General features: G+C 42.3%; 1 protein-coding gene and 1 long non-coding RNA gene across 3 annotated transcripts; one reads left to right on the forward strand and one right to left on the reverse strand.

The window, feature by feature from the left end:
• Positions 1–26,820: 26,820 nt before the first annotated feature.
• On the reverse strand, positions 26,821–86,161 carry KLHL14 (kelch like family member 14). Its single transcript, XM_048287056.1, has 8 exons — positions 85,124–86,161; positions 70,683–70,804; positions 43,981–44,070; positions 39,443–39,521; positions 33,135–33,325; positions 32,812–32,970; positions 29,954–30,111; positions 26,821–29,502 (listed from the first exon to the last, which is right to left on the reverse strand). Exons 1-8 carry the CDS (start codon positions 86,059–86,061, stop codon positions 29,362–29,364), a joined length of 1,878 nt encoding a protein of 625 aa, XP_048143013.1. The 5' UTR covers positions 86,062–86,161; the 3' UTR covers positions 26,821–29,361.
• Positions 86,162–86,808: 647 nt separating this feature from the next.
• Positions 86,809–90,278, forward strand: LOC125317298. 2 transcript variants are annotated; one of them, XR_007200008.1, is made up of 4 exons: positions 86,809–86,884; positions 88,362–88,819; positions 89,715–89,773; positions 89,866–90,278. It is a non-coding gene; the product is annotated as an uncharacterized LOC125317298 (long non-coding RNA). The 2 variants fall into 2 exon arrangements; XR_007200007.1 differs by lacking the exon at positions 86,809–86,884 and having other exon boundaries at positions 87,814–88,819.
• The last annotated feature ends 53,901 nt before the right edge of the window (positions 90,279–144,179 follow it).

Genomic DNA, 144,179 nt, shown 5'->3' on the forward strand with positions numbered 1-144,179 from the left:
GATTGCGATGAGGTACCCGTTGTTTGTAGCTGCTCGTGATCCACTTTGGATTTGCAATAGGTTTTAATTTTACTTTCTTCAACGGCAGAAATCATCACTACATTCTGCCTTGGCTTATTATCCTCAATTTGTGTGTCCCTTGATATCTCTGGATTCAAAGCTGTGTTTCTCAATATATTTGAAAGAGGCAGTGGGTGGTCACAGTAACAGGTAATTTCAGCTGATTGAAGAGCAATAAGGAGGATAAATGAATGATGTGAGGATTTCTGTAATGAGAGGGAGAGGTAGTTGAGGCTAAGAGAAATATTTTTGTTACAAAGACGAGTAAGAAGGATTCTGATATGTTACAGAGAAAGATGTAGGGTCACAAGTCCTGCCAGAAGCCTTCCTACAGGGTCACAACCTCCTTCAGGCATCCACCTGCTCCAGCATGGGTTCCTCCACAGGCTGCCGGAGGATTTCTGCTCCACCATGGATCTCCATGGGCTGCAGGGACACAGCTGCCTCACCATGGTCTGCACCATGGGCTGCAGGGGAATGTCTGCTCTGGTGCCTGGAGCATGTCCTCCCCCTTCTTCTGCACTGACCTTGGTGTCTGCAGAGTTGTTGTTCTCACATATTTTCACTCCTCTCTCTGGCTGCGGTTGCCCAGGGTTTCCCCATTCCCTTCATGACCTGGAAAAACTTGAGAAGTGGGCCCATGAGAACCTCACGAAGTGCTGTACCTGGGTGGAGACAATCCCAAATCTGAGTACAGACTGTGAGAAGAAGTCATTGAGACAGCCCTGTGGAGAAGGTCTTGGGGGTTCTCACAGATGAAAAGCTGAACTTGAGCCAATGCTGTGCGCTCGCAGCCAAGAGGCCAACCTGGGCTGCATCAAAAGTAGCGTGGACAGCAGGTTGAAGGAGATGTTTTTTCCCCTCTACTCCACTCTAATGAGACCCCACTTTCAGTACTGCATCCAGGTCTGGGGTCCTCAACACATGAAAGACATGGACCTGTTAAAAGAGGTCCAGAGAAGGGCCACAAAGATGATCAGAGTGATGGAGAACCTCTCCTATGAAGACAGGCTGAGAGAGGTGTCGTTATTTGGCCTGGAGAAGAGAAGGCTTCAGGGAGACCTTCCAGTACCTCAAGGGGCTTTTTAAAAAGGAGAGACAGGGACTTTTTATATGGGCAGATGGTGACAGGACAAGGGGCAATGGTTTTAAACTGCTAGAGAGCTGGTTTAGTATAGACGTTAGGAAGAAAAAGAGAGTAGTGAAGCATTGGAACAGGTTTTCCAGAGAAGTTATGGATGGCCCATGTCTGAAAGTGTTCAAGACCAGGTTGGATCGTTGCCAGGAGCAACCTGGTGTAATGAATGGCATCCCTGCCAGGGAAGGGCTTGGAACAAGATGATCCTTAAGGTCCCTTCCAATCCAAACCATTCTGTGGTTCTGTGACTAACTCTGTTGTCCCAGGTGCACTACCACCATTGCTGATGGGCTCATCCTTTGCCAGCTGCAGGTCCATTTTGGAGCCAGCTGGCATTGACTCTGTTATACATGAGGGGAAGCTTTTAGCAGCTTCTTACAGAAGCCACCCATGTGGCCCCACTGCCTACAAAAACCTGGGCATACAAAAACAATACAGAAAATATTTTGGTAAACAGCATTCAGAGGAGTTGCCACAGGAATTGCTATTATTTGAAAGAAAACTTGAGGAGCATCCTAACATCACAAAAGGAACCCTGTAATAGGAAGAGGGGTGAAAAGATATGTTACCATCAAGATACAAGGACTAGGAGGAAGACACTAAGTACATATGCTTATTCTGATTTTTCTTAGCGCCTATAATGTCAGGAGCAGTGTGGACTGAGGGAGATGATTGATCTCCATATCAGGGGGATGGAGAGTAGAAAATTAGAGCAGATGTAGAGGTGAAGGACTGAATTCATCCTCGCAGGGGCCTTTAGGTACAATTTACGGGAATGATTTCCTACAGCAGTTTTAGAGGATCTAAATGGAGTATGTAGCTTAGAGAGGTCACAAACTAAAGGCCAAGCAGCCGTGACAATCAGCTTTGAAGGTAAGCTTTGACATACTCTTCCGATTACTTTTTTACCCAGTAATGGAAACAAATAGGAAACCATGCAAGCAGACTGCTTATGGATGAGCCTGAGAATACACAGGCTACATCTGTATCACCTTCAGTAGAAACATCCATATTTCAGTTCAAGTTCACCAAGTGAGGTTGCTGGAGGAGTAATCCAGTGAAAATGCTCCATCTATCCTGTAGGCATTAGCTCATTTTCCCTGGCTGTCACTCACTGGCTTGCTCTTGTGCCACAGCTGGTCCTGCTAACTCCCATGCCTCATGCTCCTCTTCTGTATCCAGACTTGCTACTCCAGCTACGAGGTGGCTGTCAGCCCATCACAGATGGAGTTGAGGCCACAGAGCTGCTGCCTTTGATGGAGCAGTGTTTTTGGAGGAGAGGTGCTGGTAGCTGCTGATGGTGGTGTTTAATCCTCTGAAGCTTGCTTAGCAAACTCTAAGGCAGCTGGCAGCTCCCCAGACAAGTCAGCTTTCCAGGGCTGGAGTCTCCATCCATGTCCAAAAGCACCCAGTTATCCCCAAACCCTACAGAAAGAGCAACAGGAACATATATCCTCTCCGTTTTCATCCTGGTGAGGAGCTCTCACATCTGGACTGTACCATTCCCCTGTGAAATTGCCTAATTCCTTTGATCTTCAGATCTGATGGCCCCATCTGCCGTCCTCACTAGTCATGGAGCACAAAACTGGGACTGGGTTGGGTGTACTCAGAGCTGGGGGCTTGCAGAGTCCCTTTTTAAAATGCTTTTAAGATTTGAAGTCACTGTCTCCAATTGGCCTCATGGTTTTGGTTAGTGCTGGTTATCTGAATAACTGTCTGGAGCAGGCAATGGTTTTAAATTTATTTTTCGATGACTGTTTTCTGATTTAAATGGAGGTTGCTGAGTTTATACTTGTTTTCACCAGTTTGACTATGTTTTCCTCTATATCAAAAGCATGTGGAGGTGCAGATAGACCTTTTTATGTATCATATAAATCTATTTAAGTGAATAAATAAATAAACACTTCCAGAATGGAGTAAGAGTGAAAGATTGCACTGATGCTATTAGTTGTAGAAATATTTTGGAAGCACCACTATCACATCGTCTGTGAAAATGCCACATAGGCATATGCACATACATAACCCACAGAGAGTATGTTTTCCTTGGGATAAATGTGTAAAATTCTGGCATCCATTTTCATTTAAGTATCTGACATATTCTTCAAATGCACTGTGCTTGGCAGATACTAGAGCATCTTCCACCAATTCTAAAAAGATTTAAATTGCACTTTATTTATATTTAGCCTTCTGGAAGAAAAGTAGGGAATAGTAAGATTATATGATGCTTAGATCCTATAAGCTTTTTTTTCTGGAAAAGACTGCTAAAAGAATAAGGCTAAATCAGTAGTACCCCAATCTGTTGTAGATAATCTAATTTATGTTGCTATGTATCATGTTAACGACTCTAAACCAATGTGCACATTATATTTTTTTTTCATTTGCAATTTGGGATTCTCAGAATAGGAGATGCAGAAACAAGTATAACCCATGTTTTCCATGAGAGATTCATGGAAACTGAAAAATAAGGTCTTTTAATATCTTTCATGATAACTGTTTTTCTTGGCTTAAGTGTAGGTTTTAAAAAATGGTGCTCATTGTTTTGCTTGTAGTTCTTTCATGCATGAACAATCATGCTGATGATGCATTTACTTGAAGTGAATTTTCCAATTGAAAAAGTGCTTGTGAGTAGTTTAAGTACTATGAATCACGAAAACCTCATCTAAGTCCCATAAAAGCACTGGCTGCAGAAAGCAGCCTTGGAAAGAAGACATATTGGGATTGTACTGCATGATTCAACTGAATGGAAGTATATTTGGTCACAACAGAAGAAGCTGAGGAACCTGACAGTTCTGTAAAAATGAAATTATAATCTGCTAGACAGACAGAAACTAACTGCTGCAGCCCCCTCTTATATGCCTCACTTGTTCCTCACAGCTTTGAAGCAGTGATTCTAAATGTGAGAACCTCAGCCCTTCAAACACAGGATTTTTGTGGGGCATATTTCATTCCTTATCTCTTTCTTAACTTGTTATCTCACTGTTGTCTTCCTTTCTCCCTAGTTTCCCTTGTGGTCTGACTTGTGGAAGTTCTGTTTTTCCTGGTATCACGGCCTGCAGCATTTGGGCGACTAGTGTTTCTGATACAATATTTTCTGAGTATTAACAAATGCAATCTGTTTATTTCTTATATAATAACATTTTAACTGAAACTACTTTGAATCATAAGTATTTGTCAGGGAAACATTAGTGATTTTTCAGTTCTTTTGCAACTTTTATTTAAGGCTACTTTTGAAAGCAGATAAAACTCTTCAGTAAATCACAGTGTTTAAAAACTGTAGACTGTTTAATGATAACTTCAAAATATTCAGCTCTTGCCTTAGAATTTTTTTTTTTTAATTTATGATGTAACTTAAGGTTACAAGTTCTTAACAGTATCTTAAATATGCTGAGAGTTTAAAGAATTTAATGTAGCTTTCTGCATCTTGCATAGTGACGTATTGTCTCAAGTGAGCAACCCAAGTGTGACGATTTCCTTATGCTTGGAATTTCTGTCAGAATCCAAGGCCTTGGGGCCCAGATCTGGTCACAGACTGATGAGCTCTGTGGTGCTGCTATAAAGGCTGAGAGGGTTGCTGTGGTCACAACATCTTTTCTACTTGCTGCTACTTATGCAGATGCAGGTTGCTTGTTGCTGGAGCCTGGGATGGTAGACGGCTTCCATCTTGCCCTGGTGAAAGAAAATATTTTTGCCCACATGAAGCCATGTAAAACATTTACATTTTGATTGTTTTTCTGAGAAAATTTGGATACAGGTTAAGATGCTTAATATGATCTAGGGGAGTTTGCACAGGAAGTCTGGACAGCAGTGCTGGCAGGCTGACCAACTGATAACCAATGTCAGTTTGTGACTGGCGCTGCTTCTTGGGAATCCAGAACAAGAGTACCTGAAATGCACCTTTAGGGTAGAAGATACCTGAGAAAAATTGATGGTTTATCTCATGTTTTATTTTTTGCTGACATCATCAAGTGCACAAGCCTTACTTTGGAGATTAGCATTTTTGTGCTGTTCTTTGAAATAAAACACTTGGTGAAAATGAAATGTAATTAAGTAGCTCACGCCCTCTGATGAGTTATTAGAACAATAACTGTAAAACAAGAAGAATAAATAAATTGCCTTTTGATCTCTACAGCTTCCTAGCAACAAGGATGGTATCTTCCCCTTCCTGTCTAAAAAAGTTAAAAATGCCTTGAGGGAGGTATGGAAGGGAGGGAAGCTATATGAAACATGAATGCTTAATGCCCATTGAAGGGAGAAAAATCAGAAGGTGCAGTTTTGCCACAAAAGGTATGAAATAATCAATTCTCACTTCTAACTCAGCCTAACCTTCTTAAGGGTATGCCTCCCTTAAATAAAAGCTGTGCTTTAAGTCAAGAACATTTTCTTTGATTTACAGTTAAAGCAAACCAAACTTCCATCCAGGTCCCCCCACACACACAGAGCTGAAGGAGTGATTGTGCACATCATTTGAAATATTGATCAAGCAGTTGAAAGTTATTTGGAGAGAGAGTAAAAAAAATGTTGATAAAGGCCTGTGTGCCTTGTTTAGCAAAATATACTCCTGCAGTGGGACACACAGATTGTACACCTGGATGACAAGCTCTCTTCCCATTCCAACAGAAAGCAAATCATCAATTTTGCATTTCTGTAATATTTTGTGTTCACTGTTTGCCTGGAAACCTTTAGTATTGCCACAGAACAATTCAACTGTATGAAACTGGTGCTTTCTTGAGAAACACCATTCTGCTCAATTTTATTATTGCTAGCCTTCTCTGGTTATTTGTACACCAGAAATTTTGAAGTCACTGCTAGGATTTCTTTTTAAAGGAGCATGGCTGAGGCAGCTGATGTTGTGCCCAGTGTGCCACACACACACCATTTTCCCCATGTGCTACTCTTGAAAATGAGTAGTTCAGGCCACTAAAAAAAGTCATCACCAAAGGTATTAGCAAAAGCAGGTTTTAATATAAATTTGCAAAAGTGTGGTTTAACAGAGTTCAATGGCAAGGTTCACTCTCTTACTTCACTACATAAACCAAGCATACAAAGGAAAATCAGTTTAGAATCAGTTTAGAATGATTTACACTGAGGCTGAGGATGCAAAAGGGTAAGGGTGCAAAAGGATAAGGGAGACTCTTCTGTTAAGTCACAAAGTTCATAGAGGACCCCCTTGCTTTCTAAGCTCCTGAGAGATCCTAGATGTAGCTGAGTCCAATCTAAGTGCTGTATTTGATCAGTGATTTATGTTTAAAGGGTTTAGCAGCACTTAATCATTGACTAATATTTATAAAGTGATCCAATATGATTTCCTACACTCACAACAGCTACTTAATTATAGACCGAGGATGGCAACATTCATACTACACATGTTAGAGGGCATTTGGATCAATTCACAGATGCATACACACAGATGCAGAGGTGTATATATGGGAAAAGGTACCTGTTAAAAATTCCCCTTGAGTTCAGTGAAATACTCCTGTTGAATGTATGAATGCATTTCTCAAAGGATGAGGGCTGAGCATCGGGAGAGTGGAGCATATCAGCCCATGCCCCATCAGCTTTTGGTGATGGTCCTTAACTATCCCAAACTTGAGAGTTTGTGGGCTCTGAGAGGCATCCCACTCAGACAGAGGTACTGGCACAGTCCACTGCAGTCCATCAGAGCTCAAAGGGCCTCACTTAGGTCCCCTGCTTATAGGGTCACAAAATGACTGACTTTAATCATTATGGCCATAATCCTGGCCATAACCCAAGTCGGTAACTACTGAAGTTTTTCAAAAGTCTGATAACAATGGTACCATTCCACTTGGGCTACAGTTCAGCTAAGTAATGTTCCAAGACTGTCAGGGGATAATTGATTATCCCTTGTTCTCCACCTTGGTCAGGAAGTGGATGTCCTGGGTATGAACAGTGCCGCTCCCAGCTTTGCAATTCAAGAGTTCCTGGTATGGACAAGGAGTGCTTCACTGCCCAACTCGTACAGTCAAGGGACGCTTCACTGCCCAGCTGGTATGGTCAAGGCTTAATGGGAATTGCTGAAGTCACAGGGCAGGTCCAAGGGAGCGTGAGGGTGTGGGAAATGCAACACCACAACCCACCCCATGACTTAAAGTCAATTTGTCTTGCTCCACAGAGTGGTCATGCGATCACCTCTTGCCTCAGGGTCTATAAACAGATTAATACCATATTCCAGTTGTAATTTAAAGGGAATTTTTGGTTGTTACATAATTATTTAGGTTTTATTAAACATGACTGAGTAGTATTACATATGTAAGGAGGACCTTGCAACCGTGCTACCCATCTAGCTATTTTCCACACTCTGTTCAATAACAAGCATAATATAACACAAATAAATAAAATTACAATGGGATTCAATTCAGAGCTCCTGTTGATGATGACAACCACCCAAACAAGGTATCCCAATGGTGATGTTCTCCATCCTCCTTCACTCTTTCTAGGACATTTCTTGTCTGTGTCATAATGAACAGTGCCTAGAGTTCAATGTCCATGGTTTTAGACATGTATGTTCTGGTTCTCGACTCAGGTCATCATTTTGTAGTATTTTCTTCACCAAGGTAAAATTCATGCCAGTGGGGGTAGGGGGTAAATCTTGATATGAGATGCAGTTAGTTTGAAACAATTGGTGGGTTGTGACAGGAGCTGAATGGTTAAAATTGCATCCCAATTTGGCAAAATTACAGACACAGATATTTGACCGATTGCTTGTCTCTACAGTGGTGTTATCTGTAAGTATAGAATCACAAAGAGTTCTCAAAGTACCCCAAATCCATTTCCAACATATACAATTTCAGGGTTTTGTCAGGATGTATTTCAAAATGACAAACATTTTGTTCAGCGTCAAACAAATGTCTTGGGCCATGAGGGTATTACTTTCACAAATAAATCCCTGTTGTTTCTGAACAACACATGCACCAACATCAGCAGGTTTGTGTGCATTTTGTTGGCCCCACAGTCTATGTTCTATCAGATAGAGTATGGTTTCATGCTGATTTAATCCCATCACAATGATTGGCTTTATGGTGTATCCCAAAGTATTGTATTCCACATCATATCAAAATGATGTCTCTTTTAGATCCATTTAAAGATGGAATTTGTTGGTTTTCCTTTCCATCTGTACTAACCCTTTCCTGCCTACAAAAGGAGATGTTATTGTGTAGTGCTACTGCTGATGTATTTAGCTCAGGCATAGCTACATTTAGAATTACGTATGTATCAACCCATAGACACCCCATTGTACAGAAATTCCACATTTTATGCTTAACAATAATGATATCAAATAATAGTTCTACATCATGTTTACCCAGAGGCAAAATGTGAGTATGGGTTGTGTAAAAGTAAAATTGAACCAGCAATCTGGTTCTGAGAATTTATAGCAAGATTTCTCATTATTTCTTGGTTTGAAACAATCAGTATAGTATATATTAATCTTGATGGGACTTTCTGGGTAGATCCATTGATTGCCCAGCACCCTCTTTTTATTTTTATCTTTTATCTCCTCCCCTAGTATACAATTATTATTATGCTAATTATTTTTCCCTACAGTGTCTCCCATCTTCACTTATCTTCAAGATGTACCTCATTTCACTGTATAAACAAAGTAGCAAGGTTTAAGCTTGCCTTATCTTTTGGCAGGATCTCCAATCTTCCAGTATAATGTAGTGAATGATCCCAAGGCTTTTGTGTTTGATCTGGAGGGATTATATTGTCTCAATCAAGAGGAAAAACAAGACTGTGTTGGGGGTATACAGCTGTTTTCATTGCTATCAATATAGATTCTTTTTCTGCTGTAAAAGAAAAGAAATAAAAGGTTTTGATGGGGAAAGTGGAATGGGTTATCCCTTTTGTGATGCAGGATAAATCCACTGTGCATTGATTCTCTATTTTTCAACACTCCTATCAGTAGCTTCCCAAGCCATAGGGTTCAGTCAGAGTCATAGGCACAGTTCCCATTTGTGGTAAATTTACCATAACGGGTTGTTCTGGCTGTAATGCTATCGATATTTTCTTTCATGGGAAGGTAAAGCATCAAGTTCAGCTTTTGCAAAGAATGCTGCACTCACAGATTGCCAATTACTCAATTGATGAAGCACTTTGGAAAGTCAAGTATCCCACTGAACATTGTGTGTCTTAAGGATCCTTTTCAATAATCCCTTAGGTGTTTCTACCATCCCATTTGATTTGGGGTAATTTAGAGTGTGTAATACCCACTGAATTTCTTCTTGCTTGGCCCATCCTTCCACCTCTTAACATGAGAAATATGAGCCAGTATCACTTCGAATGGTATGGGGGGTAAGTAGACTCAAGAACCAAGATTGTAACCCTTGTACTTTCATCCATCAGCCTTTCAGCACTTAGTCACCATAGGTAAGCTAGAAGACTACTGCTACACTCTGTAAGGATAGGTTGGTAACCTACAGCGGATTTGAATGGCCTGATACAGTCAACTTGCCATGTAGCATGTAGACCATAAAGTTTTCCCTTGATTGACGTGTAGGGTGATGCTTTAGCAGGGTGATCTGATTGTAATTTTATGCTGCACTGAGGACATTCTGTAAGAGTAGCTACACAAGTTTTCCAGCCTTTGCTCTGTGCAGCAAAATAATGTGCTGATTTGCCAGTGTGACCTAATTTCTGATGTTGCTATTCTCCCAATTGATACCACTCAGGATTTAAAGAGATCCCTATTTTTATCTCCCTAATTTTAGTCAATTCATCCACCTTTTGATTCCAGTTTGTGGCTGGTTTGTTACCCTTGGCATGAGCCTTCCCCCATGCCATTTTGAATGATGTTTTCCTGTCTATATCAAGAAGTAATTGCCAGTCTTGAGTTCACCAAACTGAAGATCTGCCTACTTCCCAGTTCAGTTATTTCCATTGACTGAACCATTGTGTGATGCCTTTCCACACAGGATAGGACTCCACATAGATCATTTTTCCTCCATTTTGTGCTGTCAAAACAACTGCCCTTAATTTTCCTACTTGTGTACTACCTTCACCTTCTTCTATTATTTGTTTGCCAGTGTTAATGTTTAGTGCAGCAGCCTTACATTGCCATTTACCATTTATCCTTTTTGCTGAAGCATCAGTGAAACAATTTGAAATAGGTTACTGGAAGTACTCTGTTCAGCAAATCCCCATTCTGTTATGACAGGGTCATGGAGGTGTACTGGTCCCAGTGATTGATGGTTTTAATTCCTGTATTAGGGTTTTGACTGCCTCTTCATGTTCCAAATTCCACCTCTGCAGTTTTCCCATTCATGAAAGGGAATATCATGGGCAAGCAGTGGTATAAAATCCAGACACTTGTTTTCTCCTTTATCTTTGAGTTCTCATCAGCTTTTGTAACTCTTCCCAAGACTGGGATGACTGCAGCTATTCTGCTTTTCTTAAGGTATCTGGAAAAATTACCACACTGCCTGCTATCCACCAAGGACCCAAAATCTTTGCTTCTTCACTTGGCCCTTAACATATTTTTCAGGTGGGATCTCAACTTCTTTATGCAGTGCTTGCACTGTTACTGCTGCTTCCCTATCTTTTCAGGTGAATCTCCTGCAATTAGAATATCATCTATATTAACATAATTTCACATCTTGAGGAAGTGAATCTGTCTGTAAAAGTTCAGCAAGTTCAGCAAGCACAGCATGAGCAATCATGGGTGAATGTTTATACCCCCATGAGAGTCTGCTAAAGGTACATTTTACACCTTCCCAAGTAAAAGCAAATTTCTCTTTATCGTCTTCCTGTAAGGGGACCATAAAGATCATATATTTTCTTTCTAGTGCTGCCATCCATGGATGTGTGGCTGCTTGTAGTGTGGCTGCTGGGTTTGCAGCATTGAGTACTGCAGCTGTTGGTGGAGCTGTGTTGGCATTTAAGCACCAATACTCCATAGTAAGTCACGATCTCCTGTCTTGTTTTCAAAGTGGCCAAACCAATGAATTACATGAGGAGTGGGTTCTGGAGACAGTCTGTCATTTTTTCAAATCAACTGTAACTTCCTAAATTCTGTTTCATGCTGCAACAGAAATTGGGGGGGGGTTGGGGGACGTGGGCAGCAGATGAAGGTGGCCTGTGGGTGGAATACACCACCACAGATGTTCCATACAACTCTTCTTCAACCCTGTTTTCACAGCTGCCTCATCCATCATCTTCCACGCCCTCCTGGGTTTTCCACCTTACATATCTCTCCAACCTTGTGCTTCACAAGGCATAGGTAGGACCTGTTGAAGTGGAAAGACCAAAAGGGTGAGAGGAGCCAGGATGGGAGACAAAGGGTCTGGTGAGTTGTTAGAAGATTGAAGCAGACTCTGAAACTTGACTCTTCTGCCCTTTACAAACTACAGTTGTTTGTGCTGTACCGGTGGCATGACTTAAATCAGAATCCAAGAAGTGACCTGCCTCAAAGATCACTTTGTTTGAAATTTGGAGTTTGTCATTGTTTAGGCAGAGGAACAAAACTACCTTGGGCTACTGTAGACTGTGGCTAAGCAAAGCAGAGCAGCCAAATTGACTGGTGGTGCTGTGGTTGTGGAGACTAAGGCAACTGTGGCTTTAGTTTATCCACAAGCATGAGCACTGATACCTTCTGTGAAATAAGGATAGTTAGCACTGAGGGAGTGCTCCAAAGCTCTTCTGGAGCCATTGATCATGCACATTACAAAGTGCACAGGAGTGTGTCAGCTTAAAAGAGTGCTGCTTGATGACCGATGAAGTTGACCAAATCTCACCTTCAGAGGAAACTGGAGATGAAAACAAGTAATGAAATGTGTGCCAGATAAGTTACACAGGGTAAGCCTGGAAAATGATAAATGTAAAGCTTATCTTTAGAAAGCAGGGAAAGGAAGAGCCAGAGACTAAAGGAACAAATAATCAAACAAGCTGCAAGGACAAATGGGATTTGTCAAGTACAAATTGTATTAAACCAGCCTAATTTCTTTCTGTGACAGGATAACAGGCCTTGTGGATTAGGGAAGAAAGAATAAGAGTCTGTAAATCACAATTTTGGGCAGATTTTTGTCATGGTTACACATATGGAATTCACATGAGCAAGCAAGGAAAATATACTCTGGGTATGTCAGTACTAAACCACTTCAAAAACGAAAGGGAATAATTAGTAGATCCCTGTCACACTGAAGCATGTTTCAAGAGAGAATGTCTCAGAGATCTCTCATGGACCTGGTGTTACTGAGTGTTGAATATTCATTCAGAGTTAAATTTCAGTGAAACACTGCTGATGAAGTAAATAGCATATTGATTAAATTTGCAGAAAACACCAAGCTAAGAGAGCTGCACACCTTCAGAGGAAGCTAAGAGAGCTGCACACAGTTTTCAGGACAGAATTAGGATCTAGACTATTCTTGGTGTCTTGAAAAAGGTGGTAAGAACAAAACACTGGGTGAGTTCATAAGGAAGAACCCTACATTCAGAAAGGAGAACCTGCACTCCAAACCCCACAAACCTGGGAATAGCTGCAACAGCATAAAAGTCATGGAGAAGATCTGGAAGTTACAGTGAATATGAGTTAATGATATGGCAAAAAGGCAAACGTTGTACTGAGATGTATAAAAAAATGCACTTCACCTGCAGTGTAGATGAAGTTTTCTTCCTCTGCTCAGTGCAGGTGTGGTGCTCAGCTGGAGAATGGTGTCTGGTTTTGAACACTTTTGGCGCTTAAAGAAAGATGAAGGTGAAGGAAGTAAGGTGGATCTGGAAATTTTCTTTATTCTCCTCTAAACAAGATTAAAGAGACAAGGCTTTTTTGATCTAAAGGTTGCTTCTTTGAGAGTATTTTGCCAGTTTTGCAGAAGAGTGAGATGCCATTCCTGATAAATGATAAATTCTTTTCTCTCTGTGACTTTCTCAGCAGCCAAAAGTTTAGTGATTCTTTCATTAGTCACCTTTGCCTGAGGAATACAGACATGTCAGAGGACAACCTGAGGATGTATGGAGTCCTTCCCTGTGATCATGTGTTAAAAGCAAACAGGATTGTGAATTGAAGATAGTTCTGTGCACAAATGAGCTAAAGGCCCATGTGACAATTACTAATTCTACATAAATAGAGGTCCAATTCAGTATTTATGGTAATGCAACACTAAATGCAATAGAAGAAAAGAATATTTCCTTTCTCAGCTTTTCACAGGTGAGTTAGACTAACCCTGCCTGCGTGCTTAGCTTGACTTCAGCAAGGCTGTTGGCAAGTATGTAAATTAAAGGGGATGGACAAGCATGGGTTTACAAGAGGCACTAAATGGTATCAGTAGAGTAAAACCAATACATTCTTGTGCCATGTGATGTGCTAGCACTTGTTTAACTTCAGTCTCTTTGGATTCCCCCATTTTGGTCAGAGTTGAGGATAGGCAGAGGTGCAAGTCTTCATAAGTACAGTATATTTCTTTCTTGAAGACTAAGATCACTGAACATTGAGCACCTCTTGTCATTAAAAGCAGAGGCTTTTCAACTGGGTTCCTTCCTGTCTTCTGGAGCCAGAAACATTGTAGATGTAATGCAATAATATGGAACTCCCTGTGGCAGAAGTACCACAACAAGGAAATGAAAAGCAGACGAACCTTCGTGGTTCCACTGTGTCCCTGGTGGAATCACAAGACAAAAAGTTCAAAACACAAACTGATTTCAGGTTTTTGAAGGACCTATTTGATGATTAGCTGTTTCGGGTCTTCACTGAAGCTTTTGGTAATATTTTTGACATCAAAACTCTCTCAGAAAGATGGATGTATAACATCAGTAAGAGGAATGATTTTTGCATTGCCAACCTGTTGTTTGCAGTCACCTGTTAAAGGTGAAATGCAGGTATTTTCTGTCAGTCCATGGCTCTTGAGAAAGTACCTAGCCTCCACTGAGGCACTTGTCTTTGCTGCTGTCCTATCATTAATAGTTATATGCAAACAATATAGGTGCTTCTCTCATGCAAAAAGGAATCCCAGCAGCACATTAAGGCTCTCCAGGCTTCAGTTCCAATCTTCTACCACTTTCTGTGCTGTGTAAATAAATTCTGGTGTCTGTAAATGCCAGGTTGAACATATACAGGTTGCAATTAAAAAATGGTTTGAGGTGCACTTGTGTCTCTTGGACAACATTTCAGCAGGCACGGATCTGCAGCTCACACTGAATGGCACGTGCTAAATTCCATACCATTTTTCCAAACCACAGCTGTGATACATATCTACAGATTTGACAGACACACTGCACTAAGAAATTACACCTTTTTTTCTTGGAGCAACTGATATAGCTGGGAAAAAATACTCCCGTTTTCAGGTACAAATTTCTCTGCAGATAAAAAAACCTAGGAAGCTTTTCTGTGTTTTTACAACCAAGTAACAGGTCTAACCAAAGATATCATTTCTCCTGACAGATTTGCCCCACTGCAGCCTGGGCAGCAGGGCTCATCAGTGCTTGCTGGTGGTCTGTGCTGGGTCTGTGCTGGCAACTGCAGTGGGACCCTCCATGGGGTCTGTGGTCCTCCCAGACACAGTGGAAGCAGGACCAGGCAGGGATGTGGCAGCAGCCAGTGAGTGAGGCGATAGAAGGAAAAACCTCACATTTGCCCCCACAAACCCCTTATCTATCCTGCAAACCTCATCAGGCTTTAATTTCCCCTCAGGTGCCCCAGCTTTGTCCCTCGTTTGGACAATGTCCTGCCATCTCTACCCAACCAGGCTTCAGCCCTGTTGCTCTTGTTCCATCTTTCCAGAAAGCCCACTCACCACCCCAGCAGCAGCAGCAGTCACCCAGCAGCCACCTGCTCCATTGTTGCCAACAAGCAGCCATCACTTGCCACAGACACCAAAGATGAGAAAGGAGGAATGCCACAGCTCTTCGCTGAGTACAAGTGCAAAGCATTTCTTTCCAGGGAGAGAAGTTATAGCAGAATAAATTATACAACTGCAAGATAGATTCAAAAGTGCTAAGAGAGGCAACACAAAATATGAACATTCCCTCTTAAAGTTAAAATAAGGGATTTAAAATTATGGAAGGGGTCTAAAGAACTGCTTTAAAAAAGGGAAAATATTTTAAGTCACATGCTACTTTTGCAGGCTTGCTGACGTCACCTTCTGAACACTTTGCTAAAGTCCAGAAGTACTTAATGTTCTGCATTAACTAGACTGTATTTCCACAAAATACAGCCTAAGTACTCTTTTTTTACCTCCTTCATATATTTACTTAGACATGAACTTGTGGTAAATGCAGAAATGGGAAATTTTTGAATGCTGAGTCAAGTTCATAATGAGGAAAACAACAGAAGTGATAAGTGAACTGGTATGTACAGAGAATCTGTTTCACCCTGGAGCTGCTTCCACCTGTCTTTCCCTGTGTACGAGTCTGGGGAAATGGTGTCTGTACAAAAGCATCAATTTCTACAGCAAGCTGGTGTTCAGTGAATGAGGCATTCCACAGGGTGGTGCTGGAAGCACCAGAGGCTGTACACCCTGGAGGCTGGTTTATGTGGAGCAAGAAGTGTCATCCTGTGCCCAGAGTAAGGGTTTTGCCTTGCAAACAGCAGCTCTGTGCCCTAGCTGGTGCCTCAATCCCTTTGTTCAAGGAAGCCAAAGCAATATTGCCCTCCACTGGTCCTGAAACTAGTTTAACTGCTAATGTGAGTTGGACAAAATCTTTGTTGGTACCATCAGGGGCACTTTGAAACCAAAATTTGACTCAGATTCCTGGGACATTGGTGTTGTTCCATCTGTGCTAGGAGCTTTTTCTTTTCAGCCGCAGCTGTGGCAGGGACAGTCATTACGAGTGGCACGGCATGGCCGTGCAGCAGAGCTGGGTACAAGCAGCATCACCTCCTGTGAGGGATCTCTGGTCAGGGGATCTGTGGCTCAGCTTTTGCTCAAAACAGATAGAAACTTCACTCGGCATGGCTTCTGGCATTGTCCAGCCTGAGTCTGCCCAAAGATTGGATTTGCTGTTGACAGTGAACAGTGACATTGCCATCAGCTAAAACCTGCAGGTCCACTAAGCATTTCTGATTTCTAAAGTTTGTGATGCTGTGTTGAATACCTGTGTTTTCAATTATTACGTCTGCTGCTTCTCACTGCTGGCTGAGGAGGAGGCGAGGTATGGAGGTTACAAAACCTCAAGGCCTTGCAGGCACCAGAGCTGGCTCCGAGGCACCCAACAAAGCCAGCCTCCCTTCAATAACGCAGCCAAACACCAGCATCCAACAGCTCCACGCTAACAGCAAGGGGGTTTAAATACTTTCACTCGTGATTTGAGGACCATCTGAGCACTGCAAACAGCACAGCAGCCTGCAGGTTTATTCCTTGGGTGTGAAGGTGTGTGGCATTGGTGGGTTTCACCTGCCTGCTGGTGGCACAGAGGAAGTCTGTTAGAGGACAGGGATTTCTGGTGTGGTGAGCAGAAGTGGAAAGATTAACTGTCCTGGCATTTAAGTGACCAAAATTAGGCTTCCCGTGAACAATCCTTTGAAATAAATAATAGAAATTCACACCTATCTGGGTCCTACAGCTTTTCAGACTATTTGGGGCAGGCTGAAATTGGGTGTGTAAATCTCCTTGAGTACCTTGGGCACTCTGCAGTTGTCTTAAGGAGCTCTGGCAGTTGCTGGCTTTGCCTCCCTAGTTCAGTCTTTTAACCTGCTGTTCCTAGCATCACCTCCATGGATAAAAATGTTCCTGGTTTGCAAGGCATGCTTCCCAGAAAATTACTCTTCTAAGCAGCCACAAATCTTACTTCTGTCTTGATATACCTAGAATAGCTGTGGGAAATAAGTCCAAGACTTCTGCGAATGGTCCAAGTATGAAAGATTTTAATATTGATGCATTTACTGTGACTTATGGCACATCAGAAAAACCTATTTAATTTCCACCATTGGTTTCTTTCAATGAAGTTGAAAGAGGTGCATGGGAGCAGCTTGGATGTCAGAGAGGTTTTTTGCAGACTTAAGGACTTAATTTTGGAATAATTTCCAATAAGTTGCTAGGAAAGATTATGGGCTGAGGGTTTTTGCAGGATATTAAGAATTGTATCACCCCTTCCAGAGCTATCTGCAAATCCTGTGCTGGTGTGATAAATAACCCCACACTTGTCAAAAGACAGGGAGCAGCCAATGTCCTTGCAAACTAAAAGAGGTCTGTTTTCCAGACAGTGAGGTAGTGAGAGCTACAGTTGTTGTTCTAATGCTGTTAATGGGTGACTGTATGCTAATTAGTCAGATTAACTAAGCGGGTGAGTCATGCACTAACCCTTCTTGAGAGAAAGTGCCCATTTTGAGATGCTAAATGAGAACATAAATGCAATCAGGTAGAGAATTCTTGAAAGATAAGAAGAAAGCAGACCTGCTTGTTAATGGAGTCAGTGAAATTAATTCTGCTCTGGAAAGGGGTGCACATTTTCATGTTCAGGGTTCATTTTAATGGGGAAGGGTTCAAAACCTTCCGATCTATACAAAGCATTTCACTAAGTAGCTTTAATGACCTAACATAATCAAGGAGATTTCTGATATTCTCTGTTATGTTTGCACCTTCAGAAAGATTTCTTTTTTCTTTTTTTTCTTTTTTTAATTAGAGGCATTCAGATGTTTCAAATGAAGACAAAACTATAATATTGTGAAAAAACACAAAGCCCTCTCATCTGTGATTGATGGGAAAGTATTAAAAATGTTTATTGTGAATGCTCAAGATATTATACAGAAAAACTACAGCCTTGCCACATTTGAGAAGTCAGCATCAACACTGACAGGGACCACCGGTGTGGTTCTGTCGGGCTGTTGGGAGTCACCACTGAGGGTAAGGGAAAGGGGGCTGGGTGCCCTTCTGTAGAGAAGATCTGCATCCTTTTTTTGGTCTGTGTGATCCCTTCCTGTCAGAGTGGCCACCCTGTGTGTTTGTGTTAGCCTATTTTTATGGTTTTTTCTTCATTACTCATAGCAGGCATCAAGGAAGTGTAGCAGTGGTGCTAGCAGCCATCCCACACTGCCTGGGATGCTTTAGGTCCTGAGCTAAACAGGGCTCAGATCGCCAGGAAGCGCCAGTCTCTGCTCTGAAATCCCAGTCTTCTTCCCAAGTGCCTGACATGGCGAGAGGAGGAAGCACCGGACCTGGCTCCCAGCAGCTGTCCAGTGACCAAGCCTGTACGTGGCATTTACTCATGGCAGTCCCCTGTGGGCACCGTGAGGCTTGTGGGGACGTGCTCCACACGGGAGCCAGTGGGGAAGTCAGTCAGTGCTGCAAGGAGGCTGATGCTGGGCAGAAGTTCTGAGGGAATGAAGCCCGGGGGGGTTCTGTGGTCCTCCAGACCCCATGAAAAAACACAGGCCCTGTCACACCCCTTGGGTACTGAATTCACCATGAAAATATTTTGCCTTAAGCTTGCTTTTGAACATGTTCTGTTGACTCATCATTTGCCAGAAATAGCCTTTTTTCCTAAAGTTTTTTGACATTTCCAGTCTGATATCAAGGCAGCAGCTTGACAGTAAGACTGCTAGAAGCCCTGGTTCCACAACTCTGCCTTCTTTTCTAACCCAAACTCTTCCTAGTGCCACTGCAAATGGCCACCTGTTTCTAGCCCAGAGGTGGCTGCACTGAGGTGATTGGTGAAGTGATCCTTTTATATATTTTCAATTCTCTGAAGTGCCTTGAGGCTTGCAAAAGGCACTATATAAATCAATTAATAACAGTATCAGAGGTCAGTCAGCCAATAAGAATACAATTTAGTTTAATGAGAGATAAATAAGACAGACAGAGTGAGAGGGAAAGGGAGCTACAAGGCTACAAGCTGGCTCTAAATACTCCAGCTCCTGGCTTTATCACAGTGATCATCAGAAACAGAGGAGATAATTGTGTCATTGCCATTTCTTAGTCCAGTGTAATATCTATTACTGGTTTTGATGTCTTACTCAGCTTTGTACCAGTATGATTTTAGGAAGAGTGTACATTATTTTCATGAAAACAAATATGAGCATGAGGAAGCATTTTTCCCTTGCGTGCAATTCCTACTAAAGAATTTACATTCTTCTAATTTACTGGTTTACTGCACCACTTAGTGCACTCCTGAGATGTGCAGAATGTCCTCGCAGTTAAGAATGTGCAGATGAAATTTACCCTTTTTGCACTGAATCACTCACTCTTCCCTTGGAAGTCACCATGCTCTTTCCTCCCTCTAAATCTCCTTTAACCACTCTAATAAAAGAACAGATTATTCTGCATAGTTACAAAATGGATCCAAAACGGATGGTTGGCAGTTTATTTGGATTTTAAGGTACTTCTATATTTTTGCAACCAGTCTGGTACTAAATAGGTGAAAGGAAAGACTCTGTTTTAAATTTGATTCTTCCATTTATATAGGACTGTGGATGTAGGAATGAAAATTCTCTATTGTAGCCCCAGACAAAAAGCTGGGCTACACCACCCTTACCAAAGCAGTACTTGTGAAGTTGCCAGAAGATGCACAGGCCATGGAGCAATAACCCTGAGGGGTGCAGGCCTGTGTGGCTAAACAAGGAGGCGTTTCCTGTTTGTGCCGCAGCAGAACACAAGCAGCACAGCCCATTGTCGTGGCTGTGTCCACATGGACCTGCTGGAATGCACTGAACAGTGCCTCGGGCCCTGCTGCCCTGGATGTGAAGCCTGAAGAGCTGTCAGGGAAGGCAGCAGCTCCTGTCCAGCCCCTGCACGTGCCCTTCCTGGGGGTGCAGAGGGAGCCTGTGCATTGGGACGCATTGGTACACGGAACATTGCTAGGGAATGGTCCAAGGCTCGGTATTATAGACACAGCCATTAGCAGCAGAGCATGAAACATGTATCTAAAGCAGAATTAAGCAGTATGAAGCCCTCATGGTGAACAAGTCCATAGCTGTAGGGCAAGGCTGACTTGGGTTCAGATTTGCCACAGTTTAGTGTAGCATCATTACATGCAGAATTGTGTCACCTGGTTATTCCTAGAATCTTCTTTTTTTTCCAGCTGTGTCTGCACTCACTGCCTCTCTCTTTGTCTGGCAGTTGCCTACATCATGCTCCAAGGGGGTACTTGTTCACACCTCAATTTGTGGCCGTGGCAAAGGGATGCAAAGGAGGAAAACAGACCTTCCTAAAGCTCTTTTACAAGAATCCAAAGCCAAACAGCGCTGACTTCCTGCATATCAGCACTTTCAATGCTGCACCCCCAAAAATCCCACTTACATTTTTGAGTCCTTTCACGTGCCTCAAAACAGCAGCCTGTTCAAATCTGGGGCTGTCTGCTTCACACTTAGGTAATCCATTTTCAGCCACTCAGACCTGGACCTGAAAACCTTTCTTCTGCAAGGGGGACTGCTCTTTGTTCTCTCTCCCCCAAGCCAAAAAAAATCCAGCCCTGAACACTGTGACAAAGGATTAGCTCAAACTGAGGCCAGGCTTTAATGTAAACAGCCAGACAGAGAACAGAATGGCTTCTTTTATCAAACTTAACATCCCAAAGCTCTACTGATTTCATTGTCATTATGGTGGTGATTAATTTGACCCAGAGTACTGCCACCCACTGCTAAAGCCTTCGCTGCATCCCTGTTGATAGCTCTCATGACAGAGATTACAGTCTGCCACTGCGTTGTCCGTAATTAGTACTTGTCAAAATGAGATTTGCCTATGGTAGCCCACTGCTCATGAGAAACCCATTCAAAATTAAACATGCTTTGGAAAATAGGGGACAGTTCATCCTCTAATTGGAACCAATAAGTACAGAATGACAACTCTTTTTCTCATCTGTTAAGTGTTGTTCCAGTTCTTAAAAATGATTTTGTGGGTTCTCGCCATAGCTATCAATAAGTGTCCTCTGGTGAAGTATGAGGGTGTTGATTCTGTTCTGCAGCTGGGTTCTAAAATGTTTATTCAGTTAATTCCCCAAAGCAACACAGTTTAATTACTTCATCTGAAACAGGGACATGGTCAGGGCACAGTGGCAGTCCCTGACACATGGCCAATGCCAGCCCTGCTGCCCATCCGTGAGTGACAGCGGGCCGTGGGGAAGGCCAGGGCTGGGCACAGCCTAGGGAATACCAGGAGTGACACCAGGGAGGGGGCATTTGGAAGAGCTGTTGCACATCTCCAGGGAATGGAGGCAAGAGGAGGGAGAAAATCCTGATGGGCTGGCACGGAAATGTGATGTTTGTAGTGACTGGGGTGTGGGCTAGTCCAAGGCTTCATTCATCAATGTTTTGGGTTGGACTAGGCATGGAGTCTAATACACAATTCACTTTGCAGATCAAGGCTACAGCTCTTTGGGTTTTTTCCCCACTGTAAGAGGAATGGCCAGTGTTACTGCAACCCTGAATGCAAAGACTTAGTTACTAGATCCAGTATCACTAAGGATTGCAACAAAAGGTTTTCTGATTAAACTCTGAACTACAGGGCCAAGGGTGGAGTAAATATCCATGCTGGAATCAACTGAAGTTGATGTCCAATGACATTTTTTACAGGACAAGCAGGAGAGCTTGTGTTTTTCAGAAGCATGAATACATCCATCTATGAAAATAATTGCCCTGAGCAACTGCCTAAAAAGGCAAGAGGAGGGGATCCAGAGCACGACACCCTTGTGCTAGTCAAAACAAACCTTTGTTGGAGAAATACATCTTTTCAGGTCAGGTACTGGAAGTGCTCAGCAGCTCTTGAAACCAGTGGAATATATAATGGCAAAGGTGAATGCTTGGAGAATAATTCACAAGAGGTGATGATGTGCCAGACATAATTCTTCACCAATATCTTTAATTTTATTCCACTAGAAGAGGCAAAAGAGTTTAAAAGACATTAGTAATTTTTTTTTTCTGAGTGCCCAGCCACTGATTAAAGTGCCACACTTTCCTACAGCTGGTTAATTAATCTTTACACAGTCCTATATGTAAACTCCATTCGCTAAAGTTTATTGGACTCCCTACCTGAATCTTGCACAGCCAGATGTCAGCTTTCATCCTTATTTTCAGTGGAAGTGCTGGTAAGAAGTGGATGTTTTGTCTTGAATAGTGCTAAAATATCAGTCTGATCAGTTCTGACTTGGGCAAGTTATAGGGAGGCTTTGTAGGGATGGAAAGACCTCATTGCAAAGCTGCAGTCCAATGCAGCCCTGGGCTGCATTACTGTAAGTTAGACAGAAACCTCCTCGTCACTGGGCAGCTGAAGATGTGGGCCAGGTGGAGATCAGCTAAAAAGGGAAAACCAGAACTGCTGGTAGATGTAAATTCCATAGTCAGGGAGAGACTGAGTCACAGGCTTGGAGAAAAGTGAGGACTGATAGTCTTTGGGTTTGCAAAAAAAGCTGTTGCAAAGAGTGGTAATAAGCAGTTGTCCTTATCCACTGAAAGCAGGAGAAGAAAAAGCAGCTTTGAAGATTCTGTCAGTTGTGAAAGTTAGAGATTATTTAATTGTGGACTTAGATTTTTGGAAAATATTTGTTTTCTATTTTAGGTTTTTCCTGGAATCACCTCTTTAAACTAATGAGACATTTACTCTAGGCATTAGGAAGCATTTTCTGATGATGACGGTGACTCCATCCCGTCACACTTGGCTACAAAGGGGAGGCGAGTCAGCAAATGTCTGCTGGGAGCGCGCCGGACATGGCCGGCCCCGCCGTGCTGGGGGGGAGGCAGGGGATGACCTTGGCAAGCCCCAGCCAGTCCTGTTCCCTCTCACTCCGGCAAGGCTGAAGATTTACTTTCACCCTGAAGGTAATCAGTCAGTCGTGATTTTGACCTACAGTTTAATGTGCTCTCTTGCTATAGTTACAGACATCCTCCTTCTGGTTATGCTCCCTGCTGTGACTAATGGCATCTTTGCAGCTAAAGAGGTGGTTTTTAAAGAAAAACATGCAAGTTTCAGCGCTGTTACTGAGTTAATAGTTTTAGCAAAAACAACGGCACAGCAGTCCTTGCTATGGCCTATGAACTTAACATTTTTTGGGTGCAAATGTGTACATGTATACTTGTACCCCTTTTGCAAAACCCCTACATACACAGGAAGCAACGATTTTTTTCTGTTACTGTTTATGCAAAGGATCATCAGTGTTGGTATTCACTATTCACAGTGAAGTACATTTAAAGTTCAGCCTCCATTCATACAAAATAGTCTCAGTCAAACAAAGTTTTTTGAAAACTGAATTATTTTGCACAAATGGAAAAATAAATGGAAATGAGTTTGCAAAGAATCAGGAGCTGAATACCACACAACATACCAAGATCTTAAGGAAGCTTTACAAATCTGATCCTGCAAGTGTGATTTTCTGGAAGATTATTAAGAGTGACATGAGAAACCATTTTTTAAAGATAAAACCATAAGGATTTTAATGATATTTTGCAATCTATCTCAACCATTAATAACTCCTCCTTTTTAAAACACTGCAATGATTGAAGGTAATTCTCCAAACTGAAGAACGGGTGTTTAGATTTAACCATGAGACCCCTTTAAATAAATAAAATTAATTTTTTTTGTCTGTGTAGATGCTGACAAAAAATTTGGGAAAATGCTACATTCATTTAAATCTCCTTCCCTTGTTTTCACTTTCTGAAAATGTTCCCTGTATCTGTTCACCTCTAAGCCCAATTAAATTCAAGGGCAGCAGATCACAAAACCTAATGCTACTTGACCAAAATTTCTACTCTGTGTGGCAAGAAAATCAGCAGAAAGTAGCTCAAGTTTTTCTTTTCTTTGCTATATAAGACGGCAGATGTCATTTGGATACTAATTGGAGTCATTGTACAATCATGTTAGATGCCCTGTTCTCATTCAGCATGTGGCAGGTAACATAGTACCTATGTTCTTCAAGAAAAGATCAATGACAAAAAGGTAGTTTTCTGCTGCAGGGAGAAGACAGACAATTAGAAAATCACTATTTGTATTCAATCTCTGTTTACACTGGTTGACCACATCTCTTGCAAGTGCGCATTTCTCTCCAGCTTCAGAAATACACAAATATATCAGCACCAGAAGTCTCCTCTCGTTTTAGTTTGCAATTCAGGATTGCTTTATTAATCAACGCAAGATGCATTCATTGAACTGGATTAATCCTGCATAAGTAATTTTGAAATTTCCTGCTGAAGTTATTTTTCATTTCTGGGAACAAATCATTTATTTGGATTTTCATATATCAGGATCACAGAGATTTGCCACAGTCAGATTTTAATTTTAGTTACATCTGAGCTGGCTTATATATTAGGGTGCATAGTTTTGCATGAGAGCATCTTCTAAAATCTGTAATTGGTGTGGAACACTGACATGCACAGAATACATCTGACAAGGTCCAGAGAGTTAGGTTCAGTTTCGCTGATCAACATCTATGCTGCAGATTAACTGAATCTTTTACGGCATTACAAGCCCTCCAGAATTCATTAGTGTGCTTTCCCTTCCCGCAAACCACTCTGACCTCCAGGGCTGCCATCACTGCTTCCTTGGACAGGACCCGAGAGGCTGAAACAGTGACTCTTTTCCACTGCTGCACTAAGAAAAGAAATTAGAAATGCGTGTCTTAAAACTGCCCTGGAATGTGTGCATTGGCACTTACCTTGGCCTTTTAGCACTGCTTGGGATTTCTATCTCCTTTGTCTGTACCAGAAAGCTCTATTTAAACTGAAATATGGTCTCTCCCTTAAAAGCAAGGGAACTAGAGGACTTTATTGATGAGTGATTATAATACAATAGAAACCAGTATATGTAATGAGGTTTGGCATGGATTTTTCTCAGAAATTGGCTCACAGATGCAGCTAGCAGAGTAAATCATTGTATTAAAAGCAGCAAGGGGGACAAACACATGAGGGAAAGCAATGCCAGGTTTTGGGAGGCGGGCGCACAGTACCTTTGAAGACAGTGCTGTAATTAAGGAAAAGGATATTTTTCAAATGCCCCCTTTGTTATTCTTAAGGGCATGGGTACAGGTTGCAAGTCAACAGCAAGTCAGTGTTCTCACACTTCTCGGCCAGTGGATGGGACCACAGCTCAAGACCAGGGAAGTACCTTCATTCACCGATCTGTTGTTTTCCAGGCCCCACTCTGCAAAAGTACTTAGGCAAGTTTGTCATGCTGAAGGAAAAATGGAGAAGATGAAGGTTTGGCAGGAAGGACAGGAGAGAAGGAGAACTATGGAACAGTCCATGTGTCCAGGTGCCAAACATGACTCTCATCAGAGAATCCCTCCAATGCAGCTGGGACCAGGAATTGTGACTCATCTGCTCTTCTTGTGCTTCCCACCACCAGCATCAGCTCCCCTCCTGCATCACAGGTGCTGGCTGTGGCTAAGTGCTGGCCACAGCCCAGGCCCTGCACAGAGGTGTCACTGGGCATCTCTTTGATAGGTTTTGTTGTGCTGAAGTCTGTGCATTAAAGCTTGAACACTGCAACACCTAAGTACTCTGCTAATTTATCCTTCTGCTTGACAGCTAGACCACTGAAAATTATTAGCTGAATACCACCACCCAAGGGCTTACTTAGTTCTTTTCATGTTTGTCTCATGTTGTCTTCTATTGAATTTTCTTACATTTCTCTTCTGCCCTTTGTACTGCCTTTCCTCTAATTTTTTCCAGCCTTGCTCTGATATATGCTTCTCAGAAACCATCTTTGCTTTCCTCATTAGTCCTGATTTTTTCTGTGCTCTTGGTCCTCAAAAAATTCCCACCTTCTCCTCTCACAGTCTTGTTTTCTATTTTTTCCTTTCGTTCTTAACTCTTCTTTCTTACTATGTTCCCTTCCTTTCTAAATCATATCTCTGCCCACTGCTTCCGGTTTCTCCTCTTCATCCTTCTCCCACATTACTTAAAAACAATATGCATAAATTTCCCTTCCTTCTTCTGCTGAAATAAACTCATTAATGAAACAATCCTATTCACTGTGCTATCTTACCATAGTTGCCGCTGGCTCACTTCTCCATTCCTCCAAAGGTCTGAACAGGATTGACTCCCTCCCATCAGAACCCTCTTTCATTGTGCCCACAGCCACCCTCCAGTACAGCCCACACCTGCTGTAAGCACGGGGGCCAGTTTGCTCAGTGCACCCCCCTGGTTTGCATAGGCAGGTTCTGGTCCCTGACAAAGGTTGGTAGGCATGAAAAAACAATGCATGAATAGTAACTGGCACTTATAATGCCTCTGCTTCCTGGTAGAACCTCCTGCTTTTACCTTGTCTTCTCAGCCTGGCAATACCTCTTGTCCCAACTCCTCTACTGCATGCCCATGCCAGCACTTTGCCTCCAAGAACTGAAATACCCATAGTTAGAAGGGTCAGTTGCCACAGGAGGAACATTTTTAAGAGGTATGAAGTTGCCACAACAAGCACTAAATTCCCCAGAGCAAGACTGGGCTTAACAAAGCAGTGTCCTTTTCACTTACCTTACTGTGGGACAGAGGAACAGAGGGAGCAGCGCATGGCAGAGGCATTTCACAGGCATGCAGTGGCTTCTCCAGTCAGAGCAGGCACAAGGGTGGAGCTTTCCCTGCTGGAAAAAGGTGCTGCTTTCCCAGGCAGCACCTTTCCCTTCTTTCGGGGGAAGACCAACTCACTACAGACCCGTGTTTTACTGCGGTCACTGCCCTGACAAGCACTGAGTAGTGACACTTGGAAAACAATGAGGTTGTTATATTACACCACAAAATAAAGGAAGTTCACACATCTACATGATAAAAAAAGTTCCAAAGAATTTAATGTAGATATTATTTATACATACACTTTATAAGTAGGAATATGGCAGACAGTTGAATTAGTACATAAAGTTTTATTTAAAGTTTCCCCCCTACAAGCAAGCTTCATTTACACAGTCTAGTACTGTACAAAATTTACACTCTTTGTGTGACTTATTTAGTTAGCACTTTTTCCCTGGTCATGCCTTCCTGAAAGACAGAAAGATTTAGACAGTCCTCATAAATCTTTGCATTATCTTGATAAAAAAAGGAACCATTTAAAAGGACAAGAAGTATCCTTTAAAAATGGTACATTTTAGTAGAGACAGGTGACAGTCAGTGTTCAGTGGCAGACCTTTTAAATGTCATACAAGGTTTCTTCATTTAGTATCTTAACAGTTTCCTTCTTTATATATATTTATATTTATATACTTTCAACAGGAAAGGAAAAAAAAGTCATGATTGCACCAAATATATTTTACAAGGGATCCCTTGGATCTGAACAATATAAATAAATACAAAACCAACTAAGATTGCACTATATAGGAGAAATGGATTGAGTTTCAGCATATACACTCCACCTTTATGAGCTCCTTTGTGATGCTCACTGGAAAACTCCCCAAGGGCACATTCAAATATTAGCATCTTCAGATAATTATTTTGTTTAAACATTTTTTCCAGGCGTGCAGCTACCTCATCAACTGGATTATTGCATATGTGTGGTATAAGTCTTTACTGCATTACTCCAATTTTACAAGTTGTGTAATTCTGCTGCAAGCAAGGGAGTTGCGATAAAACTGGACTGATGCCAGAGAGAAGCAGTCCCATGGTATTTGCTCTCCTTTATTTATATTGCTCTCAAGCATCAATATATAGTGTAATTTCTGTGTACAGTTACCCTTTTTCTATTTTGCAAAGCAAATAATGAAGTCTTTCTCCCATCTATTGCCTCTGCAGCAGAACCAACCTCCAGCAGCTGCCTGCTCCTTGCTTAATGCACTAGCATTAAGTCCTGTTGTGAAAGGTATGTGCAAGGCTGAAAATGCAGGATCTGAGTGTCCTTTGCCTTTTATCTGGGGCAGCCAGCTACAGCTAGGCAGATTAAAGGCCAGATACTTAGCTGACATAAAGTACATCCATTGGCTTCAATGGAGCGATGTCAGTTTACACCAGTGAAGAGGATGGTCCTGAGAGTAATGGATGCAGCACTAGTAAACCACAGTGGAAGAAATTATGCACATACTTTAATGAGCTGCAGATGATTATGTCTGGTAGTGAAGGTAGTGAAGAATCAGGCTCAGATTTTGTCACTGCTTTTGCAAAGCCAGGACAGAAAGACATAAGCTTAACATGTAGACAGTCTGATTTGTGCAAGCAACTATGACTTCATGAAGCAAGCCCTAAGTGCTACTGGTCCCGTATGGGGGCATTCTGAACTCGCTTTGCAAAGTGTAAATAATTACACAGGCTATAAGGCAGTGGAAAGTCTAGCCTTATATTACTTTGGATCAATAGTAAAACTCTCTCAGAGTGCATCTTAAGATTAACCACACAGGACTACTTTAACTACTTACCAGTGTCTCTCCAAAAATGTGCATAAGCATTTCAGAGTCCAAAGCAATAAATTTGTGATTAAATGCAGTCTTCTTGTCTTTGGAAAGAACTAGCACAGATACTGATACCTAACAGGTTAGTGAAAAGGAAGTAAGGTCTCTGGTACTTCATTAAGTGGTCATAGAAATAACTTACTTTACAAAGCCAGATTTTAAGCTGTAGGATCCAAATTCTGTTATACTAATGCAGAAACAGTCATTCCATGTGATTTCAGTGAAATGACTCTGACTTTACACAACTGTGATTAGAAGAATTTGATCCTAATCCCTAAGCTGCTATTGCAAGAAGTGCTCTGTAAAGCATAGCTTTCATTGTAGTCTGCTTTCTGCTGCACTTGCACATGGGGACTTTGAAGGCAGAGTGTATTAGTTGCCAAGCTGTGCAAAAACTGAATGATATTTCTTTACCTTTTATAATCTTCTGATGCTGTGTTGCTTGCAGAGCATATGAAGTAGTTGTAGGTTAGGATTACAGAGGAGGAGACAATTCTGCAATGCAGTGTGAGCTTTTCACTATCTGAATTCTGAAGCATTCATGAAAACAACATCCTCATGACTTCAACACAGATCACATGCAGGTAGATACAATGCACAATACTGATCTTGTCTCTTCAGGCTGTATTTGAACAGTTAGCCATCATTTTTTTTTTAAGTTAAATTTGACGTGAGGAGTGTCTCTGCAGCAGCAAAAGTTTAAATCAGTCTGAAATGGCAGTCTGTGCTTCGTAAGACACCGGCACCTATCTGAGATGGGACAACACTTGGTTTTTCTTTTCTTTTAGTTTGCTCCTAAAGCATAAACATGGAATGAGGGGTCAATTATGGTAGCTTTGTTTTAACAGGAATTCCGTTCTAATAAAATATTTACGTCACCCGTCATTATTTTCCCAAATGCACTCAGTGTTCGTGTCAGTGCTCCTGGCCCATCACTTGTTGTAGGGAACGCAGGCCGGCAATACCACAGTCGAACAGGCAGGTCCTGCAAGGGGCTCCGCAACGTCTCCTTCCAGTTCTGTCCAAGTCCCTTTCTCAGGACTGTAGCAAATAGTAGAAGATTTGTAGGCTCCCTGTAGTAGAACAAAATGTCATATTAAATGTGGCTTTGGTAAAATCCAAGTCACACGTCAGCTCCAAAGATATTTGAAAACGACCCATGGTGACTCTAACTTAGAAGCTCTTCAAGAGGTTTGGTTCTGTTTTTCAGCACCCAGCCTCTGAAAATCAGACTCCTCATAAGCAGAGCTCTAAGCATACAGTCCCATCAATTACTTTTCCAAAATTCCTTCTGATTTTTAAATTACTCCATATTTGTGAATACAGTCTAATAATAACTTATCTAAATAGAAAGCACAAAGGTGAAAAAACACTCCATGTTCTCCACAAGCTGAAAACCAACCCGAACCTTCCCCTGCAGCTACTTCCCCTCTCATCTCCTCTCCATCCCATCTGCATATTATATGGACTGGCCACAAGAACTCAGAAGGAATAAAAAGTTGGTTGTAGAACGCTGGTACACACCATACTCCAGCTGTAGCCTCCTACAAGGTAAATACTGTCATCCAGGACTGCACAGCCAGGGCCACTGCGACCCTCCAGAATAGGAGTCTGGAGGATATTCCACTGGTCACCTTTTGGATCGTAGCATTCCACAAGCATTACGTCGAGATGGGAGAAACCTGGATGAGGGCATTGAGAAAAGAGAATATGTGTTATGACATATTGTTTTATTACTTGGTTTACTGTTAAATTTATTAAATTACAGTTACAATACTACAATTATAATTGTTAAACATTTTTCTAGACAATATCTTCATATACATCTAACCCAACTTCTGTAACATTAATGCTTCATTACTTCAGATCAAATAAATCTGTTCAAGGCTTTTACCATTAGTCTTCTACAAATCAGGAATCCATAGAAAACCTGACCATATCAGGAAACACTCAGTAATAACTTATCAGTGATGCAAGCAGATTCAAGCAAAATTCTTCCTTGTCTCTCAGTGCTAATACAAGTTTGAACACGTAGGAAGAGACTGTCCTGGCAGTCTTCCTCAAAAGTTGGCAGATCTAATCTATTCAAAAATGAACAGGTTGAATTTTTCTCAGAAATCAATGTCTAACAAGTCCAGGGAGAGCTTAGACAACCGATACCACTTGGTTCTAGAGGGACAAAGTGCTTAGCATGATGGACATGATGTGCAGGACCAGTTACAATTTTCCAGCTGATTTAAGGTATACCCTAAAGCACACAGCTGGGGTGAAGTCTTTAAGGCAACAAAAAATGTAACCACAAAAACGGTGGTCCCATCCTTCCCTGGTAGGCCAAAAAATGTCCAAGCAACTGCTGCTGTTTGATCACCAAAAGGCAGAGGGGTCTCAGCTCAAGATTCTCAAGCTGTGTCAATGAATATGAATTAAGTGAGCTGAACACAGACACGGAACGCAGGAATCCCGGTTCCTGCTCCAATATTTAGGCAATTCCCTACCTCAATCTACCTTCTCTATCAGAGCACTGCAGTAAAATTGTGACTTTCTTAATAATGTGAGGTGCTTTACTTAACCCTTCTGTCTTCTCTTCAAGGTATGACAGCAAACGGTATTATTTCTGCAAAAAGGGCATTTGATGATATCGGCACTTCACAAGGAAGCTGCTTGCTAGAATATTATTTATGTCTGGAATTAATATGAAATAATATGAAATAATTCATAATAATATGAAATAATTCTTTGCTGCTGTAAGGTTTTCAAGGGGCCATAAAAAGGCCACTGCTGTGCACTCAGAGCCCATCAAAAGCTCTGTAACAAACTGCAGTATGCACATGATCAGCTGTGATGTGGTAAAGGCACTGCTAACACTACTACACAGTTCCAGCTTCACAAAGGAGGGCTTTGCCATGGAGCCCTGCTATTCCCTGCCCCTGGAGAATTTGTAACGTTTCATCCACACTTCAGTCCCCTCCCTCCTCTCTGTCCTTGCAGTTCTTCCTTTTGTTTCACTGTACAGGTGAAACCATTTTTTTCCAAGAAGTCCTTTTACCAGACAGCCTGGATGTTAAACACCTCTCACAACAGTGAGCAGTTCAAACCTTACAAAGGCACCCAGGGCAACAGCTGTAGAGGCAAAAATGCAAGGCTTATTAGAAGTAGGTGAAACTGTGTGAAAAAAAAAAAAAAAAGGTGGCAGAATAGAAGCAACTCAAGCCTCTGCAAACCAAAGCAATGTGCTTTAGCTAGAGGAGAGCTGTGCAAGGTTTTAGTTTTGTAGGAGGAAAAGCCAACACTGTGAAGCACTGAAACCTACAAAATTTTCAGGTGTTCATGTGCAAGCAGCTTTTGCCCTCTTCACCTTATAAGGTCCAGTCCATGAACACCCATCACAGAGGAGGGCAGGGGAGCAGAGGCACAGCAGCCCTGAACCTGCCTGCAGGGGTTTATGCACCAGTACTACTTATCAGGGAAAATTTACAGCTGGGACTTGCTCCCCTGCATGCTCCACAGACACTCAGACCTCCAAAAGCAGCCTGTGGCTTTACAGTAGGCCCTGGGTACCAGAGTCAGACATGACCTGGTCTTACTGGCACTTAACATATTTTTTCACTTTTTCTTCTCTATTATGATTTTCTCTTTTGTTGTTGGGAGTCTTTTATTTTTTCATTTTAAACTTTAAAGGAGAAAGAAGAAAAAAAGTTAATATAAACTATTAAATATTATCATGGGACAAAGGAGCAGGAGGTGTGCTTTTTGTCTAAGTGGCTGGATTAAGAAGCATCTTTAACAGCAATGACATATAGGTATTAAGATAAAAATACCAGATGCCTAAGCAATAGTTATTTTAATATGAGACCATTTTGAAAGATGAAAACAAGAGACCTCTAAAAAGAATTATAATAAACAAGCTACATTTAATACTAAAAAGGGATTTAAAGAGCCTAGTCCTAATATTTAATGGCTGGAAGTCTCCTTTTTTTTTCTCTTCATTAAATCAGGAGCTTGTTTTTGTGTGTTGCTCTGAATAAAGCTCTCTTTAACTGCACATTTTGGAAAATGATTTAAAGAGGAAAATATTGCTGGTACTTTCGGGTCAAAGAATAATCTGTTTGTTTCATTGAATTCTTGGTAATGACAAATTGTCCATGCCTTTGAGTAATGGAAGCTCCCATTTTTATTATCTAATACATTCATTACTCATATATTTAATGTACTGTTATAATTTTAAAATAATTTGCATAAAATGTTTTTAAAATTGCTGGCTCAAGTGTCCTGTTAAATTGTGTTGCTTGGTTTTTAATGTATTTAACAGTGACTGTCTTACAAAAATATTCTTTATCAGAGATGTGGGACACTGGGTACTTTTTTGCTATTAAAAATGTGACCTTTCAGATGGTTTCCTCCAATTGCATACAGTCGGTCATTCATTACAGCCAAAGTGTGGATTGCTCGTTTTGTGTTCATGTCCTGTTTTCGGGCCCAGACGTCCATCACAGGGTCATAGCAGTACAGCCAGGGGACATATTCTCCATTGTGAACACCTCCTGCAAAGTAAATACACATCAGTTAATTAATATCCATAAAGACATTGAGCTGCAGCAGGAATTCAGCTCTCTGGTTTTGGGGTTCTGCAGATTTTTTGGGTTCTTTTATGGTGGTTTTGGGTTGGTTTTCTTGTCATATAACAGGAATTATACAAGACACTGGCCTGAAATATATATCTTGCCATTGTGAACAGCTCCTGCATGGGCTGCCAAGGGCTGTGGTAACGAAGACACGTAACGCCACTCGTTTGTCTCCAGGTTGTAGCACTCAACGCTGGACAAGTAGCCAGTTTCATTTCTTCCACCGATGACATACAAGTTCTTGTCAAGGCGGCAGGCGTAGAAACTGGCTCTCCTGGGGGACAGGGCAGAACAGAACCCAACAAGTCAACAACAAACCAATTAGCCATGTCAAACATTTTTTTCCCCCTCTCCAGCTGACTCCCTGAACTAAGAGAGCTGCTCCTTCAAATGTTACATCTGAGAGAAGTGTCCAGGAGCTTCACATGCTTACAGCTGTCCTAGAGACTGTGGCTGCTTCACTAATCAAACACATTCCACATCAAAAAATACTTCATTTTTTTGTGTCAAAATAATTAGGCACACATAAAACTGCCAGGAAATACCCCTTTTCAAAGCTGTTTGTTGCTTTTTCACACCCGTGAAAGATAAAAAGGTGCTCATTAATGTTTGGGGCATTACCTTGTACGGGATATAACAACTCAGTAAGACAAAGTGAAAAATGAGGTAGATAATGTAACAATAATAAATTATCTTGACATTCACTTTCTTTATGGTCCTTCAAGGGTCATTGTTCCCAATTTACTAAGAGAACCACATCATCAAAATTTTTCTTCAATTATCATTTTTTTCTTCCTTCTGCAGTACTGCAAATAGAACAACTTTCCTTACGCTAGCCACAACACTACATCTCCACCCTTTAACTCAAAAGAGGTCTGTCTCCATTCAGCTAACCCTGAGAAAACTTTTAGCCACCTGTCTGCTTTTACATGCAACTCAGGTGTGCACTTAAAGAATTAATTTTTCTGGCCAGGACTGTTGGGCATATATTAGTTTGTCTTCCTCGTGACTCCAAAATTATTGCTGAGTGTTTGTTGCTGAAGTAAAAATTGAGCAGTAGACGATTTTGAGAGACTTTGGTTGGTGTAATCCACTCTCAGGGAAAGCTCCCTGGATCATTCAACAGCAGGAAGGTTTTCTGGAGTAGCGACCTTTAATTTTAAGCTGCAATAACATGAGAAAGAAAATTGCAGAAGAGCACAGCTGGGCTAGGATGAAGATCTGTACAAAATACTGAATGACAAGAGTTGCCAGTCCCCAACATAAAGTTTTCTCCTGGGTGAAACCAGAATGACATGGGAGACCAGAAATAAGCAGGCAGGCCAGGTACAGCAAAGTGTAGCTCTGACAACTCCTGCAAAGCAGGCACTCTGGAGTGTGGCTGTAGCTTGCCAAACCCTGCTCTGTGGCTGATTCAATGCACTCTGGTTCCTGCCCAGGCGCTTTAATTTGAATCTGGGAGCAGCTGCATATCTCAGTCCTGAATCATGCAGTAAATCTTGGGGGCTTGATGGTCACCTGCACCATCAGGGACTTGAACCTGCAGACCACTGTAAAGCATTTGGATGAGCAGTGGTACACACAGAGCTCAGCATCCTCAATGAACAGCTTTGGTATGTCCAACTCCTCCCCAGGCTTCCCGAGAGCCATCCCATGACCAGCTGAACTAGCCAAGTCTGGTGTGCCCTGTCCCTAAACCTGACATCTGGCCAGGCATGTTCAGGAGCATTTCCTTCAGTGAAGGCAGGAATAAGTTCTTGCTCTTTTGCACAGCTACCTATTTTCACGAAGTTTGTAGCATCCTTTAACATTCTGGAGAAATCTCCCTCTTTGTTAAAAGCATCTGAGACTGGCTGGTGGTTTATAAGTTGGAAGAGAAGTGAGGCAGACACCAAGAGATACAGCCATGGAAACAGCAGGGCTGGCTGGGTGTTCAGGGAACAGATTTGATGCACCACTGCCTGTTTCTGACCTTACTTTTTGGATTTGGTGCACACCTGACAGGGCTCCTCACCAGCCAGGGTCACTGAGCACCTCCTGTTCACTTCTTTGCTATCACCTTGCCTGCACATGGGCAACTTGGACTGTGTGGGACAGCACCCCTTGCTGAGTGGGGCTGGGACTCCACCACAGGGAAGACTTCTGAAAAAAACCATGGAAACAGGAGGACAGGAATACTGGCAAGTGTCTCCAGATCAACTGATGAATTAGAAAAGACCATTTAATTTATCTGTCAGTGGGCAGATAGAAGCTGATGGCATATTTTGCTCTGCATGGTCGGGCAGCAAATTGTGCATCTATATTTTTAGCCTGATATTCTATGGAAACAGAGCTAATTTGATTACACTGTACATGTACCCATGTCTGCCTACTGTTGTCTCTTAAAAAAAAGCCTGTGACTGATTTCACTCCAATTTGACAGAGGCTATAGGTGTTACAGGCAATCAAGTGCATATAAGCTTTCTGAGAATATGTGATGGGCCTGAGGCAACACAGCCCACAGTTGCCCCAAAAGTAGGAAAAGCTGCAAAGGTCACCTCCTATTAGACATGAGAGAGCCTGCAAAGGCAGGTACACATTTTTCAACCCTCCTGTGTCCAGCAGCCACAAGGCACAAACCCACAGGGTGCCTCTTGTCAGTGCTCCCACATCCACTCGTCTGTCCTTGTGCACCTTCTCTGGTGAACCCATTAACAAACTGCTCTCAGCATGTTTTGCCTTTCTTTTTTTTTAGTTCAGGTTTAATAAACAGAGGTAGACACAACTTGCATGCATTATTCTCTTAACCAGGATTTCACTGACAGTATTCTGTACGTGTACTCCTGGTTTCATCCACACAGTGTCACTATAAGGAGCAAAAATGAAAGCATCAGCATACTTCAGTCTTCTGCTCGGATGTGAACATGCACTCAGTAGCTTCTGTCAGAAATATTTTAAGCTTTTTGGGTTTTTTTCGTTTTCAGTGATACAGTGAGTAAGGGCATGCTGTTACAGTGTGCAAAGGCATGCTGTCAAGTGATGACTTTTAAACTGCTGTAAAATATGATTCAGATTAAACTATAATACAGCAATCTTTGCATGACAACTTTCTCCTCAATACTGGGAAGACACTATCCATTCTAATTAGATAACTAGAATGTACCTCAGGATCTGAATATGGATAATAATTATTTTGTGATTTTCTTCAGGATTTGAAAATACTCGATGTTCACTGGTCTCTGAAATGCTTTTCCTTCACACCCCTTCACCCAACCATCAACTCAACCAACTTCTTCTTTCAAGTATACACATATAAAAGGGAAGATTTTCCTCGTGATTTTCACACATGATGAATTTATGCCCTGAAACACCAAATAGAACTACCAGTCTGAGGTTTAAAGTTACCAATGCTGTTACTGATTGTCGCAATATCTGGACCTGATTTCAGAGTCACTTATAGAGTGCATGCTTCGCTTTTTAAAAAATAAATAATCTTAAGAGGGGCTGACATTACTATTACTAAAGTCACAGACAAAAATAAAATGTGAAATTGTTTCATCTCTTTTTCTGTGCCTTTTCTCAGCTCACTCAGCCTCAGAGAGTACACTGACCTGCTCACTTCCCACTTCCACTTGCACTTCTTCAGAACCTGGTACAATGCCATGCTTTTTGGTGGTCTTCAAACAAAAACTTTTAACTCCGAATATAAGAAAAAGCAAGTTGTTTTAAATGTTGTTTTGTTCCAAACACCTTGAAAAGCTCTGTGGTGAGCTGGCAAGATGCAACAGTTCTGACTGAGATATCCAGCTGAGGATCAGACCACAAGTTCAAATACAACTGCTACAAAGACTGCTCCTTCAGTAGCCATCATAGTCTAACTGAACTGCTCTCCAAAAACCTTCCTGTTGTTATGGCATCATCAGGCAGATATGTTTTTCCAAAGCTTATGAGTCACTTGCTGGTTCTCTGAACAATAAAATCCTGGAATTGTACATGCTTTTCAAAAGCATCTGTTTTTGAGATGTTCTTCAAATGAAAAGAAACCAAACTTGGCTCTAAAGAAAATACACTGGTGACATTGAATCCATAATGGGATTAGACTTTTCTTTATAGCTCATACAGTAAAATCAATCAGATATGGATTTTGGCATGTGAGATAAAAGTTTACTTATCAAATATTTCATACGGATTTTCGACCTGAGAATATACTGCCTGTGAACGAGTCCCACATTTACTCGGCAGTCATTTCAAAGGAGCTATTATAGTCTATCCAGCCAATTATTCTCAGACTAAAATTCCTAAGTAGGTTTTGACTTGATGGACCATAATGACTCAGAAAAACCCATTAAACAGTCTGTCTTGTCAATGGTGCCTGCATTATGCCAGCAGAGACAGGGCATGACCCTGTACTCCTAGCAGGGGGAAAATAGCCTGTTGACTTTAATGGGAACTTTATCTCACTAAAGGAGCTGGGAAAGAAAACTGCATAAAAGCTCTCTCTTGTTCATATGATCTTCTACAAACTGGGCCAGTCCATACCTCTGAAAGCTGCAAAAACTCTGAGGAAGTCATTAGGACTGAATAAACAAACCATCAAAAACATTTTAGAAAGAGATTTTAAAATCCCTGTTTTCCAACAACAGCCCTAATGCTTAGGAGCCTTTAAAGAAAAACAACGGGCAAGCCCATGAGCTATGTATCCTGAAGAAAAGAGGTGACAATTAACGTTGTCATAGCAGAGCCCCTTGCAGAAGAAACTACGTAGGAGTGGACCACTGTATTTCAGTACCTTCGTAAGGAGCTGTGGTGTTCATGCATTACAGTTTATTACGGGCCGGAGCACAAGGCACAGCTGAGTTTCTGCCTCTTGGCTGAAGGCAGCAGCTCCCACCGGAGCACAAGGCCAGTCACCTGCCACACAGTTTTCCAGGGAAACACAACTGGCCAATGTGGAGGTGGAAAAATTCCTACTGCCTCCTTTCTCCAACCCTCAGCGGCCTACTTCTGCTTTCTGTAGTTTGTCAGCCAAATAAAGCCAACTGCTCAGCCAGCCGCCAATGCCCCTCAGGAATTTTGCTTGGAGATACCCAGAGGGCCTAATTAAGACTCAGATTAGGCTCCGCAGAAGAGGTCCAGGCTCCATACAAACATCAGTCAGTCTCCTAGTCAGTCTCCCAGCTCAGCAAGGATGACTGGCACAGTGATGCCCAATCTGATGCTCACCTCCTGTCTCCCCCATGCCAACACCTAAGATGGCAGCGACTCAGTCTAGGAAGCTGAACCAGAGGGGAAGGTGTCCCTCTGTTTTAAACGATCACAGCCATGAAGGGTATTCGACAGTGCTGGTGGGAATGAGGGAGAAGGCTGGGTGCTGCCAAAGCAGCGACTTAGGTCAATCCAACTGAACCTTGAACAAAGGTCCTTCAAAAATTCTGCAGACTGACATTTTACCCCTGGAAATTTGAAAAGACAGCCGTATTTCCAAGCATCTCATAAGACATACCTTGAATCACAAGGCTGCACTGAATTAAATAAATTTATGACTGCCAGACACCTGAATACTGTAGACAGTCAACAAAAAACTGTAATACTAATATAGAATAAAGAAAGCATTTGAGGGAGACACTGTGAGATCTTTTGTACATGGGATCCATGAGAAGATGGGTGTTGAACTGAAGGATGGACACTGAATATTTTCTTCAAAGAACATTGTAACTTTGGATCTTCTGCCTTTGAGATTCGTCTTACGAAACATGCATCATTCAGTTCAGGTTTATGGGATTTTTTTCCTACCAGGGTAAGATTTGGGATCCACACTTAAGTTTACGTCATCTTTACGAGTCATTGCTCAAGTCCACGTCCATCTTTGCTTTTTGGTTCACAGCAAGATTAAAACATGAGCTACTCTAATATGGATTTACTGACAGCAACTTCACTCAAAGACCACCTAGGATTAAGAGTCCTCTGACAAGTGGAGACATGTTCAGGAGAGCTTTTCATAGCTGGTGTGGTGAAACAGGATGGAGTCAACATGTGAAGATTTCAGTTCCCTCTAAGATATCTGACTATAATTACTGCTTGTTTACTGCAAACTCATCATGACACTTCAGTCAGGGAACATGACAGGACACTACGGAGACTTCAGGAAAATCCTTCAGACTGTACTCAGGCAACCAGTAATTGCATGAAGTCCATGGCTATTTTGCATGAATTAGCACTGCAGGACTTGGCATCTGGAGTTCTGAATTTGGAAAGTTTTAAAAATTAGGAGACAAATGGGACACAACTGCATGCTGCAGTTTTATCTGTATTTTAGGTGCTTCTACAGGCCTCCTTACTCCCAGAACCAAGCCAAACCTCAGCTGCTCCTAGGACGAGAAAACAGAAATTGAAAAACATAGCAGGTTTTTACCTCTCTTGCATGGGTGGAAGTTGTATCCAGCTGTTAAACCTGGGATCGTATCGGCTAACAAAGTTTGTACTGTGCTTCCCTGTAAAGATAGATTATTTTGACACTCAGCTGTTTGTTTCATGTATTTAACATCATGATTGTAATATATATTACATATAGTTCACAAGTTGACACCTTTTATGAAGGGATCCCCATTTTACAACAATGTATGATTACGCTATGTGTACAGTAATAATTCAACAAATAGGGCACTGCAAGGTTTGAATTAGCAGTCACTAGCAGTAAAAGCAGATAGCGATTATTCTTGGTCTTTGTAATAAGATCTTGAAAATGTGTATTTAAATTTACTTATACACGCTGTGGTATATATTTTCACAGCCACAATAAATCACAGCACTAAATAAAATTACTGCCCAAAAGAGGCATCCCCACGGTATTTTTGTGACTCGAATATTTTGTGTCAGGTAAAAAAATTAAAGGGAGAACACATGTTTTTCTTTCTCCTCACATCATCTCTGTGTGGAACATGGCAAAAACCCTTTGTGCAAATAACCAGGAGCTGCATAAGCCATCAGCATGGGGTATGCAGTGTTTGCACTAGATGGTTTATTCTACCATGTACTTTCAGTGTAAGTTAGAAGGAATTACAGATGTGCATCGAAGGGGGAATACACTCTTAAGAGTTTTATTCCAAGTGTGTTAGCTAAAATATGAAGCATGAGCAACATACACCACCTAACTAGCTTCTCCCTGCTGTCAAGCCCAAGAACTGTGTTCATGTCTTCACAATATTAAGATTTCACCTTATTTTACATGCAGATTGACATCAAAGCAAGAAAACTGAAGCAAGAGAGTGCATGGCAATTTCCTGTAACACCTGAGACTTCAATAGATGAGCATTTTGAAAACAGAAACCTTTGTTTATGTATGTGTGACTAAAAAATTGAATTAGAGGCTTCACAGGCCAGCAGAATAACCTAACTGCGTATGTCACAGTTCTATAAATGGTCACTGGGCATTCTACAAGGTGAATATTTTTGCATCAGACAAGCCTCTGCAGGATTGGCTTGCTTTGCCTGCTTCATTCCACACTTACTTCAGCATGTGTAAATAGACCATCAAGACTGGAGAGAAGAATAACAACACAGCTAGAATTTGTATTTATAATAATTTAAGATCATGTTCTACAAGAAAACAGAGAAAGAAACCATGCTGACCGCTCTGGAAGTAAACTGATTTCCTCGCTATGTTATAAGCACGTTCTATATGAGGAGGGTAAAGCAGAAGACTGATGAGTAATGCAGCATTTCCTTTCTAATCCAGCAGGGTGCCTAACAAGGACCATGCTGAGCATCACTCAAAGACATGACCATCTCAGCACCATCTCCAGACAAAGGGTGAGATCCCCATACTGTAAGGGCAACTGGCCATCCTGTCACTGAGCTTAGTGAAGTGAGGCTTTGCTCTTGGTTCCTATCTGGATTCCTTTAGTCTACACAGACAATTTAGAAAAAAGAGGCATCAAGAGCTATAAATTCAGAGAGCAGCAAAACAGTAACAAGCTCTAGGTTTCACCATCTAAGACATTGACTAATCTACTTGTATTTTGAAAAGCAGAAAGTCAAAATAATATAAATATTGATCCTAAGTTTAAACTTCTATTTATTTTTCTTTTTTTTCTAGGTTTTAATGCTGCTGTATTTACTACATCTTTCAGAGCTACTAGCACTTCAGTGCTCATTAGTTATACAGCAGCTACTTCACTGTTGTCATACAAACCTATAATTTGGGGACCTTGGCTGTCTAGCACAACATGTCATACACATGCTCACTACAAACACCACGTATGTAGAAGACTGTAAAGTGCAGGGTAGAAGAAGGGTTTAGTAAGCCTAGAGTGGGAATGCAGGAAGGATCCAAATCTGGGTCCTTCACAGGAAGGGAGATGAAATCAAACTAGAACAGGCACAGAGAAGAGCTACTATGGCAACAGGAAGAACAAAAAGTTTTACCTTATGGCAGGAGACAAAGAACTTGACCTGTTGCACCTAGAAATACAAAGGCTGAAAGAGGATAGGAGTGCTGTCTGTAATACTTCAGAGGAACGAATCTCCAGGAGGGGAAAAACTATTAAACTGAAGGCCAGCCTTGGCATGAGAACAAGGTGATTTAGACAGTCAAAGAATAAATTTTACTGGATACCAGAATAAGGCTCCTAGTTATTCAGAGCAATTGGATTCTGTAATAGCTTTCTAACAGGAGTAGTGGAGGCCAAAAATCCAACTGCTTTTCAAATGTAGCTTAGAAAATTTACAAAATGGGACTATATGATTCCTGTGATTGCAGGAAAAGGAACTGATGACCTACTTAATCTGCCTGGTGTAACTGTTTTGACTGCAAATCTGGACTTCAGTTTGAAAGAGAACTCTTATCTACTCCTTCGCTCACCTGTCAGGAGATTGCACATGTTAGGATGCACCTGTCAGAATACAGAACCTGGGACAAGTGAACAAAAATCAGGATTAGCAAATCAGGATGATGGGACAAAAGGAGGCAGATGCTGTTCTCTGCTCTGCAGCCATGCCAAAGGGTGCTGGGCTCTGAAGGTTATGAAGTTGGTCTTAAATCCATGCCTGTGTTGTGCACCCTGCTTTCCTCAGTGTTTACTCATGCAAGAACCCTTGTGACTGGATAGCCATGGGAGGATGTGTAAAAGTGAGAAAAAATGTCTCCCGTACTTTCTGGGCTGTCAGGAAGTCAGCAGAGCACAAAAGAGGCATGAGCACTCCTTAGGGTCCACGCAGTTTCTCAAGAGCCAGATGGTCTGATGGCTAAAGCAATGCCTTTCCATTGCCACCATCTCCAAGATAATTCTTCACACTGGAAATTCTCATTTGAAGTAGAAGCTTTGTGAAGCCTTGGCAAAATGGTTCCAGGTAGGTCCATCTGAAGTCCCTCCTGGGCTCTGAGGATAGCAGATGAGAGCCTGAACATAAATTCAAGTGGGTATGTGTGAACTGCCCCCATGTAGCTGCACATTTAGAGCAAATTGGTTTCAAGAAAGAATATGCCCAGCAGTAGCACAGGATATAGTTTATGATTTCAGGTCCACTTTCAGTAAGATCAATTTGATAAAGAGGTTAGTATAGCAATGCTCATATCTCTTTTATTTCTATCTTCCCTACAGAAAAAATCCCAGCACTGGTATTCACAGGACAGGGAAGTTGGTAGATGTCTTCAGCAACATCTTCAGCTCAGGAGTTGATCCAGATCTAAGCAATCTCAGAATTTAGGTACTATTCATCTCACAAACAATTGTGTTTGATTCCTGTGTCAAATGCAGGATATGTACCCCTTCTACCATCTCTCCATCACCTTCCAAGTCAGTTTCCACATCTTTAAAATGTGGGTAATTATACTTCTTTTCTTTTACCCTTCGTGTGACATGGCCATTTAATTATAAACTGTCTGGAACAAGGTCTGCCTATCCATATGCCTACCACCAAATACAACAGGGGCCCTCACTGGATGGATGTGGCCAACGATCCTAAAAGAAATTGTCATTAGTGATACTGCGCTGTCTCCTGTTTCAAATAAAGGGCATTCAACAATAGAACTAAAGGGCCCTTCTCCTAAGACATATAGTGATATTCTTAACTACACCAGAAACATGCTTATAGGGTGGCCTGGATTGTTTGTCTCAGTTTTTAGGGAGTGAACAGATGTAACAATTTTCTATAATTTGGTTTAGTGCAGATGCTGAAATGGGGCATTCACAATAAAATATATGCAGTATACGTAATTTCAGCTGGATCCTCTGGTGTTTTAAAGTAAAAATGTGTACCTGCAAGCTGTTTTATGGTTTCTCAGTCATAATTATCTCTGTTACACAGACTGCTACAACTACAACTCTTTCTTCATGTGCAAGCTTTTTAACAATGTCTTGACAATTCTGTGAATTTTGCAAGGCATGGTATTCTCCTTTTGCTTTGCTCAGAAGCCTGTTAAATTGTTTAATTTCTCTTTTCGGTAAATTTATGAAGTAATCAAATCAAAGAAGGTAGCAGCAGATAATCTATATGAGAAGCTCTTGCACAAGACTGAAAAAAGGATCAGTTTAAGAATCTCAAAGTCTAGATAATTAACACATTAACAACTTGAGCTGCGAGTATCTTGTTTGACAATAGAAAAGAAGCATTCATCTACTGCAATTGCATTATTACATTATGACTGGAAGGAGACTGGAAATGAAGGTTAAAATTCTTAACAGCTGCTGCCTGGTGCATGCACTTGAAAGAGTCTGTTCTGCTGCCTGTGGCATTTCTCAAGGGATGTGGGAGCTGATGAATGACAGAGATGCTAATGCTCAAGTACCAGATATTTATTATATCAACACTGAAGAGTAGCCTTTACTCAGGTTCAACAATTAGGCTGAGGGTCCTCAAAATCCCTTGCTAATCACTACATCAGCTGACCTGACAGACAGGAAGGCACAGGAAGGCAGATGCTCCCTCTGCCTTTGAGTATTCTGTACATACCATTAGGGTTCCACTGGTCTTCTCCTCCCAGCACGAACAAGAAGTTTTCCACTTCCACAACACAGTGATGGGCACTGTTGTATGGCATAACTGCAAGCAAAGCAAGAATTCTTTGTCAGCTCAGGATCCTGATTTTATCAAATACTTCCTCTTTACCATGAGAATGAGTCACCCCAAGCAGGTACATCCACTGACTTAGCAGCAAACAAAGCCACTTTTTAGTAAACTTACGCAATTCAGTTTTGAAAATAATAAAGGAAAAAATCAGGAATTCTGGTCCCTCAGTGCCCCCTCACCTGCCCAAGTGCCATACAGGCCACTCTAAAAAGAACTTGTAAAAAGGGGTGAAGTTGCATGATATTTCCCTGAAAATAAGCAGATGCTAGGAATCCTAGTATGCTAGGAAACATTAAAAAAACCTCAGCCCAGCTTTGTTCTGCTGGTAATGTTTCCACAAGAAGAGTCAGTATGTTCAGTAGCTTTCTATTACACAGCAATGAACAAGCTGCATTTCCATACAGTTTTAAGTTTTTAAATTAAGGTCCTGCTGATTTAATGCCTTTTCCAAATGTATACGCTTAATTTCCTGTACAATGTCATTAGCAGCACAATCACACATCTTCTATTCATCTAATCAGGAAGCCCTTTGTTAACAAAGATCAAAACTGTGGCATTAGGTTTGCAGTATCCCTTTTTTGGGGGGGGAGGTATTGTGATTACTACGGACCAGCTACAGATGCAAACATCTATTTCTAAAAATTTACGTTTTCCACTGCAAATGCTAAAATGCAAAAATAAGGATTACATGTACATAACACATACATATTATTGCACTGTGCCATACCCACTGTAATGATATTATATGGAAAATGTAAACTTACACAGCATTGGTTACCATACCACATAGAGTAGTTTTGGCCCAGTGACACCAGTAGGAAAAATTATGTCCTTGTTCAGCTCATCATATGGGCACCTTAAATCTAGGTGAGGACAAATGGGGAGGTGATGTGCATGTACAGGCAGGGAACTTATTGCTTGACACGGATCAACAGAGCACTTAGGAAACCAGTGCAGTGGGAAATCAATATGACTCAGGGCCAGCTCTTACTTTGTGCTCTTTTGCCAATGCCAAAAAAAAAAAAAAAAAAAGAGGCAGCCTATCTCACACTTGGATTATTTTGGGTGATATATCTCTCATTTCATTTGTTTTATTATCTTTTATTTTTCTCGGAATGCAGTTGTGCAGTATAGCATATGCAAATAATAATAAGAAGAAATACGCACAGCTTTGCTATTTAGGACATATTTTCTTAAAGATCAAGTGGGCTCATTTAAGCCTCTTACTGAAGTTTTTGCCCAGGCAATGATGAATAAATAAGGCATGTTTTTAGTTTCTAGTAAAGGTCGAATATCTTTTTCATAGTCTGTGCTCTTACAAGTCACATAAGTGAAGCAGTTCTTAAATTAGGCAGCCAGGTACAGTGAAAGTTCATTAATTAAAGTTATTTGTTACTGGTTCACTTTATATTGACTGGGAACTAATCCTATACTAGACATTGCAAAAGATATTACCTAGAGATTCCTACAGTAGGACGAAAGAATGAAGTTGGTTTTTGCTATCTTTTGAGACACCATATCATCATTATCTCACTTTTTAGTCTTAGACACTTCCCTATTTTAAAATCATCTCTCTCAAAACTACAGAACTTTTCTTGATTTTGTGGATTCTTGTAGTAAATAAGGAATTTGGTCTCCCATGAGAAATTTGCTGCCTTCCTTAGATGCTTTTTGGGACCCTTCCTCTTAAGACAAGACTCCCCAGGATCAGTCTGCAAGGGCTTCAATTTTTAACTAATAGAATGCTATATTATGGTTTCCAATTAAGTCCAAGCTGGTGGTTGCACCCTCAGCCTCTTCTGCTGGTCAGTCTGGAGAGCTCCAGCATTTACAGAAAAAACTGTCTGCAGGCAGCACACATGCATATTTTTCACATTGTGTTTTCACTTTTGCAAACATTTGTGTCTATTTATCCACCACATTGACACAAACAGGGTCAGTAGAGGAAGAAATTCTGCTTTAAGCTTTTCTGCTGTTCCCATGCATATAAGGTATGCAGTAGGACTCCCATAATTATTATGATAATTAAACCTTGAAAACTAATGGCTTAATCCTGGCTCCTACTGAAATTGATGGCAACATTCCTACTGATACAGGATTGGGCCCAAATGACCCAAACTACCATCCATAACTCACGGGAAAGCTAAAAGGAAGCTTGCCTTAGAAAGGAGGGTGGTATTTGGCCTTCAGAAAGAAAGGTGACTGCAATAAAACACTGCAGACCTTTACTGTGACCTTTGTTTCTCTCAGAGCTTTGGGGAAAACTCTGTTCTTAGTCTCATGAATCTGCCCATGGGGCTGAAGGGAGCTGGACAAAACAGGGAGGATGATAACAGGAAGCAACACTGTGGACATCTAAGAGGGAAGGGATTCTTAACTGAGAAATCAACCACCTCACAGTCTTTCTCCTTGACCCCTCAGAATCATGGGTTGGTTACACACAGAAATCAAAACTATGTGAGTGAATTTTTCCACTATAAAATGTCACTTGAGAGCACAGAAGACTTGCACTGTAAACTGTGATTCTTGTGAGCATACACCCAGATAGGACCTAACTTTTCATAGACAACAGTCAAAATTACATGGCAATGAGCATGCTAAATTCTAGTAGAAGCAATCTTGTCAAACTCACTGGGCTTGCCAGGGTGTAACAGGAAGAATTTGCCCCACCACATGGTCTGGCCAGGCTGCCGCTTTCATTAGTTTTACACGAGTCTTTGTCTGCTGTTTTGCTTTAATAGTGTGAAAATCCCATCTTCTCATTTTTCAGTTTCAACTCATTGGAACACCTGCCTGCCCCATGAAAAGGGTATTTGAAGAGAAGTTTGTACGCCACGCTCAAACACAGCCCGGTGTGAGTTTTTAGCGTGTCAGTCAGTGAGTTAGAGGGAAAGGGTAAGGAGAAGCTAATCAGGATGAAATGAGATTAAAGGCTGTCTAATTTTACAGCAACTGTGATCCATCAGCCACTGTGAAAGTGACAGTGGAAATGAATGATGGAGACAGACAGGTGGGGCTGTACATTTCACTGATTTATCCTCAAATGCACTGGGCCTTATTTTATTGAGTGAACATGACCGCATTTATCATGACTGTCATCTAAACCCACTTCCCTCCATTTAAAAAGGTCACTTTACTAGGAGGGAGTAGGATAGAGGCACTTTCAAAACAGATTTAAAATTTAATAACACATGTTTATAAAACCCTGTGCAAGAATTCTTAACTTTATTAAAGACTGATTTAAAAAGAAGGTGAAAACACTATTAAACAGAGGTGAAGATAAAAGCCATGGTCATCTGAGAAGCATGTTTAGATACCAAGGTGATAGGTGCCAGGGAAATATGTGAGATAGACAGATTATAAATAGAGTAGTTGAAAAACCACCTCTTCTAAGTCCCTGCCCCTCACACACATTTCCAAAACCTCAGGACGCCCATGCCCGCCTGGACCAAGAGCACAAACAGGTCCAAACACCCCTGCTGAAGACAGCACTCCCACCAGCCCCCTTCCCATGCATTTGATGTGTGATTGGTAGGACACCCTTGGTAAAGTGGAAGGCAATTTCTCAGGGACAGATATGTAACATGCAAAGCATTCTAGGTGAAAACCAAATGGAAGATTTATACTTGAGAATGATCTGGAAGGCAGTGGACACCAAGACTGCAGTGGTGTTTGCTAAGAAACACTTCACTACACAAAGATCAGTGACATTGTGCAGGAGGTGACACTCAGCTGTTCTTCAGATACAGATGCAGGTGGAAGACACAGCAGCACTGCATATCAGGATAGATATCCCAAGAAGAAATTCCTCACATATACCGAAGCTCAGCTAATAAAAAGTACCAGACAATGTTCTGGGACCTACTTTCAAAATCAGAGACTACAGGTTATAGCCAAATGCTCAGGAAATCAAACACTCTCAACTATGAAGCCTGTGAGGTCAACCAGATGCAATGATGCTTCAAAGGCACCTCCATCATACACCTCACACACCTAACAAGCAACAATGTGTGCTCTTTGTCTTACCCAGTTTTGCTTAGTTTCTGCCAATAACTGCACGTTTAGGAAACAGCATCTGGTTGTGCTCCATACATTAATCAAAGGGTCATCGGCTCCTCCTCCTCCTCCTTACACCTTCCCGTCTATCGTCCCTTCAACACTAACTACCAGGGAAGAAGGGAGAACTGGAATAGCACTTCTCAAGACAGGAGGAGAATGAGCTCTGGTCCCAGGAGATCTGAAATCTGTGATACAGCCTATAGCCATTCCCCTGCTCTGCTAAAAACTCCTTTCAGAAATTGTACTTGATTCCTCTACTCAAAAAAACCCCTCAAACCAACCAGAAAACTCCAAAACTAAACCCCAACAACAACAAAAAACGCAACCCCATAAATTTTTTACTTCCCTGAAGCATTCAGCTGCTTGAGATACAGGAGGTACTATAAGGAAAGCCAAGAAATCTCCTCCTCAACTACTGCACATCTTGAGCATGGCCCCTTCAAGACTCAGTACACACCAAGAAGTCATGCTCAGCATCTCTAATGACCTGGGCAGATGACGCAAGAGTGTGTTTCCAGAACAAGGATGTCATTATCAGAGGACATATGGAGTCAATTATGACCTTCCACAATATTAACAGTCTATCCTATTGACTACATAATATTCAAATACTGCTTCTTGAAAACTGGTTATTTCTGCAGCTCTGAAGAGGGCAGAGCAATGAGAGATGTCTCCTTCCAGTACAGAAGGCACCTACGGACTCACTTAAGGAGACTGTGATTTGGTCGTGGCAGACGCAATATTCATGCAGAGACACAATATTCACTTAATTCCCAACCCTATCGGCAAAATGCTGGGCAGACCACAGCTGGTCCAACTACTTCCTGAGAACAAAGTATCAGATACTGTTCACCTTTCTGTGTTTCATACATCATTTGCAGAAAGACTATGCATTTATTACAGAATGCTACTTGCTATTTCTGACCAAGGAGGTTATATAAATTAATACTGGGATTCCTCTGTGAATTGTTCTGTTCAGTTGTTTGTTATTTAGTAACTGTGGGGAAAGACTGACCACGACAAGTATGAAATTCTAGCCTCAGTGAATGTGGTGGTAGTTCTGCACTGGCTTTAAAGGCATCACATATTCAACCACTGGTATTTTATACTCAAAGATAATAAAATAAAGTTAAAAGAAGAGAACAATCAACATAGATGGCAAATACCCGCTAACATTCCTGGCCAAACTACATTCTGTCACCTCAAATTCAAGCAAATACATGTGAAATGTTTTTTCTAGTAGCATAGCAGTGCCAGCCTTGAGTCTGAGCTCAATTCATTAGGGGATGCCTGGGACAATCCAACAGCAGTTACCACAAGCAGAAAGTCTTATGATGAAGCACTGTACCTCAAAGTCACCTTTGAGGAGCTGCACCACTGAGCTCAGCTGGAAACTTCACCACCTCTTCCTTCCCATGCCAGTTTTGTGGCAACTTCATTCAAGCCATCACAAGTAGGATGGGCACAGAGTTGCTGAGCTCATCTAGGACACTGTTCATACTTCAGCTGAGGCTACAGGATAACATGAGCACCAAGAAAGAGTTATCTGAGCAGATCAAAAGTCCATTCACAACACAGTGAATGATATTTTGTACTAATTAGGGTATTTCTCACTGCGAAGATGTTTCTTAATAATGAAAAAAAAAAATCTTTTCATTCAAATGTCAAGAGTTATTCTTTTATACATTCTCTGGAGTAACACCAGCCAGGTTTTTCCAGAGGTCAGGGGGTTTCTTGGTTTAGTTGTTTCAGTGGGCTAAAATTTTCATATGTGAGCATCTAAAATAGGACACTTCAATTCATGCTGAGACACCAACCAGGCAAACATAACATCAGGAATAGCTAGCATGCTCAGCTCCCTCCTGAGATAAATTGCTTTAAAGTTACTTGGATGCAAGTTCTGAGTACAGACCTGTCTGTTTCCATGGGCGAAATTCGCCCAATGGCAGAACATTCTATTGAGTTTACAGCAACATATACATTTGGCTGTTTGCATGATCAATTTTTATCCATACACTTTCAAAGCCACAAGCACCCATTTGGATTTCATTTGAGTAATAAAGATGCCTACTTGGATCAACAATGTTTAAATAAGGAAGAAAAATACTGCACTCACACCTCAAAAACTGATGTTCCTGTACCAAAACCCTGACACAATCTTCCCCAGGAAGTGCATAGAAAACCCATACACACTCTGCTGTGCTCCCCTGCTGCCTTCCCCATGGGAATGACTCCGTGCAGCTGAGCTGCTGATGCAGCTTTGAGAAGTTCATGAAAGTGAACACACCTAACATCTTGGCACGACTTGGAGCAGAGGATGTAATGCATGGTCCTGTAGAAAGACTCAAAGTGTCAATTTTTCTTGTTTTGTTACTCCCTGCTTACCCACCTACCTGCTAAAGGTTGCCCCTCACCATCCAGATGCCCCAGGGATTTCCACAGACCATTTATCAAGAGACACTTGTCCACCACCATGAGTTATGCAATGTTACCTCAGTGATGGTTGCTCCCCAGTAGAATATCTTGCGTACCTACTCAGGCCTGGGTTTACAATCACTGAAGTAGAGCCCAACATGTATTCCTGGGAAATGACATCTCGTCACATCATAACAGTCTCATGATGTGACATTTTGCACAACAAAAGCTTCTCATAGACGAAATGATGAGTAGTCCCTGATGGGAGAAAACCACTGCAGAGTTGCTAGAGAGCTCTGGAAAGAAATATTGTTTTGTCCCACAGGGGGCTTTCAGATTCTCCAAGATGTCAGCTCAAGGACATGCATTCCCTTTTCCAACAGTGCCACGGGGCAAAAAACCATAACCAGGAATGGTGTGTTAATGCCCAACTGCTTGTGACCAGTTGTATTCATTTACGGCTCAATTTCTACCTGACCTTGAGATGCACACATTCTCCTGGTCTCCTCTGAAGGCAACCTTCCAAGCTCAGGACAATCACAGCCCCTCCTTATGTTTCCCTGGCTGGATCCTGTTGATGCTCCTCGGGGACCCATATCTTTAAAGGCATTAATCACATGCAGCAATATCTTACTTGGCCCCTACTGCCCCAAAACCCAAATCTTTCACAATCTTCTCTCTCAGTCTCACTACTTCCTACTCTGCTCTCAACTCCTGCCTAACATACTATTTTAGAGTTACCAAAAGGTTTTGTTTTCTTTCCCACTAAGTCTGGAAATGATTCCAGAAGAAGAAAATGTGATTTTCCATTTGGAAAACTCTACATAGAGGAGGGGTTTACCCATATTTCACCGAATTAAAAAGGCAGTTTCAATACACCTAAGTTCATTCATAGTAGATAAACTGAATTCACTGCTAAAATTAACTGCTACGGATTTTTCAAGTTTTCCTTTTAAATACTTCAGTATTTGCAAATGAAAGATCTTGTTTACAAGAAAGTCCAGCCCATACCTAAAGAACTAAAGCAGAAGATGATGGAAGGATCTGTCCAATGCCTACTACCTGGAAAAAAATCTTCCTTTCCCACAAGATATATACCTCATATGGGTATCTGAAGAAAAGCCTGGAACTCCAACATGTTTAACTTCCAGCATGCCCAATCACAGCATGCAGAAGCAGAAATGTCCACGTAGGAGCTAGACAAATATAAATACAGAAGGAAGCACAGGAATCGATCCACATAAATTAGGTAACACCAAAGACTGGTTTCTCCAACAAAAACCAGGCAGAAATGTTTCTCTCCTAGACCTCTCCCCACAGATGAGCTCCTAAGGAAGGGGAATGGCAGACCCATGGACAATTTTCAAATTCAGGGTAGGAAATTTGACTGGCGCAGCAAAACCACATACTTAAGTAAAATTGGCACAGATTACTTACTTTGTAAATCTATACATAGAAGACAAAATGAGAATGTATAGCTGAAAAAAAATCCATTAATAGATGTGGACTAAATTTATGCTAATTTTCTTCTGCTTTGTATAAAAACAGTACCGTTTAATATTTTCATAAAACGCAGCTGTGAAAAATGTGTTGTGATGCCTACTCATAACAATCCAAAAAATTCACTCCATAGGAGTACTCATACCAAAAATTTTGTCCTGTGTTCTCAAAAACCTTTTGTGGATTTAGAAAGCAGTCAGGAAACAGACGGAAAACCACGTTTCTCAAAACTGAATACCAAGCTAAGTATCACAGCACAAGTAGCTGCTATTTAAATCAAGAGGTGTCAAAATTCATGGGCTGAACCACATTCACATGGAATCACAAATAATTCACAAATCACACACTAGTGCATGGTCATGGACTGCTGACAAACAGGATGAAAGGTCATATTAATTCAAATCACTGGCCATGCTGGCACTGCAGGATTCAACATAGAAAGTAGACTAAAGTAAAGCTGTTGTGGTCAATCCCAAATACTTAAAATATACATAACAAAGTATCTTTAACTGGCTTGCATCTTTTGTTGAAGACATTTATTTTGCAAAGAGTATTGTTCAGGGAAGTATAATTTTCACTTAGGGGAAGGAAAGCAAGGATTGAGACACAGAGTCTGCATGAACGAAACTGGGACTCACTGTGCTAGTAAACATGGCTTGGACCAGGTTGTGGTGGAGACTGAATTGAATAACGGAATGAAACTGAAAATGGCAGGGATGGATCAGGACAGGTCAGAGGGGACCTGGCAAAAGCACTGGAACTGGAGGAAGAGACAGCAAAATCTGCAAACACAGCAGCACATACTGATCCAGAACTCTAAGACTTGCAGTCTTCACATTCCTCTGCTGTCAGCACATCTGGGTGGAACCCAGTCATGTGAACACCTCCTGGTTCCCAGGAGAACCTTTTTGCTGAAGGTCCAGTCCCATGCACACCAGAGGTCTGCGGAAACCGTCACTGCAAAAAGCACTTCAGCCCCTTCTTGTCTCAGGATCCATCATTCTTTGTGATGGCCGATGCACACAGGAAACCAAGAAATAAACAATCAAGAAACCACATTATTTTTTTAAGGTGCATTGAATTTAAGCCTGATCTGTTCCCCACTAGGCTTCCCTGCCTGGCCTCACGAATTGGAGTGAGCAGGAGTGCAAGGCCATGAGAAGAAGGGAAGGACTGATGTATTAGCAGCAGCACCAGTTTGGATCAGCTTGTAATGGTTGTGAAACTTCAACCTCAGCACATAATACCAAGCCATTAAAATGGGTTTAACCCAGGGTTGCTGTGGCCCTGCTCCTCTTACAGCCCAGGGAATCCAGGCCAATCCTCATGCTAGCACAGTCTCTCCTCGGAACCCCCCAGTGAGTCTTTTTAAAGCAAGAATCTGGCAGAAAAATGATCCTGAAAAGAAGAAAGTATATTTTCATTTTGGTTTAAGCTGTTTTTTTTTCTACAGCTACCCATTTCTCCTGTTCTGAGAACATTAATTTACCTGTGCTTGATTTTCAGAGCCTGATTTGATCCCTGTGCCTGATATGCAGGAGTGCTCTGGGCTCACTTCTATAACAGAAGCAGGTGGGAGAGGCCATCTGGAAAGCATGGTCTGAGGGGTCTTGAAATAGGCACCCCAAAATAAAGGTTACCTTTGACTTTAACCACATTGCACCTCTGTTCCTCATCTGCAAAATGGGAACAATGATAGACCGTGCTCCTCACAAAGAGGATGGTACAAAAATACCATAATGAATGCCCATGAAGCAGTTAGCCTCTGTTGTTGTGAAGTCTGTGAAGAAAACCTTGTGAAAAAACTGTCTTCTGAAGATTTCAGAAGCATGTGACAGACAGGATATACCTGCTGAACAACAGAGCATTTCTCAATGCTGTGAGCAGAAATTCAGCGCAGTCCCTTCTGTGCACTGACGTGTGACAAAGAATAGTGTGTGATATCACTGGAGATTTTATCTTAGTGCTTATGCAAACAGAGGCCGAATTAAGGTTGCAGAGGCAGCTTAATTCTCACATTTCTTAACTCCAGAGGGCTTAGTACTGCCGTGCGTCTTAACACTCTTTCCAAGCTGGGTGCGAGTTCCTCGTGTGTGATCCACCCCAGGTCTGACAGACAGCTAACACCTTCCTGCTGCTTCAGCATCTCTGAATCACCCACGGAGGTGCCGCGGAGTCCGAAGTCTCCGAAGCCCATGGCCGGAGTTGCAGGAGCCCTCCTCCTCCTCCTCCTCCTCCTCCTGCTGCTGCTGCTGCCGCATTTCCTTGCCGCCGGCAGTGTGAGGCTAAGCCGCTAGATGGGGTGCGGTGCGCTCGGCTCCCCCCTCCCCGCGGAGAGGCGTTTCAATCATCTTTTGGCTTCAGGTTTTGAAGCCAACCGAAAAACAAAAGAGGTGAAACGCAGCACAGAAAAAGGCATAGCCAGCTTCCTCCCAAGCAGTTAACTTCTGCTTGTTCCCCGTGTTCGGCGTGAAAGGGAAGAAATCAAACGGAGTACACAGACCCCGGGGAATGCTCGGTGCATCAATCCTGGCGGATGCGGAGCTCCCGCTGCCTGCAATGGGCACGGCAGGTGCTCAGGCTTTGGCACGGGTATCAGTCATACCTGCTTTGCCTCGTCTTGTCTCAGCTCCTCGAACCCAGACTGCGCAAGGATCAGTCAGCGATTTCTCTGGCAGTCCACACACATCTGCTTTTCTATTCCACGCGCCAGTCCCAGTGAAATATAGCAGGCACAGTTCCCGTCCCCACCAATACGCCGCCAAATCTCTCTCCCTCTCTCTCTTAATAATGATCTGGAAGCTGGGTAAAAACAACATCCTCGCTTTTAACAAAGAGCATGCTTCCTCATTACAGGGGTAAGGAAGAGGAAAGAGGACGTGAGGAAACTGCGACACAAAAAGAGAACTACAGAATTAAAATACTTTCTAAAAGAGTCAGTCCTTTCCAATGGAAAGACAGTGCTTTACTCAGTTATCCCCAACTGAACTGCATAATGGTGGCCAGATTACAGCTCTCTTCTCACCTCTCTAAAGAATGATTTTTTGGGGAAGGCATGATGAAGCTGAAACATGTCTAGTCATCCGCGAAGGGACTTGTATTTACCTGCATTTCCAGTGCTGCTGAATTATGCCTTCTCTCACTCTTCCCCAACAGCTCACAAGAACTGTCCCTCTGAAGGCACCATCCATCCCAATAACACTACTTATATTAAACCTGTATATAAAATACAACCAAACACTCCTTCCCAACAACCAGCTTCTTCCAGCTTCCCACAAAAATACCAACATCCTAGATCCCCTGCACAGTACCCTCTCATGACTTCGCCCAGCCTTGTAAGCTCCTACAGACTCCTTCTCCATGGCCAAGAGAAGGAGACCAAAAAGCCAGGATGATTTTGCAGTCAGTCTTTTCTTTTCCTAGTATGGTATGAATAGGGAAAGTCCTCCTGCTCAGCAGAGGAAAACTACCTGAGAGCAGCTGCTGAGAATGCTCCTAACACAGGGCAGAAGTACTGGCAGGGGTAAGCACACCCTCAGTTCTCCTCTTTACCCCAGACGTGGAATAACTTGCACTTTGCAGCCTGTCACAGACAATACTGTACAGACTGATTTCCCTGCAAGTGTCTCAAAAACCACCCCGAAAGAGCCACATGCAGGGGTATATCCAAGTGGCACTGCAGCACTTGAATTTAGCAGGATTACACTTTAGCTGTGAACTGGGAGAGGAGCACAGGCAGACAGATATGTACCTGCCCAACTGTATGTCCCATCACATACCCTGCAGGTGAAAACTCAATTTAACTTTCATTCCTGATGAATTTGGATTTTCACAAAGAGAAGCAGATGTAAAAAATGTGGCAGAAAAAGAAGAACAAAGGAAATAAAATAAGAAAGTGCATTTGAGCTGTTCTTTCTTTAATTCATGGCAAAAATGCTGATAAAATGCACAGTGCATCACTACTGGACATTAATGCAGACCAATCCTGCCTAAGGAGTTTGCAGTCTTTATATAAATTAATAAAGACAGCATATAATCCCAAGTGCAGAGCATTTGTTCATATATATTAATATGGAGACTGCTGATGCACATCTGGCTAAAATAAATGTGTTTTACACAAATTAGGTTACCACTGATACAAACAGTTTTGATTCATACTACAGAGAACAAACAGATGATCAACATTATTGCTTTGGTGTAGCACTGTGCTCGAGGAAGCCACCACTTATCAGCTGGGCTGGGGTAATTGCTTGTAGTCTCTTAAAATTAGAAGAAGCCACTAGCTTAAACTACTTTAAGCACTGATTACATTGTTTAAATGAGCACATTTTACCTTACATTTGTAACCACTTAGGAACACCAGCACTAGCAGGCATTGTGGCTCAACTAGTGGGTGCTACTTCGGGGAAAAGCAGATCAGCTGGATCCCTTGCAATCCTTTGGCCACAACAGAATTACAAAAGATCCAGACTCAATAAACTTCCACAGGTGGCAAACAAAGAATAGAAACCAATTCAAATGCAATTTCAATGTAAAATGAGCTGATGAAAGCAACCTACTCTTTATGCCACTGTACCCTATTTACACAGTAATAAAACACTGAAATTTCGCACTGACTCTACATATCCCAAGAAGCAGTATGGAATATTTATTACAGAAGTAACTTCATTAAAATTCTGTAGAGTCCCTAAAGTCAAACTTTAGACATTAAGTCTGCAAAGACAGCTCTGTATGATCAGCTGTATGTAGGCTTCCAAATGGTAAGTCCTCCAATTTATTTTGTTTTCTGACAAAAAGTACTCTTTGGTGTTCTGCAATATGTGGAACATCTGAACGACTGCAAAAACCTGTTTGGGACACTTGCTGAGATCCATTTCACTAGATCTTCACATAGAAATTCATTCTTATTGCAGCACCAGGGTGCATAAACAGTTTTGATAAAAATGAATACCAAGCAAGTTTGCAAAAATCTTGTCTTCAAATCATATTACCTTGAAGGCTTAGTTATTTGTTCTCTGGTCTACAGTATAAGTGCCGATAGCCCAAAACACTTTCAAAAATTACAAGCCAGACCACTATATCCAAGACACTACATATGCTCGATGACCCTTCAATTGACTTTCCTCAATTTACTTTCAATTGACTTTTAATTTTCAACCGTAAGATCAAAACATCCCATTTGAAAAACAATCAGTTGAATCACAAAGCTTTGTCTTAATATACTAAATGTGCAAGATCAGAGATAAAGTTGTTGGCAACACAGCTAATGTAGCTCTGCAGCAAGTTCCCTGAAGTAATCAGAATTAGGTACTCAGTCATGCTTTATTTGGGCACACGACAAAGGGCAGTATTATTGTTGTGCTCTGAGGGGACAGTCCCAGGGTAGAACTGTGAGTACCAAAATTGTTATGGTGTGGCGTAGTGGTAACTGAACCGACTTCATGTTACTGACCTAGCCCCAACTGGTGCGCTCTCAAGTTCTCCTTTGTTTTAAAGGTCCCAGTTGGTCAAGGGCCTGAGTTCAGCAGGTTCTGTATCCACCAGTGGCAGGAAACAATGTATTAAAAAGGTGTATATAAATGATCAAAAATTGGTAAATTGAATATTTCTTCCCAGTCCCAGTTTTTAGTATCTGCCTGTGGGTTGCTCTACTGGACAACCCCAAATCATTTATAAGCAGAACAGACGTTAAATTCTTAGTACAATTCACCTACAGATTTCACAGAGTGATATGAATTTGGTCCACACCATTCTCTTTTCTTACCTCTAATAGCCCAGACTCTCCTTTGCTTGTGTGGGATATTTTTCCTGCTACACTTGCCTGACATTTTTGCACCAGCCTCTGGAGGCCACGCAAGATGGATTCAAGCTGTGGACTCACGAACAGCTCTGGTGTCTGCCCCTCATTGTCCAACCCAACCAACCAAAACCGGCTACTCCTCAACCCCACCTGCACCCTCCGTGGGGCTCCTGACACCCAAAATTGGTGTGCAATCATTCGCTTCCCACTTTAGTGCTATTTTTGAAGCCTTGCTTCTGTGAAGAGGAAGAGGATCCCCACCCCCGGCTTTGCACCCCTGGGCCACTCCAGCAGCCACTGAAGACTAACCCTGCAGCATCCTGCAAAGCCTCTGAGCCTCAGGGGAAACACAGAGCCCTCAAGAACATTTTTTGCACAATGCAAAAAGGTAGTTAGGGACTTCAAGAAAGAAGAGGTAAAAAAACATGATATCAAGAGGTAGATTCATTCCCACTGAACAGCACTGCTTTGTGCCATGTAAAGCCAGCACACTTTTCCCTCATTATTTTCTCTGATGACAATGAATTATTTTCCAATACTGAAAGTTTCAAATGAAAGCCCTGAAGTGACTGCAACTACTTCAGGTGGGCACCAATGCTTTACCTGGGGGGGGAACCCCTTTCCACGGCAGCCCTGCCTCTCTGAGGAGAAGCCAGGCTGCTAAAATAAAGCTGCTGGAGTGAAGCCAACTCATGGCTTCAGGAAAAAGGATGCTATGTCAGGGCTTTATTGATGTTGTAAATCTTTGCAGTTAAGAAAAATCAAATTTCTGAGTGCTGAAGTGATCATTTCTTGGAGCAGTGCTAGAGACAGCCTGGGAGCTGACAGGACAGTGGCTCCAGTCTTGCTGGGTGAAATATGCCCCGGTGCAGAAAGCCCCTGAAACATCCTGCACATTAACAGGACTTAAGTTGGAAGCCTGAGTATTGTATAAACCCTTACATGGGACATCTCGGCCCTGAACATGGTTTTCTTTCCTGGAGCTGAAGTTAATGGGAGCCAGTAAATGCCCAGCTGATTCCAGCAGTCGTGATTCTGCTGAATAAAACAAAGTTAAAACGAGCTTGTGCACACATTAGTGGTAATGCAGCTGGGAGACAAGGGCTGCATGGGGACTAGCCAGAAGGCTGGGATTTGGACACCACAGATCATCCAGCTCTGTGCTACTGGCTGCCACGGTACTTAAAATAATTGCAGTCCTCTGGAGAGAGTATATAGATAAACTCTGTACTATGTTAATGCACCATCATATAGAGTTGTTTACAGGCAGTACTTAGTAAAGTACTTAAGCGAGTATTTAAACAGGCTGCTGAACATCAGTGTGATTAATATTTTCCTGAATTAGAGACATAATATGAATACATTTTTCTGCTGTTGCAGTTTTTCATTATATACACTTATAAGCTGGACATAAGGATTTTCTTTCCGTTTTGCATCCAGCAAATGAGTTAATTTGGGAGTCAAATTCTGCCTTAGTTATGCCTGCACAATGCCTTTCATATGCATGAGGGCAGAAGACTTCTCTTTAATTGGACTTATTTTTTTGTTAGTCTATAATCAAGAAAAAAAACCAATCTAGTTCTTTCTTTCTGATCCTGCAGCTCTTTGACATTCCTTTCATGTAATTTCAATCAGAAAAGTATCTTTTACATATGGTGTGTATGTTTGTTAAGGCTGTGCACATACAGCAGCTGCAATTCTTGACCAGCAAGCAAGCAGCTGCTGTTGGGTACCGACTGGAGCCACACACTTTGTTATTCTGCATGTAAAATTGGGGGGGGGAGGGAGGAGAAGAGAAGAAACATGGCTCTTACATCACTGATCATGGTAATTCTATTTAAATATATTTTAATGATTTCTAACAACATAATTTGCCAAGCCTCCCCACCTCAAAGTGATGCAAGCACATCTCTCTCTCAATTTTTCCTTTGCTGCTTAGCCTAGGAGGAACATTTACCATCTTCTAGTTCAAGTTTTGGAGTCAAACCTTGTTTTTAAACCTTTTATATATATATATATTTTTTTTTTTTTTTTTAAAAATCAGAACTCAAAGCTTGGCCTACTTGTATACGTTAATGTCATCACTGCAGAACCATCACTTTACTTGCATTTACTTGCAGTTTCTGCTCACAAGGAAATAAGCTTGATTTAATAGTTTTAGCTACAGCCATCTCAAGAGTTGAAGACTTCCACCCCCCCCCCCCCCCAATTAAAGGTAAATCGTGTGCATTAAATACATTATCTACTTGTAATAAAATGGGAATATTTAAAATGATTCAGTCACAGATAATTTGTTGCTGCAAACGACAGGCTCGCATCAGCCACTGGCCGCTCAGGGTGTTTGCTGAGCTCAGGGAACACTCGGGTAGGCTTACCCACCTCATGGAAAACAGATGTTCACACTGTGGAAAAGATTCCTATTCCCTTTCCTGGTCTTAAGGATCCTGAGTGGGATCTCTTATGCCCAGCAGCTGGGGTGCTGGTCTTGCTCACACACCTAAGCCCTCACGTGCAGGTTAGTCCAGGGCACTGCAGCTGGAAACCAGCCACTCCTCCATGCCAAAAAGACAGCCCAGTTTATTTCACAGTTGGCCTCCAAGAAGCCAGCAGAGTGATTCTCCAGAACAGCTCTGGAGGGGCTCAAAGGCACCCCTTTTTTTCAGCCCTGGTGGTGATCTCTTCACAAGCAGAGGCAGCACAGCCATGGGGCAAGGTCGGGCAGCTCATACTACAGCTGCCGTTGTTGCTCCTGCCTGGCAAATACCAGAAGACACCACTTGTCTAGACTGATGGGAAGGCATATGTTAAAGCAATTAATTAATTTGCCCTAAAAGATTGAGGCCAGGCCAGGATTTGTCCCTTTCCTAGTGATCAGTCTGATCTTAAGCAATGGGATTTCCACTATTTCCCATGGGAGATTATTCCACAACCTAATAGATCTCAATGTCAGGAAGTTTTTTCCTGATATCCAGCCATAATTCATATCCATGAATTATGAGCTACTGTCGACATCACATCCATTGAGGCATTCCTAGAGCCTGCTTCATTTAAAATTATATGCTCTAGTTATGCAGGGTTTCTGTGTACTAGGGCAAAATGCTTTTTCTGCAGGTTAATTCATTACTATTCAATTTGTTAACACTTTTTTTCTCAGTGTGAAGTCATTCTGCAGTTGCATACCCTGTATAGTAGCACAATCCCCATTTGGGAGTAGAATCACAATATATAAATATGACAAAACAACATACCAGAACCCATCCCTGTAAAGACGTATTAGTCTGTTCCTGCAGATAGTCCAGCATTCGGTTAAATCAAAGCAGTAGCTCATACAACACCTGGTATGAGACAGAAAGCTTAGAAAAAACCCTCCTCAAGTATGTAATAAATTTCATTTCTGTCTTAAACAGAGGGGAGGTAGGGAAGTAGGGGGGCCAGTATAGGGAAGGGGAAAGGGATGGGGAAGGGAAGGGAGAAAGGAATTTAAGCTGTGAGAAAATAGAGGAAAACTGAAAGGAGAATGACTTCCTATAAACAATAAGCCTCTACAACACAGTAAGAACATACAACAGCAAATGAAGTCGAGGATGCAAAATGTTTACTTCTCACCACTAAAGCACTTAGAAAAATAGAGAAAGCTAAGGCAGGCTTCAGAAACCTGTATTGCAAATAATTGTGTACAAAACACTTCTAAGAAGGAAACTGCCTTTTAAGAACATTTGAGAGGAGAAAATTCATAAAACTTACCAATTTCTCAAAGAAATCTGAGGATTTCAATGGGTTTTTTATTGTTACACTTTACCCAGCTAGCAGTGTTCTGCCATCCTGTTTGCAACCCATTTGTACATAAACGCCACATTTGCCACTGGAAAAGGGAATGCTTCCCAAAGTAAGAAGCTAGAAACACACCTGAGTTCATTTTCATCTCTGTATGTGGCTAGCTCCCATTAATGCTACATAAATCCCAGAGCAAGTAGGTAAGAATAAACACACAAATTTTACCTGGAAGCATCTGAAAAGAAGAAAGCGATGTTTGCGAGGAGCACTGAACTTGCACAGTAACATATAATTTTGTGTTAAAGTTATTCCAGATGGCTGATTTTTTTAGAGACAGTGGCCAAATAGTATTGAGGGACCTACACAAACAGATCTGCTGAGAACATTTTGGTGATACTTCCATTCACTAGAAATTATGTGAATTTATTGAAATCTGTATCCAGCCAGGTGGGACACTTTCTTTGGACAGAAGACAGGACAACACAGCTCCCAGTTCCTACTGGACCAGACGTGTGTACGTAGCAGACAGACAATGCCCATAGGCTGAGATGGACTCAAAATGTTGCAGAGCCTCCAGGTCAGCATTATGCCCATGTATCTGTATTCTGGTGATCACCTGGTGAAGTCATAGCAACTTGTCATTTGTAGGTAGGCAATTTCTGGTTTGCAGTTAGCCTTGCACAGCTTGACAAAACTTTCTTTGGTGGAGCTGTAAAATACCCATTGGGACATATATGAAGAATTCACAAGCTAAAAAATTGTGCTCTAACAGCAACCCTCTTCCACAAGAGATGTTGAGAAGAGAAGGGGCATTCTGATATGACTATTATTTTGCCAAAACATTTGAAATAATTTTTTTTCATTTTGCTTTGGAACTAAGAAGTAGAGGTTGCTGCAAAATTGAACTGTCATCCTCAAGACATCTGTAAAGATATGTAACTCAAGTTGAAAGATGACTTGGAAAAAGGCAAGCTCTGTGAGCCAGAAGGAAGGCTTTGAGTCAAAGGTTCTGATGCACTGGCAAGGATACAGCAAGGAGTGGAATCTCCAGGAGCCAGCACCTTTCTTTGTAAGGTGTCCCCACAGAAGCCTGACATCAGCATCTGCTGTGAAAATGGCACCAGTCACAGGGTAACTCATCTGTCTTCCACCTGCTGCCTTCTTACTCAGCTCTCCACTGCCTCAGTGCCCTGCCTGGGGAAGGTGCGCTCCGCAGTGTTTTGGAAGGAGGTTGTGTCCTGTTCTCTCATCCCACTCAGGTTTCCAGCCACAAAGGGTCCTTGGCTGAGCACATGCAGGGAACAGGACATTTAGGTAACACTTCTGGACTCTCCCTGGAAGTAACTGTTTGAATGGCGTTTCTGAGGATGAAGATGAGTAGGCAAATTCAGACATCTTTGTACATGCAAGAGGAAATGAACAGCCTGGTTTCCACAGAGGTGGGTGTTCACAAGTTCATAACAAAGGGCAGAAAGTAGCCAAGAGAAGCTGAAAGACTGTTGAGGGCTTTAGTCCAAACAGACAGTGCAGTGATAAGAGTCGTTGTTTCAAAGATACACCATAGCAAGATGTGTAGGGACCAGGAACACTGGAATAGAAAGCTATTCAGAATCTACAACACACCACATTTACAAGTAAGGCACAGGGAAAAGAGGAAACAATCAAGTAACACTTGTGTAAAAGGAGAAGCTGACAAGATTGCAATCAAAAATAAAAATGTGCACAAAGAAGGCTGACATTTCTTGAAAGTTATCTCAAATGGCAGTGCAGAAGAAAATAGAATTTAACACATAAATAAAGCAATCATTGTGAGAACCCGCTACGTTTTCACCCGCTATGTTTCACTCATTCTCAGACTTCTGTCTTGCTCTTAGACATGCAGGCGTGCGCCATTAATGGCACTTGCACAGTTGAACTCCCACGCATCATCCTCAGAACGGGAGCTGTGGTTAACCTCTGGTATGTCACAGGTAAAAAAATACTCTTCACTGTATTTCTGTTTCTCACTTATATATTCTTAGTTCCTTGTAGGTGTAAAACATGTGGCTTGTTGGCAGTGTGTATGACCACCTTGAATTAACCTCCTAAATCCAGGCGTAAAGCTGGATAGTCATACCAATCAGTCAAGTTTTCTGTGCGTGAATCTTTTCTTCCTTTGTGACCGTATTTTCCTGCTTTTGAACTCTTTAAAAGTGTCTAAGTATAAGGATGGAAAACATAGATGGAATTTATGTTTAAAATTAGTTTTCAGTGCAATCCATGTGTTTCTTTAAGGAGGATACATATAAGCATGTGCATATGTGTACATGTACAACTTCTACATACATGTACCACATTTATTAAATCTGTCTAGTGGGTAATATAAAGACTCCTGGCTTAGCAATATGCTAATGCTTGCTCAAGCTTTTCAGTGCAGTGCTGAAACCATCCTTGACACAGCACTGAAGCAGAAGCTGCATCATCCCCAACTGCTGGATAAATGGAGTAAGAGAGATGAAATTTATCAGGGCTGCCAAGAACTGCTCATCAAGACACATTCTTTGACTACCTTAAGTGTGCACTATTCTCACAAGTACAAAAAAATAAAAAAGGAGGAGGAGGAAGAAATTAGAACAAGCATTTATCAAGACAACCTGCCCATCTGATTTGACACATTTTTTTTGCAAACATCACTTCTTTTATTCAGTTACAATTGATTTGGGGCAAATTGAAAGGAGGAAACCTTTGCTTCTAATGCACTATCATTCTCCAAAAAAGTAAAAGCTTTACAGTGAATGAATGTATTTATTTGAAAGACACCTAATTTCCAAAGGGACAATGTGTGCTAGGCATCTAGTAGTACTCAAGCTGACACTTAAGTCTTTGAAAATTTCTTCCAAGAACCTCTGATGTGAGCTATAATCATACTGTTAGTCTTATAAGTAGCCAACCTGGAAAATAGAAAACTAGATAAAACACTCCAACACATGAAGGATTGAGAAGTTCTCAGAGACTCCAAAGACATTTCACAAAAAGTGAAACATGGGGTTTGTTATTAATTTTCTCAGGAAGGACAAAGTATCATTCAGTGTAGGAAAGGCTGATACAACTGAGCACCACAGAACTGCCAAAGAAAACATGGATGGAAGAAAGAAATATAACCTATTCCAGCAGAAACAATGCAGGCTGGGGAGTGGAGTGACCTGGGCTCTCTGATGCTGACTTTGAAGCAAACCACTCTACCTTCCTTTTACTTGACTTCCCTTTGGATAAAATACATAAATAATGATGTTCAAAGGGTTTTGTGAACCATCAGTATGCCTAAATGCAGGCTGACATTCAAAATATTGTTACTGAAGATGGAGGACTGCTGCACTGTCACAGAACATATTCAAGGGAAATTTAAAAAGTCAAAATGACAGAAATAAAACATGTTGTATGCAGACTGGAATACCTGCAGGAGACTGCTTCATGTAGAAATGAAAGCACAGCCAACCTGGGGAAGGAAGGAAAAGGTGGACTGCCTTTATCAGAGCATCTAGGATGGAAAGGTTTCTGGCTGCTCGTCATGATTAGGGAGTCAGAGGAAGATGAGTAAATGACAACTCTTTAACACTGTGTGATTGCTGCTGGCAGGAAGGAGAGGGATTGGGAAGGAAATCAAAGTGCCTGATTCATTGTTTGTCTTTACACATTGACCAAACACAGCAGACTTAAATACACCTAGCAAAGGGCAGGAAGGCCAAGATAAACAGAAAAAAAGACTAAGAGTTAGGAAGTAACCCGAGGAGAAAAAGTAACCTGAAAAGAGATGCTGGTCACCCTGAATAAACTCTCCACTCTGGCAACTTTCTGGACATTTCCCTGTCTTTCCTATACAAATATGAGACAGTTCTCATTGGACAACGATGTCGGCTTTTACGCTGGATTAAAATCCAAACCTAGTGCAATCCCTAAGCATAAATGCATTATGCTCCATACATATATTTCCCATTATTGTGATGTTCACTGAATTCTCTCTGTGGTTCACCCAGATGATGTGAGGAACTAGGGAGGTTAAGGAATGTTAACTATTAACATCTCATTGAATAACAAAGTACTGATATGAAAACTGTATCTGCTGCAGCTGCAGCTTCACATGGATGAAACATGCCATGTAAGACTTCAGTAATGCTTCCAACATTTTACATTTCGTGCTTTATAGAAAAGGGTATTTTAGATTGAAACAAGGAATTGTTGTATATCTAGAAACCCATAAGACACAATTTCTCTTCTAGTCATCACTTCTAATCAGACAGATGGATAAATTGGTATGGAAAAAACCACAAAAAATCCTCACCTAAAACAATGACTGCATCATTTTTATTTATTTCTTGCATTCTCTGTTCACATAGCAAAAAATTTAATTCCAGTTAGATCATTCTCTTGTGATACTTTTTTCTTTCATTTAATATATTTTTAAATGCTTAGAAGCATTATGACAGAAAGCATGTATTTTTTTGCCCTGGTTTATACCCATCATCCTTACCATTACAACAAGACAAAAGCATTAAAGTAAAATTAATCATGTCAAAAGATTTTAGCAAAAAACAAGGGAGACCATGCATAAAGCATCGCTTTGTCTACTATGAAGTCACGCTCTGATTAAAAACATATAATGAAAGTGAAAGTAATACATCATTGCCTTAGCAGTAGGGTTTTTGGGAAAGCTACGCAATTCTGAACACAAAAAATCTTTATAGGCTCTGGATTTTGCAATGATTATAAAATAATTCTAACAAATAAAACATTGTTTCACTTCCTTAAAGTTTAATTAATCTTAAACGTTGCAGTTAAAACAACCAACCAAAGGAGTTCTAGAATTAAACACAGACTCCTGGCAGGACCATAACTGGTAATTAAAACCCAAGCAGCAGTGCCTGGTTCTGAGCAGTGAGGCATGAAGGGGTGACACAGAAATCCCCTCACTGCCCCACATCCAGCAAGTAGTTATGAAGACTGCAAAATATCATAGAATAATGAAACCCCATTAACTGAGCAGAACTTTTGCTGTTACTGAGGACTGTCATACACCCGTCAGCTGTTCCATTTCTGTCACTGGGCAGTGGTAGCCTGTTGCTGCTACGTGACCTATGTAGTACCCAGTTAAAAAGTGAACTGGTGTTTGTGCACACGTAGGCAAACCTGAAAAGAAACCATGCAGTGAGGATATTCGCTGTACTTTGCCATAAGCCTAGAAAAGCCTCTACTTTGCTCAGGCACAACTGTGCAATAAGTGATTCAAATTAAACACCAACGTGCACATTATGGTGTGCATATTATTATTTATAATCTCAGATTAGGATTGTGCCTGTATGAAGCAAAATTATGTGGTAAAAATGTTTGTAGAATGCCCCTTACTTTCTCCTTTTTTTTCCTCTTTATTCTGCCTCTATGTTGTCGACATAGAAACAATAACTCTGAGAAATACCAGATAGAAAAAATACACAGTAATACTAGACTGTGAAAAATCTACCGATCCCCTGAGCCATAGCATTCTTGCCTATAGATGATGACATTAAAAAATTGGAAATGGGTGCATGCTTCCCCTCCTCTCCTGGGTCTATGAACAAGGCAAGTTGTTTTCCTGATACCTTTAGAATTACTCCCATTAGTACTGATGCATTTGGTGCTTTGGCTATCCAGGCAGAGAGAGGTGGGCAGGATCCCCTGCCAATAGATCTAGTCTTGTCTAGGGAACAAAATGAGATTGCTCCTCTGTTGAGCTGTCATACTTGATAGCTTGTGCTGTTCCACCTGCACCTGTCCTCGCAGCTCCAGCTGCAGTGCCACGGCTTGCATGGAGTCAGCAGCTCCTGATGGTTGATCTTCTCCTGTTCCTTATGCATCACACAAGGCAGGACACAGAGCCCTAAGCTACTGACTGCTGAGAAGTGAGCCACTCTCTGTGCTGAGGAGGAAAAAGGAAACAGGCAAGCAGCTCCCTCTCAAATGGGTCCGCAGGCCCCGATGAGTAAATTCTGGGGCTACTCTCAGTGGAGAGTGACAAGAGGAGATCCAGGCTCCTCTCATCCACCTCCTCTTCAATGCCCCTGCCACTGCACCCAGGATTAAGTGTTTCCAAGCTTCTTTCCCAGCCTCCCTATCCCCAAATGCCACTGGCACAGAGAGCAGAAAACGAGGAATGTAAATGGGTTTGGAAGAAGGGAGGTGGAATTTCTGTGCACATTTACATTGGATCAGTAAGCCTCTAAGTGCAAAATGTGGCATTTTGTTGGTGTGTGGGGGAGCCTATTGGCAAGCAGAAGGTTAAAGAAAAAATCTTTGTAATAGGAGGAAATCAAAAACACCTAAGGCGATAATAAAATAGAACATCTTACAATATCAGACTACAAGAAGTGAAATTCTTCCCATCACAGAACCTCATGAGCAGGACATAGCTTTTACTCTGTCCCTACTCACTTAGGAGCAAACTCCTCATTTGCACTGACAAGTTGAGAGTGAACTGCAACCTAAGGACTGACAGCACTATCTATAAGTAAGTGAAAAAAAAAAAACAAAAAACAAACCCAAACAAAAAACCTCCCAAAAAATCTTCTGCCTTTGCTGCTGATTGTGTATCTCTGATAAGACAACTGTGGATTGAGAGAGAGGTAAATGGGTGAAGAAAGAAAACTTCTTCCTAAATCGCAAAAAGTACATGATAAATAAAGATAGAACTATGCTCTTAAATTCACACACCCCCTAAATGTCACAGTATGTTATTACCACACCATGGCTGCACTGAACTACCACTATGCTGTAAGCTTGCACAGTTTGTTGTCTTCCTTAAGACTTCTCAGTCATAGTTCTTCAAGTCCCTGCACTCCTATGCTGTAGAGTTCTCCAGTGTTTCATGGAAAGGACAGAAGTTCTACTTGGACTTGTCTCCCATTCCCTCTTAAGGTAGAAAAAAAAAGGGGACACTTGAAACTCTTATTTCAATTGGGTTTTTTTAAAAATAGTTATTGCTACCATTTTGTGAGTAGTAAAATATTTACTAAGAAATAATGCTTGTTAACATTTTGTCTTTTTCAGTGCGAAAAGACAGGCATTCTCCTCTGCGTTCTTCAAACTTTAGCCCAGGCCAAGAGGGCACTCTTTTCTGGCAGGATTTGCAAGAACAGGATTACCCATGTCAAGAGAGGGCTGTGTATTTGACAGCTGTTGTCTCAGCTGGCACTGAGACAGATCCTGGGACCTTCAGGACTTCCAGTGCTGAGCAGTGAGCGCTTGAACCCGAGCTAGTCAGGACCGTAACAAATGCTTTGTTTTTTAACCACAGCATAGAATGTTATGTGCACTAACTATAACAGAAAGATAACTTTTCTTCTCTATTTCTTAGAGGTAACATAGAAAAGACAAAATTCTCTACATAAAATTGTTCTGAAACGTCTCTCAACACCACCACAGACAGTGGTGTTACTCCAACACTAGAGATGGACATTTAACCAGAGCATTTAGCTATCCTGCCTCGGGATAGTTTCCCACAGTCTTGGAGACAGCAACACAATATAAATAACCAAGAGCTGAGTAAATTCCATTCTTACAAAATCTGACAATCCGCAGCTAGTTAAGATTCAGTTAAAAGCTTTCTACTTTAATTCAGTTGACAGTTCAGATCTTGAAGCAAGAGATCCATGCCTCCTGCCTCTCCTGTTGAGCCACTGGATTATACACAGAAAACAAAAAAAACCACCTAGACAATTCTGCCTTAGACAGTATCATTGATTTTTCACTGACTTACCATCTTCAGTATTTTCTTAGAAGTAGTGTATCGTAACTCATTATTCTGAAAAATGTGAAGCGTAATATGTTCCCTAGCACAGATGCTGTAGACTTTTATAATGTACCATTCATACAACCTTTTGTGATTGTCATTATACACAACACCCTCAACTAGGCCCAGGTCATCTATAACTAAACAGTCTTTATGTGGCACCACTTTGTGAAAGGCTCCTAAATCTTCCATGGGAAAAAAACAATCTGCAAAGGCATTATTTCAAGTCCTGCATCATAGCAATTTTTAAATTTTTTTCATCCTAACCTGTGCATGTAATATTAACGCGGAGGTACACCATTACAGGGCTTTGGATAAGGGAGAAGAACAGAATTCTGTAAAATGTATTTTACTAGGGGGAAAAAAAAATCAGGTCTAATAGGAAATCCAGGTTTTACCAGTTGTCCAGTTTTAGAAGTATGGCTTTGATTTATGGATCAAAATTGCTCATTTATTATTTTATCTATACTGCTTTGGGCAATTTTGACAGTTAAAATTTAGTTTTATTGACCAATGCAGCCAGTTTAGCCACAAGGGGACTAATGCACACACAGCCTGCTGCACTCAAGAAGCTATGATTTGATTCCATGACCAAGTCAGACTGGGAATCGCAACCAACATAACAATAAGTTCCAAATCTCGATGCTCGAGGCAAAATACTTACTCTAAAACACAATCCACTATTAAAAGAAGGTGGGAAAGAATTTTGTGATAGCAGCCTCCATGCACTGTTTATTGTAGCTGATATATTCCACCAATGCTTCTGTCAGCAATGGACGCAGGGTAGTACAGAGGAAACCTTTCTTTAATGATTGTGGACAACAGATAAAGCTGGAAGAAGGAAATGAAAATGCAAAAGAGAATCAAAGGTGTGCTCTAGTACTATGGTTTACCAGGGATCTGACTCTGAAAAAAAAGTCTTGAAAAAACTGCCTTCCTTTTTTCCTAAACCAGATTTTATTCATATATACATAAATATGCATGGATTCATGTTGCAGCTTGAAAGACTTACAAGTTTACTTAAAAAAAACTTACTGGAATGATTTTAAGCCAATGTTAATTTAGGCCTATCCTATTATAAAATTAGCATCTTCTGCAATCTCAATTTATTGCTCCATTGTGAAGCCCCTTGTGATACATAAACAAATCTCTGAAGAGAAACAAATCAATAAAGTGTCTAATTTGATTAACCATGTTTTTAAATTCATCAAGACAACTGTACAAAAATAAACCACTTACTTGTCAGTATTTTCCACGTCTTCTTTTCATCATCATAATACTGAACCAAATTGCTGGGTAGCCGGTCAGGTCCGGGAGGCAATCCTCCAACCAATAACAGCATTTTCTTATTGGAACGAATTCTTCACCCAAAACAAGAGGAAAGATGAACAACCACATTACTGAGGAGTATTTTTAGTGGCAACAAAATCATAACCATCAAAAGAATGTTCACTGCTTGCAGTTTTCTATTTCATTTTTTGTGTTTCTTTTCCCAATCATGTCTCAACAATCTCTTGAACCAAGCAGAAAAATGATCAGAAAAGCTGTGTATCTCTCTACTCATGGAATAATAAGCTTCCTTTATGCAATTTGTTAGAGGTTCATTCTAGAACGACCTTTTTCTTATATTATCCCTTTAAATCATCACTCTTTACAGCTGAATACACATGAAATGCTCTGGAGTTGTACTAAGGTTAAGCATTAAAGTTGCATGTCAAAAATCGTATTAGTCAAAATCATTATTATAAGCCATTCTACACTCAAAGAACCTTGAAAAAATTAAGGTTATGCAGAGAGTTTGTGAGCCAACTCTTTAATCACACACTGAACTTCAGATATATAGTTTAGTACAATTAGCAGCACTGGGCTAATGGTTATGGGTTAAATGCTACTTACAAGCACTTTTGTTTGTTTAATTTAGTCCAGACTCTTGCTTTCATTCTCCCCCTCAGCTCCCCCCTTCTCTTTGCTCTCCCCCTGTGCACCACTGGCTATAGCAACACCAATTGGTAAAAATGAGACTGTGATGTTGTTGTGAGCCTCCCCAGAGTGGAGCCCTGCCAATGCTTGCCACTGATCCAGCGGCATGAACCTGCTCAACTGTGCAAAGTCACTCTAATTCCCTCCCTCTGTTTTTCTACCTTCTCCCCCAGGGGGCAACCACTGAAAGGAGTGACTACCCACCCATCAAGAGCTGGCAATTCGCTGCTATTAACCGTGACCGTGATTCCCAATCTGCCTGGCAGTTCTTAAGAACAGGACTGCAATGTCTCATCTGCAGTAAAAGTGGTTATCTGCACCCTGGCCTCCAATGCTCCACCTGATGAACGTACAATTTCTCTGCAGCATTAAGGGATTTAGCACAATTGTAAGTGAAAACTGGAGGGGAGGCCCAGACCCCCAGACAAGCCCTGATGCTTTAATAGTCACTTCGCATATAATTGAACTTTCACCAGTTATACTTAGCTTGGGTGAGATAACACTGAAATAAAGGTCTAGGCTCAAAATGTTAAGTAGGAAGGTGACATAGCCTGGAAAACAGCCATCCATATGAATGACTGTGCAGAGGGACCATGCATTTGATGGAAAGCACCCTGGTCAAACACCATTTTTACAGGCACGACAACACCCGTGTAGTGCTCTGTGTGTCAGTCTGCAGCAAACAGCCCTGGCCAAGAAAGGCACAGAACACCACGAACTAAAGCCTACCACCAGAGCTGCACATGGAGGGGTCAAAGCACCACCCAGGAGCTCCAACCTCAGCAGTGCACTCTGGCAGTGGGAGATCTATGACTGAGGCACACCCATGGCTGCTCCAGCTGCTACATAGAATGTGTGTTGGTGACCCAAGGATTTACATTTGTAGCAGGACTGCATCCTCTCTTGAGAAGAATGGACAAAATGAACTAGGTTGTGCTGTAGGCATGCACCAACCACGAGGAACATCCTTCCAGAAGGGAACACACAGCTGAAGGCTTGATCCACACAATGCTCCAGAATAAAATTTGTCAAATGGCTGTCCAAAAGGCAACTACAGACTACAGATTCATCTATGACAAGGACGGCCAGGGAACTACCTGGCATATAGCCTTGTCTGTTTTCAAAACAGATTTAGGGCTCAGGGAAGGTCATGAATTGAGAGTGGATTAAACGAAACCCTCAGTGCAGGAGCAGGAGTTAAGCCATGGGGGCAGTGACACTGTCCCATGCTGTCCTACCCCTTGACTCTCTCCCAACTTGGGGAGAGCCCCTGCAGTCCATCAGTCTTTCTGACAAGCCAGCCTTTGATGCCTGCACTGCACCTGCAATGTGCTGTCAAATGATGACTGTTACCTGCCCAGCAGACTGTGGCTGTGTAGGATATCAGGAACTGTCTCATGATCACTGTCGGCACAGACTCCGTTAGTGAGAGGAAGCTCTGGGGAAAGCTTACTAAAGCACTGCCAGCATCTTTTAACATTCAGTCTCCCCAGTAAAGTTTTTAATGAGAGAACATTCGATAAAAACTATGCAACATGGGAGTATGATAAACTGGTTTTGGTATGAGTTAGGGATGACTGCACACGTAACAAGTGGCAGAGCAAACCAGAGCCATAAGTCAGTTATGCATGGCCATCCCTAACGATAGAGAATAAATTGTTTATTTCAACCCTCCTGTGTTGTATGTTATATCACAATCAACTCCCTGTGTATTGTAAAATTCAGAATGCCCTTGCAGGTTTACTTGAGAAAGGAGTTTATTTTGATTTTCATCTTTCATCTGTAAAACTCCCTTCTAACTCCAAAGCACTGTGAAAATCCAATGAATGGCCAAGGCTCAATAGTTAAGGTGAAGAATGAAATGTCAGATATAACTCTGAGTTTCCAGACTTTGGCAGTTGCAACTATCCTTAACATTACTTTTTCAGCTAAACTGTCTGAGAAGCTGCTGTTTCTTGAGAAGGAGCAGTGCTGCTATATTAGTATGCTTAAAAAATACTAATTTTTTTAATATGTTTAAAATGGGAAGTAGCAAGAACAGAGACTTTTAGTAGAAGTTTAATGAGAACTTAATAGTCAGCAAAATCTCTGCCAAAAGCACAGGGAAATCTCATGTGGCAAAGAAGATATGGATACTTATACTCAAAATATCTAATTCATCTATATTGAGAGCTCTCCCAATGAACCAAGTAAATATAATACAGTGGCTAAAGATAAGCAGGTTTTAAACTGGTAAGTTTCCTTGGAGCCAGTTCTGGTTTTTAAGCTTTGATGTGAAATGCTGGAATTTAGGTTTTGAAAAATTATTTTCTTTATTATTTCATATTTATGTTTCATGTTGCACTAAGCAGTACTGTTAGAATCTTACAATATATTCTATAATATGAAAAACATGTAAGTGACCACTGCTTATACACAGAAGATTTTCCCAAATACTAATAAAAATGTAATTCAGTGAAACCCTGTGATGAAGACAGGATTTAAAAATATATGTAATACATTGAGCAAGATAAAGCTTTCTCCTTTCTTGTATTATTATATGTTTGCTATTTGGATAACTCAAGATTATAATGTGAAATGTTCTACATTATATCTGACACACTCTTATTTTTTCACAGTCCTTATTTCACAGTGTAATATACTATTCAGTTATATGCTGGGGTTCACAGAGTCCCCAGCAAGGATTTTATGATCGTCTTGTGTTCCAGTTAACAGCAGTGTGTCTTGGTCAGGGAAGGCTAAACCCTGGACAGGCAGGCTGATGTCATGGCAAAAAAGTTAAGATAAATTTATCCACATGTTATCTTGAAAGCATTACTTAGATGCCAAAACTCTAGTTCTCACTGATGAACATGCACGTGTTGTTATTATTCTGCACACACTTTGCAGTTTCTGTTCTGCTAAGATTTTAAAACACTTAATTCACCTTAATTAAGTTCCTGGGTACCTCATGTGGTGTGAAATTTATTTTGTCTACTTACAGGACTGGAAACCAAAGTGTATTTCAAAGGCAACATTTTCAAACTTGTGTAGCTTCCCTCAGGCACATAAACCCAGGAATTTGAGTGCTCACAGAAGTGGCTTCATTTTCAGAGATACTCATCAACAAAACTAAATCCTACTCACTTCAAAGGTAGCAGCAGATGCCCATCAGCTCAAAAACTCAGATTGCTAGCCCATGGTCTAAACTAACCATGAATATTCATGGCAAGAGGCTGAGCCCAAGAGAGTTTATAAACTCACAAGAAATCAGCAGAAGAGGCTGTAAGAGACCTCAATACTCCTGACAACCACTCCTACTCTTTTGCAACCTTGATAGCCTCATGTTAATAGAAAATGCATGAATGGGAAATACTCTTCTTGTACATTGTTTTTCTTTATTAACATATCCATCAATCTTCTACTGGTGGGTTTTCCTTATCTGGGCAATTAGTAGAAGTTCATTCTACAAAAGCTGGCAAGAAAACAAGCCTCAACAACAGGTTTGCTCCAGACTCTTCCAGTTCTTAAACAATGCATTAAGGCTCTGCTCTCTGCATTAGGGAACGCAAAGAAAAGAATACAAGCATGAAGTGGCAATCCTGTGGTTCTTAATGCATCCAGTGTAGTGTTACACATCAGAAAGAAAAATGCAGAGACATACAGGTGATCACGGTAATCAGCGAAAAAAATAAGAAAAAGAGTATTCAACTATATTTTATTCTTAACTTAGGGCTATAGTAAACCCAGAATTCTGGATCATTAATTATCTTTTCATATAGGCTATCACCATGGCTTTGAGTATGGAGAGAGCCGTGTAGCTCTTCAGAGCAGGGACTTGACAGCTATGATGGCATCCTTGCTCCTGCTTCAGTGGTGAACTTAAACTCAGCAGAGCCAAACTGAACTTCAGGTGTTTGCCCACTGAATTCAGGCACAAACAAAACCAACCATAAGACCAGCACAGACCCAGCAAGGGCAGGTGAATGCATGGTGAGTTTTACTTACATCCTCATATCTCATAACATCAAAGGATTTGAGAAACTGGAGTCTGACAGTGATACTGTCAAAGCAAGTAGCAAGAATCTCAGAAAAGGGGGCTGTTTTAACCTGCAGCAGAAACAAATTATTTCAGAGAGGTTTAGATACCAACCTCAAGGCAGTAGACAAAGAGATATGCACTATCCCAATCAGCATTTCAGTTGCAGACCTTTTGTTTGTTAGCACCAAAAACTTAATTTCATCTTCAGAAACCAGGATGGTCTTTAGCAACCCTTTTCTTCTCAAAAGGCATCTGAAAGGGTGCTGTGTTCAACAAAAACATAGTGGACAATCTAGCTGCAGCCTGCAAAACTGAACAAACGTTGCAAGCATCCATTAGCCCATGACTGAAAAAAATGTTTTGCCATTGAGAACATGGGATGTGATCTTCAACAATTACCTTCCCAGCTCCTGGATGGGCATTTCAGTGCAACAAAAGTGTCGTATGAAAACTGCTTATTTCAATGGATTTTGGCTTCCATAGTTGACTGCAAAGATAGCCATGATTAGTAACACATGTTTAATAGAGAGGAAATCTAATTATCCAGGATTTTAACTATGAACTCAATGAAAGCCATAAGGTACAATGTAAAATTTATTTTGGACAAAGGAGTTGTATCAAGTTTTGTTATCACATAAAACAAATTAACAAACATCATAACCTATAGGTGAATAGGCATCCAGAATCTCTTCCTAACCCTACAGCACTGCTAGAGGAAGGACCTGAGTTCTCACAGTCAACAGACCAAGTCCTGCAAAATGTCTTTCTCCTTATGGATAAAGTACAGACAAAGAATATCTTGATTTTGTCAAAACCTAAAACACAATAAAGTCTCTTGCAAATTATGAACAATAAATTATTTTGTTCTTCAGTTCAAAGAATGTTCAAAAATTTGCTGAATGTCTGAAAGTTGCTTTATGAATGGATTTTTTTGCCTCTTCTAATTTGCACCTATTGCCCCAGGCACACGTGAAAGAACGTGAAAGAACTTTCTAGAAATACTAAAAACCCAGAAACCAGTCTTATCATGAAGATTTTGGTTTTCATCTTTTAATTCTCAATGTAGGCATTCTTGGCAGAAGGCCTCAGTTTTCACTGCAGCAGGGCTCACAGTAATGTTCACTGAAGATGATACTCATTTAATACATGTTGCTGACCACTGACAGAATGAAGTTTAGGAACATAAATCCTAAGCTGAGAAGGATTTGCTGCAGACATTGATTGTTGTTTTTGTCCTCTGAATCTACTAGATTTTTTTTAAAATTTTGTCCAATACTTTAAAAAAAGAAAAAAGCATAGAAAAAAATTAGTTAATGTTTGCTTTAACAATAATCGTTCCTTTTCCTTCTAAAAGCAGAAGTCTAAGGGTAAGTGAATGTTTCATCTGACAGGCCACACTTAACTGTTACAAAGTTACCTTATAAGTCAAAGGTTCCTTTATTTCTAAAGCTGTCAGGCAATTTTCCATCCCCTGCATTACAGTAACTTAGAATCTGCTTGAAGCTCTGAAAATCCAATTTTTCTTTATGAATCCAATCCCACTACTATTAGTCTCTAAGTAAATCTTTAAGAGTTAGCTTCCAGCTTTTAGCTAGAAGATTTTTTAAAGTTAATGTCCCTTCCTTTTGGGGCAAAAGCCTCTGATGTAATAGGTAGCTTAGGGGTGGGCAGCTATCCTGAAGGAGTGACATCTATCAGCAGTGCTCCTTTGGGAAGAACACAGAGGAGAGTCCTTCTCATCTGTGCCTCCTTGTATTACCAGACACGAATGCTAAAGATATCCTTACTAGCCCCACACTGAGTATCTGGAGCATTGTAAGGGATGTGAATTCAAAGGAATGTTATTAGCAAAGCAAATTGGTGAGTGAGACACAAAACCTCCTGTGGCATGAATCTTATTGGCAAAACTATGCAGATAACTGACATTCCTCACTGATGGAAACTCTAAAAAACCTTTAACTAATTCCCATTTTTTGGGGTTTTTGTTTTGATTTTTCCAACAGAGGATGTAAAATGGAAATGCTTTATAGAATGCCTCAAAGTGGTCAAATCCTCTTTTATTTCCTTTCCCTAGGAAATTTCAACCAACTCTTGTTTTTTGATTTTCAGACTGCAGAAAGTCAAGAAAGTCCTTTTTTGTTTGATTCTGTATCTGATGTCCATGTCAATAGAAGGTGTCTTCATCAGAGGCTGTGTTCTCTCCAGCTGAGACTCCTTTTCCTTAGGAAGCCAAAGGAAAGAAACACACCTTGCTGCCAGCTCACCCAAGGTATGACTTGTTACCTTTTCCACTGGTTTGTTTGTTTGTTTTTCCTGAAAGAAGGCATCAGTTGGGGAATGCAGGAAGAACCAACTGTGGCACCAACTTCTATTTACTTCCAGCTTCACTGCAAACCGTCTGCTTGCATTGAACTTGGCAGCTGACAATATTTGCTCAGTTTATTGTCTGCTTTCCAAGAATACAGCAAGTGTTGACTACCAAGTACTAGGCATGACAGTCTTTAAAGAAAACTTCAGGGAGGCAGCAAATATGAAAAATTATGCCAGGAAAGATCTACTAATAGTTTTCAACTTTCCATCTTCTTCAATTTCTTTAGATGGTCCTTTGGTAAAGCTGTAATACCAGATAGAATCTGTTTCAAAAAAACCAACATAAGAGATGTTTACAGAGCAGGGGAGTCCAGCTCAAACCCTTCTTTTAGGATTCCTATTAACTTCCCTGCTCAATCTTTTCAGGCCATGCTGAGCAAAGGATAATAACAAACCTTGCTCTGACTTACAACACAGCTTGGATTTTTAAAATACAGTAGTTGTTTGAAAAGATGAAACAGTGTTTTTACAGATTATATGGATTTTTTCATAACATGAGTTTAACAGAACCAAAGCTTTCTCCTGGCAAACTATTTTCTGTTGATTTTGTGTTCTACGTTAGCTTTCCTCACTCCCCTTGCCCCCAAGGCTCACTGTGCTTTATCTTCAAGTACAAATCCAAACAATTACACCATCACAGCTCTGTTCCATTTACTGCTCAGCAGTTACAGACTCAGAACCTCCATATTCTTGTGCTATAAAGAAAAAGCTATAGTGACCCCAGGCCACAACATGCCCCCTAAGACCCTCTCCTTTCTATCTCCTCTCTCCACATGAAGGGGATGCACATCAGGCAAAGAGTGAATAGAAAAGTCTCAGACCAGTAGCTAAGACAGATATGTCTGATGCTCACTATCATCCTACAGCACTTTGTTCGTAAAAGGTATACCCTAAGTATAAATCATTCCAGGAGGATTTTGTCTGAAATGGGACTTCCTTGTCTAGGAGGCTCTGCACCACTCATGAGCTACGTACTTCCCAACAGGACAGAGGAGGATTGTGTTGCCAAAGGACGAGCAAGAACAGCGCAGGAACTCATGGAGGACAGCTCTGCTTCTAGGGATTTGCATGACTCGCAAAGCTGCTGCATAGACTGTTGCAGGTGGTGGAAAGGTGCATTTTTGCTACAGCATTTGAGGAAGAAGTACCCATTTTCATAATAGGTACTTTATCATCAGTTTGAGTGGCTTTGTAAGATTACTTGTTTTTAAGCTTAGTTTAATTTTCCCTCTAGAACAAGGCATTTTGAAACCCACTGAAAGATTTCCCCTTGGAAAAAGAGTTTGGAGATGCAGATGCAGATATTTGACGCTGCTTCAAGTGCTAAAAGGGGCAGGGTGACAAAGCCAAGGAGGAGCACAGTTCAGCGAACTGCAGCAGCCTCTAGAGATCCAAGCAGAGAGGTCTGGAGCAGTGGGGATTGGGGTGTGTGAGGTCAGGAGCCTGGTGGGAGGGGCACTCGGGAGTCCGCGTAACAGCGGATTCAAGAGAGGGGACAGACGGAGGTAAAGTTCAGTAGATTGGATCTGGGGAAGAGCCCTGTCCTCTAAGGACATAAATCAGGAGGGACTGCCAGTTCACAAAGGACACTACTCCAAGTCGTGCCTCTGACTGGGAAACTGGAAGGGCAAGTACCTGCACAAGGCACCTGGCAACCCTTCTTCTTCAACCCTGCAGCTGTTGGAAAGATGGTTGTCCATAAAAAAGGCCATTAAATGCTCTTCATAAATTATGTTTCTCCTAACAAATACTGTAACTGAGCCAAAAAAAAAGGCTATCACCTGTGCCTATGCAGCTCTCAAGAGTTTTACCAGCTAGGACATACATGTCTTCAAAAAGGCTCCCAAGGGCTTTCCTGACCCACAGCAGTCTTTTTAGGACAACGGTGCTGCCTCTGTCCATAATGTGAGCTCCAGGCCTCCCATCCTTTTGGAAACTCCACATCTCTCCACTTAGACTTCAGCACGAGTTTGTCTCCAATGGCAAATGAATGCACATGATGCAAGTAAGGAAAGCAGGTGAGACTACCTAGGATTAAACTGACTACAGGTCTGTGGTTCACCATCCCACAGCCTCTAATGTGTCAGTCTCCCTTCTGCCTCCCTTCTCTTCTCAGCTGAGAGTGTCCTGGCACACACACAATTTCCTGATGTTAATTCAGGCACATAAAAACTGATCCAAAGCCCACTAAAATAAACCAGAGCCTCACATCCACCTCCTCCATATTGTAATGCAAAACTTAATAATTCACATACATTTTAAGATATGTTTTTCTTATCAGGATGTTAATTTGGGATCTGTAGTATTTCTCAGTTGCAATTAATCATGAATAATACTAGTTAAAAATTCCAATATTGGTGTTATGATCACAAAGGGACAGGTAGGTGGTTGTAACAAGAACACAGAGTGCATTTCAATGAAAAAACACACACATTTTTTTACAACCGCCAAACATGTCCTACCGAGATTCTACAAAAATCTCAGTAGAAAAAGAAGTCAAACTGAACTGCGGTCTGTGAAATTTGGAGACAAATAGTGTATGCAAGAAGGAAATTATTTAATTGCCAAGGGATGTAACCGGTTTCTTCAAATTTTTAATCTCCTCTGTAGAAAGTAAAACAGACCAGGTATATATGTCTTCCACATAAATGCCACTGTCTCATGCTGTTCAACACCTTACATTTTTCCTTCTTCATCAACACTTATCATCTTCCTACTGTTTCATTACAGAATGAAAACTGTTCATATCATCTTCATCACCTGCCATTGTTTAATTTGCTATCACTTTCACTAATATTGCCTAACACCAAACAGTCTGGATGACACCCTCTCTCCACTGAAATGAAAAAAAACCCAACAAAACAAACAGCAAACGAAACCACTTCTACAATAAGTTTTAGCAGATCAGAATTTGCACTTCTAATCTCCCTAAGGTCTAGCAGTCCAGGGAACAAAAGTATAAAAAAACCAGCTGGGTCTGTACATGCTGGGACTTTGCTGAACCCATAAAACAGCATGGGCAGGCTTAGCCTCCTTATCTCTTTGTCTCCTTATTTCCCTCTTTTCTCTTGTGCTCTTTAATTCTGTATTTTCTGCCTATGACTATTCCTATCTCATGTCAGTTGGTTGATCCCCATCCATTTTCCCCCAAATCTGAAAGAGCTTTTCCAAAAACTGGAATACTCAGCTGTTACTGACAACAGATGCTGTTTCTGTCAAGAATTAGTTTCCCCCCTTTTGCTTCATTCCCTATCTTCTTTTTATCTGCCAGGGTCTTTTTTTTGTTTTGCTAGTTTCCTTTCCTGTCTGGTGTTCTATTCTTACATTTTTCTCCCTTCAAAACTATCCTTCTCTCACCTCTTCCCTCATTTCTACTTTCCTGCTTCCGCTACATATATCCCATTTCTCCCCTGGGGTATCTCAACTCTTTTTATTTTTCTGCATTTCCATCTCTCTGCCAGTTTTACTTCCCTCACTCCCCTCTGCCTTCAGGTATGCAGCTGTATTTGCTGCTCTGCCGGCAGATCCTGGGAGGGGCGGACCAGCCCAAACGCCCATTGCTGGCCAGAGGAGCTGCAGGTGTCCTGCAGCCCACAAACAACTCCCAGGCCATCAGGGGCTGCCCCTTCCCACCCAGCCCACCTTCTCCTGCCTGTATGGAACGAAGGGCATTGTAAATAGTTACAGGCGAGTGAAACCATAAAATCATGGCAGTGCTCTATAAAAAGGCTGCAATCTTTAGGTAAAACACTTAATAAGCCAAATAAATTAATTATTTTTTTCTATAATGCTCTGTTGTCTGTCTACAGCTGTATTGTGCAGTAGCACAAACAAAATTGGAGTTAAAAGCTGGGTGATGTGTTTTTTAACCATTTTCATTGTTGAAAGTAGACACGGAAGCAATAGTAATTCTCAATAGCTCACTCATCTTTAAAAGTGGATTTCTTCCCAGAAACATGGTAATGCTCTACCCCTGAACTTTTTAAAAATTGAAAATACATACCATGTATTATATAAAATGTATTATATTACACAATAAAGCAGAGACACATTTTAATCAACTCAATACTCAGGTGAAGATCCGAGAGTCAAACAAATGTCTGGAATATGAACTTTCCTCTACCTAAATGCATTTTCTTCCCAGAACTACAGAAAGCATGATACAGCACAGAGCTACGTGTCTCTTTCAGGGACAGACAAACATAATTTAAGCCTAATGTTCAGGGTCACTCACCCCACTCCAAGTCGAAATCAACTACGATTTTTCCTAGTGACATCAAAACTGACTGTGCCTCCAGAGGCTTTAACAGCAGCTTGTATGCTGAGGCCCTGGTGAAGATCACTGAGCCAACAAAATTACTAACTTTGCGTAGAGTTGAGCACCTGATTAAATGTCAAATCAAACCCAAAACACCCATCCCCTGTGGTGAAGTCCTAAACCTCAGAGTACACAACAAGGCTCACAAGTCAGGAACATAACTCCTCAACTTTTTAAATTCTGATCATTTAGTTGTTGTAACTTGAAAATTAATTTTACAAAAATACATCAGGACATTCAAGCATCACCTTCTCTTACAAAATTTCGTGGGAAAAAAACCCCTACTCTCTCTGCAGGTAAACAGTGTTTTTCACTGCAGCACAAAAGACAACTCAGGTATGTACTAGCCCCAGCATCACTCTCACTGCAGGATCTGCATTTGTGGCACAAACTTCATAACTACCTCTGCTCACAGAGCACAGACTGGCTCTTATGAGCCCAAATCTCTTTCCCCCAGCCCTGACCTCAAGACTAACTTTATAGTTTCATTTCAGAGGAGAGTCAGCATATTTTGAGCTTCCCGTTACATTCATTTCCATTAAGAAATATAAGTGGCCCTGAGGCCAATGTACTCCAAAGTGTGCATATGGATATGTATGTAACATAGATGCTTTTTTAAAAATAGCTCGTTACCAAAAAAAAAGGTTTTTTTTAAAAATGCAGAAAAGTTACTGGCAAGTTGTAATACTGAGTGCAATCCTCATCTCTTCAGCATGCTGGAAGCAGGTGGCTATGGCACTGGGCTGCTTGCTTTTCTCACCAACCTGTACTGTACTGTGCAGGAGCTATTACACTGCACAAGAGGAACTGTTAATCTCTTTCTAAAGACATGTGAATCTTTGGCGAATGACCTTTCATTAAATTCCAAATTACCAAAGTCACCATTACTCACAGAAGAAAGTAATCAGAGTTTTGAACTCTTTTTCTGTGTAATAATTTTTATGTATTTGCACATGTACTTCACTGTTAGTTTTTCAAGATTTCCTTCTGCAAATTAATCACTTAAGGAACTCTTTGCAGATTTTCTTCCTTCAAATAAAATTCTACTGAATGAATGTTAACCTGTTAAAATTGCTACTTCAGAAAAACTGTGAGTAAAAAAAAGGACAAATCTGGAAATCTCTGTAGTCTTGAATGTTTCTTTTTTTTCCTCATTCATGTTTAAGCAGGCTTTTGTACACTTAGGCAGTCTGACAAAATCTTGAAGTGATTAAGATTCAAAGATGGGCCTTCATGACCTTTATGAATTTCCAGGAATATCGTCCAAGACCAAAAATGAAAATATAACAATTGCATTTGGCACTACTAAGCATTTCAGCATCTCCAACACTTTAACATTTGGAGTAAGTTCTAATGCCTGCTTATAAATAAATCTGAATGGTTTTGCTCCCATTTCATTGCCACTAAAGAACCCAATCAAGAGAAGCTAGTTAGTAGGCTGTTATTAGGCACACATTAAAGTTGGGAAGGTGACAGCATGTTTTCATCCACTGTGGTTAAGGGTCTCTGAAATACCACTGTCTGCACAGACACGCAGACCTATTACAAATAAAAAAAGTATTTATGGTATTTCTTCTGTAAGTCCTTAAGTGGAACTTAGACTCTCATCTAGGGCTATTTAAAGCGCAATCCCTTTGTGTACGCTCCCATTTACGGGGAAAGCCAGCTCCCAGCACCAGCAGTATCAGATTCTTGCAGCATCCATGACACTTGTAAGCATTCACTGGTCAGAACACCACTACATATCCTTCAAATGACATGGACCACTGAAGCTGGAAAGGTATCTTCACTGAACCAAGCCAGCTGGTATCTCAGCAATCCACCAGGACACGAGCATCAGCTTGCCCCCGGTGGTGTGCAGAATCTCGCCTGAGGAGTTGGTGGGGTTTGCATTTTTGAAAGTCATCACTTTTGAGTATTGAAATGCAAAGGGTAGGCACCAACTTATAACAGTGGCTTCTCAAATATACTTTACACTGCAAAATACTTGTATTCGATTTTTTTGATTTCAGAGTGAGAATCAGTTAGACAACAAGGTGATAAGCATGAGAGAACACTAACATAGTGAGCTAGCCAGAAATAATAAGAGGGCACACCATCTCCAAAGTTAAACCATCTGAGTACCCATTGCATAGAGATATAAAGAATCCTCTGCATTAATGCTAATAGAGTGTACTACCTAAAATATTTATTAATGTACTAGTTTTTTTCTTGCTGCTGTCAATTCATTAGTAATATGCACCTGTTAGTTAAAAAGCTTATAATAAGCTGAATAATACAAAGTGTGGTTTGATTTCTGTGCTACCACGCCACTGTATTATACCAGCACTAGAAGAGGGTATTATCTTTCCATTTGTGAATGAATTACAAACATATTTTAAAAGAAGATAAATAAGTTTTGGGTATGTTTACTGCTTGTTAAACTGCGAGCTGTGCATTCAGTTCCTAACACCAACCTCGTATTGTCAATCTTTGACATCATGATTCATCACCTTATTAAATGAAAATAACTGACATGTCACAGCTGTAAGGACTATGAAGTCACAAGTTTCCACTAACAAACAGGGGCATCACCCCACCATCAGCAACATCAGGGTGTGCACAGATGATGCAGTTATTTATGAAAATAACAGATTTAGGACTTGGCTATTGCAGCTTAAAACGCCCTGAAGACGCAACTCCTTGTTAAGGAGAAACATTGCGGGAGGAAAAAAAAAAAAAATTAATTATGGCCTAAAAAAAACCCCAACCAAATCCCCAAAGCGCGCGCGGCCAGAGGGCCGAGGGGAGGGGACGAAAAGTTTGGTGGTGCAGGGGGCGGGCGGCTCGGCCCCGCCGCCGCCCCCCTCCAGCCGCTCCGGCCGCCGCGCCGCCCCCGGCCCCGGCCCCGGCCCGCGGGGTCTGTGCCCGCCGGGACTCCCCGCTCCCGCAGCCCCCGCGGGCAGCCGCCGCCGAGGGGGCGGCCGTGAGGGCAGCCCCCCCGCCCCTCACCTGCTGGCCAGGCTCTGCCGGCAGTGCTGCCTGAAGGGCATCAGGTGGTAGTTCATGGCGTCCAGCAGCAGCTTCTGGCAGACGGGGTCGGTGCGCATGAAATCCACCGACTGGACCCGCTCCACCAGCTCCGGCGCCGGGATGAGGGCGAAGCGGAGGCGCTTCATCAGGTCTGGGGCGTACTGCATGCGGGTCTCCCGGTCGTGCTCCAGCCAGAGCACGGACATCTGGAAAAGAGCCAGCTCCGACTCGACGGGGGGGGGCAGCGAGTCGAGGAGGGCGCGCATCTCCTCGAAGTTGAGCAGCAGCACGTCCTCCACCAGGTACTTGTTGGCCAGCTTCTTGGTCTCCTCCAGGCCGTGCAGGGCGGCGATCTTGCACACCTGCTTGTAGTTCTGCACCGAGATCTGGTCGTTGAGGAACTGCACGCACAGCTTGGTGACCTGCGGGATGTGCAGGATCTTGCTGACCGACAGCACCTCCTCCACCGTGTCCAGCGAGAGGGTCACGTTGGCCGTGTACAGGTACTCCAGCACCAGCCGCAGCCCGATGGACGAGCAGCCCTGCAGCACCAGGTTGTTGATGGCCCGCGGGCTGGCCAGCAGCTTGTCCTCCGGGGAGGAGGATGGGGTGCCGGGCTCCTCCTGCGTCTGCGGCGGCGGCGGCTCCTTCGGCGGACCTCCCAGCCCGTCCTGGGCGCCGGGCCCCAGCCCCAGGGCGTGGGGGTGCCCGCCGCTCCCGCCGCCGCTGGAGAACAGGGATCGGAAGTACTGGGAGCAGGAGGCCAGCACGGCCTTGTGGCAGTGGAACTGCTGGCCCTGGGCCGTCAGGGTCACGTCGCAGAAGAGCTGCTTCCTCCACAGCAGGTTGAGGCCGTGCAGCAGGTTGTCGCTGTGGCTGGGGTCGAAGGTGGAGGTCCTGTCCCCGGATCTGGACATGGCGAGCGGCCTCCGGCACACCTGCCTTTTAAACCCTCCTCCAACCTGGGCAGAGGGGTGGGGAGGAGAGCGGGGTGGGGGGACACACGGGACGACACAACAATAAACACAGAGCTTTAGAGGCCCGGAGGGCGCATCCCGGCTGTGTGCGCAAGGGTGGCGGGGGGCGCAGCCGGGGGACGGGCTCCCCTCTGCCCGCTGAGCCGAGCCGCCCCCCCGCCCTGGATACGGACGGGCTCGCTCGAAGGGGCTGCAACTTGGGAGGGCTGGTGGAGATTTATATTTTTTTGCCTCTCTCCTCTTCACCCCCGCCCGCCTTTCTCCTCCCTCCTCGGTGCAAACCGGGCAGTTCTCCAGGGGAGGAGCAAGGAAGCTGGGGACATTTTCAAAGCTGAGCCAGCCCCCCCTCCCAAACACCCAAGCAATCAAACACACCCCAGATAACACCCCCCCGCCCCCCAACTCCGCGATACCCAGAGAAACTACCAAGTGACTGAAACTCTGCCGGGCAGGCGAGCAGCCCTGCCCGTCCCGCTCGCCGCCAGCCCCCTGTCCCCGCCGGCCGCTTTGGCAACTCGGCGGCGCCAGGAGCCGCTTCCTCCCCGGGGGGGGCGGCGTGCCCGGAGCCGGGGCCCCGGCGCTGGCCGGCACCGAAGTTGAGCCCTACTCCTCAGCCCAGCGCGGGGATTGCAATACTTCGCACCCCGGCGCGGGGACAGGGGGGGATGGAAGCGGCAGCCCCGGGCCCGGCGAGGGGCCGCCCAGCGCTGTCCTGCCCGGCTCGCTTCTCCTCGCAGCAAGCGGCGCCGCGGCCGTAACTCCGGTAACTACGTGAAGTTCAAGTTGGGGGAAGGACGGGGGAGGCGGGAGTGGGCGGTGGGGAGCAGGGCCATGCCCGGCGGCCCCCCCAGTCCGGCCGGACCCCGCCACGCCCCCCAGCCCTGGCCCCGTGCCCGGCCCGGGGAGGGGGTTCGGCGAGGCTGCCCCGAGCTGCGGCCGCACCTGCGGAGGCTGCGCAGCCACCGACCCGCGCTGACCGCATCCCGCCCCGCGGAGCGCCGCCGCCGCTCTTCCTCCTCCTCCTCCTCCTCAGCGGGATCCCGCCGAGACCTGCTCCTGCCATTGCAGCGCGCTCAGTCGCTTCTCGCCAATACTGGGCTTCCTCTGCCTCCCTTCACCCCCGCCTCGCCCCATTTATCGGCACAGCGAGGGGCTCCCTCCAGCCGCTTCCCCTGCCCCGGCGCCGCTCAGCCCCGCTCCGCGCCCCGCCGGCGGCTACAGAAACCTCCCGGAGCCTCTCCCTTTAAGTGGACCCGGTCAATCCCCCCCTCCCCACCGCACACACACACACACACACGCATACATACATGCACACACATACACAGACACATACACTCCTCCTCTTCTCCCTCCCCTTCTTTCTTTCTCGTTTTGCCCATTTCTTGCAATCGGAGTTTATTCTGCAAACGCGTTCGTTACACAACTGCCCCCCCCACCCCCGCACACACAAACACCCCTTTCCTCTCCCCCAGCAACAAACAAATCAGGAGGCACTAGAAAATGCACGGAGACGGTTAGACACAAGGCCAGAAACTTACCTGCTCCACAACCAGCTGCCAAAGTAAAGGTTCACTTAAGCTCCCCCCCAAAAAAAATCAATTGTCCTTCCTTTTTAAAGGTTTGCTCGCTCCTTCCAAAAAAAAAAAAAAAAAAAAAAAAAAAGGAGAGAAGAGAAAGAAAGAAAAAAAAAACCTTCTGGTTCCCAACTCGGAGCAGTCACTCTTTACAATTTATTTTGTCGTACATCATTTGATCACCGTGAATTAGCAACAGCAAGAAAATGTACGAGAGAGAGAGAAGGAGAGAGAGAGAAAGAGAGAGAGAGAGAGAGCGCAGAGCTTTCTGCAAGAGAAGAAGAAGAAAAAATGTACGTGTGACAAATTATGCTACCAAGAAACAACACATCATTATCCTTGGGCCTGGGGCTCAGTGAGTCGTAACGAGAGTAATAGGAAATCCACGGTTGGGGAGAGAAACGGTCGTGCATGGCCAGTGGAGAGAGACCATACAGGGGGATGGATGCTGGAGAGACTCGCAAAATTATGGCTCAAGGCTATTGTAAAAATTGTCGAGCGTAAATGACTGCGATTTCAAACATCTTTGGAAGAAAGAAGGGGAAAAAGCGAGCCCCCCCCCCGCCTCCCTCCCTCTCGCTCTCCCTCTCTCTTCTCTCTCTCTATAAAGAACCGTCAAGTTTTAGTGCGCATTGCTAATTAGTCAATTTCTCTCTGCCTTCACAGGCTGGCGACTTTGCTGCTGAGCTGAAACTGCTAATTTCTGTGACCAGCTTTTTTCTTAGCTGTGATCTGGATGAATGAGTAGCTGTCTCACAGAGATGACAAAAATAAACTCTAATCCCCCCAAAAATTTCCACTACGTCTTTCTCATGCATAGATTTATGATCTTCAAGGGCCTTGTGCAATATGCAAACTTTTTGTGTGTGTGTATTGCTGGGGGCCGCGGGGGGTTAAGTCTGTTGTATTCAGGGTGCACAGTATTTGTTTTGTATTTCTGCTCTCCCCCCACACCCCAGGAGTGATGGAAATAATGTCTGGTTTCAGTAGCCAATATATTGTCACCCCTCATCCTCTTGTATTCATATTATTGTCTTGACAGGATACATCCTCCTTCCTTGCAAGTATGATGAGGCTGGAGGGGTGGAAGGGAGAGAAAGTGAGGCTACTAAATGGTGTTAGTGGTAAGACGTTCCTTTTACATTTGTTCCCCTGCACTGTTCAAGATTTATGATCTTGTTTGAAGGCATATTTTCTCTATCGTTTTTTCTGGTTAGACAACCGTCTCTGAACTTCACTGTCAGCTCTTCAACAGATAAGGGTTCAGAAGTCACATTTTTTTATTGGAAGATTAGCATATTGTCAGATTTGTCTTTCGGTTTCGAGACTTTGCAAAGCAGAAGCCTGAATCAAATGGCAGGAAAGCAGCTGCTATTTCACAAACATAACCTTTCAACTTTCTGCCAGAGCTGATACCCTAGAAACGTGCATAGCACAGCCCATGGGCTGGGGCTTTGTTTTGGTTTTTGCTCCTTTACAGTTGTAAGAAGCAGAGGGAATTCTTACCTAGGCATTTTGGGCTTTTTCTTTCCACCAAGGGGCATTTTGGTAGAGGACATGTTCTCCACACTTTATCTCATGATATATTGCACCCTCACATTTATAGCTCTGTTCTTCTGTTGTCAAACCTCCAATTGTGGAAAAAAAAAAAAGCAAGAAAAGGAAAAAAAGGTGGAATGTATGCCCTTGAATGAAATGCACATGAAAGGAGACTGGAACAAGCACTCACAGAAAGTTTTACCTGGTGTGAAAGCCACGAGCCCCATCCCCTTTCACAGATGATGCTCAGGCTCCCATTAATTAAAACACACACCAGGAGTGGGACTTTGAATGCCAGGTCTCATGGTCTTTCTCTTTGACTTGGCCAAGGATGCCAATGCATTTACAGAGCTGGAGTCAGATTGCTCAGGAATGCAAAGGACTGGAACTGAAAGGCATCAAGGCAGTTTTTGCTTTTATTTATTTTCTGGTGACCTTAATAAAGAAGTTCTGCCATACCTTTCTCTTTTTGCTTGCCAGATAGGTCCCTTCCCCCTCCCTTGAATGTCAATTATTTCTGCAAAGAATTTCCAAGAGAGGTAAGGCAGCCAGTGTTGTGGGGCATGGAATTCTTCCCAAAATCACACCATCCTATGCTGTTTCTAAAACCATATTCTTTGATTTGCTCTAGCTGTGGTTCCCTCACTGGTGTATCCTGTTGGCCACAGAGATTTTGACCCTGTTGAGATGAAGAGAAATGTGAATTACAAAATGCCTCCATTTTGATAGTATCTGGTGTCTTCAGTGATGTGAGTTGTCTCCCAACTGTAGTAGATGGGAAGAACAATTTTTATATCATGCTTGTAGTGCTGAACTTTACTGTTGTAGTGGCTGTAAATAATCTCCGTGGGGTTTTGTATCAGTTTGCACTGACTGATGTGTCACACACGCTTATACCATTGTAAGCTGCCAAAATACATCCTGGTAGCAACTTTCTTGGAGTAGCATATTGGTATGTTTTGCTCTTTAGTGAAAAGACCTGGTTAATTTTTATTTAACTTTGCTACACTAACTTGGGTTGAAATAAAGTTCAGTCTTAACTTACATGTATGTTTTGTGGTCACTTATGAATTGCATTGAACAAATATTTTCAAAAGTCCTGGGTATGGTATTTTCTAAATGGTCTTGAATGTTTTGAAGTGAAACTTCAAAGTTTCTAAGTTGGGTGCTTGATTTCAAAGTGGAAAATTAAAGTCCATCTCTTACAGATGGCAGCTGCTGGCAGAAAATACTATGTGCTTGCTTGTTTCTTCTGTTACTCCCAGACCTGCACCATGTAAAATTATCCATTATTTTTCTTTGGAGCTAAAGTGGATGTACTTGACACTTGGTTTAAGCGGGGACTTCATATCTCTAATTGATATACCTAAAAGAACCACGGTCTTCAGGGAAACCACTGGGAGCAAAGACTGTCTCCCCTGAGGCACTGAATACATAAGAACTCAGAAGCCTTCCCTATCATAGCTATGGGGCTCTATCCCTAAACAGGATTTCCAAAGAGCAGTGGGCAGCGGCCCATGCTTTCATCTTTTCAAAGAAAGCCAGGGGTTTGGAGGTATTGTCCTTTTAATCATCATCCTTTCGCTCAGCTCTTTCCATCCCTGCAGATTCCTCAGCTTATCAAAGTGATTGCAGAGGCTTCTTGTGGGGAGGTCAATACTACAAGCTCCAAATCACATCTTGAAATTCGAGGAAGAGGTCCTGGTGCAGAAGAGGCTTTTATCAAGACAGGATGAGACAGGGTCATTAAAATCCCATGGAACAAACTCAGTAAATAAACAAGGTAAATACATTTCAGTAAGATTTATTTTATAAAAAAGAGAAATTTCGAATGCCTTTATTATCTGTGCTTGTAATATAAAATATATCTCTGCACAATGGATATTTTATGGGAGATTTTTTGCAGATTTTATTGCAACATATACAGGTATCCTGGCACATCTCAGAAATCAAGTTACATGCCCAGTATCTTTATTATAAGATTATATTATTATTGTTATTATTATAAAATAAGTGTCAATTCTGAATGCCTGCCCTTTTGTCATTGAGATTGCTGTCAGAAACAGCTTCAGCTGCCTCCCCTCTCTGGGGTACAGAATTTGCCTTTTGTGCAAGTCATCTGGCCTGCTGAACTCTCTCAACAGTCTGCATTTCAAATGGTAGAACAGAGGTGATGGCACTCTCAGAGCCACCTGGATGTGGGTGGGATCTGCCACCACAAGAAAAGAAAGTTCTTTCGAGGGGCCGTGAAACAGGTGGGCTGGATTGTTTTTGTTGGGCAACATCCCATGCTAATTGATTGGACAGATCTGAGCACACAAGTCCATTTTGAGGTACAAGTGCTGTACAAGCAGATGAACAAGAGCAGTACTGGCTGTTACCAATGACATTGCTACTCTTGCTGAACGTTGTTGTATAATCCACTCTGAAGCTTCTGACGTGGAAGTCTGTAAGCTCACACCTCTGAAGGCCTGGTATCCCAGTGCACTGTTCCTGGAGTACAGATTAACTACTCACTTCATCACTGGTAGTGTCAGTCTAGGATAGGGCAGGAGTGGAAGATTTCAGGAGGCTGTGGTAGTGGTTGTTAAACCCAGGAGTCTGGATATCTGGATTCCCACCACTGGCACACAGTGATTGTACCTACGTGGGCTTGTACACTTTGGTTTAGCACCTGGGAACCACCCAAAGCTCCTAAGTGCCTTGTTGTTCTATGAGGAAACCCTTTCCCTGGAAACCAAGGAGATGTGAGGCATTGCAAGGAGCTGGGAGGGCAAGAGAACAAAAAGTTGTCTTGGGTCTAGTAATATAGATGTTAACAACCTTGACCCAGGTGTGTTCTTTAATTTCTCTGTGCTTAGTTAACAAATGCTAAAAAGGGTTTTCATTAGTGCAGTCCGAGGCTCTCCCGGCTTGTGATCTCTTGGCCCTGCTGAGCACATCTGCCCAGCTTCACACCCAGCTGGGTATTTCTGAATGTTTACTATTAGAATTGTAGCCGGTGGGTACATTGTGACTGTAATGACTGGCACAACTGGGCCCCGAGGTGTTGCAGGTATCCTGATTGCATGTGTGGTGTTCTGGTTAATCCATGCTTGCCTAGTGCTTTGAGATTCCTCCAGGAGTACTGACTGGTTTTATTTACACTCACAGATATATTGTGAAGTATTGTTTCTGTGCCTGAATGTATACAAAACAGAAATTATACTGTAAAAAAGAGTCATAATAACCATTAAGTGTTCATACTTTTGCCCTGTTTACCCAAAACTGTGATGGGGGTGGACTGGGTGCTGCTACATAGGACTCTAAATGAGTGATCCTAAGAGCACTGAAAGGCAAGTTGTTCCTCCTTTCATAGTCCACAAAAAGGCAATAGAGTAAACTACATTAAAAAAAAAGTCATTTAATGCAATGCTGTGCAATCAAGATGACATGAATAAAGTTTGTAGAAAACCAGTAGCTTCTGAAATATCAAAATATAAGGTATTTCCTCTGAAAGAGTTATTAAAATAACTTAGGGGGGAGGCAGAACTCAGAACTGTTAAAAGAAGCAGCTAAGCTTGGGGAAATTGTAATCTAAAAGCAAGGTGGATTAAGCAAATCCTTCTGTACAGAACCATGCTACAACTAGGAACCCTCTAACCATCACTCGGAAAAGCTTACGCTCTGGGACTCGATTTTCAGGCACATAATACGAGCTTTAGTGATTGTGTCGGCACTGTACTCCCAATTAAGGGATACTCTCTTGTGCTTAAGTCCATTTCTGTTCAGGAAAGCATTTAAGCATTTCTTAAACCATATTCTTAAGTACTCTCTTGAAAGGGAATGCCTTCCTGTTGTGGGATATGTGTCTGCATTTGCCAGTCAGTTTGGCTGAGTTTTCCCAGCCTGGTGCACACAGGACTCATTGCAAAACTAAGAGGAGGATACATTGGTGGCAAGTGACATTGTGATTGCTCTAAAGTCACAGTCAGGCTTTGTAAGGAGCCATCCCCATGTGGGACAGTGTTCCATCCCAGTTACCTGGTTTCTTCAGGCAGCATTTTGAGACACAGGGGGGAAAGGGTAAGGTTCAGAGCAACAGGAACTGACTGGATTGCAGTCGCTAGAGTACATTTTTGTACTGAAGAAATATATAATCCATAGGTTTAATGTGGCTCTCATAAACCCCAAGAGAGCACTTTCAGTTTTTAAGGGAGAGAGGAGTTGCAATTTTTTAAAATCCCTTTCAAGCAAAATCTGCTGACAAAGAGTTTTGTTCTCCATCAGTCTAAGTGCTCTGGGGACAGAAATCTTTCCCAAAGGGCTCCATTTTAACTGCCCCAGGATTGTCTTCTCCCTTTGGATGTGGCAGAGAGGACTCACAGGACGTCCAGTCCCTCGTGAGGAAATAACGATGTAAAATAAAATGTGCCGTTATTGTTGACTACCAAGATGCTTATTCATTAGCAGTTTTGGGGGTATATGTATAAAAAAGCAAAGGAAATGTGAGTTAAGATTTATGGTTTCCACTTGCTTTACTCCATCTTTCTAAGACAACACAAAGTACCTTCTGACCTGGCTGCTTGAAGACTAGGGCTGTACTTAAATTGTACAGTCTTGTTCTGCTGCAGAGGGGAAGAAGGTGATCTCTTGATATCTCTGTGGAGATCAGGTATCATTGCCTTCTCAGTAGCCAGACTTATCACCATTGTGAACCAGTAAATGTGCTGCTTCTCCCCTTTTCCAAACTGTATTTTTAAAGTCAGGACCTCAGAATTCGAATTAGGTAGTTTGCTGAGAGAAAAAACACAAACACAAAGCATAGAGACAGGGCTTCATGAGATTAAAACCAGGTAATCTTTAACTTTATGTAGTCAGCAAAGGTCAGGCATTATTCCCTAGCTGCTCTTGACCCTCACTAGTCGGTGAGGGTGATTTTGGTGAAATCCAGCTGTGGCTCCAACTTAACCCAACTAACTATCCAGATAAACAAGTCCTCTGTCTTGTTTCTACCAAAATATACTATTTCTCTGCTTCTCCACAAAGTGGGAAGTTGTGTCCAGCTTTCTGGTTCAAATCTTGCCCAGGCAGTAGAAACAAAAAAGAAGTCATCATTGAAAGGTTGGCCGGGCTCTGTGTGTCACCAGCCAGCTGTTTCAGCCCAGCATCTAGTTCACATAGTGAAAATATCCTTGTATTTGGCTCTGAGTGACATTGCCTTGGAATACAAGCAGATCATCTATGGTCTGCTTTTTCAGGAAGGATATGCCAGCCATTCACAGCTGGAAATGGTTCCCCTGCACCTTTTCAAAGATTCCCATAGTGTCAAATGGGAAAAGTGAGGAAATCAATAGTAGCTCTATTTCCGTTGTACCAAAAGATTAAGAGGAGACTTTAGTTTTCTCAGATACCAACAAGCTCATTCATGATCCCAGTATCAAAGGTAAAAGAAGCCTGTGTGAAGGTAGATACCATTAATTCTTAAAAATGGTGATGAAATAGAATAAAGTAATACTTGATGTTGGAGCCCAGTCACGAGAATTGAATCTCTTTTTTTTTTCCTAAGGCACAAGTTGCCTGGGTGATTTTCAGGTACCTATTGCTCACAAGATAACATCTTGCTGTCTGCCCAATGCCTCATATTCATTTACACCAAGATATAAACATCCGAATATTCTAGAGGTGAGAAATAACACTGGAGAAAAATGAAAAAAGGCTTCCATTTTAACTTCATTTGGATACAGCTCATCAGATCATTGCTGGTATAAAGGGACAGTCCTAGTGGGCCCAGAGACTGCTCACACAAGCTGTGAATCTGGCCCACTAGTATTTTAGTGATGATAAAACTGGGAGACAGGCAAAATGAAGAACATCCCTCTGCTGAGATTTTTTTTTTTTCCAAATTAGACATATTTTCGTTTCAAAAGATTGCAAAATTGTTCAAAACAATAGAAACTTAGGATTTCTGTTGTGCTTGTCTCAAGAATAGCCATGATGATTAAAAAAGAATAAGATTAAAAGGAAATTTATATATTTCTCATTGGCTTTGGTTTCAGACCTGGATGGATTTTAACTGCTGAGTGACGAACCCTTTAAAATGGGGTTAACAATGGAAATTCTGTCTTTTTTAAGCCACTATGGCACTATTATAACATCCAGGCTTTTTCACAGCCTCAGGTCCACTGTCAAGAACTCCCAGTGACAGACACCCAGACTAAAACTAGGGCAGTGACCCGAGTTATTTTGGAAGTTACAGCTCAACATACAAGATTTCATGCAGTAGCTCCGATGACAAAAATGAATTTACCACATGGAATCTCACAACATATTGTGCGGTAACTCAGAAAATAACTTGGGTTACCATTGCAAATATATATATAATGCACATTAACAGCATTTATAGACACTGATCTATTAAGTCATTTTCCTACACTACCTTCAGACCTTTTGTCTGAAGCAGAAAACCCATCATTAAAGCTATGGTTTGCCAGACAATTACTTTGTCAAATCTCAAGAAATTGCATAATAAATTGTATACATGCATCAAACATGAACAGCAGAGGGGTATAACAAGCTGTGTATTTCCAGTCCACTTGTTCTTTCATCTAAACAGTAGCTGTTGTTTTGAAGAGTAATCCTATGTTCTTTTCAAGGCACAAAATGTACATATACATTTATCTATCAAACTAAGTAGAAATAATTGAAACACTTAATATGCACAGTAATAAAGAAATGCATGAACAACTTCATTATTAATGTCTATTGATTATTTATGTTTTCAAATAGGCAAATGTAGCTACTAATATTTTATCATGTTAGTCTATATGTGCATTTTGGCTTTACCTGTTTATTGGCAAGTTTACTATCCACATTATGGGTATTTTTATTGCTGTACTCTCATTTGCTATGCGCATAACTGAGGTCAGTTTACGAACTGACTAGTGTTTACTCAATTTGATTACTATGTAACATTGCTGAGACTATTCTCCCTTTGGAAAATTAGCTGTACAAGGAAGCCCACTAAATCTTTACTTAAAAATTCCAAACTTTAGATTGATTTCAGCAGTGGGTCTGTATTGATCTAAAAAGCTTTGCGTTCCTAACTAAAAACTAATCTTTATTTCACCCTTTAGTGACTGCAGCCATAAATATGTTCACTCATACTGGAGTTTAGTGGATTAATGGTTATTGGAGATTGTGGCTTCCAACTGGGGTTGGTAAACCTTAACCTTTGGAGGACAACATGAAGGCATTTACCCCTTGTCATCTCTAATACCTGGGTCCCTTTCTGACAGTTACCTGGGTGTAAAAGAGGAGGCAGAGCAGTGGATAGGAAATAAAGTACTAGTGGCTCACTTTATCTATCCAATTACTTGTTATACTGACCACTGTATCCAGACCTGGCTCTTTTTCCGATGCAAAGGCATTGAAATGAAACGATTTATTTCATCTGTGATAACAGAACTCCGAAATTTCCAAGCACCAGAATTAGTTGTTCCTCAAAATTAATAGACGGAAGTCTTGTGTCTCCTTTCATTTCACCACATTTGTGGGAGATGTTTTGTGTGACTCAGGACAGATCTTTCTCACCGTCTCTGACAGAAGATTTTCAAAGGCAGCTGGTAGGAGACATTGCCTTACATTCCACTGCAATGACTTATTAGTTACTATCTCAAACATAATTACACTAATTGTTATAAAAACTGTAATTGCAATAATGTCTTAAAGTAGGGTTTATTCCAGAATCTCATGTTCTGAAATAGATGTCAATTAGCACTTAAGTTATGAACAAGCCATCCCTACAAAACTTTAATTCACTCAAGTCAGTTTAAGTAACTCAAGAAAGGAATGTGAGGGTAAAAATTATTCCCACATGTAAGGACTGAAAGAGCTGCCCTAACTTTTCATTAAAGAGAATAATGATTATTGAGAACATAAAAAAATTATTTCATTAGCAATACAGAGAAGGTTTCACTGGAACACGAAATATACAAAATGGTAGATGTCAAGTGATTATATTAACAGACACAATTCAATATCCATTGTTCCAGAAAATATATTGAGCTTAAAAGAGAGATTTCTTCTGCAGGAAATATTGACTCGAGCCTGCCTAAATTCAAGGGAGAGATTTATTTTTCATAAGCAGGTACCATCTTCTGACAGTCATTTCTATAATTATTCCCATCTGAGAGCATAAGGGATACTTGTGTCAAAAAGGGTGCCTGGTTTTTGGAAACTGATCTTATTTTAAAACCTTTCTTTCTATTTCTATTAATTCTTCTATTTTTGCAAATCAAATTCCCAGGAAGGGAGATTGCTTTTGTAATAACATAGAATTGCAGTTGCTGGCAGCTGTTGCAAACGATTCCAGGCAATTTACGTCCCTTGAGACATTTTCCCAACATCAAGGTAATCAGGGCCAGTGGGATATAATCTGGGAACAACTCTAACAACAAGTTTCCCATCCTGGACGAAAAAAACACAGTCCCAGTGGAGATTGCCTCTTGTGCCTTGACATACACTCCTAACACTTAGCTGCAGATTTTGCATCTGTTTTGTTTATTAAACTAAGAGTGTTGATTCAAACATTTAAACAAAGGTAACAAGACTGTGGGAACACCAGACATCTGCTAGGCAGAATGTTGCCCTTACTCTAACATTTCATTTGTCTTGCCTTTTCCATCTTCCTTCAGTATTCTCTGGCCTGTCTCCCAGCTTCAGACTGCTTCAGATTTCACTCAAGAAGGTCAAAACACCCAGGGGTGCATTGGATGGGACCCCACTTTTTGCTGTCCTCATATCAGATGGAAACAGGATTTCTGGGCGTCTTTTACAAGCTTTGGCTATCAGCAACAACCATTGGGGCTTTATACAGATAATCTCAGTTTTAATAACAAAGCATTGGCTTTCTGAAGTGTGTAGGTTTCTAGAAATCTTTGATGATCTGGGCTGAAGTTTGTTATCCCTTTGTTGGCAAAACAAGCCTTAAACTGGAGACAGTGGAAAGAACAGAGTCCATCTGCTGCAGGAGGCTGAGGATGGAAACAGGAAGCAATGGTTGAATGCTAAAGCTGATCTCTCTGGTTTACACTGAAAGCCTCCTCTGAATGCACATGTATTTGATGCCATGAAGACAACAGCAGCAAGAAGAATGAAATTGGTCTTTTTGGCCCAGCATGAGGCAAGAAAAGCATGTAGTGCTGTGCACCAGCTAGAAGAGATTGTCCCTTCTTTCCGCACCAGCTGTAGAGATTTTTCAGCATGTGGGAGATACCTTCATCTGCCTGCCTGGGAAGAACAGAAGGAAAATGGGTGTGCCTCTTGACTGCCTATTCCTCTGGTAGTGCAGACCCAGTGGTTGTCTGAGCCACTGCTGTAGAGTCAGTGTTGGCAGGAGCACTAAGCGCCCCAGGGAGCAGTGGTGACAGGAGACCACCAAGCTCATTTCTACTGAATCAGTTTCGCAAAACAGTTGCAGGGCAAGGAGACCAGCTCTAAGTGCTACCAGGCTATTCGGGTGAACAAGGCTGGTGGATCAGTGGGATAATGGCACAAAACAAGGGAAATGAGAGTAGACAGTTGATGTTTTCTGGCTGGGAAAGGAGTATATGGAGTGGGCGTGGTTTGTTTTTTTTTTTTGTGGGGAGAACATGCTCACAGAACATCACAGGCATCATCGAGTGAGGGGGAAAGTATTTCTAGGAATCTTTGTTAAACCTATGGGAGCTCATCGTTAATGGTCATCTAGCTGAGATCGAAGTAGGGCCACCTGGAGTAAGACTGCTGTTCTCCTCCGTGAATGCCAAGCTGCTTAGAATATTATAGGAAAAAGCAAAGAAATTAAAAATGACCACATCATTTCACACAGCAGTAAATATGTCATAAGGGTTTTTTATCACATGGACTTGATGCACATTAGGCAGTAAGAAAATAGATTTGATCAAGAGGAATAACTGCTCTACAGCTAATGTGATCTACTGAGTCACAAATCCTCTTTTTCATAATACTTAAATACGGATTTACATGATGGACTACAACAACTCCAAATGCACCGTTTATATTTATCATGTAAATAATGATGAGCTTTCAAATTAGAATGCAGATCAAAATAGCACACTAGTTATTCAAATGGCTTCTTGGTTCAGAAACTCACTTTTTTGAATAGTTCAAAAGTACCAACTATTTAGACTGTGAGTATGCATTACTGAAACCGTGTGAGTAATGTGTACATGAAAGTGTCCTGCTGAACTCGGTAGGTTTACTCAGCTATTTAAAGTTGCTTATGGCTGAATTTACCTCCAGAAGAGACGTCAAAGTCACTGAGGATACTTTATTTTTTCTTGTCAACTTCCAAAGATTCTGTGAGCTGAGCACAAAGACCGTGTTAGCACTCACTGTTTGCTGCCAGGGGAATAATTTCTGTGTCCAAAGCATATATGATCACTAGTTTGCTGGTTTTTCTACCCTTTTATTCTTCCACAATTCAGTACTTTAGGAAATGCAAGAAACTTTGCCAGGCTCCTCTTTATGTGCATGCACCTTCAGAAATCCTGTGCTACCCTCTCTCAACCTGCCTTTGCACCCATCAGCTGCATATGAGCCCTTCAGCTTGTGTGTGCCTACACATACGTGGGGATCTATGGGAGTAGTGTAGGTCCTGCGTTTGGTGTTTAAATCTTTAGTAGTTAAGCAGTAAATTGGTCTCCAGACTGTCCAGTGTTGCTGGAAAACAGACACATTTTCCCCTTTGATACTAAGATCTCAGCCAGGGGTGGCTTCTGTACTTCTCCAACACTAAAAACTAGTCTTGTGCAAAAGGCCAGTACAAAGGTCTTACAAGTCAAGTTATTCGAGTCCTCCCTCAGCCCTGAAAATCAGTCCTGATTGCTGCACTTTGCAGCGGACAACAGGCTTTTGGCTGCCTCTCAGTAGAAAAGTGAGGTCTAAAAATAGTCAAGGTTCAGGGGATACTAGAAAGCACAAAGGTTATTTGGCATTATCTTTTCCCAATCTGTGCCCATCTCCCCCTAAACAGACAGAGTCCATCCCCTTCTACTTTCTCTGAGTTAATTATAACTTGCATTGAGTAGTGTCATGGAGAGAGACATAAAAAGCAGCAACACTAATAGTACTCAAGGGGAATTTAGCAGCTCTACAGCAGAACAAAAATCTCCCAGCAAAGAGTTGTGGCAATAAATGAGCCAGTTTGATACCAGTCAAAGTCCACATGCAGATGGATTTATTTGCTCTATATTGCCCATGCTTTTCCAATTTCACGAGACAGGGATATTTCTGCAGGAAGGATTCCCTGTTTAGTTTGAGAGGCAGCATGTCCCTGCAAAATAAAGCATTCACTAGCCATTGCACCAACACAGGGACATTGGAGTTCAAATGAGCTTTTGCAAATCCCCAAGAGGGGAAGAAAACAAAGACTTGGCACCTTCTTGAAAAGAAATAGCTGAAATTACATTTCAGCACAGTTGAGGGAGGGTAGATGGGGGTGTCTTGCTACCTCTGTGCCCTCTTGAGACAAATCAGAGACAGCCAGAGGTTATGAGCCATGCTGTGTAGGGGCTTCCCCAGCCTAGATGCTCCTGAGCTGTGTGGTTGATCTCAGATCATGGGCAAAGGACAGCACGGAGGTGATGGTGGGAGCAATACAAAACAGACCTGTGGTACCGACATTTAGCTTATTGATTCTGTTGAATGTGTTTGTGCTGTTTCAGATATCAGGCAATTTCTCAAGGTCACTAGTATATTACCCAAGTCAGCAGCTAGAGGGGACAATATTAAGATACTCATAGCTGGAATCCCAGCCAGCCCATCTACTTCCTTCCTTTTCGTTACTACCAGCTTATCCAAAGTATCATATTCTTCCACCTGAAATTCGGCTGCAGCCCTTCCTTGCTTCTCCTTCTCCCTCTCTGGTGACCCCTCTTTGTCTCTTCTCAGCAAGCAGTTATCAGGCTTTTCATTAATGGTCTGACCATCCTTTTGCTTTTCTGGCAGATTCCCCCTTGTAGGAGGAAAATGGGCATTTTTCATTAAGAGGGTCAACAAAGTAGCAGAGATATAGCAAGAATTCACTGGGTTCATTTAACTATATTTTGCTGCAGAATTTTCCCTTGTGATGGCCAAATTCCTACTTGCAAAGTGTGCTGACAACAATGCTCCTTGGTAAAATGTGAACAGAAGGAAGTTAGTGTTGTGAACACCATCCCAGGTCAGAACTCATATCTCTGAGCTATCTACTTCCTATGAAATATCTTCACATAGTGGATGGCTTGAATTCATGCTGTGAACTCGTGCCCAAGGCTTGGATCAGACACAACTGACAAAAGCAAAAAAGTGTTTCTGAACCTGTGCATAGTTGTCCCCAACACTAAAACAGTCTTTAATATTTAATTCTTGAAAGTCTGAAAACATAAGAATGATCTCTAAGGTCTGGAATTTGTAGCTTATATTTGTTTTTCAGGCTGCCTGTTTTTGAGACATGCTGCCTATGCAATGTAGTTAATGGGGGAGTGTTATCTGTCTGAAGAAGCTGTGAATCTTTTCCTTTGACTAGGGCAAAGGCAGCAGAGAGCTTTGTGAGCCATGGATCTGTGGGGAGCCTGACTTCATTTGTACTTGTTTCCCTTCTTTGCAGAAAGATAAAGATTTTCTCTTGGTGCTTCTTGCCAATTTCTACAGCAGTGAAGACATCCAAATGGCTCCTCCAAGTCTTCTAGGCACTCCATAGACTTTTCTCCAGATGGAAAAGACCAATAAAGTGCTGAAAACTCTGATGGAGAGGAGAAAATGTAAGGAGAAAAAAAAGTCCTAAATGCTGATTAAGCACAGAAGAGTACAAGCATTTACCATGAGTTCCTGTCCCAGTGTTCAAGTCAAACCGAGTCTGTTGACTACCACTTGGTCTTCTTCTAAGGTTTATGGAAAATAAACAGTCCTCCTGTGAAATTACATTGGACAAACACCAGATACAGGGCTCCCTTCCCCCATCACCTTTCTGCACTGTTTCAAAGCCTTACTTAATGATTTACATTGTTCACAGAGTCACTCAAGCAGGCAAATGGAATTCCACCTGATTGGTAACATTGGGTACTTCCTATCTGAGCTGGAGTGCGAGCTGTTTGTCAGCTCTCCTAATGTGCCGAGAGCTATATGGGAACTGCGGAGGTGACTATAGATTATAAGGGCAAAAGTCTGCTTTTTTTTTGCAATGGCACAAAAAAAAAACCCCATAGAGAATGTCATTAGGAGAGGGAGCAAAGTGAACGTATGCGCATCAACACATTATCCAGCCTCAATAGCACATGGTACATTGTCTCCATTATCAGACAAAAAAACCTCACAAGAGACAGAGATCAAAGGGTTAGCTTTTCAGTGATCTTGTCATGCAGCTTCTTAAATGATAATGTAAAGGTTTTAAAAAACATTTACCGTAATTTCTGCTAAGTGTCACAGCCTAGTGAACCATTAAAAGTGAAGCAGCTCACTGAACCGCGCGGAAGTGAACAGATGGAATTCCACCCTCCCTCTGCTCCAGAGCCTCCTCGAACAATGCAAAGTCTTCTTTCAAATCTCCTCCTCTGAGCTCATTACCCAGGGCAAATATGTGGCAGGTTCTACTGCCACAAAGGCTGGGGCTTGCTCTTCTTCGTGGCCAGGCTGTGTGGTAGAATTTTTTAAAAATGAAAATAAAAATTTCGTCTGGTTTCAGTAGTTATGCAATCCTTTCTTTGTTCCTCATTTATACGGTTGCTTTGAGAAAAGGAGAACATCCTTATTTGAGCTTTCCAGGGTCTCATGGATCACTGCCAGTCTTGTTTTCTCCGGACTTTACTTATAAAAAAAGGTATCCCATTTTTTTGAGGGAACAATTGTTTGCACCTCCATAGTTCTGAATTTTCTAGAGAGAGAAATGTAGCCCCGCTGTTGCACTTACCTCCTCCTTTTACATCCTCCTCTCTGCTTCCCTGACTAGGTGACAAGTAATTCTGCACAGGTATGCATGATCTTACACTCTCCCTGCTAATTTTTTAGAATGCTTTATGGGCTCATGGAAATTTGGATCATTATCTCAGGGCTGAAATTTCCACTGAGTTTTGTGGGTTTTGTGAGCACAGTGTGAACCATCTCCTTAGGCCAGCTTAGAGTAGAGGCTAGTAGGGGTCCTGCAAGCTCCAGTGAGGCATTTGAATCAGTGGTGCAGCAGCTGCAGGGAGAGGAGGCTGTGGGGAGAGGTGGGGGATGCTCAATGCTTGATAGGTGCCAAGGGGCTTCGGGGGAGAGGATTCACGCAATAAACTCTAGTTCCACACTGTGCCATCCTCTCTCTCCAAAGAGATGGGTGAAGGATATCACACAAAGGAGTGATCTTTGCTCATATCTGGACACATTTAACACCCCAACACAAAACTAAAAGGTCCCCGTCTACTTGGGGACTTGGTAAGCTTAATTTGTGCTGGGTTCATTACCACAACATGTAGCTGGACAAAATCAACAACTTTTCATCTTTATCTTTGAAACAACATGACAGTCTTTTGTTCTGAAGGTACTTGGAGAGCCTGGAGGTCAAAACTTGTAGGTGAAGGGAAAACCCCACAGTTAAATTGGTCTTTTTTTAGATTCTTAGTCTGTTTTATAGTCATCAGTGCAGCAGAGGAAAAGTCACCATTTTGTCCTCAGCTTAAGCACGCTGTAAAATCGGAAGAGTTGCTTGGAGCTTGGGTGCTAGCCATGAGGCCTGCTTTGAAATCTGGGATATAATATGCACCCTGGCATCTTGAGCTCTCTACTTTTCAAGTTTGAACTAAGTAATTCCAGCCTTTCTGGATCCTGGAGGAGGTTGGATTTCAACTTCATGGTGTAGCTGGCTGGTGATGTGTGCTGAGAAATGTGGCTGAGAAATGTGGGCTGAGATGTGGACTGTGGGGAAGGAAGAAAGAAGGCTCTGGTATCTCCTTCCCAGGGAGAAGCAGCAGCCTCTGTCACAGGCTGTGTATAGCAGCAGGAGATGCTGCCAGCTGAACAACACATCTCTACAGGGGCACGAAGTGCTGCTTAGCCAGGCATGACCAGCCTGGGCTCTGCCTGGCCAGGCTCTCTGCTGACTGCAGCACGCTCTCACCAAGGGCACTCTGTTTCTCCTCGGGAAGACTCAAAGTACCTCCCTCAGCACATTCCCCTTCACCCACCACACAGCCTTCTGTTTTCACAAGTGCCTGCTCTCTGTCCATCTCTCTGCTGTGTCTCTTATCAGGCAATACCTTCCTGGTCCTTCCCAGATTAAGGTTTAGCCAGATGGCTCTGGCCCTCCCACCACTAGTTGAGCAGAAGGAAAAGGGACCTCTCTAGTATGAGAAACTGTGGTGTTCAGAAGAAGAACCAGTTTGCTCAGAAATGGCAGCTGAAAGCATAGGTAAATTGGAAAGGGCTGAGTTGGATTACTGGGAAATGTTACAGCACCCGTCACCTGGATGCAGCAGCCACCCAAGGAGAGGCAGAGTACCTGGCTGCGTCTCTGTGAAATGAAATGTGTGTGCTTGAACCACATCTCTGATCATATGATCATTCAGAGTAATTTGTATGGATCAAGATACACTTCTTCCTCTTGAATCTTCCATGTTGTCATGGCAAGTGAGAATAGCCCCCATTTTGCCAGGGTAGACCCTGTGCCAGCTCTTATGCATCCACTTCTAAGTGGTCTTGAGCACCACAAGAGTGGGATCAGACCCTTCTGTATGAAAGTAGTTACCCTGGTTTCCCACTGCCAGCAGCTTCCTTAAGGGTGCACTCCCTAAATAGCCCCATCTCCTGTCCTTGCTCTGCCATAGCCACAGGAGCTGCTCTCAGAATAAAAGGCTGAGCGCTGGTCCTTTTATTTGTGGAAATAGATACAAATGAGTGCTCCATGTTTCACTATCATCTTTCTTTTTTTTCTTCTTCTTCTTTGCCATTTACATTGCATGCATACACTTGAGCAACTTGGCTTCAGTCTTGATTGAAATATTTAATGGATATTATTCATTGTTGGTATTCTCTCGATGTTGTTCTCATTCATTTTAAAACTGCCAAACCTTCCCATTTTTCAAGGATGCCTGGCCTTTTAAATAAGAAAAGCATTTTGATACCTTTATTACATTTTTTTAGGCCACATTAGCTTGTTTTTGCTATCATTTTGACTTTGATTTTAATAAACTGAATAGAAATAGCAGTCTCTCCATTTCTTAAATACTGCATGCTTTTCCATTATTGTCCACAAACAGTTGATTCCAATCAACTTTCTACAACTCATTCTGTCCTCAGAATTATTGTACTTTTATAACCATTCACAAATATTTTCAGAAGTGCTTCCAATGTGATAATATTATTACCTAGCCCTAAGGGTTTATTATCTTCCATATTATTCATTTCACCTAGTCTCATTTCCTTGGACTAAGTCCAAAATAGCCCCTGGTCTTGTTGATTGCTCCTCAAACCGAAAAAACTGTTTGGTACTGCACTCAGAAACACACATCCATCCTTAATGACTCCGCTACTGCTATGCCCATCAATGTCAGTATAATTGAAATTCCACTGTAGTCACTGCCTCTGCCTTTTTACAGCTTACCCCTTATCTATGTAACTGTTTCCTGATCTACTACTTTGTTTTAACCACTTCTCATGTGCATGCCAGTTTTCTTTCTGGATTGTGTCATACCTTTAAGAGGTCCTTATTCATGCTTCAGATTTGTCAATTATTTCACAAGCTGAATGGAAAAGAAATACCATTATAAGGAGCACATTACCTATTTTTGGATTTCCCCTCAATGTGGGAATAAGGCTTGTCTTAGAGAATTTGCCAACTATGGTTACTCAGGTGCAAAAGAAAGTTGTGAATGTAAATAGAGGAAAAGCACTTCCACGTTTAAGCCACATATATTCTTTTCGACAGGCAGTTTTTCTTGGAAAATTCTGGCAGTAAAATAAAGCAGAACATTTAGGATGCTTCAAATAATACAACCCTCCTCCTGGTGAGCAAACCATGAGGGGGCTTCCTGACCCTAGCAGTGTTGCAGTGCCAGCAGAGAGAAACCACTCTTCCATTGCTTAGGCATACACTCAGCCTTTGAGAGCCTAATTTGGCTTTTTATATAAGCAGATCTTCCTTAAACAGAATTTCAAGTTAGCAATCAGCCCTTTACACTGTAATTCTGAGAAAGAGAGAGCCTCTCCCCTCATTTATTAAAAAAAAGTAAGTTTTACTCTTACATGGCATGCTGAGATCTTAGATTATTGAGGTGGGTGGGTAGAATAGTTTACTTCCGAAACTGCATAATCTCACTGCTGATATTGCTAAACTGGGTGAGATTTTAGATGGAACCTGGTGCTGCTGAGACTCACTGAAATGAAACCTTCACAGGTCTCGAGGTCCCCTGAGCAGTGGCCTTACTGGGGGGGCCTAAGGGGCCTGTGCTTAAAACAGTTGAGCCTCGCTGGTGAGGATACTGGTAAAATAAAACCAAATTAAGCTTAAGGGCTTGAGAACCCTTGCTACCAGTTACTGCCTGTGAGCAGAAAGACTCTGGGGTATTGCTAAGATGCCCAGCTGATTGCCGTGCTAACATCCTAACAACCCGCAGCCATGGAGGAACTCATCCGTGTTTCCGAACGAGGATCCTGCTTCCTCCAGGGGCTAAATCTGCCAAGTCCCTCACTCAGTCCCTTCAACGTGGAGCCAGCAGCGGCTTGCAGGGCCAAGCTGACACAGATAATGGCATTCCTTTTGTCCAGGCACCCCTACTCACACAGGGATGCTGCACCTGACGGGTGTTTCCAGTGAGCAGCTCACACCAGGGTGCTGCCTTCTCACTGTCTCAGTACCTCAGGAAGTTGTTGGTGAAAAGATTACAGTGTCCCTTCATTTTTCATATGCCTGCCAGTGTAATATTGTGCCTAACCTCACATTTGGGCATCGCCCATTCTGCAGTGCATGTCTAGTGTTTATTTCAGTGTCTGTCAGAGACCCAGGGTTAAAACTATTGGAGGTCCAGATGACATCTGGCTTCTCAGCTCCTCCAGAATATTGGCTGCAGTGTTTATCAGTGCATTATTCATCAAAACTGATGATGCAAAGTACAACATGCTGTCTGCAGCTCAGCGTAAGAGTGGAAAGAAGTTGGCAGAAATGCCTAGTGTTCTGTGAGCAGCATGTAATCAATAGTCTGGGTGCTTGTTCACTTTATGTTGATGACTATTCCCTCTGGTACATCTTTGTATATTTTTGGGTTCTCTGTATTACCAGCTGTGCGATTTTTCTCTCTCTTTTCTTGATACCAGCTTAGATAGAACAGAAGGGACAACCTTTTGTGCAGTAGGTGTCAAATCAAATAAACTATTTGCACAAAGCCTGGAAATGAGAGTCAGAGAAAAAAAAATTTAGTTGAGATTTTCCATGACAGATGGGTATTTTTTCCTTCTTACTTTTTTTTCTTTTTTTTAAGGAAAAGGGGAGAATGAAATGTAGTAGAGATGAAATGGTTTAACTGTCATAAAAATTTTGGAACTGAATTCTGCTTTTTGGGTAAGGCACCTCTTGCAAGACTCGAGTCTTCAGTGAAGTTACTCCCATTTACACCAGTGTAACAGAGCAGAGTGTGAATGCTTATCTTTAATGCAAGAACTTGCAAAACAATAATCAGATTCTCAGCTGGGGTAAGTTGGCAAGTTTCCATTAAAGTCAATGGACCTAGGCTGATTTACACCAGCTGACGATCTGCCCCAGTATCTGCTGCACTGCACACACCACACGCACACACAAGCCACTGCTTATTTGTTTTCAGTGTTAGACCTGCATGTAAATTTGGCACTACAACAACCAAAGAACAGTAGTAGGTGAGTCTTTTTAAAAAGCCCTATCGCAGATAAGGACAGCATTATTCTTCTTACAGATTTCTCCTTAGCATGTGGGTATCAGTATGCAAAGTCTTACTATTCCTGTCCAGTGCAAAAATTGTAAAGACGGGTGGAACTAAAAATGGCTGTTTCACTTGTGACCCAAAGCAAAACAGCAATCTTCAAAATTCTGAAATGGAGACTTAGCACTAATTCTCCTAAGCAAAACATAAGAGAAGCAAAGCAAAACAAGATCCTGCTATGTCATTTAATGGATCTTCTTAGAAGGGCTGTGTAATTTTTGTTTTTCCAAAGGGGTTCACAAATCTGTTAACCAGCAGTACCTGGATCAGTATGCACCACAACAGAGGGGGGCTGCTATTCATCAGTTCTTTGCCATTTTCCCAAAGCCCCACAAGGCCAGACCATGCATGGAATGGATATGACTGCTGCTAGGTGTGAACAGTGGGTCAGTCCCAGAGCACCGGTTAGCCAATATGATGTATTTTTTATATTTGAACAGGACTACTGATAAACAGTAAGCGTTATATGGTTGTCTAGGTAAGACGAGCTCAGATTAGAAAGCATGGGAGTGTAAATCAGCAGTTTATTTGCTCTTTCAACAGAGATCTTCTGTTGTGCTTTCAAGACTGAGAAATGTGCCACAGGGTGATTAAGAAAAAAAATAGAGAGAAAAACGATGAGTTTCAGGCTTGAGAATGTTTGTCTAGGTAATGTTACTGGGATTGAAGTTGAAATGATGTTCATGAAGCTGTACAGACTGAATAGGTGCCGTCTGCAGCTCTTCTGTCACAGCATGTGCTCTTCCTGCCTCAGACAGGGAAGTAATAACTTCAGTTCTATTGCCATAGCTAAGTAACCTTCTAAGACTCAGTAGGGTCACAAATACAGGCTTTCTGGGCTCACATGGAGAACTGAGGAATATCAGAGGGCCTGTCTTGTACCTACTTTGTCTCAGGCACTTGGAGACATTTTTTTAGTAGCTGCAGAGTCCCCAGTGTTGGGACCAGAGAAAAGGATGGGATGAGAAACACTCCCCCACTGAGAAGGAAGGGAAGATATTTTATACTTCTAAAGGTTTGTAGTGTTAGGTCAAAAGACAAACTGTCCTTGAGGATGCGCAAGACTGAGGGAACGTGGGTTATGCTGGAGTTGGTATCTCTGCCTTGGCACTATTCCACATGCTTTCTGCAATATGTGGAGTATGTCCTGGAAGCATAATCTTTCCTAGAGGAGAGTTCTGATTAGCTCGTCAGACTGACCTGCTCATCTTATTTGTCTCAGTTCAGTAGGCATGCTGCTAAGCTCAGGCTTTTTGGATCTCTCTGAGTCATGGGGTGCTCTGGCACAGCAGATCTTCTAGGCTGGGAGTTAAAGAAGTGACAATGCTAGAGGCAAGTGATTTTTGAGAACCACAGAGGAGAGGAGAAAATAAAGAGTGAAAGTGGGTCACCACTGCTATACACTGGTGTTAGATCTGATTTTGATCACAGCCTGTTGCCAAATCATGGCACATTTAGCCTTGTCCCTCAGGGGACTGTGGTACCAGAAGATCTTGCTGTGGGCAAGAGGAAGAAAACAGTGTTGTTGTGGTTACCCATAAAACATCCAGCAAGACAGAATTTTATTGCAAGGACGGTTTTGCCTGGATGCAGACTGCAGGATTTGGACTGGAACAGTAAAAGAATTTGCTTACAGTTGTGTAACAGGTCAGGAGTTGGGGTCAGACCAAGGACCAAAAACATGTGATGTGGTGGTACTGCCCTGTAATCGTTAAACCAGTTGTCACCCACTGCTCCTGTACTTTTCAGGCTTTCAAAGGCTAAGCACATCTTCAGCAAAATCAGACGGCAGGACCCCGTCATGAATGTTGCAGCCTGTAACTAATGGTGTATGTTTGTATAGTCCTGTGGCTCTCTCCTCTCCGCAGTGTTGTCTGCCCTTCAGTGAGCCCCTAGATCTGTGTGATGTGATACTCCTCTTCATACCCACTCCTCTTCCTAAGAACACATACATGATGGAAATATTAAGAATAAAAACATCTGAAATATCTTTGTTTGCCTCCTTACATATTTCAGAATATTTCTTATTACAAATAAAAACAAAAATTTCCAAACCGGTGCTGGCTGGGGTGTAGGATTGTTGTTTCATTTCACACAGAAGAAAAATTTGTTAAAAATTCTGGTTTAGCAAAGTGATTTGCCAATGTTTTGCTTGGTAGACTGAGGGAACATGGGCAAATGGGTAGCTTTGGGAGGATCTGGGTTCACACATTCGGAAAATAAAGTGGGAAAGCTAGTGAAGACCCCTGGTGTTGGGGTCCCTCCCCCGCCGTGTAGCCCTGGGAGAGGGGCCCTGAGGGCACAGGCACGGGGTTTCCTGCCCCTGCTCAGCCTCGTTCCCATTGGTTGGTTTGTGTTCCCTGCGCGGGCAGAAGGACCCTTGGTCCCGTGACTGGAACAGTTCCTGGGCAGAGCTCCGGCCATGCGGCTGGAGAAATAAACATCTCTGAAACAGCTATCAAGAATCTGTCTGTCCATATATATTTCCTTTCCACGGGACTCCTGGTTTGATATATGCGTGTTGCAGTATCCCCACTGCAACAAATGGTGGAGAATTGAGAGCAGAACGATCCCCGATCCCTAAGCGACTGATTTGTGTGAGTAAACCCTGGAAACTTTGGATTCCTCTTCTTGGTTTTGCTTTGCTATTCCATATCTAAACTATGGAGGAACCGTGGGAAGACTCTTGGCTCTCAGAGCCGCATATGGACATTTATCTTAAACTTAAAATGATTCTTGAACAACGATTTGTGAATTTTAGCTTGATTCAAGCTCAGAAAGAACTGAAACATTTCCTGGCATGGTTGTTTAAGAACTTTTTCTATGTTTCTTGGGATTTAATTCTTACCAAGGGCTTTTGGAAAACCGTTTGGACACAGTTAATACTGGAGTCAAAATATATGCCGATGGAAGAATATTTTCGTGAATATTATTTAGTTACCGAGACTGTTGAGCAATGTCAGCTGTGTCCTGGCGAAGGGAAGCCTGGCGCAGGGACCGTGCGGCCCAGGCCACGTGCACCGAGCGCTCTGCGAGCAGCAGCGAGGCAGTTCCCGCGCGCGGGCGGAGCCACGCGAGCCGCAGTGTCGGTGGCGGAGCGAGGCGCGGCGGGACCCGGCGGTGCCCGAATGGCCCCGTGCAGCGCGTGGTGGAGCGAGCCCCGGGAACGCCCGACCGAGAGGGGCGGCGCGCGGGCGGCGGCTGGCGGCGGTGGCGGTGGAGCGGAGCCGTGCCCAGCCGAGACGCGTGCTGGAGCAGGGCGCGGGGGGGGTCGTCGCTCGGGGGCCCGGCCGAGACGTGGGTGCAGCGCCCGGCATCGGCAGCGAAGCTGCGACCAGAGGAGGCGACGCACGGAGAACTGAGCGGCGCGGCCCGGCCCGGCCCGCGCAGCCCCGAACGCGACCCCGGGAAGAGCGCGCAGGCACCAGCAGCCCCGAGAATTCCAACACGGGAGCGACCGAAGGAGAGAGCAAAGACGCAGCGAGACAGAAAACAGCAGCCACTCGGAAAAAGGAAAAAATCATAGTAACTAAGATCTTAGGGATAGTAAAATGGTATAATGTTAAGCAAAATTATGGTTTTATAACAAGGTGTGACAACCAGCAAGACATATTCGTGCATAGAACTGCTATTAAAAAGAATAACCCTGAAAAATGCATCCCAAGCTTGGGAGATGGAGAGGTGGTGGAATTTAATATTGTACTAGGGAGAAAAGGGTTACAAGCATCGCAGGTCACTGGGCCTGATGGTGTTTCTGTAAAAGGCAGTATATATGCAAAAAATCGTAGTCATGTTAGACAGTATCTCCATTGTAAGTCCCCCCTACAGTTTCCCTTTCCTAATCCCACCTTTCCCTTTTACCCTATGTCCTATTACCCCCAGTGTATTCCCAATCCGTTTTTTCATCCATGGTTTCCCTCACAAAACCATGCTTTTGCCAATTGTTTCCCCAAAAATCCCTTTCCAATGCCGAGTGGGGGATGAAAAGGGGGAGGGAAGAAGTTAAACCCTCTCCTGCCTCAGTTTCCCCACAAAGCATGCTCAGAGAATTCTGTCTCCCTTCTGTCAGCCCTAAGATGTTCCAGAGAATCTGTTTGGACATTTAAAGACTCAGGAGGGTGGCTTGTTTTGTCTTGAAACGGTTCTTGTTATGTTTATCCAGTTGTTTTCATTCTCCTTTTATTAAAATAAAACGGGTGAGGTGTTGGGGTCCCTCCCCTGCCATGGAGCCCTGGGAGAGGGGCCCTGAGGGCACAGACACGGGGTTTCCCTGCCCCTGCTCAGCCTCGTTCCCATTGGTTGGTTTGTGTTCCCTGCGCGGGCAGAAGGACCCTTGGTCCCGTGACTGGAACAGTTCCTGGGCAGAGCTCCGGCCATGCGGCTGGAGAAATAAACATCTCTGAAACAGCTATCAAGAATCTGTCTGTCCATATATATATTTCCTTTCCACGGGACTCCTGGTTTGATATATGCGTGTTGCAGGATCCCCACTGCAACACCCTGGGACAATTTTTGTAGGAAGATATCAAGTCATGGAAGTAATATATTCCAGTGGAAACCTTTTCTGGCATATGTTCTGGTCAGGTTTATTTCAATATAACTGTTTTCAGGGCTCTTCAGGGGAGGAATAAGACTCCAGCTGACTGGAACATCCTACTCCAGTGTTAAGTTGACTGGATAGCCACACCAGCCCAATGTGGAGAGCCAAGATTTATTTTCATTCTCTTTTTGTGTGTGTCTTGAGTAGCTCACCAGTGCAACACCTTATGCCTGGCATTGCTCTCTCACTCAGTGGGATGCTGGAGCCTCCTCAGCATCACAGAACACCACGGTTTCCCAAGTCATCTTGCATCCCAGCATGGATGCCCTGGTATGCACTGGTATGCCCTGCTTGGCTGCTGAGCCTGATTGATTGGTAGGAGAAAAAGACACCACACTGAAGCCTGCATGGACTATTTGCACCTCCCAGCAGCTGCTCCAGCCTGCTTCATTGAAGGCTTTACTTTGCAAGAGTACAAGTAGACACCCACTTAAATTACTGGAAACATGCTCATAAGGACAACAGAAACATCTGTCTTCATACCTGTGACATCCTGCCTAAACCTTTCTACTTCCCAAAAGGCTCTCTCTGCACCATGCCCAACGAAGTATTTCCTCTACTTCACAGATTTCAGAATCTGTCAGCTTAGAAATCTTGGGCTCATGCTTTGTTCTAGGGATGGGAGTACAGACTATCTCACATACCTTCTCTCACAGATGCACATTTTTATGGACATGCAGATCCTCCAAGTCAGTAATATCTGGAATGACTAGTAGGGTCATAGCCATTGTTGTATCAGGATTAGTGAATGGTAGTCAGAAAATGCATATTCCTTTTCATACAGGTCTGGTTTCTAATCAAATCTGAGATAAATTTAGAGTAAAGACCAGAGGAAAGGAAATGTTTAGCTTTCTGGGACTCTTACTGTCAACTTCCATCTCAGATTCCCCAACAGAGATAGCTTTTACTGTAGCATATCACTTAAGCAAAATCCCAGTGTTGGCATTTCCCAATTTTCACTTGTTGTCCCTTGCAGTGGGACTCCATTTCATGCTGTGCTTTATCCAAAGCTGTTCCCCACCTCCCTAGTAATTCCTGCCACTTGCTAGGAAATGCTGCTCCACCTGACATCTGTCCTGCAGGTGAAGGACCCCCTTCTCCCCTCACAAAGCTGAGCACCACACAGCAACAGAGGTGCACAGCACCACCCACAGCCACATCCCTTTCCTGTCACACGTGGCACTTTCCACCACGCCTGGCCCAGAAGTGCACACCTGCAGCTTGCAGTCTGGACCAGGCTTTCTGCTCAGGTGGGGACTCCAGCAGCTCCCCAGCAGCTCTCCCACCCCATCCCTGCCCTCCCAGCCTCCACAACATAAACCCCTCCATGCCATCTTGGCTCCCCTTGTTGTGTTTTATGACAGCTGGGCCACCTCCAGATTGAAAATGTCTGAATTAAAATGAAAGGGAAAAGTCATTTGGTTCTTTTACACCTGTAAAATCGTATATGATGTCCAGTTTTGAAGTTCAGAGCATCCCCCGCGTGGTATAATCCAATTGCTTTGCCACTAAAAATAGACCCCAATCCAGTTCCAGGTGAGCAGAGAATTGGTTTCCAAAGGTGTCTTTATCACATGTGCTCTAAAAAGAAAATGTGGCTAGTATTCTTGCTAGACATAAACAAGATATTTAACATTATAACCAGGAGTCATTCACGGGACAAATATTCACAAGGACTTTATTTGTGAGAATAAAGCTGGCAAAATTTTTCATCAGTATTGTGGCATCCACGACCTTAGGTCAAATCCTGTGGTGCTGTAGGTAAAGAGACTCCCATTAACTTCAAAGTGGGAATGTGACTTAATGAATTGAACATACATGAAACAAGGCCCTTAGAAATCGACCTATTTGGATATTCTGTGTCTAATTATTTTCTAATTATCTAAAAGATCATCTAAGCTTCTTTTTAAGCTTCTTATAAAGCAACCAAAGTTCATGATGCTACTATTAGCATTAGTATGACTTACTCTAAATAATAACATGAATATTTTGGAGCGTAAAGTAAACTCATCTATCTTGGTGATATATGAAAAATAACCTCAGGGAACCGAGGTCATACAGAGCATTTTGCTGCAGGACCAATATTTTTGAGGGGAATACTGATTTTGAGTGACATAGGTTTAAAAATTTCAGGGCACATTTCAGTTAAAATATTGACTAATTTAAGACTAACTAACCTAATTATTACTTAGTCCAGAAAATATTAGTCTATTTCTCACAAGAAGGGAGGACATAGATTCCACACCTACCTTTTCAGGAACTTTCTCTATGATTAAATAGTCTTATAAGAATATTTCTTATGTAGGAGTGAAATTGTGTAAAAACAATTCACTCAACCAAAACAAGCAAACAAACAAGACCCCAAAGCCATTTGAAAGGCTTCCGTTCTTAGTGGCATAGCTATGGAATGAATCAGCATGAAAAACAAAGAAAACTGAGCTTCTTTCCTTTTTTTTCCTTTGTAAACCATTCAGTTTGGATAATCCACTTTTTTAAAAAAAGCATCTGCCCATCAATTACCCAAGCACTTTAGAATGCCATAATCTCATTTTGTGACCAGGATGTGAAATTCAAATGTCATCCAATTCTATCAAGTAAATGACATTTTGGTGTCTTGTGCTAGATATTGCACTCTATCAAAAACTCACCAGCTTTTTTGGCTGTTTTAAACACAAAAATATGTAAGAGAAAACAGGTATAATATTTATTTTGTGGATTCATCAGACAGATAGGTATGATTGGTTTTATCAGAGACTGGGTACAGACAAAGGGATTTTTGATTCACTTTATGAATCCACAGTATAAACTCAGTGCTGGGCTGTAAGTGTTGCAGGTGTAATATTTCCCATGTACATTTTTGACACGTGCACTCAGATATTTCACCAGCACATCTGTAGACACAGTTCTGTATGGGCAAAAATGGAGTCTACTAAAGGCATGGTAGAAAATTTATCCCTAAAATATTGATTACTTTCCTGGTTGTTAAATCATTATTAGAGCAGGTTGGAAACTCATTTGCAGTCTCTTCTAATACTACTACTGTCACAAATGACATCACTTTTTAACAAGATGGATGCTTTCAATGCTGGGCTCAGAAATGCCAAGCAGAATTAAGCAACTTTAAAAAAACCCCACATTTCACTGTTTATTCATGGTGACAAGTGCTTCTCCACTGTACCTCCACATTGTTGGCCCCCATAATACGGCTGCAGTTTTGTTTTAACTCAGCAGCACAGGGCAGCTCCAAGGAGGCAAGGCAGGAGAAAGCTTGGCAGGGCACAGCCTGGTGATGCGTGCGGGGGGCTGAATTCCACCCTCCCCATCGCTCCAGTCCAGTGAGCTGCGTCCTTCTGAATGCTCCCTATGCTGTGGCCACCAGAATTACAATAAAAATATTTGCAAAGTATTCTTGAGTTGTCTGAAGAAAGGGACTTCACGCAGAGAAAACATCGAGCATAAAACTTAAAGCCTTTAAAATATATTGGTGTGGGGCAGACATGCACATTCAGAAGCATCTTTTCTGCTGCTGAGAAAGGAACAACAAACAGACACAAGCTTTGCATAGAAGATGATTTCTTGAAATGGAATTAGGTGGTCATACGACCCTTTCAGACACTGGAATGAAGTGGTGAGCTGTAATTCCCCAGCTCTAGCGTGCTACCACTGCTGTCGCCGCGTTTCTGTCTTTTCTGGCATGGGCAAAGTGATTCCTTTGGAAAATACTTCAGAACCTTTTCAAATCCTTTATCCCTTTCTCAGGACCAAAGTTGTCAGCAATGCATTGTCTGTTTCATTTTTAGCATCATTATTGTCTCTCATCACAATAAGTGAGATGGCCACAGCTCCAAAGAGGGGGATTTTCCTCTTAAGCCATGCCTGGACCTGTGCTTGTTTTGTCCTGCCTGCTCCATAAGTAACCAGCAAGAGGTGCAGGCAATAATGTGTCCTCTCAATTTACAAGTGTAAGGGATATGAAATTCCAATTGCTTGCCCTTGATTTAAGAAGTCGAGAGGGACAGGGAAGAGCCTCTGAGGAACTGGTGAAAAATATACACCACCACATGCACGAGATACTGCTGTATGATTAAAGCACTGTGAAATTCTGAGGAATACTGTGACACGTGAAATATAAAAGGATCCTTCGGGAATTATTCTGCGTTCAGGACTCCAATGATCTCTCCATGCTGACTGTTGGTCTGACTCTCCTTAGCCAGCACTGCCCTTAAAATGCCTTCCAACATGCTTCCAGCAGGAGAAGTGTTTGTAGGACTTGGCAACCAGCTGCTAGGCAGACATCTCTACTGCAGACTCCCGTGCTGCCCCTGAAATGAACAAGGTTTTATAGGTCTACCTTGAAGTCATGTTTTCTCCTTCATCTGACCCTTAGCTTTTATTGTCCTGGGAAGTAACTGCAAGTCTGTTTAGTGTTCTGTGGTTTATCTAAGGTCTTGGGGAAAAAAATCATAGGAAAATGCAATGAAAATGTTAAAAAATATAAAAGAGCAGAAGGCAGATGAATGCAAGTAAAGTGCTTTTAAAAGGGACTCTTTCTCATGGCTGAGGACAAAGAGGTGTGAGATGATGCCTCGGAGCATGTATTGTTGCTCTTTATGTGTTGCAGTGGGAAATCAAATTTACCAGAACAGTAGGAAGGGTGGAAACAGTGAAACCCCAAGCAACATTAGTATATACAGCTGAGCCACAGCACCCAAGAGAACAGAATCTGGGTCACAGTCTTGTCTTACCTTACAACATGATGAAATGGCCTCCAAAGAGCACAACCAATGACCAAAAAGCAAGGAGAGAGGAGTTTGGCTACTTTAAAACCTCAGGAACAGGACTGCAGTTTCTGTCTCTATAAGGAGCATTTGAAACCTAAACCAAATTCCTAAAAGAGGAAAACTGTGCCAGGAAGCAAACATTCAGAGCCCTCCTGCTATTTTTCTTTCTTCTCACTGTTTTTGGGCTTTTCAGAGTGTCTTGCATCAGGTATGAAGTTTTATGCCTTATCTTACTTGTCTGTGTGTAAAAGGTACCTGCATTTTGCCAAAGCATGAGCTGAGACACAGGCCATAGTAAGTCTGTCTTTGGTGGTTATGTTTAATTCAGCTTGCATTTCAGAATCAAGAGCCATAGGGCAGTTGTGTTCGAGCAGCGTTTTAAGGACGGAGCTCATGTGGTGTGTACGATACAATATAATTTTCAAAGCAGCTGAATGTCTGCACCTGCCTCAAACTTCCAGAAGAACTAGAATTGCTCAGCACATCAGGAAGAGGAAAGGTGTTGCTGCTGTAATAAAAATCTCTGAAAGAGACAGGTTACTAGCTCTGACTAAGTACGTTTTCCTCATTAATACTTTCCTCCCTTACCAGTGCAGGCAGATTCTCAGGCACAGCTAGCACTCCTGTTTGCCCCAAACAAAGCCAACAAGAAAGCAACAAAGTCTGTAATCCTTTGTGTATTGCTGTGCACATAAGCTCAAAGCTGACCTGTTCAAAGTTTACCTTTACAGCTATTTTGGTTAGCAACAATAAAACATTAAGTTTGCACAAGGTTTTCTGCCTCCCAGTTTGCCAGCTTTCCTTTGCCTCTGTTATTTCTTGACCTCAGGGTGACACAAACTACTTCTACTGCAGTATGGGAGAGGCTCTGTGATTTTCCAGTGCAGTTTCCAGATGAAGCTCTTGCCAGAGCTCCATGTCCATCTCTAGCAAGAGGTGTGAGACAGCAGAGGAATCTTTCCTCAGCGTGCCTGGGCTGCTGCCATCTCCTTGTTCTTCCCCATCATAGACACCTACAGTGTCTTCTCTGCTCTCCCAGGCCAAGGAAAGGAGTAGTTCTACCCTTTTACCCACTCTAACACTCCTAAAATCCACTTATTTTCTTGTGGGTTTTTTCTCCTGCTGTTGCCATTACAAAAAGTTCTCATCTGCCTCATTACTCCAAAATTCATTTTGCTTTTTGCCTCTCCTGCCTCCCTCTGTATTTGGACCTCACTTTGGGCACCATTGTACCTGTCACCTGCTGTTTCCCCTTGCAGAGATGCCTTCAGCTCTCTCCACTTAGACATCTCCACTGTCTCTTACAGCTGGATCTTCAGGTCCCATTTCCTCCAAGGCCTTTTGACATGCTTCTTTGCAGGGGAAGTGTTAGTGCTTTACTACCACTTATATATTCCTCCCATCTTGCCACTTGCTGGCTCACTCAGCTCTGGCTACCCACTCCCTGCTCCTGCATATCCCCTGCTTCAGGACTTTTTCAGTCATGGTAGTGATATGATATGCACTGTAGACCTAATGCTCAACACAGTCAGGACCTTTAACAGAAGGATCCAATTTCCTTCTTTTTTGCTGTCTGCCTTTATGTCCCTAGACCACCACCCGTGCTGTTAATGAGCATTCAGAGGGTTAAATGGCAAAATATATCTCAAGTTTTGCACTTAAACTTTGTCCAGCTTTGTATCACACCTAACGTGTCCTATAGAAGCTGAGAGACCTGAACACCATGTATGTAATGGCAAAGATGATCTTGGAAGACAACTGTGATTTTGGTTCAAACTCACATTAAGGAAATCTGCACAAATTGTTACATTGCCCTCATCAGGTGTGTCTGGAAAACTCTGCCCAGGACAACTCAAAAGAAACTCATACCTTGTTCAGTTTGTCACACAGAGCATGGCCAGCTTCACATGGTCTCTGCTGACCCTCCACATGGGCCTTTGGCAATTCTTCCATACCACCTTCCTTCTTTTCTGCCAGCCTGATTCTTACAGAAGGAAACAACAGCTTTGTTTTACCCTGAGAGCAGTGCTGGAAAGGGTTAATTTTGCACTGTCTGACTTCTGTGTAAACACTGCTGACATTTCATCACTGGGATTTGTCACTAGCCAAAATAAGATCACATTCACCAGTTTAAAGGCACTGAAGAAGTGTCACTGGCATCTCTGTGCTTAGGGCTGCATTACTGTCTCTGCTGCAGATCTTGTTTTCACAGATTAAGAACATCCACGGAAAGTTCTGTATGCACGGCTGAAGCTATTTAAGAACTGTGTTTTAGAGGAAATGTGAGGGCAGACAGGAAAATGCAAAGCAACACATGAGACAGAAGAACAACACTCAGAAGGAATACATTAATTAAAGTACTCTCCTAAAAAAAGGAATGGTCTTCCTTAGGCTTAGATGGGAACTCAGAAAAACCTATTGCCAAAGACAAGGTGGAGCTTTTTGTTCCCTTATCTACTTTTGCATCACTGCACCCAAATAGAAGTCAAGGATTTAGGGTGGGGGTAAATGAAAGGAAATGCATATTTCTAAGGCACTTTGCCTGGTTTGGTACCTGGGTTTACAAAGTGAAATCTTGTCCAGAAGTGAAACAGCTCCAGGCTGTGTTACAACTCTCTGGACACTCTCTCTGACTTCTATGGCATGACTAAAATGAGATGAGGACAACTGTGAAGCAGCTTCTCTTATGAGCTGCTGGGGAGAGGGGCTGTAAACTGAGGGCAAACCTTGCCCTAATAATTTTAATGGGTGACATTTAAAGCACAATATAAATTTAAGGCAAACAATATGAGCTAAACCAATACAATATAATCTATGATTTGTAAGTGCTGTTGCTAGTTACTCTTTTTGTGCAAGTACTGTAAAATGACAGCCAGCCCAGGATAAGTTAATGCCAAAAGATGGGTTTGTGCTCTGAGCTCTGCTATGCCTGAGCTAATCTTCTGGGTAGGAAAAGCATAAAAATTACAAGTATCCAAGAATAAGTAACGCTTGTAAGTTTTCGGCAAGGAGATAATGAGACAAGTTCACCAGTTGGCTCAGCCTTACTGATCCAGACACAGTGATGACTCCTGGCAGGCACAAGGATGAGATATAAGAAGCAGGTCACAACTTTTAATCTAATAGGTCAGAAAAGTGGGATTCAAGGTGGAAAAGTCCGGGGTTTGGGTATTCAACCATCTGCCCCAAAATAATGTAGGCTGTCCTGAGCCACAGGGAGGACTTGGCTCCCATTCTGAGTATCCCCAGGCCTCCCCCTGCAGGCAGTACTACCACTGGAGAGGAGAGATTATTCTGGAAAGTCATTAGATTTTTTTCTTCCTGTGATGGACATTAGGAACACCACTTGATCTTTGCTTTTGGGAAGAAAGCCTGAGGCCTGTAATCCTCACAAGGCAACAGTCACAGTCTGTGGTGATCTATATAGATGCCTATAAGCTGTTAAAATGAGAGGTTTAAGTCTGTATTCTGCTTAAATAGTCCCAGGAGGGAGACACTTCAGGATCAGACATTTTTAGCTCCAAGGGGAAGAATTTTGTCTTGGTGCCCAAAGTGAACCAGTCTGCAACACCCTAAAACAGCAACCCCTGTTCTCCACAAGGTGTACAAGGCAGTCTGTGACCACATGGGTAGATGGAGCAGCTCATTGTGGGGCCAGGAGGCACCAGCACATCCAGCAAGGCTGTCGGTGGAAGGGGCAGGAGGGGCCTCTGTGTAGCCAAACACCACACAGGGGCACCCACCTGAAAGGGAGCACAGAGACACGCTGGCACTGGCCACGATGGCGTGCACATCCACGCTGGGGGCTGGAGGAGGAGGGAGGCAGCTGCACATCTCCCTCATGCCCACCTTGGCTGTTTGCCATGCTTCCTTGTCCTCCCAGCTTCCATGCACAGTGCTTCCCTCGCCTGTAGATCCTGGTGCAGATGTGCTAACTGCACACTGCATGCAACCCCAGCACTAGAGGTGCAGCACACATCGCTTTGCCCAGGAGGGAGCTCACCTTCTTCTACCAGGAGAGAGGCAGTGGGTAACACCGTGCCCAGAAGTCCTGTGTGCCTTGTGAAAGCAGCAGAGTCTTCACACAGCTGCAGCATAGCAAGGAAGACCTTGCAGGAGAGGATGCTGTGGGAAGGAGGAAGTCTGTGGAGGCTTGGGCTGGCAAGTACAAGACAGGAGCTTGGAGAATTTAATGTCTCAAAGAGCCAGTTCAGGGCTTGGGGCATTGAAAAGATCATAGAATCATAGAACCATGAAGGTTGGAAAAGATCTCCAACTTTGATTAAACACAACCATGCCAACTAAACCACAGCACTAAGAGCCACATCCAGTCATTTCTTAACAGCTTCCAGGGATGGTGACTCCAACTTCCTACACTGCCCATTCCAGAGCTTAACTACCTTTTCCTGATGTCCAACCTGATCCCACCCGGTCCAGTGTGAGGCTATGTCCTTTCATCCTGTTGCTGGTTGCCAGTGGAAAGACACCAACCCCCACCTGGATACCTGGATGCCACCTTTCAGGCAGTTGTAGATAGTGATAAGGTCTCCCCTGAGCCTCCTTTTCTCCAGACTAAACAACCCCATCTCTCTTACATGGCGCTCTCTAGACCCTTCCCCAGCTCCACTGCCCTCCTCTGGACACGCTCCAGCACCTCAATGTCTTTCCTGTAGTGAGTGCCCAGATCTGGACAGAGCCCTCAAGCTGCAACCTCATCAATGTCCAGGTGTGGCCTCATCAGTGCTTCCGGCACTTCTTCTAGATGTGTTGGAAGACAGAAAAGGAGATAGAGCCTTTCCTCTCTGGTCCCTGAGTTCACACCTGGCCCATGGTGGCAGACACTAATTGCTATTTCTGCATGGTGGGTGTTTGCAACACCCATATTTCTCCATGGGGGGTTCAGGATGGCCCAAACAGCCAGAAATCTGCAGTGACACAAAACTGCCAATAAAACTGCTGGGGGCTGGCAGAGTCCCTGCTAGGTTGTTGGGTGGAGACACGCCCTTGGTCCTGATTTAGACCTGCTAGGTGGATGTGAGAGGTCCTTGCAGGGCTTTGCTGTGGCTCACATAACATTCACAGCAGCCAGAGCAGCATATCCCTGTACAAAATGAGATGAGATGTTTGCCCTTCCATCAATTTGGTAAATGCCACCAGTACAGCAACCAACCAGTGCCCCACCCTCTAGGAAAACACCCACATTCTAACAGCTAAACAGGCGCCTCCTTTTCATGGATCTCAATGGCACTCAGAGACTGAAATGGTGGTGAGGGAAGGAAGACACTGCAGAAATTAAGTACTTGGCTGCTGTGGGGCACATCTGCTAGGCAGATGAATAGGAAAGCATGGTCAAGTCTTTAAGATTACACTCTTCAGGTAGAACAGAAGGAGCTGCCTCCTGTTTCAGGTCACGCCAAGCTACAGCTGATAATAACATGGGTTAACATATATGTTCCTAGTCAGCCTTGTAATTTGGGCAGAAAGAATGAGTGTTGGTTAATTTTTATTCTCGATTTTTTATTGGGACATAGTAACAAAGAGGACACAATAGGCTAGTGTGAGATGTCACCCTTTAAATTCACATGGCTTTGTCCTTAAACAGTAAATATTTTTTTTTTATCACTACTGACACCTCAATATATAGCAAAGGACACCCTGAAATGGTCATTGCTATTTCAAATGAATGAGCATCAGTGCACCACATTGTCAAAAGGAATTATTCACAAAACCAGGGCATTTGAAAGCTTAACTTACACATAGTTATGGGATTTTATGCAGCTGAGAAACTGGTAGCAATAGGAAATAACTCCATGCATTGTTTTACGTGGGCATGTTTGAATTACACATACAACAAGAGCCTTCCATTGTTCACTCTGCTAGTGTGAGTACATAATTTTCCTGCTGTCTTTTTCCCCCTTTTGTTCTTTTCATCTATTTTGTGATTAACACCGTCTGGGGAAGAATTTCAGTATTTTCTCTGGTTTAGCAGGATGTGAGTAAGGTGGTGCTGCTGCATGAATCTTTTAAAAGCAGCCTAAGAAATATTTAAGACCTTAGTCTAGGAGGAACAGCTCTCCCAGGCATAATTTTTGGTGCTGGTTGCAGCAGGGAGCGTATGCTGTGAGGAAAGTATTATTTTTCTAAATGGAAGGTGTCAGATGGTCACGCAATGTGACTGCATGTTCGAGATCACTGCCTCCCATCTGCAATTTGTGACGTGTGAAAGATTCTGCCCAAATGTGCTCACCAACTGGAAACCCTCGGCACTTTTTTTTTCTTATCAGGAGAGACCAAGATAACCAATGGTTTTACAGATCAGGGATCCTATCAAATTAATATCATTCTAGGATAAAATCTGCTTTAAATACAACCACTAAACTCCAGCAAAGTTAACTAGTACATACAAGTTCATTCAACTGATTAAAAATCCCTACTAGTAAAACAAGAAAATATACATGGAATTTTTTTCAAGAAAAGTACTCTGTTCCTATCTTTAAGCCAAAGATTTGGTATAAAACATGACAGTCTTTTCCAGCACTAATTAATGCCACCTAATTATAACACTTACTAGGCTCAAGCGAGGCATTAATATGCTGTGAATAGTTTCTCCTTGTCCAGCTTCCCGCTGGATCACACAAGATGATTGCTATTTGCCTCTCTCTATTGGTTAAATGGATGCCACTGTGGCTAGGGGGGAGGCTTAACAAAGATTATTTGCCTTCAGCAGAGAACATGCATCCTACTAAGAGGGGAAGGTGCTCTAGACCAGGGTGGTTGGCAGTGCCTGCCCCACCCTCTGCCCAGTGAGGGCAGCCCATCAAAGGGGTTATGAGCCAGCGAGTCAAACCCCACCCGTGCTGGTGGTGGGGGCCAGGGGATGGCTGTCCCTGGACTCCAGGGTGCCTGCTACAAGGTTCAGGGGCTGCATGGAGCCATGTAGCCAGGAGAGCCTACTGGCAATTGTCCCAGCTGAGACAGGACAGAAAATGGTTCTGTGAGGCAGGAGTCAGGCTACCCCAGCATCGCATCTGGTCAGTGTATGGTGACAAACCTGTGTGATCTTTGCCTGCCACAAGGTTATGGTGTGGCTCACCTAGCATTAGTAAATCCCAAACAGGAGTACTTGCTGAATTCAGGGGATGGATACAAACCTCACCCAGCCACTGGAGCATCCTCCAGTGCTTTATAGTCTGAGCTGACAGCTACCAGAGGAGAACTCCTCTCATGTGAGTTGCTATTTTTGATGATCAGTAAGTTTTTGCATTTTATTTCCTTTCTTGGTTCACCCAGGAGGTAAGGTACCTGTGACAGCTCTCTGGAAAGCAGCAGGTGTGCTCATGACTCAGCACTGGGTGCCTCTGAGGAAGGGCTGCTGACCAAGTCTGTGTGATGAACAGGGCCATTACAGATGTGGCTGCAGCCACCTGCATGCAGCAGAGCTGTCTGTAACCCAACTGGTGTATGCACACAGAGAAACAGAAGAAGGAGGCACTTGTACAAGTTGGTTAAAACCTTTCCAGGAAGATAGGGAATGTGCCCACATGCCAAGGACGCTGTTATCACCACTGTTATTGGTGCTGTGGTTAATAGATTACAGGTACCCCTACTGTCCCCCATTACCACACAGAGAGGCTTCAGGGATCTGTTCTTAAAGAAAAGTCAGTGAAAAAAGTGCAGGTGAAAAGAATTTGAGTAACAGGCCTTCATTTGCTAAATGGCTATAGCAAAGGTAGATGAGAGACCTGGCTGCACTGCCTTGGGAGAGGGCCATCACACCAACCTGGAAAAGAGGAAAGATTTTGTCTCTATTCATAGCTGTCTCTCCTAGGATAAATACTAAGTACTAGTTACAGGTGCAGGCACCTTTACCTGAGAAATGACCCCATGGTCAGGGAGCCCCTCCTTATGTGAGCTTCCTTATGTGAAGCCATGCCAGATATACCCACTGAGTTCTGCTTGGTCTGGCTTACCCCAATTTAGCAGGAAGGTAGTGAGCCTTCTTCAAATGTTTCAGAGCCACCTTCTAGTTGAGTAGAAGCCTCCTATTCAGCCTATACCCAAGTGTGCTTCTGCCTACGCTATCCTGTAGACTCTTCTCCATCGCTGTGTTTATCTTTTTACTTGCCTTATGGATGCACACATCTAGATGGGAAGTATCTCTTCAGAGCCTTTGTTTTTTACAAAAAATGAATACTGTTTGGTCTCACATACAAAAAGATCTTCATTCCCCCAACCAGCCTTACAGCCCTTCTCTGTGCCTGCCCAGACCATGCTATTTTTCTTGCGTTTTAGTCACCTTTCTATTACAGATGATGCCTTTTCCTTGCACAGTGGGTGAGTATTTCCCTATTCATGCCACAGCTATGTGATCTGATACAGTCCAGGCTGAATGGCTTCAGCAGGCTGTTTTTTCTTAGTTCCCTTTTGATGTACTAGTATGGGTCCTTCTTCTCCCAAGCGTCACAGTTTAACCCCAACTGGCAACTAAGTACTCAAGGTAAGCACTACTTAGCAACAACTAAAACATCAGCGTGTTATCAACATTATTCTTATTCTGAATTCAAAACAGAGCACTGTACCAGCTGCTGAGAAAAAAGAAAGTCTATCCCAGGCAAAATCAGGACACCAAAATCTGTTCAATCAACCCTTAGTTTACTAAAAAAGAAACAAACACTGAGACTCTATTACTTTTCTAAGCAGGAGGAGTGGGGAGCTTGCTACAGGCACTTCAAAATGAATCTGAAATGGAGATCGTTTTCCAAGGTGTTCAGGCATGGTGGAAGATTTATACCCTACAGTACTTCTGAGCACATCTTCCTGCGCTTAGCTTGAAGCCCACCTCACTCAGGCTTGCTTATTGCTGTCAGTCCATGAGCACCAGAGCCCTGGACAGTTTGCTCTTTAGGAGAACATACAATACTGCAGCTCCAGGAATAGGTCTCTGCCATGCTCAGCACTGATTTAGCAAATCAGTATCTTACCCTAAGCCTTCCATCCATCACCCTTCTCTGCTCTTGCCCCATAGAAAGTGATAGCAGCCTTCTGATTGTATTTATTTCTTACTTTTTCCAAAATTACTTCCTTACCTCTCATTTCCCTGGTGCAGCAGCCAGCTCACAGGTAGTACTGGTGTTTTCTGTTTGGTGGCCACAGGGCCACCATGTCCTTTAGAGCTGCTGAGCAAGGGGCTTGCTGTAAATCACAAAAGTGCAGTATGTTTTGTCAGCATTCAGTGGTAGGAAACTCAAATGAAAAAAAGGGAAAATAGCCACTGCATTTCAGGGACCAGAGCCTGGTGAGACATTTTCCAACAAAGACCATACTATAGGATCCTTTCTAAAACTTTGGCTTTTTTGTTTCAGGCTTTAAAAAACAAACAGAATCTCTAATGAAAAAACCCAAACAATAGGCCAATAAATTGTCACCTACTCTATCCCAAAACATGGTGAGCTGAACTGACAAGCAACCAAAACATACAAAAATATTATGTGCTTGAGGCAGGAAGTTTGGGGGAGACAGATTTGAAGGAAGATTTTGTATTGTTCAGAGAGTCACCCAAGCATAGCGAGGCTGGAATTCCATCTGTTCAGCTCTGCTCAATGAACTGGGTCACTTTCAATGGTTCACTAAGTTCTGACTATCTAAAAAGTAGAGTTATTATGCTTTTAAAATCTTAGCTGCAAGGCAAGTTCACCTTACTGTTTTTCACCATCATCCATGAGTTTAGCATCTCTGAAAGAGGGTTAAAATGTAGTTCACAACCTAGACGATGAGTCGTGTGTCATACACAACACCTGGGTTTCTGGAAAAGAGATGTGAGCAAATTTACTCACATAATAAACACACTTGTGTCAGAGAAATCCTTGACAGGAGTTTGCTTCCTGAAGAACTAATCTCTAACATTGGGAAAAGCTGACTTCCAAGACCGATCTTTTTGGTTTAGACCTCATGAAGGTCTCTGCACTCTTGAGGCTGATCTCTGGATGCAATGAAAGACAGCAAGCATTTGGATGGCCGTTTTTGCACTGTTGTTCCTGCTTATTGTAACAACAGCTACAAAAGCACAGTCAGAAGACATGGAAAGATAATGTCTTTGGGGGCAAAATACCCCAACTTGCTCAAGGGTGGAAAGAAGGATGAGAGAAAGAAATATATCTACCTTTTGCAAAATATGGCATACCAGGTCTAAAGAAGTGATCTTTACTTCAAAATATGGAATTCAGTTCTCATTTCTATATTTAGTTATACGTTAGCCCTACAGAGATTGCACTGGGGCAGATGTATATTACATTTTTTAGTGTCATAACTTGTTTTTCCTCTGTACAAAGCGGTTAGCAGTATTTAGCCTCATTCCAAAGGTGATTTATAGCGTTATAAAGAATATAATGTCAACAAAACCAAGAGAGTTAAAGAATGAGTACAGTTCACCAACAAAACTATATGGACCTCTAAACAGAATCCACTGAAATCAGCACTTTGGAATTTAATGTGAAGAACACATTATGGAGCCTGCAATTAAAGACTTTTTCCCCCTAGATGGTCACATAAATAAATGAACCATTCAGAGTGAATCAGTTCACTGAGGAGCAGGAAAGTGCACAGCATCAGCTTTCTGATCACCTCCTGACATGAGTACTATAACTTCCACACCCTGACCTCCTCCATGCCCAAGTTCCTCCTCTTTAGTCCATCTGGGTCACTGATGGATAAGTACCCAGGATGAAATTCCTTATGGGGATATTTAAGCTGCTGAGCACTAAATGTACCTATTGAGTCACTGCAGATGCTGTATATTTAATCTTCTTCCTACCTGGCAGACAAAACTGAGGTTCAGTTTTGGTGCAAAGCAGCAGCTCAAAATAGTGGTACCTCCCACCCAGGCATGGGCAGCTTGGTGGAGAAGCTGTGGTCTCACATGTTTGTCAGGAAGAGGAGGTCTCTCTGAAGCTGAGAGTCCTGCTGTTGAGGTGCAGTGGACAGACGGTGAAGTGAGATGGTTTGGGTTTTTCGACACAGGAAAAAATCTGCCATTTATGTTTTGAGGAAAGAATGCAGGCTGCAAACTGCTTGAGTTCTTGCAGGTTTGGGGGTTTTTTTTAGTAAAAAAGGGTGTCAAAGGCAGTAAAATATTCACCAATGGCAGTTATTCAGTTTAGAAATTAAAGTGATTGTAAGCATTATTGGCTGATTCTCATGCGATTCTCTTTGAAATCTTCATTTCCATTTTGTGACTAATTGCATTCAGTTTTGCCTCTTACTTTCTTGCATACATTTCTTCAGTCTCTGACCCACATAATCAAGAAAACAAAAAGAAAGGAAGGAGCTTTTCAGTTGTTTTGAAGTTTACCTCCAAAACGAACCTTCAGATACATCTCAAGAAGTGACCACTACCTCTGTTTGTTGATACTATTCTGTTTTCTCTCGAGAGAAAACAGAATCTGATCTTGTATCACTGCCCTGCCATTTCATTGTTTTTCCTCATTCTCTGCTTCTGCTGTGGTTTCTGGTGAGGTGATGAGCCCTGTGGCGCAGCATACTGCATCAGCCCATCAACCTGCTTGTTAGCCTCTCATTAAGCAAAACTGTAGTAGGGATGCAAGTCTCAGATCGGGGTAGTGAGCAAGTGTCACAAATTTGTTCTAACCCAAGGTATGATGCCTTGCAGAGTAATTTCTCCAACCCTTATTTAAAGATAGGTGCATTATTTCTCTGATTGAAGAGGTGCAGGTTATTTGCCTTTGCCCATATAGTCAACCAGGTCATTATGCTGCCCTATCCCTACTATCTGCTTAGCTGTGGGGATTTTTGAAAATCCTGAGGCTGCCCAACTGAACTCCAAGATTCAGGCAACTAGAAAGGCGGCAGAGGAAAGAGAGATTTTCTTCAGAGCTGCACTAAGAAACAAACATAACTCATTTGCAAGGTAAGGGGAAGCAAACAAACCAATGAACAGAAAGTAATATTTGACAATAGGTCAGTGTCTACAAGATGCTAAGTTTTGTCAGTGCTCCTGACCCTCACAGCAGGCAACACAGTACATTTTTCAGAAGGTGCCACTGGAGCTGCAGGAGTATGTCCCACAATGGTATTTTTACAGCACGTGTCCCATAGGATGTCAGAGCCCTCACAGAATTCTCTCTCCGCACCCACTATTCTCACCACTTTCATAGAAGCAGGTGTGTTGAGGTGTAGGGAAGGAAATAGCCACACTAGCAAAACCAGCCTCTAATTTGGGCTCATGAGTAGGGACTGGAGGTGCAGCCCACATGGCCAATGCTTGACTTCTACCTCAGAGGCACCTAAGGCTGAGAGAGGAGGGAGTGAATTCCAGCCTAAGAGATCTTCGTAAGTTACAGTGGGAATGGGATGTGCAGTGCCTCTGATAGTGCAGATGCTCTCATACTGCTCAGATGCCAGGGACTGAGACACTTGGAGAGGGAGCCACCTTTGAAAACAACAGTGTGTGTAATTTACCCTCATTTTAGCCTGATTCTGCACTGTCTTGCATTTTGCTATTGTTTATGTCTTTCTGCACTGAGATGAAAGCACATGTTGGACAGTCCTCCTGGTCTGGGAATGTCAAGTCTATAAGTAATGCTATGTAGGAAATGTTTCTGTGAATTAGTATAGCAACTGTGATTTTCAAACCCAGTCCCCTTACCAAATAACTTGTTTCACTGAATGATTATTATGAAATAGAAAGAATTTCATACCTTGTATGTTAAGGTTTGTTTGCAGGTTTTTTTGTTTGAGTTTTTTGGGGTATTTTTAGTGGGGTTTTTGGTTGACTGGTTGGGGTTTTTTTTTGTTTGTTTTTTTGTTTAGGAAGAGCCAGATGAGCAAAGGAACAGGAATAAAAGCACTCTGCATCTACTACACCAGTACTTGCTTCTGAGTCACTGGCAGCTCTGAAGGAAATGATCTCAAATGTTTCTGAGTAAGAAATAAGATGAAGTGACAATTGGCAACTTCTCTGGACTACTAAATCACACAAGAGAATGGGATGGTCATTCCTTTAGACATCTTTCTTCATATAAGATGTAGGATGAAAAAAGCTATATTGCATGAACAGATTTCAATGTGATTGACGTGTGCGGGAAGTATCTGGCTGGTAGAACTAAAATGGCCTTATAATTTTTCAAAAGCATGGGTGACAGCTTCATGACTTCCAAAACAAAAAAAAAGCTCATATTGGTTGTATCCAACATGGTGAAAGTTATACAGGAATTCATCTAATAGAAGAGGAGAAATTTATGTCTGAAATAAAATCTGACAACTGCTCAGGATTGTAAATTGGCCGTGTTTGTTATGTGAAAACAGAATACAGCCCAACCCCCCCAATACATCTGTTTGTTGCTTTAGAAAAGGTGTATTTTACACAGCCTAAAATATCTGAGCTGTGTAATTAAAGCAGAAAAATATGAATGATTGCTGCAAACTGTTTGAGAAATTGTTATCTCACCAAATTCACGTAAGTCCAGAAAAAAAGGCTATATGAGTTAAGAAGGCATGGAAATATAAGCACTATTAATACTGAAACAAAAAGGAAAAAGTTAGAAAATGAGATGCCAATAGTAATGAACATACATTAAGCAGAAAATGAAAAAAACCCCTGAATCCAAGCCCGTGAACAAGAGGAAATTTATGGATAAAAGAGTTAAAAGAAAAATAAAAGAATAATCTTTCTAGACTTAAAAGAATAAAAAGAATTTGATTTGCAGGGTGTTTATAAAGAAGAAGATGAAGCTCTTAGAATAAAAATTTATAATACAAAATGGTGGAAGCATTCAAAAGTTGTCTTTTTTTCATTTAGGGGAAAAAATGTAGATCTATATCCAAATGATAGGAAACTGTTGCTGAACAGTTTCTCAGCATTCCCAGCAATATGTAATGCTGATGATAGACAGCCATTGTGAAAGCTAAATATTTAAAATCATAGGGTGTTTCATGTAGATCATTTAGATGTTTTATTTAGATTTGTTTCTTTGGATTGATTTTCAGTAGTTTTTGAAGCAAGCAGGGTTTTGCAGAGGAGAAACAGAAAGGCAGCATTGTGCCAGTGGTTAAAGCAGAGAAAATACTGTGGTCCCATTAGCTCCAAGCCTCTCAGTCTGAAGTTAGTCCTGAGCCCTGAGATGGGACTATTGACAGAGAATTTGATTGATAGATAACGTAGTTTAACTAGTGACAATTAACATGGTTTTAGAGAAAACAGTTCTTGTAAAACTAACTTTCCAAGATGTTTATGAGATTGCTAATTTAACTGATAATTATATTGAGGTAGTATACATAGGTTTTGTAAAGTATTCTACTTGGTTATTCAAAATATTTTGATTAACACAGTACAGCAATAGAAAATCAGTGTTGCTTATGTTAAATGTATTAAAACTGGTTAGAAGATATGTCTTGAGATGTAGTTATAAGGAACAATCCCCACTGCCTGTGTTTGTGGTTGCTATAAGGGTTCTGCAGGTATTGGTTCTTGGCTGTCTATCATTCAACATTATCAGTGACATGGAAGAAAAGATAAAATCATTACGAAAGAGTTTTCAGATGGCGTGACATTTGTGGCCATGTTAAATAATGACCTGCAGAGATCTCTGCTGCAGGAGGGTCTGATTGATGGGGCAATGGGTGCAAAACCCCAGTAATTTCAGCAAAGCCAAATGTGCAGTATCTGGGGGGAAAATTCTTAAAAGAGAGGAAACATCTTCATAACAGAGCCAGGGAAAAAGTTGGGAACTGTGATGACTGGTCAGCTGGGGCTGATCCTGATCCCCATGTGGTGTCTGAGTGTATAAACGGGGAACTGCAGTGTCAGCCATAAGGCTGTCAGTGTCCTTTGTCCTGTCTATGTGCCCACAACTCACACAGGTTGAGGCCAAGCTGTGGGTGGAACGAGGAAGAGTGTCAAAGATAATTACATCAGAATTATATGAGAAAACTTCTACTTACCTTGTCAGAATGGAGGATAAAGATGTTTCTGAATGATGGAACATTGATGCTAAATGGGTCTTCAGATTTCTAGTCAGAAATGCAACAGCTGCCGGGGCCGAAGCAGGAACCTTAACATTCATGAAGCTAAACTGTGAATGAATGACTTTGCACTAATGAGCAAATGATCAGTCTGTCCCAAATTAAACCCACCTTTTTCTGTCTTCCTGATGTTGAATGCTGTTGATTTTGCTGTTTAGAACAAGAGAATCATTGGAAAGCTAGGTCCAGAGCTAAAGGTAGAATGTTCAGGAATTGAAAGTTTAACAAGTGCTACTAATAAGTCCATTATTTCCATTTCCTAAGCAGGGTACTGTAGATCTTACTCTGCCTGGGAGCTGGGTAAAAACAGCCAGTTAATGTACTAAAGGTCAGAATTTCAGAAGTGCTCTACAAATGCATTACAACCAACTACTAATAATTCTCTCCTTTTTTTTTAAGGGGTCTGGTTATGTCCAAGGGAATGCCAGCTACATTTTTCTTAATGTATGAGCACAAGTTACACACAACAACCTAACAACACAATACTGCCTCTTTAATGCTAATCTATTCCTTGCAATCTACTAGATACATGTAGAATCATTGGTGTGTATCAAGAGAGCAAAATCAGATTCTGAAAATATCTGAAAGGATGCACTAGAGTGTACATAATAATGTATTTTAATCTGCCAGGCCTTAAAATTAATCATGAATTCCCACAGAGATTTTAATAATTTTGAGATGATGTTTTTTTTTCATATAGTGATACTCTTGGACAGAGTTCTTGAAATGCTACATGGAAATGGGTGGGGGAGGGAAAAATGGGGGCCATTTTTCAATTACCAGGTTAGCTAAGATACAGATACAAGAACTACTGTTTAATTGGTTGTTTTATTCTTTTTCTTCCACCTAATAGATAATCAGTAAGGTACCTCAAACACAAACTTTTATCACATCATAAAGTTGGCATACAGCATAAAGTTTATCTCTTTGGGCATATACTTACGGGAACAATTCTCGTCAGCAAATGCCATAGTGAATGACTTGAAACTTCCTGGGGAAGATTGCAGTTTTTAGGATCTCATCTGTGTTTCGTCCCAAACATTTTGTCTCTTTATGGAAAACAGTATGTCGTGGTTCCTCACGGCTTCAAGCCACACAGGGCCATAATTTTTGTCCAAATACCTGCAGCTCCCACCACTAAGTATATTTTACCAGAGTGATTTTGTACAGTTACAACAGAGGCATTATAACTACCTCAAATCCAAGCTATCTTATTTCTTTTGTTAAATGCTCTGTCTTTGATGTGTGACCATGCATGTTGTGCAGTAAACAGCACCAGTATTGCTGAAGATATATGATTTTCAGGGCCAAAACAAAGGTATTGTTCCAAAAATTACTGCTGAATCCACCAAACAAAAGTATTTTTAATACACATGGAATTAAACCAAGAGGTAAGTAATTGTTGTGCATCCTGTTACTGGTCCCTGTGAGACAATAATGTCAAAAGGGATCAAGCACAATAAGCGAAATGCATTTAACTCATTGAAAAAAAAACCTTGTAATTTTTTTTAATTAAAGAGTATTACTTATGTTCCACCACTTATATGAATTTTGCACAGCTGCTTGCACTAATATGTGTTAAAATGGGTAATTACCATAGCAATCATTGTGTGATACAACACTCTTGCTCCATTTTAAATATATAGCCCTGCTTTTATCTCTCTCTTGCCCACAGACACACCTGATTTTATGCTATTTGCTTGCTTGTTTCTTCCTTCCTACTAGTTGGAGCCAAGAAATATTTCAGACACCAAATATTTGACACATTTCTGGATCTTATGTTAACAGCCTATGGGCTGTGGTTTTGGTTCCCTGTTTTAATGGTTAGAAGAAGCAAGAGGCAAACAGAATGGTGATGTTTATGATGAGAGGGTAGATGAAGGGGTGAGGAAAGCTGGGAATAGCTGAAGTGTGTCTGACACAGCAGTTTCTCTTCTGTATCACTATTTTATTTTTATGAGGCTGCAGCAAATTGATAGCTTCTGATACCATAGTCAATAAAACGTTGTGTAAATTCCAGCGATGGGCTGGAAAAAGATTGAATTAAAAGGGAGGTATTGGGTCACATCCATATTTCAAGTCATTTGTGTGCTGCCTTATCTCAGTACCTGAGGGAAACAGTTTCTTCACAACTAACCACCCAATTAGTACCTGCTGAGCACCCGATGTTTGATTTTCTTCTAGCCATCCCCCTCTTTCGATGCAAACCAATTTTCTAAGAGTTTCTTTTTCATCCCATAGGAAACTTTTTTTCTTAGCAAGTTTGGACAAATTGCAAAAAGGGATTTTAGAAAGAAAATTATTCAGAAACCTTCCCAATCCCAGAAAACATTTTTTTGTAAACATGATGTGGCAGTCTGTTTAGCCATAATTATTGATGCAGTTGAGTTACTGCTTCTGCCAGGAAGATCTCTATAGAGTCATAGGATAATTCAGGTTAGAAGGGACCTCAGCATGGTCCTCACCCAACTGTCTTCAAGCAGGATCAGCCACGAGCTCCGATCAGCTGGTTGGGGATTTCTCTTGTCGAGTCTTGCAGAGCTCCAGGGATGGGCACTGCACAAGCCCCCTGGTGCTGCCTCTGTGTGCTCCTGGGGAAATTTTCCTCCTTGTATCAGTGTGACAATATCGTATTTTCAGCTTGTCCCTGTTGTCTCCTGTCCTCTCACCATGAAGTAAGAGACCAGCTCCATCTTCTTCATGAATGGATGATGAGGTCTTTTTTTCTCCAAATCTCACAGATTTGAATACAACCAATTTACAAACCCCACCCTCCTCCCCCAAACCCAACACCACGTCTCCACCTTTGAAAATTGTACTGAAGAATTCCTGAGGTGACTTTTTCTGCCATCAACCTGGCCAGAGTGTAAACCTGGTACTGCTACCTGTCTTTTCATACTTCGTAAGGAAAAGAACAAGAGCAACAAAAATCTTAGAGAAAGATCTTAGGGAGACTAAGATGGGGCTTTTTGGACTATCTCTGCATATGGATTTATTCCATTCTCTATGAATTTGAGAAAAAAAATTACATCCTTCAGCTGATTTCTGAAAGGCCTTAATGTTCATCATTACATTAATTTGATAGGCTACAACGAGTGTGAAATATATTTAGAGCTTCCCCTGCAAGTGATGGTGCTCATAATACTAATATAGTTTACACTTTATGCAGCACCTTTTATGGAGAAGGACTTCCAACCATTTACAAAAAAAAAGAAACACAAACCAGTATGACTCTGCTTACCACTGAAATGCAACCTGGAGCTGGAGGTAAGTATTCAGCAGTGCAGAACAGAAGAGGAGTTTATGACAGAACATAAAGAAAAATTTTGCACCTACCAGAAACTGCAAGGGGAATTTAGCTAAGCGAGATAAAATTCCCTAACTCAGCATCTAGAAAGGACATCCTCCTTATGTACTTTTCCTCCTGGAAAAATGTCTCATTTCTGGCTCTTCGCACTCAACCTTTTAGACCATGCTGACTCACCATGAGCAGTGGAACTTGGAGAAGATAATAGGGGTGAAACCAATGGGATTCAAAGAAATTGTACTGAATAACAGATGGGATTTACTACAGAATTATTTAAATTTTGGAGAACTGAAGAGCTAACCTATTGAACCAAGCAGCATTTATAGCTCACACTTCTAGGATGTCATAGGGTGATGTAAACACCCTGTGGAAAGAGGCATCACTATGTCAGATTTTTCAAGAAGACCAGCATTAAGAAACCCATACATAAGTGCCTCACTCTCATGATGATGCCACTGTAGCACCTTCGGGATCCTCTCCTCACCTGCAGGCGTTACCACTGCTCACAACAGCGGCTCCACACAGCACTGCTGGGAGCACTGGGAGCGTGGCTGGAGTGCTCGGAAGGGTCCTGCAGGCAGCCTGGGGAATGCTGCAGGCAGCACGGCAGTGCCAAGGTGTAAATGGCAGCCAGAGTGCAGGGGCTGCTGTACCCCAGGTGCTGCAGTGTGATGGCTGCTGATGAACAGGGAAGCTGCTGCAAAATAAGACAAACTGGAACCACTGCATAATCATTCATAAGAGCTAAGCAATCTTTAAAATAACGACTATGAGTGCAATTTATGAATCTTTCATTAGTGCCCATTTAGTAATTACACTATTTTAAATTGATGTGATATTTACTGAATTGCTAACATTTTGTCCTTTTAATTAAACAACTCCTTAACCAAAGCAAGGTTGGATCCAACATATCCAAATGAAGCACATAGCACTGTACAGCTCAAAAAATCTCAGGTGTTTATTAGTGAGCATTGGTATCTAAAGCTGGGAGACTGTTTTGCTTTTGCACCTTGTATGGATGATGTGTCACTATTGCCGAGAAAAAGACAAGTATAAATGACATCAGAATAAAAGCAGATAGAGCAATGGTGAAAGAAGAAGAAATTTTAACAGAGATCTCCAAGTGATTCTCTTTCTGGCCCCAACTACGTGCACCGAAGTAATCCATGAACAGAGGTGATGTCAGACAGAGTATTTTATATAGCCACTTTACAACTTAATACATTATGTATTGCTTGTTTAAAATTGCTTGCTCACCTGCCCTTTTGCATTCACACCTTCAGTGTCACATTCATGTAGTTTTGTGTACTGTCCTTTTTAATAGACAATACCAGTTATCCTTCTCCATTTCATGCCCGGTTTTTTCCCCCAAATTTTACCCCTTTCTTACAGGGGATGTTAGCATCCGCCTATGGAAAGCTAGGATGGCATATTGCTGAGGGAGATGGAGGCAGCCATCATGGCCATCTCATCACTGAAAGCCATGGATAAAAGCAGGATAGTAAATGTCAGGGTAGGATAGGACATCTGCCTGGCAGGCACTGCAAGGGACATTCCCATGGGGTTGGCATTGCTGCGGAGCAGACAGGACAGGCATTTTCAGTGCTGCTGGGGGCAGTGCTTTCCTGGAGGGGGGACAGTGCCACGGCTTCTGTTGTACTTGGTGGCCCCCATGGCATTTGTGCATCCTGTGCGATTTTGTGCAGTGATTGTGATGGAAAGGCAGAGTCCTGCAGACAAGCTGGTGAGCTGGGAGGTGCTGGCAGACCCACTCCCCACTGGCAGACAGCTCATGGAAGGACGTGGGCTCTACCAAATCCTGTGCAAGACATCGTGTTATTTCACTCTTTCAGCCTTGTAAGTACATGGAGGATCTTTGCCTGTGGTTCTACTGAGTCCAGAGGGGAACCTGAGATGCTGCACCCTCCAAGGGATGCCTTTTCCTGGTCTTAAAATCAAGAGTCAAACACAGTTAGAAGGGAAAAAGGGATTTTACCTTGGTATTTATTTTAAGGATCCTTAGGTGCACCATGTCCAGGTCGAATGCACCTCAATGCACACCGCAATGCACATCCCCAAAAGATCTGGTATAACATTATAGGTCTTACTAATTAGCATATTTATCAAAGATTCCCCAATGAGAGGCTCGAGTGAGTCCCCCCTCCCCGAGGAACCTTCCCCTGGATGGTTCTGTCTTAGTTTACAAAATGTGTTCTGGAGAGGACCTTGGGGTCTGGGGCACACTGATCCCTAACTATGCAGCTTCTAAAATATTTGACAAACAAATCCAAGAATGTAGGCAAAAAACCCCCCCTAAGAATATAAAAGCTATAAAAAGGTATAAAAGGGGTATAAAAGAAAAGGCAAAAAATATCACAGCATCACAAGTAGTACCTGAGACTTATGAGAGCAAAGTCATTTGCGGCCAGAACAAGAGCATTTGCTGCTAAGGTGGTACAGAAGCAAATATGGTCTTTGTTTGGTATTTTACATGGGTAGATCAACTGGGCAGGGCAGTATCCCCTCCTGCCTGACAGTGGTGGAAAGTCCCAGAGTACCTGTGGGGCAGAGAAGGGCCCTAGAGAAAGGGCATTTTCTCCCTCTCACCCCAGCTCTTTCCTGCGGTGAGGTAATCAGGGGAGCAGATGATCAGCTTAGTATGGTTTCCAGTCTAATTGTCAGGAAAGTGAAGAGCTCAGCCCAAGCTACTCTGCAGCAGATTCAGCGTGTCCTGCTGCCACCATCCGTGCTGCACAAAGAGGAGGGCAGCAGTCAGTCCTTCTAATTCCTTAGCCTGAGTGACATGCTTAACACCGTTCAAGGCAAAGGGCTGTGGCATTTTTGCCTGATGGGAGCATCCTGGAACTGCAGGAGAGTAGTGAGGTGCTTTTGTGCCATGAGACTTCTGTGCCTTGAGGCTCTGAGAGACTAATAGCATAGTCTGTTCGTGTGCTTTCTAAAGCTCAGCACAGGCACAGGCACACACACCTCAGTGCACCAACAGAGATACATCCTGAAACTCAAGGAAATGCACATTGTCTTTTGCCTGGTGCCCTTGGCTGCCTGGGAGCTGAGGCTGAGCAGAACGGAGCAGTTCCCCAGCAAAAGCAGTTCCCCAGCAGCTGCCCATCCTTAATGTGCAGAAAACAACACTGCCCATGTGCTCTCATCTCCCAGACCTGAGGAGGTTAGGAGAGATCTGGCTCCTTGCTTCTTGCTGTGGTGGTGTCCCTCCTTGCTGGTAAGGGTTTCACCTGCATTTGAAACCAGAGAAGTAAAAAGCAGCAGAAACACAAGTTCTTGCAGCTTCTTGTATGTGCTGGCAGACACTTTCTCTGCATTGAAACCTCTGAGTTATATCCCAAGCCCTGCATAAGCCAGCCTTTAGATCAACAGTTCTTTAACCTTTCTAGCAATTTTCCAATCCCAGGGTATACATTTTCTGAGGAGTCACTGAGCCCCCTCCAAGGATAATCAGGGCTGTTTTCAGGTACATCCCTGCTGTTCTCCAGGATTTTATTTTCCCCTGTGGAGTTTAACTCTCATATCCTCATGCTGGGAGCAAGGGATCTGTACCTCATCTAATCTTGTAGGCATTTGTAGCATCTGTCACAAAATTATGAACAAATTTCGCCAGCATTAAGAACCCAGGATTCTCGAGAAATTCAAAATTTCAGATCAGATTTTAACAAAAGACAATAAATAGATCATTCAGCTAGTGCAATTTCATTATAGAACTGTAGTCTTCACTCAAACAGCAACAGAATGGGTTTTTAATAACTTTTTAATAACTTCTCTCAGCAACACCCCTAAATAGTCTGAATATTTCTTAACTAAAACCATGGAATGGGCAAAATAATGCAGATTTCAAAGTCAAACACTTTGCTAATTTGAGGTTATAACCTAATAATATTTGTGTCTTGGTCAAACCAGTCTTTACTAATATATTTATTTTCAAAAATTTTTACTGTAATTTGAAACTGCTATGAAACAATATTTAAAATCTCTAGTAGATAATATTTATAAAAATATTTTAGGGGTACAAATACTTTGTAAGTTATTTTTGCATACACTATCCTGGATATAACAATATGGTCTGTCAAGACAGTATCGCCACTAAAATAATTTTGGTGTAGCCATAAACCAGTTACTTACTTCTAAAGGTAGTGAATGTCAATGACTTTTCAGCACTTCTAGTTTTAAGGACTACCTATGACCTGAGATAACTGAATTCCAGGACTGAAATTAGAGGATTTTAATGGAACAACATGGTTAATACCACATCCTGACTCTGCAAAACTGTAAGTACATGCTCAGCTGTAAATCCACAAGTGTCATTGTCTTTAATGGGACCATTTGTGTGTCTAAAAATCAATCATGTATACACATGCAGAATTGGAATCACAATAACAGAAAACAGAGGCAATGATTAATTATCCAATTGGAAGTTGTTCACTAATACCGTGTCTGACAACTCTATAAATCCATTTAAATCTGTGTTAACAATAAATGATCAAAGCCTAATACTAAGGGTATAACCTAATTAGTAGGACGGGAAATGCTAAATTCAACAGGTATTAACGAAGATGACATTTTGATGTTGGGGAAAATCTTTCTGGAAACAAGAGCAGTGAAATGTGGTTGCAAAATGTTCAAGTAAATTATGGAGTTGCCACCACTGAGGAATTTTAAAGAAGAGGTCAGGAAAATTTTCCAGTGGTTTTTTTTTCTGGTTTTACTCCTCTGTCTTGTGGCAGAGGAGCAGGCAAGGTGATCTCTGGAGATGTGCTCCTACAGACCTGGTCTGTGTGTAGAAGAGGATTAGACCTTGATCTAGCAGATTGGGAGGGAGCTGGACATCATCAGCACAAGGATAGCACCAGAGCCTGAGGGGGACTGTGCAGCCTTCTGCTGCTGATGCGGTACTCACCTAGTATATAACCAGTATATATATTTACCCAATATATACTAGGAAAAGTATTTCTAGCCTGTGAGGCCAAGACCCCCAGCATGCCTAAATCCTGCACAAGTGAAAAGATCTGAGCACTTTGTCTTGGGCCTTCAATTAGGCTAGAAAAGAAACACACTGTCCTTTCTGCATGTTGCTTCTAAAGATCTGCATGGAGTAACAAAGGTCTCATGCCGTGTTTTTAATATGTTTATGTAAGACTTTGCTGGACTGTTGGATTTCTATCCTTGGGAATCAGTGCAGATGGTGGAAATTGTTTTTTTCTGTATCTTCATCCCATGCAAAGCCATTCTATAAGGCAGAATGTAAGATATGGGCCTTGGTGAGGAAGCTTGCAAGACAATGAGAGGGGACATTGAAAGGGTGGTTGGCTAAGCAGGAGCACACTGGAGCAACTTCAGACACACCTGGAAATGGCACATTCAGTCTGCTGTGTATTTATATTGCTTACTCTTCTCTTGTGCAATCTAGTCTTACTGACAGCTGCTGAAAGAACTTGATTAATCTGCTAAAGGCCTGTTCTTTCCCCACTCTTTTGCTCTCTAGCCCCACACCTCACCCTAATGAATCGGCATAGCCCAGGTGCCATGGTGAGGGCAGCAGGAGTGCACAAAGAGTAAAAGCTCACACAGTTTTCCAGCCAGCATGACAGTCTTTTGGAAGTGGGGACAGAAGACTATTTTGGCTAAGGAGTAACTAGATTTCGGGCCCATTTTCTGGCACTGTCAATGGCAGCAGTTTTAACTGCACTATCCCAAAATCTCCTGCAGCTCCTCTGCTTTCATTGCAGTCTCCTTTGCCTTTGACCTCTTTCTTCTTCTTTCAGATATCCTCTAAAAGTTCCTTGTCTCCCTCAGATGATCTCTTGTTCATCTTTCCTGGCCAAACAAATTTGTCTTTCAGTCCTTCACACGTTTCTAAGACAGATCCTTCATACTGTCTGCTTTTCTGGTATCTCCTTAAGGATAACTAGCCAGCAGTTCAAGGCTCAGATGACAAAATCAGAGATCTTATTTTTTCCTTCAAATGTCTCCCTGCTTGCTCTGGTTTTTATCTACAACATCATCATGATGTTGGTCACTGTGGCCTGGGCCAGCTTTGACATTTCTCTTTTTACATGGGCCAATGCCATCTCTAAACCTGTATCCATGTAATTTTCTCAAAATTTCTGCCTTCCAAACAAATCCATGATGTCCTGTATGTCCTTGGCCCTGTGAGATGTTGACTGCTCCCTGGCCCATCCAATGAGCTCCCACACACCCAGCTGCCACATCCAAGCAAGCACTACCTCATTTTCTCTATTGCTATCTTCAGGTGTGGGAAGAGCACTACACAAACGTCAGCAGATTCACTTCTTCATTTTCTTTAAGTTGTTCTGGTTTTTTTTCCTCTCAGGTACCTATAAAAATTGGCACAGGTTCTACAGCTGCTGTGCTGAGTGCTCTGCCTTGCCTTCACCTGGAAGTCCCCCTCCATGCACCCTCCAGCCATGTGCTGCCTCTCTCTTGCCAGCTTGCAGGTTCTCTGGGCTGTGATTCACTCAGCTCTGTGTTGGGGCAGCATCTAACACAGTGTATTCAGGACATTTGTAGCCTGTAGGGCTGCCAGCACTGCAAAGATCTGATGGAAGTGTACGAAGTAAGTAGCAATGTGTGCTTCTGCAGTGTAATGTCTCCGACACTACCATCTGGATCATCTTAAGGTTTATATAAGCTGTGTTAAGTGCCTTGTAACAGCTACTTGTAGCAAAACCAAAAATTCTTTAGTGCCCTGTGTTAGGGATTAAAACCAGTGAAGAGGGTGTTCAACAGATACTGTTACTACCTTCTTTTACATTGGTTTTGTTCTCTTACCAGAGAAATCCTGAAGTCATGGAAGAACTGAGGACATCACCATGCAGGTTCATATGAGGTTTCTGACTGTGCTGTGCATGATATTTCTTCTGTAACAGTGCCATTGTTTGCTGATACAGAGTTTTGGATATCCCTGTCTGCACAGGGATTTCACAGTCAAATTACCCCAGGAGACAGAAATGTGTGTAAACGGGAATGTGACCTCTAAAGTTTTTGCAACTAAAGTTTATGGATGGTCTTCAAATCTTTAATAATTTTGTAAGGAGGAAGCAGAAAGCATTTTTCTCACTAGTCGGAAATGTGCCAGATTGCTGTTTATCCATGATCTTCCCAGCAATCTATGAAATTTGAAGCCTGGATTGATGCATATTTAGGTCTTGGAATCAGAAATTTCAGTTTGATGCCACTTTCTCATCAAGTGTAGAGTATGGTGTACATCTCCAGATGGCCTATACAAATGCTCTGCCGTACTTCACTCACTTTTTGAATGTCAAGCATCTCTGGGATTCAGCACATCACCAATTAGCATCTTATATCCATTCGACAGAAATGATTCCTCATTATTTCATACATTTCTCCTTTAATAATATTTGCACACTGAATTCCCCTTCTGTTAAGAGAAAGGAAGATAACTCTAAGGTCAGGGACTGTTTGTAAAATATATTTCTTCTGTGCTGTCCTGAGTTTTCACTTGTTTAAGCTGGTGTCCATCTCTGTGTTGAAGCTCCCTTAGTGAAGGACAGTCATACTTTGGTCTTACACAGTACTGAGCAAACACTCAGCACTTTTTATTTCATTATTAACATAGCACATTCTTAACGGTATTCTACATCCAGAGCCTCTCACCCAAGAAGCAAAGAAGTGCAGGGTAACAAGAAACTGCCTTTCCACTTAAAACTGCCCCAAACTGTCACCGATTGCTTCTCTGAAATCCACATTTACCCACAGCCTCTGAAACACCTAGAGCTGCTGTTGCTATCCAGGCTGTTCTGAAATACACCTTTGTACATGTTTGAAGAGATGCTTTTACCAGCCTGCTTTGCCCACAGTATACACTTGGCTTCCACCTGCACTTGCACCCCTCCACATGATGCCTGATAAAACAACCACAACTACAGACACAACTAAGCAGATCTGACTCTTAATACTGCAGTGCCAGAGCCTCTCAGCTACATGTTCTCAAACCACAGATGCATGTGACAGAAACCAGCTTTTGTTTAGAAGCCCAAACTGCTCACATCACCACCCAAATCCGGGAACGAGTGCTTTCAGGGAAAATCTATGAGTAAGATTTGCCACAGAGCTGGCAATGTTGGTGACATTGCAGTCCAAATCCTCGCTATGCAGGCAAGCTATATTTAGCCTCAAAACTACATCCATCTCCATGGATGAATAGGGGTAATTAATAAGGTGTGCTCTTCTACAGATTGCACTACTTAGTTCTTCATGCACGTG

Source organism: Corvus hawaiiensis, chromosome 26 (assembly GCF_020740725.1).
Source record: "Corvus hawaiiensis isolate bCorHaw1 chromosome 26, bCorHaw1.pri.cur, whole genome shotgun sequence".
In the NCBI taxonomy this organism is placed as follows: Eukaryota; Metazoa; Chordata; class Aves; order Passeriformes; family Corvidae; genus Corvus; species Corvus hawaiiensis.

Bases quoted from the DNA above. Each gene is read 5' to 3' on its own strand.
- KLHL14 (XM_048287056.1), bottom strand. From the start codon at position 86,061: ATGTCCAGATCCGGGGACAGGACCTCCACCTTCGACCCCAGCCACAGC. The intron at 70,805-85,123 runs GTGAGGGGCGGG...TTTTGGGTGAAG, and splicing joins CGGCAGAGCCTGGCCAGCAG to AATTCGTTCCAATAAGAAAA. The intron at 33,326-39,442 runs GTAAAAACCTGC...CCTGTCCCCCAG, and splicing joins CTTCCACCCATGCAAGAGAG to GAGAGCCAGTTTCTACGCCT.